The sequence below is a fragment of the Xiphophorus maculatus genome, chromosome 15 (genome assembly GCF_002775205.1).
Source record: "Xiphophorus maculatus strain JP 163 A chromosome 15, X_maculatus-5.0-male, whole genome shotgun sequence".
NCBI lineage: Eukaryota > Metazoa > Chordata > Actinopteri > Cyprinodontiformes > Poeciliidae > Xiphophorus > Xiphophorus maculatus.
In genome coordinates, this window is record NC_036457.1 from 21075029 (window position 1) to 21219207 (window position 144179).

General features: G+C 38.4%; 12 protein-coding genes and 2 long non-coding RNA genes across 15 annotated transcripts; 11 read left to right on the top strand and 3 right to left on the bottom strand.

The window, feature by feature from the left end:
* Positions 1-725: 725 nt before the first annotated feature.
* LOC111611442 (trace amine-associated receptor 1-like) lies at positions 726-1697 on the top strand. The gene has a single exon (XM_023348246.1). It carries the CDS (start codon positions 726-728, stop codon positions 1695-1697), a length of 972 nt encoding a protein of 323 aa, XP_023204014.1.
* Positions 1698-9615: 7918 nt separating this feature from the next.
* On the top strand, positions 9616-10587 carry LOC111611443 (trace amine-associated receptor 1-like). The gene has a single exon (XM_023348247.1). It carries the CDS (start codon positions 9616-9618, stop codon positions 10585-10587), a length of 972 nt encoding a protein of 323 aa, XP_023204015.1.
* A 4576-nt stretch (positions 10588-15163) lies between these two features.
* On the top strand, positions 15164-16138 carry LOC106700213 (trace amine-associated receptor 1-like). Its single transcript, XM_014475069.2, has one exon. It carries the CDS (start codon positions 15164-15166, stop codon positions 16136-16138), a length of 975 nt encoding a protein of 324 aa, XP_014330555.2.
* Positions 16139-18244: 2106 nt separating this feature from the next.
* Positions 18245-19225, top strand: LOC102230951 (trace amine-associated receptor 1-like). Its single transcript, XM_005815372.2, has one exon. The coding sequence runs from the start codon at positions 18245-18247 to the stop codon at positions 19223-19225; it is 981 nt and encodes a 326-aa protein (XP_005815429.1).
* Positions 19226-21676: 2451 nt separating this feature from the next.
* LOC102230692 (trace amine-associated receptor 1-like) lies at positions 21677-22666 on the top strand. Its single transcript, XM_014475068.2, has one exon. It carries the CDS (start codon positions 21677-21679, stop codon positions 22664-22666), a length of 990 nt encoding a protein of 329 aa, XP_014330554.1.
* Positions 22667-23952: 1286 nt separating this feature from the next.
* On the top strand, positions 23953-24954 carry LOC102230429 (trace amine-associated receptor 1-like). Its single transcript, XM_005815370.1, has one exon. The coding sequence runs from the start codon at positions 23953-23955 to the stop codon at positions 24952-24954; it is 1002 nt and encodes a 333-aa protein (XP_005815427.1).
* Positions 24955-31613: 6659 nt separating this feature from the next.
* Positions 31614-32121, top strand: LOC111611331. The gene is made up of 3 exons (XR_002753988.1): positions 31614-31640; positions 31733-31825; positions 31938-32121. It is a non-coding gene; the product is annotated as an uncharacterized LOC111611331 (long non-coding RNA).
* Positions 32122-34832: 2711 nt separating this feature from the next.
* On the top strand, positions 34833-35774 carry LOC111611332 (trace amine-associated receptor 1-like). Its single transcript, XM_023347213.1, has one exon. The coding sequence runs from the start codon at positions 34833-34835 to the stop codon at positions 35772-35774; it is 942 nt and encodes a 313-aa protein (XP_023202981.1).
* Positions 35775-41099: 5325 nt separating this feature from the next.
* On the top strand, positions 41100-42044 carry LOC102230166 (trace amine-associated receptor 1-like). The gene has a single exon (XM_023348248.1). It carries the CDS (start codon positions 41100-41102, stop codon positions 42042-42044), a length of 945 nt encoding a protein of 314 aa, XP_023204016.1.
* A 1051-nt stretch (positions 42045-43095) lies between these two features.
* On the top strand, positions 43096-44115 carry LOC102229903 (trace amine-associated receptor 1-like). The gene has a single exon (XM_023348250.1). The coding sequence runs from the start codon at positions 43096-43098 to the stop codon at positions 44113-44115; it is 1020 nt and encodes a 339-aa protein (XP_023204018.1).
* Positions 44116-48755: 4640 nt separating this feature from the next.
* On the top strand, positions 48756-49700 carry LOC111611461 (trace amine-associated receptor 1-like). The gene has a single exon (XM_023348320.1). The coding sequence runs from the start codon at positions 48756-48758 to the stop codon at positions 49698-49700; it is 945 nt and encodes a 314-aa protein (XP_023204088.1).
* Positions 49701-51466: 1766 nt separating this feature from the next.
* Positions 51467-80444, bottom strand: LOC106700421 (uncharacterized threonine-rich GPI-anchored glycoprotein PJ4664.02-like). Of its 2 annotated transcripts, XM_023348101.1 has the most exons (35): positions 80385-80444; positions 76534-76663; positions 75772-75884; positions 75612-75660; positions 75337-75489; positions 75095-75259; positions 73129-73281; positions 72880-73050; positions 72703-72738; positions 71215-71367; positions 70967-71137; positions 70845-70880; positions 70608-70748; positions 70015-70185; positions 68957-68998; positions 68699-68839; positions 68406-68576; positions 66336-66380; positions 66076-66225; positions 65825-65989; positions 65708-65743; positions 63562-65094; positions 59378-59478; positions 59238-59296; positions 59001-59146; positions 58718-58930; positions 57453-57662; positions 57231-57368; positions 56968-57146; positions 55141-55305; positions 53649-55043; positions 53524-53565; positions 53196-53255; positions 52953-53013; positions 51467-52876 (listed from the first exon to the last, which is right to left on the bottom strand). In XM_023348101.1, exons 3-35 carry the CDS (start codon positions 75880-75882, stop codon positions 52803-52805), a joined length of 6636 nt encoding a protein of 2211 aa, XP_023203869.1. In that variant the 5' UTR covers positions 75883-75884; positions 76534-76663; positions 80385-80444; the 3' UTR covers positions 51467-52802. The 2 variants fall into 2 exon arrangements, with proteins under 2 accessions (XP_023203869.1, XP_023203871.1); XM_023348103.1 differs by lacking the exons at positions 70015-70185; positions 70608-70748; positions 70845-70880; ... (1 more) ...; positions 71215-71367; positions 72703-72738.
* A 3261-nt stretch (positions 80445-83705) lies between these two features.
* LOC111611445 (uncharacterized threonine-rich GPI-anchored glycoprotein PJ4664.02-like) lies at positions 83706-137303 on the bottom strand. Its single transcript, XM_023348251.1, has 51 exons — positions 137276-137303; positions 137060-137191; positions 136767-136937; positions 135707-135751; positions 135450-135581; positions 135157-135327; positions 129122-129166; positions 128864-128995; positions 128571-128741; positions 127512-127553; positions 127254-127394; positions 126961-127131; positions 121690-121734; positions 121432-121563; positions 121139-121309; positions 120080-120121; positions 113236-113367; positions 112943-113113; positions 111884-111925; positions 111626-111766; positions 111333-111503; positions 106057-106101; positions 105799-105930; positions 105506-105676; positions 104448-104489; positions 104190-104330; positions 103897-104067; positions 102856-102900; positions 102598-102729; positions 102305-102475; positions 100880-100924; positions 100623-100754; positions 100330-100500; positions 99271-99312; positions 99013-99153; positions 98720-98890; positions 97669-97713; positions 93610-96702; positions 92210-92310; positions 92070-92128; positions 91833-91978; positions 91550-91762; positions 90107-90316; positions 89885-90022; positions 89622-89800; positions 87791-87955; positions 86290-87693; positions 86143-86184; positions 85703-85762; positions 85462-85528; positions 83706-85379 (listed from the first exon to the last, which is right to left on the bottom strand). Exons 1-51 carry the CDS (start codon positions 137301-137303, stop codon positions 85300-85302), a joined length of 10182 nt encoding a protein of 3393 aa, XP_023204019.1. The 3' UTR covers positions 83706-85299.
* Positions 137304-142051: 4748 nt separating this feature from the next.
* On the bottom strand, positions 142052-142612 carry LOC111611388. Its single transcript, XR_002754033.1, has 3 exons — positions 142589-142612; positions 142334-142474; positions 142052-142160 (listed from the first exon to the last, which is right to left on the bottom strand). It is a non-coding gene; the product is annotated as an uncharacterized LOC111611388 (long non-coding RNA).
* Positions 142613-144179: the final 1567 nt, after the last annotated feature.

Consider the following 144179-nt stretch of genomic DNA (forward strand, 5'->3'; position numbering starts at 1 on the left):
TGGTTCCCTGACCTTAAATTACTGCATGGCTTTCATGCCAATGTCATTTATTATTTTTCTACGTATATTGTTTTAAACTTGTCCTGAAAAGAATTGGATCCAGAATCAGTGGTGGAGAGGTAGAGTGTGCGACCCATGTAACATAGCAGAGCTAAGTTTTTACTTAGCACTTTAGCTCTTTAGCTAACATTTAGCGTGCATTTAATTACAATTATTTCAAACTATGTCTTGTGTCAATGATTTGCATCAAACCAAAAACTATATTTGTTGCATGGGTGACATTCACATGAGGAACTTCTAATTGTGCTCTTAAGCAATGTGCTTGAGAGCATAAACACTATTAATGTGCTTTCAGTTGTAAATACCAAATGATGTTATGTGAATGAAGGGTTTGTCACAAAAAAATGTAAATAGTTACATAAATAGTTACCCTGAGAAACAAAAACAAGTCAATGAAAACTTTTCATTGGTCCGCAGGTTCCTCCCTTCCTGTTGGATGGGAATTGGATTGCGTAATGTTTGAGCATAATAAGTATCAAGACAAGGTGATTCAGCAGCACATTGACCTGACAGCAAGACTTGATGTTGTTTAGGTGATTTAGATGTGCTAACTAGCTCATTTGAGAGATTATACTAAGGTGTTATTTTCTAAAATAAGGTGGTTTTGTAGTCTGTTCTGTTTGACATATGAATGTTATTGATATTTATAGTAATTACAAAGAGCTATGGAAGAAGAAACTGGTTTTTATGTTGGTTATGATTTCCACCCTTGTTATGAAATTAACAACGTCTCTAAGATAATGAGAAGGACTTCTTCTACTATATGTACTTTGCTCTACATTTTCCTTGGCTTACTGTCTGCTATTACAGTGTGTGGAAACCTTCTTGTAATAATCTCCATCATTTACTTTAAGCAGCTCCACACCCCGTCTAACTACCTGATCGTCTCTCTGGCTGTGGCCGATCTACTTGTTGGGATCGCAGTCTTTCCTCTGAGCATGTCTTTCTCTCTCAGCTACTGTCTGTATTACAGAGACTTATTCTGCAAAATACGAGACAGTGTCGATGTCATACTGAGCACGACCTCTATTTTTAATTTGTGCTGTATTTCTGTGGACCAGTACTATGCAGTGTGTCAGCCTCTGACATACAAATCTAAGATAAACACTGGTATTGTTCTGGTTATGATCCTCATGAGCTGGGGCGTTTCCTTACTTCTTGCGATCGGTTTTATTGTTGCGGAAGTAAATCAGGAAAAATGCCAAGAAAATTGCTTCTCTAATGTTGTGCTTGAAAAGGTTTTAGCCCCAGTTTTCTCATTTTATCTCCCAGTGACCATAATGCTGTGTATATACCTGAAGATATTTCTTGTTGCACAAAGACAGGCTCGCAGCATCCAGAATGCAGTAAAGCCTGGTGCAACTGTGAGCAACATGGAAAGAAAGGCAACCAAAACTCTGGCCATTGTTCTAGGAGTTTTTCTGATGTGCTGGCTGCCTTTCTTTCTCTGTTTTTCCTTCCAGTTGTTGGGTGGCGTATCAATGATGGTGTATGAAACCCTTAACTGGCTTGCACTGTCCAACTCAATGCTCAATCCATTCATCTATGCGTTCTTTTACAGCTGGTTCAGGTCGGCATTCAGAATGATCATTTCTGGAAAAATCTTTCAAGGAAATACAAACACTAAGCTATTTTGATACATTTTAATTCAAAGAAGCAAATAACCCTCCAGTCTGGAACATATTGTGAAAAATCTTATCATATTGAATTAAAAAAGTTTAATGCAGTCTTTTTTTTAGATGACTCTTATTGACTTTGTTTATGGCATGCTGATAATGTAACATCATATAATTAGATCAGGATCTTGCGATGCTTTAAGAACAGCAAAATGTATTAAAGTCCTGAATGTAACGTAAGACTTTGTTCTCTTATTATTAATGTTGTGAAGGAAAATATTTCTATCATGAAACCCTATTTGTCATCTGTTAATTTAAACAATAAACATATTTAAACTATTTTACCGCAATTTGTCTTTCTCCTAATAAATGACTCAATTTAAATTTTATTAAGCTTTGTGTGACGCTCATTACCATGCAGGCGTCAGCCAAAGTTTCTCCACAGCGATGTAAAGTGCTTCATGAAAGCTGCTGCCTGAATTGGCACTGCAGTTGTTGAGCTTTTGGCCTTTATTTACATGGGTAGGAGGGTAGTCGAATCCAGAGCTGCATGAGAGGAATGAAAAGGAAAGAGTGAAGTAGTGGTAATGTAAAAGAAACTTCCTGCTACATAACAGGGAAGTTGGCAGAGCAAAAATATCAGCAAATTAAATGTCAATCATTGAGGCTTCCTAGCTGTGATTTTACTGACAAAAGTAATCTTTAATCTCTCTTAAGTGTGCCACTTTAATAAATAAAACTACCATAAAGCATAATAAAAGGGAAAGCTTGATACTAAATCCATTAGGATAAACAGACCTCGATAGTCAATTAATGATCTAAACTTGGCTTTTTATGTAAGAGACACAACAACATAATGTAAATATTTCAGTCTTGGAAAAACAGAGAAGCTTCAAAGTGGCATTTAGGACTTTTAAGGAAAAAGAAAAAACATGTTAAATGATAATTTATAAATAATATGTTTATGCTCAAGCAAACTTCCATATAATGGTGTGCATGTGAACGCATTAATAAATCGGCAAGTGCGCCACATACCTGAGATGTCATCAAGTGTGCACAGCAGGTCCGTTCAGGATAAACTTCCCATGTGTTTCTGGTCCAGTCATCACGTCGTTTATGGTTAAAATCCTGCAGAATTGGACAACAACTGACGTATTTTTGCTGTTAAATAGAATTTTTACTACTAGACCATACTGTTGCCAGCCTGTTGCTTTGCCTGGCTCACGTTTGTTCACTGGAAGTACATCATCACAAATAAATGTAGAAAATTACTTCAACCCCTGGTAAAAACCATAAACTAGGCTAGCATAAAACAGTGAGAGCAGCCCTGAACCAGGTAAAAACTTAGAAGAAAATGTAGTTGCAACGCCCAATGAACAACAAAGAAATAAGTAGCAAATTCCTAACCAATGTTGGAACTAGGAAGGCTATGTATTGATTAGCCGTGTAGCCAAACACAAGGCTAAGTTAGCACAACGGCAGCGGATTTAGGTTTGTTTTTTGTTTTTTTTTAATCTAATTTAACGTTTTGAATGTGCAGTTGTGGCATTTCCCTCAAAACAATATATAATTTTCAATACATAATTATTCTAAATTGTTTAAAGAATTTTTTTAAATCATGCAACAGGATTTGGCCTTTGCGATGAGTATTATCACTTCCATGAAGCAATTGAGAGGAACCCATATTGCCAATATGGATCGGTTTATGGATCGCTTTTAACATCTAACCCATCTAATGCCAAGTATGTTTACCACGACATACAAAACAAAGTATTTTGTCCAACAATGGGCACAGAATAATGACCTCAAGACAGTTAACTACATTTAAAACAATGTATTAATCAATGCTTTACTACAATCTACCTGCAAGGCATGTGGCTAGTGTCAATCCTGACTGAATGAAAATCATTAGAACCTATTTATGTCACATTAACAAAGAACAGCTATATCATCTCCAATGTCAGCTGGACTTCAGGTTGCGCTGTGTCAGCTGTTTGGGATTCCCCTCTCTAGTTTCCCCTCAGAAAGCACGAAGAATCCACGCTTTCTGATTGGCTACCGGTCACAATCAACTGGGAAAACCCCTGATTTAGATCGGATTGGCAACGACGATCTACAGTAACACACCACACACTACAGGATGATCGGTTACGTAAGTGACAATCTTAAAATGGCCAAAGTTCTAAGATTGTCGTAAGGGAAAAAATAGGGGCAAAATATCATGTATTGTGAACTATTGCAACAGGTAGTCAATGTGCCCATCTTCTCTATTTACATCTAATTATTACTGAAGGGCAACATAATATACAGACTTCATAATCTGCACTCTTTTGGTTGAATGCAGTATTTATTTCCACTTTGGCTTTATGTTGTTTAGGTTTTATTCAAGGACATTTTTTTATTAATGGAGAATGAGAATCCATTTTATTTTTGTTTTTGGTTGTTTTCTTTATTTTGTTTATCAGTTCCAGTGTTTAGTGTTCTTTTGAAAATAAAATGTATCTATCTTTGGCAGGAAATCGCATGCATTATTAGTCATTTACATTAAATCAGTGTAAAAAGGTCTTCAAACAATATTATTGTTTATCGCAATAATTTTTGAGACAATTAATCGCTCAGCAAAATTTGTTATCGTGACAGGCCTATGGATGGCATGTAAAAGAATAGTCTTTTTTTCCTCCAGCGGTGTCTGCATGCGCAAAATTTCTTTACGTAAACAATAACGTGCAGGGGTCTATACTTGTAAATATGATTATGATTAAGTCAGTTCCTCACCAGCTATGAACCTCACTGCACGTCACTGCAAGCAGTTGTACATTCACTGCCATGCTCACAGGCTGAATCTTGTGTTAGTCGACTGTGTACATAATGTTGATGCTGCAGCCGATTTTTTTTTTTTTGAAATATTGCAAATGCTTTACAAGGTTTTTTCTGGATCGGTTCTTCATTACCTTTTTCTTAAGAAGCAGGAGAAACTTGTATCGGCAGGAAAACGCCTAGAACTTAAGAGACTCAGTGACACTCGCTGGGTGTATAAGTATGAGTCCCTTCAAAATAACTCTCCCAGCTGTTGTTCACCAAAAAAGTGCTAAACGGAGGACAGAGGAGGACAGAGGCTCTCAGTGCACTTATAGATGAGAAGTTTGTTCTGCATCTTGTAATTTTTGAGATTATTTTTAGAACAACAAAATTTATGTCTGAACAGCTACACAGAACCCCGTCCTGTGACGGGGTTCTATTATGACTTGGACAAACAAAAATGACTGGCCAAGGCTGGAGATCACTATAGTGAGATTTATTAAGCTTTTCTTCAGGTGATCAAAGAGGAGAAGTGCAGAACATATACAAAGGGAATCCCAGTAGGGTTAAAATCAGACTTACGGCAGTACCTTCAATGCAAGAGTCCATCACCTTCAGTGTTACTTGTCAGGAGTCTGGCTACAGACTGACTCCCTGTGGCGCAAAGCAGGACTGTTGTAAACAAATATTAGAGTAATCGAGTAATCTATTGATTATTCTTACATTTAATCGAGTAATCAGATAAAAAGATTTATAAAATAAAATGTTGGTAAATCTGGCATAACACAGCTGTTACTATTGGATATCAATATCAGTCCAATTTTTCATATTTGAGCATCCTTAACAGTTACTTTGTTGTAGTTTAGAAAACTAACCTGTAACAATAATAGCTCACTTTCTAAGTTAACCTGAAGAAAGTTAACTGTCAAGATCTGAAATTATATCCAATTTAATAATAAAGAGGCAGGCTCACAAATACGCTTATAAAAAAATGTTTATACTCCAGCTTTTAGTTTATGTATTCATCTTCAGCCAGTTTAATAGAAGAATTCTCACCTTGCCCCATACCTGTCAAGCTTTGGGTTTGAAAATACAGGAAATGTCGCCTGGATTTGGGGGGGCTTGGGGTGGTGGTGGGGAGCAATACGGGATATTTACGGCACCTTCGTTCGTCACACTCAGAAACTCATCTACTGCCACGATGCGCTCCGCCACCCGTTTGTTGAGACCGGGATGATGTGAAATTTATTTACCTCTGTCTCTGTCACATTTTCCGTACCCTTCTTTTCATCTTTGTGTCAGACCATAAAAAACATCATAACCGCCTATATGCCAGGAGTATTGGTGAGTACTCCAGTTTAAATTTCCGCCACATACTACCGAGCTGTAAACTTACTGAGATCAACTGATTGGGCACCCCGTATATAAATAAAATTAAATTATACCTCTTGAAAGTCCTAGTTCCTATTGAAACACACCCGTTAAATGAGTAATGAACATGTTGGGTCGCTTTTTCTTAAGCTAAACGAATGAGGATTTTGGCTCCTCCTCATGGACCTGAAGCAGTCCGCTCTAACTGTCACGTCTCCTGCCTCCTTGTTTGAGACTGAGATTAACATTGGGGCAAATACGACAGTACAAACATTTAATATTTAAAAAGCACTTATGCAAGACTGGTTATGTTAGCTGTGTTAAACACATACGAGGCATTTCGGAGAACTTAGAAACATTCACTTACCTTCAAAGTCCTTTATAAAACTGGACACATGCAACTTAAATCCCTTGTCCTTTTTGGAAGTTGGAACTGTTGAAGTCGTTTGTATAATCCTATAAACATCGTTATTGTGGGCAAGTCCTGCAGGGACCAAGTGAAAAACGCCATTGCTAATTCACTATTGCCCACAACTATCAACAACACGCGCGCGACCCGGAGCAGTGAGGGGGAGGGAAAGAGGGGCACGGGGGGGGGGTGATGGAACAAACCAGCTAATGAAGAAGAAGCTAAGCAAAGTATCGTACTAAGAAGGTATTTAATATTATTTGCTATGCATCTAAATTAGTGCAGAACCTTTCATATTAGGAAATTATATTACTATATAAATTAAGGTGACCAGATTTCCAAGACTAAATCTGGGGACATTCCTCACTCGGCAATAAAGAAGAAGCAAATTTATCAAACAAAAATGAAGAAACTGGGACAGATAAGTTTACATATTTTTAACATTTAAACATTAAAAATCAAATATAAAAGCAGGAATTTGTCTTTCCACACAGTGGTAATATTACTATTAATAATAATAAAACTAATAGCAGCAATAGAAAATTAAAACTAGAAATATGGGAGAAATTGTGTACATAGTTTGTAAGTGACCATGAATATACATGAATAACATAGTTGGTGTCTGTTAATGAACAAAAAGCCCATAATGGTAACAGAAGTAACTTGAAAGTGACAAAAGTAGTAAACAATTGTTTACTGACAAACTGATGAAAGTCAGACACTGTTTTTAAATTGTGGCTCAATTAAAATGATGGTAGCTAAAACTTATTAGCATTTTTGTGTCTGTGACCAAAGAGCTGATGCACCTTTTGTCTCATCTCTCCCAGAACCTGTGTGGTAAATTCAGCCTCACTTTTTTATGATTTGCTTTCCTCCTTGGTCATTTCACATCAAGTCCACCTTGACCTCAGAGTTCACCTTTACTTTCTGGACTTGGTTGTTCTGGACTTTTAGTAACCATTCATATCATAATTTTCTTGAATTTGTCAATTTTCTTCCGGCAGCCGCAGCCAGGGAGATCGGCTCCAGTCCTGTGGACCTTAAGTTTCAGAATAATCTGTGCAACTGTAGTCACCTTGGTCTGTCATTTTCTTATTCTGTTGAACCTCAATTAAAAACAATGTCTGATTTTTATTGGTTAATTTTCAGTTAATTTTCATTTATTACTTTTGTTTGTGTCAAGTTGTTTTAGTGCCACTGTGGGGTTTTTCAGTCATTAACAGAAGATACCAACAACTTTGTCCACCTGTGAATGTTGTGTGTGAATGGACACATAACTGTCCATAAATACAGGAGGTGTGTGTGTAAAGTTATGTAGCTGATATGTAAGGACACTGTGTGTGTTTGAGATGAGTGAACTCTGGTCAGGAAGTCCACCAACATGAGCTCATCTCTGGATGAGCAAACCCTCCTGGGTCTGAAGAGCCATCAGCCACATGATCATAGAGGTCTGGATAGAATAAGAGCAGAAAAGATTATGTGAAAAACTGAAAACACTACAGGTGATAGCAAAGAGAAACACTTAAAATACAACATATAAGACACAATTAAATAATATGTTTATATTTCATATTTCTCTCCAGCTTTGTCAGTTTTCCTGCTTTCTTCATTCATTCAGTTTATCAGGATATTTTCCTCCTGTCTCATCTTTTATCAGTCTGCCACTATTCTAAAACAGAGACATAATATCATCTCAATCTCCCCCCAAAAACATTAGAATGTACATTTGACATACTGAAATTTTACAATTTAAGAAATAAAATTTGATTTGTTTTCTTTTAGAATTTGGTTATTTTGAGATGAGGAGCTGGATTCTTCCTAGTATAATCTTAGTATAAATATTAACCTTTTTCATCAGCTGATGAAATGTCAAAAATGCCATATTTAGCAAAATAAATAAATAGTTTGGAGCTAAACGAACAGAAGAGATTATCTCTCCATCCTCATCAGTTTCAGTTCATGTTCTTCTTCATTCAGTTTTCCTGTCACTGAGTGACTCCATTTTTTGTGAGAAACTTTAATATGCCCAAACTCATATCTAGTTTTGAAAATACAACCCACTGATCACCAGTTAATTCCAAAACACTAATTCTGTAGTTGTTCATTGTGCTCTCGTCTTGTGTTTGTTAAGAAAAGCTTAGTTTTATTTTACCGCGAACCAAATCTTTATGACGGCAAGGATTAGCCAAGTTCAAACAAAACACTTTGATTCACACATACCGTATCAGGTCAGCTCCCTTCGAAGCTGGTCAAAACTCCAGCTCTCCTCTTCCAGCTTGTTGTCCTTTCTGGCAGCGCGCTCTGCTCTTCTTGATTTTTATTGGCGGTTGGCTATGATGCTCTTCTTCTCTGTAACGTTAACAGTAGCGCGAGCAGCTACCGTAACTGCTGTTGTTGCGCGCAACATGCTCACTCGCGCTTTCTACTCCATGTCACTTGGAGTCTCCGGCTATTGTAATAACAATCTATAGGAAACTTTTTTTTCTTCATTCATAAAACGCTAAAATCGGGGATTTTTCCGGGAACGGCTTCAGCCGGGGACAGGCCATCTAAAACGGGGACTGTCCCCGGAAATCGGGTACACCCTAATATAAATGGTTTAACAAGAACAGCAAATGTTACTTTTTTTATTACATGGTTCCCTGACCTTAAATTACTGCATGGCTTTCATGCCAATGTCATTTGTTATTTTTCTACGTATATTGTTTTAAACTTGTCCTGAAAAGAATTGGATCCAGAATCAGTGGTGGAGAGGTAGAGTGTGCGACCCATGTAACATAGCAGAGCTAAGTTTTTACTTAGCACTTTAGCTCTTTAGCTAATATTTAGCGTGCATTTAATTACAATTATTTCAAATTATGCCTTGTGTCAATGATTTGCATCAAACCAAAAACTATATTTGTTGCATGGGTGACATTCACATGAGGAACTTCTAATTGTGCTCTTAAGCAATGTGCTTGAGAGCATAAACACTATTAATGTGCTTTCAGTTGTAAATACCAAATGATGTTATGTGAATGAAGGGTTTGTCACAAAAAAATGTAAATAGTTACATAAACAGTTACCCTGAGAAACAAAAACAAGTCAATGAAAACTTTTCATTGGTCCGCAGGTTCCTCCCTTCCTGTTGGATGGGAATTGGATTGCGTAATGTTTGAGCATAATAAGTATCAAGACAAGGTGATTCAGCAGCACATTGACCTGACAGCAAGACTTGACGTTGTTTAGGTGATTTAGATGTGCTAACTAGCTCATTTGAGAGATTATACTAAGGTGTTATTTTCTAAAATAAGGTGGTTTTGTAGTCTGTTCTGTTTGACATATGAATGTTATTGATATTTATAATAATTACAAAGAGCAATGGAAGAAGAAACTGGTTTTTATGTTGGTTATGATTTCCACCCTTGTTATGAAATTAACAACGTCTCTAAGATAATGAGAAGGACTTCTTCTACTATATGTACTTTGCTCTACATTTTCCTTGGCTTACTGTCTGCTATTACAGTGTGTGGAAACCTTCTTGTAATAATCTCCATCATTTACTTTAAGCAGCTCCACACCCCGTCTAACTACCTGATCGTCTCTCTGGCTGTGGCCGATCTACTTGTTGGGATCGCAGTCTTTCCTCTGAGCATGTCTTTCTCTCTCAGCTACTGTCTGTATTACAGAGACTTATTCTGCAAAATACGAGACAGTGTCGATGTCATACTGACCGCAACCTCCATTTCAAATTTGTGCTGTATTTCTGTGGACCGGTACTATGCAGTGTGTCAGCCTCTGACATACAAATCTAAGATAAACACTGGTATTGTTCTGGTTATGATCCTCATGAGCTGGGGCGTTTCCTTACTTCTTGCGATCGGTTTTATTGTTGCGGAAGTAAATCAGGAAAAATGCCAAGAAAATTGCTTCTCTGATGTTGTGCTTGAAAAGGTTTTAGCCCCAGTTTTCTCATTCTATCTCCCAGTGACCATAATGCTGTGTATATACCTGAAGATATTTCTTGTTGCACAAAGACAGGCTCGCAGCATCCAGAATGCAGTAAAGCCTGGTGCAACTGTGATCAACATGGAAAGAAAGGCAACCAAAACTCTGGCCATTGTTCTAGGAGTTTTTCTGATGTGCTGGCTGCCTTTCTTTCTCTGTTTTTCCTTCCAGTTGTTGGGTGGCGTATCAATGATGGTGTATGAAACCCTTAACTGGCTTGCACTGTCCAACTCAATGCTCAATCCATTCATCTATGCGTTCTTTTACAGCTGGTTCAGGTCGGCATTCAGAATGATCATTTCTGGAAAAATCTTTCAAGGAAATACAAACACTAAGCTATTTTGATACATTTTAATTCAAAGAAGCAAATAACCCTCCAGTCTGGAACATATTGTGAAAAATCTTATCATATTGAATTTAAAAAGTTTAATGCAGTCTTTTTTTTAGATGACTCTTATTGACTTTGTTTATGGCATGCTGATAATGTAACATCATATAATTAGATCAGGATCTTGCGATGCTTTAAGAACAGCAAAATGTATTAAAGTCCTGAATGTAACGTAAGACTTTGTTCACTTATTATTAATGTTGTGAAGGAAAATATTTCTATCATGAAACCCTATTTGTCATCTGTTAATTTAAACAATAAACATATTTAAACTATTTTACTGCAATTTGTCTTTCTCCTAATAAATGACTCAATTTAAATTTTATTAAGCTTTGTGTGACGCTCATTACCATGCAGGCGTCAGCCAAAGTTTCTCCACAGCGATGTAAAGTGCTTCATGAAAGCTGCTGCCTGAATTGGCACTTCAGTTGTTGAGCTTTTGGCCTTTATTTACATGGGTAGGAGGGTAGTCGAATCCAGAGCTGCATGAGAGGAATGAAAAGGAAAGAGTGAAGTAGTGGTAATGTAAAAGAAACTTCCTGCTACATAACAGGGAAGTTGGCAGAGCAAAAATATCAGCAAATTAAATGTCAATCATTGAGGCTTCCTAGCTGTGACTTTACTGACAAAAGTAATCTTTAATCTCTCTTAAGTGTGCCACTTTAATAAATAAAACTACCATAAAGCATAATAAAAGGGAAAGCTTGATACTAAATCCATTAGGATAAACAGACCTCGATAGTCAATTAATGATCTAAACTTGGCTTTTTATGTAAGAGACACAACAACATAATGTAAATATTTCAGTCTTGGAGAAACAGAGAAGCTTCAAAGTGGCATTTAGGACTTTTAAGAAAAAAGAAAAAACATGTTAAATGATAATTTATAAATAATATGTTTATGCTCAAGCAAACTTCCATATAATGGTGTGCATGTGAACGCATTAATAAATCGGCAAGTGCGCCACATACCTGAGATGTCATCAAGTGTGCACAGCAGGTCCGTTCAGGATAAACTTCCCATGTGTTTCTGGTCCAGTCATCACGTCGTTTATGGTTAAAATCCTGCAGAATTGGACAACAACTGACGTATTTTTGCTGTTAAATAGAATTTTTACTACTAGACCATACTGTTGCCAGCCTGTTGCTTTGCCTGGCTCACGTTTGTTCACTGGAAGTACATCATCACAAATAAATGTAGAAAATTACTTCAACCCCTGGTAAAAACCATAAACTAGGCTAGCATAAAACAGTGAGAGCAGCCCTGAACCAGGTAAAAACTTAGAAGAAAATGTAGTTGCAACGCCCAATGAACAACAAAGAAATAAGTAGCAAATTCCTAACCAATGTTGGAACTAGGAAGGCTATGTATTGATTAGCCGTGTAGCCAAACACAAGGCTAAGTTAGCACAACGGCAGCGGATTTAGGTTTGTTTTTTGTTTTTTTTTAATCTAATTTAACGTTTTGAATGTGCAGTTGTGGCATTTCCCTCAAAACAATGTATAATTTTCAATAAATAATTATTCTAAATTGTTTACGTTTTTTCTTAAATCATGCAACAGGATTTGACCTTTGCGATGAGTATTATCATTTCCATGAAGCAATTGAGAGGAACCCATATTGCCAATATGGATCGGTTTTTGGATCGCTTTTAACATCTAACCCATCTAATGCCAAGTATGTTCACCACAACATACAGAACGAAGTACTTAATGTAATGCCTGAAATGATAAGAAAACAAATGAGCAACAAAGTGAAGAAAGCTGAACACTTTGCTATTTTGGTGGATCAAAGTAAAGACATCAGCAAACATGAACAGACGTCAGTGATCGTTCGTTATTTGCAGCCAGATTGAGAGAAAGTGGTGGTAGAAGTTTTGAATTTTACCCCAGCAGAAGGATTAGATGCAGAATTGCTTTTTGAGAGCATCAAAATGACACTCAGTCGTTGTAATATTGATGTAAATTGCTGCGTGGGACGGTGTTATGACAGTGCTGCTGTCATGTCGGGATGCAACGATGGAGTTCAAGAAAAGTTGAAAAAAGAGGTGCCACAAGCAGTCAGTGACGTGCGGTCAGGGGAGGCAGGTAAGGCAGAGTCTCAACCTGTCATCATGGAAAAATAATAATGGTAAAATCATTTATATCACTATTTTCACCCTGTGGTTTGTACTATAAAGTACCTATTTTTCATTTAGCTTAACCAATTCTGATTAGTTTTTCTTCAAAATTGCTGGATTTTCGCATTTTCCCATTCAAATCCTAGGAAGCGAAGCAGGTGAGGCAGCAGCGAGCTGAACCTCACCTTCGATTGCGCAACCTCTCGCTAACTTCAGTGGCTGCCATTCTATGAGAGCATGTTCTGCCTCCTGTCTGTGCGTCGCCAATAAAATGGCTAAAAACATTTAATGTATGAACTGATTTTCCATAATTTAGCTTATGTGTATAATGTACAGTGTTTTTTTTTTTTGTCACCAACTGTAACGTGTTTCGTGAGCTGAGCAGCGATCAGAAACGGCAGAGAAAAGATTCAAGGTGAGGCAGGCAGTTCTCTTGCCTTTTGGCAGGGGGCGCTCATGATCCCAGACATTGTGACTCCACAACTGCAGAGTAAGAGACAGTAACAGGAGCTAGCCATACAGTAAAGTCAAGTGCAGTGATATATTTATAGTTTTCTTCTCTTACCACAGCAATCACTTATTAATAATCGCAAAATGAACATTAAGCCTAAATCCATGCTACTGCAACAGACTGAATGTTCTGCTCTTTGTGTGGGAAATATCTGAGTGTTTTTTTTTGTTTTTGTGGTGTTGTTGTGAATTGCAGTACAGTCACTGCTATGTTCACAGGCTGAATCTTGTGTTAGTCGACTGTGTACATCATGTTGATGCCGCAGCCGATTTTTTTTTTTTTTTTTGAGATATTGCAAATGCTTTACAAGGTTTTTTCTGGGTCGGCACCTTCGTTCGTCACACTCAGAAACTCATCTACTGCCACGATGCGCTCCGCCACCCGTTTGTTGAGACCGGGATGATGTGAAAATGTCTGTCACATTTTCCATACCCTTGTTTTCATCTTTGTGTCAGACCGTAAAAAACGTCATAACCGCCTATATGCCACGAGTATTGGTGAGTACTCCAGTTTAAATTTCCGCCACAGACCAATGAACATGTTGGGTCGCTTTTTCTTAAGCTCAACGAATGAGGATTTTGGCTCCTCATGGACCTGAAGCAGTCCGCTCTAACTGTCACGTCTCCTGCCTCCTTGTTTGAGACTGAGATTAACATTGGGGCAAATACGACAGTACAAACACTTAATATTTACAAAGCACTTATGTAAGACTGGTTATGTTAGCTGTGTTAAACACATACGAGGCATTTCGGAGAACTTAGAAACATTCACTTACCTTCAAAGTCCTTTATAAAACTGGACACATACAACTTAAATCCCTTGTCCTTTTTGGAAGTTGGAACTGTTGAAGTCGTTTGTATAATCCTATAAACATCGTTATTGTGGGCAAGTCCTGCAGGGACCAAGTGAAAAACGCCATTGCTAATTCACTATTGCCCACAACTATCAACAACACGCGCGCGACCCGGAGCAGTGAGGGGGAGGGAAAGAGGGGCACGCGGGGGGGGGGGGGGGGGTGAAGGAACAAACCAGCTAATGAAGAAGAAGCTAAGCAAAGTATCGTACTAAGAAGGTATTTAATATTATTTGCTATGCATCTAAATTAGTGCAGAACCTTTCATATTAGGAAATTATATTACTATATAAATGTTTTAAAAAGAACAGTAAATGTTACTTTTTTATTACATGGTTCCCTGACCTTAAATTACTGCATGGCTTTCATGCCAATGTCATTTGTTATTTTTCTACGCATATTGTTTTAAACTTGTCCTAAAAAGATTTAGATCCAGAATCAGTGGTGGAGAGGTAGAGTGTGCGACCCATGTAACATAGCAGAGCTAAGTTTTTATTTAGCTCTTTAGCTAACATTTAGCGTGCATTTAATTACAATTATTTCAAATTATGCCTTGTGTCAATGATTTGCATCAAACCAAAAACTATATTTGTTGCATGGGTGACATTCACATGAGGAACTTCTAATTGTGCTCTTAAGCAATGTGCTTGAGAGCATAAACACTATTAATGTGCTTTCAGTTGTAAATACCAAATGATGTTATGTGAATGAAGGGTTTGTCACAAAAAAATGTAAATAGTTACATAAACAGTTACCCTGAGAAACAAAAACAAGTCAATGAAAACTTTTCATTGCTCCGCAGGTTCCTCCCTTCCTGTTGGATGGGAATTGGATTGCGTAATGTTTGAGCATAATAAGTATCAAGACAAGGTGATTCAGCAGCACATTGACCTGACAGCAAGACTTGATGTTGTTTAGGTGATTTAGATGTGCTAACTAGCTCATTTGAGAGATTATACTAAGGTGTTATTTTCTAAAATAAGGTGGTTTTGTAGTCTGTTCTGTTTGACATATGAATGTTATTGATATTTATAGTAATTACAAAGAGCTATGGAAGAAGAAACTGGTTTTTATGTTGGTTATGATTTCCACCCTTGTTATGAAATTAACAACGTCTCTAAGATAATGAGAAGGACTTCTTCTACTATATGTACTTTGCTCTACATTTTCCTTGGCTTACTGTCTGCTATTACAGTGTGTGGAAACCTTCTTGTAATAATCTCCATCATTTACTTTAAGCAGCTCCACACCCCGTCTAACTACCTGATCGTCTCTCTGGCTGTGGCCGATCTACTTGTTGGGATCGCAGTCTTTCCTCTGAGCATGTCTTTCTCTCTCAGCTACTGTCTGTATTACAGAGACTTATTCTGCAAAATACGAGACAGTGTCGATGTCATACTGAGCACGACCTCTATTTTTAATTTGTGCTGTATTTCTGTGGACCGGTACTATGCAGTGTGTCAGCCTCTGACATACAAATCTAAGATAAACACTGGTATTGTTCTGGTTATGATCTTCATGAGCTGGGGCGTTTCCTTACTTGTTGCGATCGGTTTTATTGTTGCAGAGGTAAATCAGGAAAAATGCCAAGAAAATTGCTTCTCTGATGTTGTGCTTGAAAAGGTTTTAGCCCCAGTTTTCTCATTCTATCTCCCAGTGACCATAATGCTGTGTATATACCTCAAGATATTTCTTGTTGCACAAAGACAGGCTCGCAGCATCCAGAATGCAGTAAAGCCTGGTGCAACTGTGAGCAACATGGAAAGAAAGGCAACCAAAACTCTGGCCATTGTTCTAGGAGTTTTTCTGATGTGCTGGCTGCCTTTCTTTCTCTGTTTTTCCTTCCAGTTGTTGGGTGGTGTGTCAGTGATGGTGTATGAAACTCTTAACTGGCTCACGCTGTCCAACTCAATGCTCAATCCATTCATCTATGCGTTCTTTTACAGCTGGTTCAGGTCAGCTTTCAGAATCATAATGTCAGGAAAAATATTTCAGGGAGACTTAACAGACACCAAGCTCCTTTGACATGTTTTGAGTCTGAGAAGAGAAATTCATCTCAGTACTGAAATGTCAGCAAAGCTACACCTAATATATAAAATTAAAAACATGCTGCAGTCTTGGGTTTGATTTAGTTAAGAATAACGTGCCATGGCGAGAATGACAGTTTGTGTAGTTATCTAAGTTTCTCTTGTACACTGGGTCAGTTTTCTCACTGCGTTGTATACATTAAGATTTTCATATTTATATTCTAATTTACAAAGCTCACAAAAATTTTCCAGCTGAAAAAAATAACAATGTGCCTTAACCTTTAAAGAGAAATACATTGACAGAATTAATTTTACAATTTTAATTGTTCAATTGCTATAAAGTACAACTGGCTTCAATAAAAGTAATACAGTGGAATAGATATCAGAATAAAAGAATAGAATGGATTCTAATGGCTTTAAAAATATTGTCTGGTGTCAGATACTCCATAAAGGTGTTTTGCACAAACCTTTTGGATAGTTTTAGTGATAAAACCAACAAAATATCCACGAGTAATATAAGTGAAGAGACGTGGGCTAAGTAAGCACTCAGGACCAATGAGAATCGTATACAATCACCTTTACTCATCACCTGCAGTAATCCTGAAACACAGCGATCAGCGTACTTGTACAGAGTGGGAGGGGACACTCCCACCAGACTTAGCATTGTTTGTTTATTTATTATACATAGCTGTCTACACCAGCCATGACTGGTGTAGACAGTCATAGCTGGACAGGTTACAGAGTCTCTTTGGTGAAATGGTTGGAAGCACAATGGTCAGAATGTAAACACATAGGGAGACTGAGGTCAGGTGTCTTTTTTTATTCACTGGAACTCTGAATCTGAAACCACTGTCTGTCTTTACTGATCTACATTCTAACAACTTCAGCAAATAAAATGACAAAAGAAACTGGGCACATTAATTAGGATGAAACAACTAAAGTGCAAAGAAAAGGATATTTTCATTGTATTTATTTTTATGTTTACTTTTAAAAAAAATTAAAAAAACTTCTTCGTTTTTCTGGTTAGGTATTCCAAGAGTTTTCTACTCTTATGCTGATCCGGTGTGCTCTTTTACAAGGTTTATTTTTTGTGGGGTTTTGGAAACTGACGGTCTGATGGGACAGCCCACTGACCCCCCCGTTTCCTCTGTGTCTGACCGTGACATTTGCCGCGCTCCTCCTGACCGTCATGCTGTGATCGAGGGAGGGTTAATAGTCGCTTCCAATAACCTAGTCATATTTTCACATTTCAGAACGAGGAGATCATACAGTCGTTTGAATCAGGTGTTCTGGAGGAGCAAAAACATCTAAAATATGCAGGGCAGTGGTCCCTGAGAACTGAAATTGAGAAATACTGCTCGAGTTAATCTACTGGATGAAATAAACAGAAGTTTATTTCATCCAGTGAAGGATGAAGGTTCAGGGAAAAGGTTCAGGGTTCCTTTGTGTTAATATAACCATCTTAAATATTCGTTTGTACCACTCTTCATCAGTCTGATAAATGGCTGACTAGCGAGGCCTGTACAGAGTAATGGGAGGCCCAGACGATGATCAAGAATAGCAGGAAGAGGATGTATTGTATATGAATGGAAATGAGATGGCTATGGGGATGTAATGCCAATCTGACGTTTGTGTTTTTATGTATTTTTTTACTTTTTGTATTGATGTTATTTTTATGTACCTATGATTATTGTCTTTTTTGAAGTATTGTTTATTGTTGTACTGCAGCCGTGCCCCTACTTCCTGGACAAATATCTCCTATCGGAGACTAATAAATGATCTTATCTTAGTTTACATGGCAAATGGTAATGTGTTGCTCATGGTTGTTGCTAGGGGATCTCTTGGGTGCATGATACCTCATCGGACCTATGTAGGGAGTTACTGATTCATGAAGACAGAGGTAGATAATAGAGGGTTCAGAATGCATAATCGCAGTGGACAGAGTAGAGCAAGTACTGAGGTCACACTGATAGTTTGTCATGCACAGGGAATGAGTTGAAGAGAGAAGTGATTGCTGACTTCTTGACTTTGGTTTAAATGACTGATCAGAGCTTTATTTTTTTAAATTTATTTCTGTGGATATTACTGAGTAATGTGACTAAAAATGGAACTTGATTTTGGTCATTTTCCCACTAACAACACTGAGTCTAATGTAAACCCTTGCTTTAAAATGGCTTCTTATCTGCCGACAGAAACGCCTACTATTGTGTGTGTATTTTTGAATGTTTTTCTTGGTTCCATATCTGTAATTACTGTTTGTGGAAACCTCCTGGTAATAATCTCCATCGTTTACTTCAGGCAGCTTCACACTCCGACCAATGCTCTCATCCTCTCTTTGGCTGTGGCTGACCTGCTTGTGGGCGCTCTGGTCTTCCCTCTCACAATGGAGTTCTCCATTACCTCGTGTTTGTATCATGAGGAGATGTTTTGCAAAGTGAGAAGCAGCTTCGACATAACGCTCAGCACGTGCTCCATTCTGAACCTCTGTTGCATTTCTGTTGACAGATATTACGCAGTGTGCCAGCCGCTGGCATACAGGACTAAAATCAGCAGTCATGTTATTGTGGTGATGATCTTGGTGAGCTGGGGCGTTCCAGGTGTGGTTGCGGTCAGCCTAGTAGGGTTTAACAGATCAAAATGTGGACAAAACTGTTTTTTTACCGTTGTGCTGGGAAAAATTCTGATTGTTCTGATTACGTTTTACTTACCACTTCTGGTAATGATATGCATCTACCTAAAGATTTTTTTTGTGGCGCAGAAGCAAGCACACAGCATCCAGAGCATGAAAAACTCTGGGGCATCTGTCAGCAAGATGGAGAGGAAGGCCACTAAAACCTTAGCGATTGTAATGGGAGTTTTTCTGCTCTGTTGGCTGCCTTCCTTTTTATGTACAACCGTTTTTACTTTCAGCAACGCCTCCCATCCTGGCCCTCTGGTAGAAATACTCAACTGGCTTGCGCTGTCCAATTCAACGTTCAACCCGTTTATTTATGCTTTGTTTTATAGGTGGTTCAGGTCAGCGTTCAGGATGATTATTTCAGGAAAAATTGTTCTGGGAGATTTCACTGACTTCAAACTTTTTTGATGTTTGAAGTTCTTCTTAGAGTAAATCCATATTGCCTTATTGAAATTGTGCTGATAGCACCTGTACCTTTACGAGTGCTTAAGAATATGTTAACTGCAAACAAAGCCAGATGTTAATGATTTGTCAAAGCGAAATCTTTGTCAGCGAAAATGGAAAAATAATTTATCAATGTAAAACTAATTAAATTAAACTCCTTTATGTTCAAGATGTGTTTTTTGTAGACTGCCACCATATTTCAATAACGTCTTATTTACACACACAAATTAAATGACTATATATGGGGTATATGGAGACTTTCAATCTAATATGTCTAATTTGTTTTATGAAATATTCCATTTGTTCTTAGTCTCAACAAATAGAAACAAGTTGCAAAGCAACAGATATATTAATGTTTTTATAGCATATTGTCTCTGTTAAATAAACTAAACTAGTATAGACACAGGAAGTAGGATTTAACTACAGACATGATTGTTAAACTTGATTATACAGTTTCCAGCATCCTGCACAGAGGTGATCCTAGCAAGTTTGGGGGCCCTCACCTTCCAAAATGCAACTCTGGGCAGTTGTCCATGTCACCCATATCAGAAACCACCACTGATCCTGCATGATATATAGAAAAAAGCCATTTCATTTCCACCTTGACTTTCATTTAGAAATGATCTAGCCGATATCATGTGTAAACACAGACCTCTAATGCCAGGGTTTTTTATTTATTTATTTAAGATCATATAAACACTTAATTGCCCTCATTTTTCTGTCTGTCAATTGTGCATTAATTTTCAAATATTGTCTCCTTAACACATACAAAGCAGGGATATCCTAGGAAGTCAAAAGTATTTGTTCTTTGAACCCAAGCTAATCATTGAGGTGCCCCATTTACATCCATGCCCACCTGTGTACACAATCCAGCCCCTGAGCATTCTGAATACTCCTGTAAACATTTGTGAAAGAAACAGAGTGAGTAAGCTCTCCAGCATATTTTTATGGCATAATGTAATCTGCGCTGCAAGCGTAGTTGCAGAAGTTTTGTTGATGTTAAATTTTCAAGCCACTGATAGTGGCGTAATTACAAAGTGAATGTCACCACCTCCACTGTGAAATGGTGGGTCAAGTAAAATCACAGAACAGAGACAGCAGATCCTGAGGTAAATAGTGCACAGGTCATCAATGGTGGAATGATAGAAAACGCCGTCAACAGACTTGAAGGTAAATGTCTGCCAGTATTTTGGATTTAAAACGCAAAGCAATAAACTGGAGAAAAGCCGAAAGGTTTGTAAGATTTGCTTTGTGGGTGTGAAATATTGTGGAAACACAAACAATCTCTGAAACCAGTTAACAAGACACCGCCCACAAACACAATGTGCCTCTGCCCTCGAACAAATTCAGCTCGAGAAAGCATTTGAATGCAAGTTACTAGCAAACTCTTTGCAAGTCCAGAAAACAATGAAAGCTGTCACTACAAATATCTGCAACGACATACGGCCATAGAACAGAGTTGAAAATGACGGTTTTGGCGAAGATGGTATTCAAAAGTGGTTCAACATGTCTGCTTGTCCACACAAATGCATCTCCTGGTGCCATGTTTAATTTCTAACAGGAAGTGGTGGTTGTTTCGAAGGATTGTGTTCGGCTGATAAAGGTTTTATTTATTTAATTTTTTTTCCCATTTTTTTCTCCGAAGAGTTTTTGCGGCGCTAGTGGCTCGTATTTTTTCGACAGTAGGCAGACAGGAAAGAGGGTGAGGAGAGGGGGGAAGACATGCGGCAAAGGTCGTCGGGACCAGGAGACGAACCCGCGACGTCCGCGTCGAGGACTAAGGCCTCCAAACGTGGGGCGTGCTAACCCCCTGCGCCACCACAGCACGCCCCTAGGTTTTATTTTTGACCTACCCTGCTCTCAATGGGATTGACATGTTTAAGAAAACACTCAGTAGTGGAATTAATCAGGTTTGTGTGGATGAAGACTTTTCTTTAACCGATCATGTCTGGACGAGATTATTTTATAAAAACAAATGTCTCCACTACATCATATTAAAAAGGCAAGGTTAGGTGTGGACAAGGCCTCAGTTTTCATTTGTTCTTAGCTGACAGCTAAGTAACCCGTTGAGATGCTCTGTTGTATTTGTTTCAGTGGTTGTCAACCCTAAACCCAATCTGTAATATATTCACTAATATATTCACAACACCATGCACAAGTTGTAGTGTGTCCCATCTGACTTGGTGACTGAATGTTTGCATTCATTATGATAATTAGATAGACTCCCCTATTTATTTGTCAGGCACCTTGGTAAGAGGGAAGAGGGTGAGTGCATTCTGACATGCTTGGTAAGCTACATGAGCTTTATTCTGATGTTTTGACTGTGATGTGTACGATCCATACTGGTGCTGATGTTGTGGTTTTTAATAGTAAAGCATATTTATACTGATTGTGACATTTCAGATATCATCCACTATGGGACCAGAGGTGAATGCCAGCAGAACTGCCATACATCTCTGTTATGAATCATACGACTCATCTTACGAATTTACAAGCAACCCTTCTTTTATTTGTGTGGCATTGTATGTTTTCCTTGGCTTACTGTCTCTCATAACAGTGTGTGGAAATCTCCTTGTGGTAACGTCAATCATTTACTTCAAGCAGCTCCACACTCCCAACAACTACCTTGTCCTCTCCCTCGCTGTGGCCGACCTGCTTGTCGGCGTTTTAGTTTTCCCCTTCAGCATGGCGTTCACCGTCACTTCATGCTGGTATGACGAAGATTTGTTTTGCAAAGTGCGAGGCAGCTTTGACGTAACACTGAGCACAGCTTCGATTTTGAACCTGTGTTGCATTTCTATTGACAGGTATCACGCTGTGTGTAAGCCGCTGACTTACAAAAGTACAATGACTGATCGTATCATTGCAATGATGATTCTGGGATGCTGGGGTACGGCGGCCTTAATTGGAATTGGCATCATCATTGCAGGATTCAATCAGGGAAAATGTGAAGGGGACTGTGTAATTGATGCTTTGATATCGACCACTTTGGCATGTATTTTTTCTTTCTATGTCCCAGTCATTATAATGCTTGGTATTTATCTAAAGATTTTCCTTGTTGCGCAGAGTCAGTTAAACAGCATCCACAGTACTGGCTGTCGAAGCAAAAAGTCTACTGCAGCTGCTAGCAAGACGGAAAGAAAAGCAACAAAAACTCTTGCTGTTGTGATGGGGGTTTTTATCTTGTGCTGGAGCCCCTACTTTCTGTGCATCATCTTTCAGCCTTTATCATATGATGTAACACCAATTTCTGTTATTGAAACTCTAAACTGGCTAACTTTGTCGAATTCTATGTTGAATCCTTTTATCTATGCTTTCTTTTACAGCTGGTTTCGATCAGCTGTCGGAATGATGATTTCTGGAAAGATTTTTCAAGGAGACTTTGCAAACGTAAAGCTCTTCTAACCTTATGTTTTAATGCACATGTAACTTTCATTGGGAATTGATGTTTATAAAATGAATAAACGTTAATGTTTCTATGACACAGTGTTTATTTACAGCACATTTACACAAGATGCCAACAACAAAAGAGACCAAAATGTATGAATCAGATTTAGAAGATCGGTGATTACATTTTGGAACTGTCTGTGTTTGCACAAGTGCGACTAAAATTCATCATTTCCAGCACAGGTTTCATGATATGAAGAGTTATACGCTCTTGATGAATGATGTAGGGGAATGCCCAAAAATCCTCTACTAGGCCACTTGAAGATGCTAGCGATCAATCTATTGTAGCTCATTTTGATAACTGCGAATTAGCTTTTTCAACAACAGCTGGAGAGACGCAGGTTTGCCAGTCCTGCTCTAGATAAACAATGAATTAGACATCCACAGTATTTAATAGAATCAGCATGAATGTTTCCGGACAAACCTTTACCACATTATGTGTTAAAATAACTTTGAAACTAAACACAGGAATGATTAAACTCTGGGTATTTGATGTAATAAGAAACAAACACTTATACTTTATTTTTATTTATGTTTCCTGTCTAACCAGTCCCATCACTAAACTGGTGCTATAAACTGTTCTTCCTGTTTCCACCAAAAAAGTACCAACTATGGTCCAAGCAAACCAGTTTTATCTTAGTTTTGATTCATCGGCAGCCTAAAGCAAACTCATGCAAGCAAAAGTTATTGTCACTTTTACTCTGCACAATTGAGGCAAAATCAAAAACAACTTGTTGCTTTAAAGTTAATTTTAAAAGTTAGATTACAAATGGAATAACTGTGATCATCATCAGAATTTCAGTCAAATCTACAGTCACCGTTATTGGAGTTCTGAAATGCCAGTCAGGAATAGAGTTGCAGTGAGGAGTGTTCACAAAAACATAAATATATTTCTCGATATGGCATTCATAAATCTAGCTGGTTGTACGAAGATGCAACTATTAAAAAAAATTGTTTTGCTTATATTTGTATTATTTCCCAGTAAGTGTACCTGTTCCCACACTAATATGCATATATTATGCAAACATGATAAAGGAGCTTATATCTAATTGGCTAATCAAATCAGGTGGTGAATATGGTAATGAAAAGTGGATCCTATAATCCAGACGCACAGAGCTGAGCTCTGGACACATCACAAGGTGAGGGTGAGTGAAAACAGTCCACACAGCAAACCTGCAACACGCTAAACTGAATCCTGTCTGCTTTTCTCATCATCATAGGTCGATGCCAGTAAACTCTTCAGCATGGATGCAGACCTTATGGTCAACAGCAGCAATGGTGTTGACCCCACACATCCCTGCTACATCTCGGACAATGACACTTATATGTTTGCAAATAACCCCTCTGTTGTATGTGTGTCTTTATACATTTTCCTTGGATTACTGTCTGTAATCACTGTCTGTGGAAACTTTCTTGTAATATTTTCCATCATTTACTTCAGACAGCTCCACACTCCTACCAACTACCTCATCCTCTCTCTTGCTGTCGCTGACCTGCTTGTCGGGGTCGTGGTGTTCCCCTTCAGCATGGCTTTCACCGTGACTTCCTGCATGCACTATGAGAGTTTGTTCTGCAAAATACGCGACAGCTTCGACGTCACAATGTGCACGTCCTCTATTCTCAACCTGTGCTGCATCTCCATAGACAGATACCATGCGGTGTGCGAGCCCCTGACGTACAGGACGAAAATAAACGCTCGGGTAACCGGGGTGATGATCCTGTTCAGCTGGGGCGTCTCTCTTCTAATAGGAGTTGGCATCATTGTTGCGGGATTCAGCCAAGGCGCATGTGAGGACACATGCTCCATTGACATTATAGTGGCCAACACTACGGGACCCGTTTTCTCCTTTTACCTTCCAGCAGTCATAATGCTCTGCATTTACTTGAAGATTTTCCTGGTTGCTCAGAGACAACTGAACAGCATCCAGAGCACAAACGGCCAGAGCATGAAGTCTGGAGCGACAGCTAGCAGGATGGAGAGGAAGGCCACCAAAACCCTGGCAATTGTGATGGGAGTGTTTCTTTTATGTCTCACTCCCTACTTTATCTGTGTCGTCTTCCAGCCATTATACTACGACCCGCCACCACTTCCTCTGATAGAAACACTGAACTGGCTTACGCTGTCAAATTCAATGCTGAATCCTTTGATTTATGCCTTCTTTTACGGCTGGTTCCGATCAGCTTTCAGGGCGGTCGTCTCAGGAAAGATATTCCACAGCGATTCAGCCAACTCCAGATTATTTTGATTTTTATATACTGCTGTACTTTACATATTGGGGTTTTTATAAATAATGATTAATGATAAAACCATGTAACAGGAATATAGTTTTGAAAAAGTACTTAATTTATTTTTATTTGCATAAAGAAGCAGCATGTCAAGAACTATTTGTACCTTCTCAATAATCAATGCAAAACAATTTAATCGCATTACGTCAATAAAGCACTTCTTTCATTTGCTGACCAATTTTTTTATGCACATCTCCACTATTTAATTTTAGTTATTCATTTTTTTAGGTTTCATACATTTTTCAAACACAAGTTTGGTACATATCCGGTCAAAGTCGCGTACATTAAATGGTCTGATTCAACCTGATTTTTTATCATTTGGACAAATCCGCTAAAATCCGAAAATAAAGACACTTTATTGAACACAGAAATAAATAAATGTTGCAGTTCATATCATCCAGGGTTCTTTAAAGAGTTATTGAAGATACTGATGACTGTGAGCAGGAAGGAACTCCTGTAGCAGTCTGTATAACAGCAAATCTGAAGAAGCCTCTGACTGATAACACTGATGAAGACGATGCTCAGGGTTGTTCATAAATTTTCAGATTTTATGAAGAATCTATGTTAAGCCTCATATCTAGATGAACACAGGTATTTATATTCCCCAACCACCAATACTTTGTCTCCCGTGATGGGACTAGTGTTTGACCAAATCGTGTTTCTTCCAAAATCGACAGTCGTCTTCTTTGTTCTGTTCACATTCCATGGTCCTACACCTTGATACAAAGCTCCACCAGAGTTCATCAGGGTTCATTAGCGTCTTTTCCATCTCTGATGAACCCAAAGACTTGAGTCTAAAATCAGGGAGATAGATCACACTGGCAGAGAATAGACTTAAAATACTGTTAGTTTATAAATCACTTGGCACCAATATGCATTATAGAACTACTGCTGGAGAGCACGAGAGCAGCATCGGCTTCTATGCACCACAAATCTAGAACAAACCTTCAGAAAACTAAAAACAGCTGAAACACTGAGGGCCTTTAAATCAAGGCTTAAATCCCTTGATTTAAAGGCATCATTGTTATGGTTCAAGTTGATCTTGAACCATAATAACACTGATCAACATATTTGATGTGTACTGATAATACTGTTGATGGCATTTTGTCATCTAGTGATGGCAAATCACTACATTTTGATGACATTGTCACCTTCCATATATTGACTGGTGACAACACAGTCATCCATCAATTTGTGACTGTATATAGTTTTTATGATCTAAGGCACTTTGAACTGCCTTGTTCCAGAAATGTGCTATATAAATAAAATTGATTGATTGATATAAATCACTGAACTGCTTAGCCTTCCTGACCAGAACCAGAAGACTCTTCAGGTCTGCATCACGAGATTCAGAACCAAACATGGAGAAGCAGCATTCAGCTTCCATGCTCCTCTAAATTAGAACAAGCTTCCAGAAAACTGCAAAGATGCTGAAACACTGAGTTTCTTTAAATCAAGGCAAAAAAAAAAAATCCACCTATTTAGAGTTGCTTTTGATAATAGCTGGAACATAGATTAATTCTGTTGTGGATTACAAGTTTTCATTATTTGTTCACTAATTTATTATGCTACTGTAATGTTTCCTTTTTTTGTTGCTGAAATGTGCGATACAAATAAGTGTGACTTGTACAACTTAAATCTATGACACGCTTCCTCTCCGCCTCACTGTGTTTTCTGTAGCAAAGAGTCGTGACCTGATCATGAACCGTTAACTCTGAGTTGCAGACTGGATCCTGGTTCTTTTACAGCCTGACACAGATTAGACAGGGATTATCGCTGTAGCCAAAGTGGAACTATTCAATGGAATGCCTCTGAAAGCTTTATTGTGTTCTATATTTTCACATTTGTCAACTAAGTGTGGAAAGATTTTGATTACTTGAGAGCTGTGTAAAAAGATTTTTAATGATGCATTTCATGCTTTGCTTTGGCCTCGGATGGCTAAAATAGCCAATTTTCTAAGCAGAGAATAATCCTGATTAAGGTTGATTGAAATGCTGGACTGATATTGAAGTCAATCTGCATATTGTAAGCACAATTGTTGTGACTTTTCACAGTAGTGAGAAAAATTGGATAACCCTTACTGATTGGATATAGAAAACAAGAAACCTCAACACCAACAAAGTCGTCTGTCTCAATCACAAAAAAGAATACCGTCTGTCTAACCCAAGTATTCCTTGTTTATTTTCTAACTTTATTGGAAACTTTGTAAATAGGACATAATTGCATTGAGGCAGTTGGCTTGGACACCTAATACAGACCTTGGGGAGAAGAAAAGCTCTGTGCAGCACCAGCGCAGCTCAGGGACTGAAGACTCTGCAGTCATTTACACCTTTAATGACAAAAGGTGTTAGGTTGCATTATGTCTTTGCATCAGAAGGCAAACCATTAAGTTTGCCATACTGAGTTAAAGCAACTTTACTGCATCATAGAAACATATTTTTAATAGAAACCAAAAGCTTTAATTTGAGATGTTCAAATTTAACTCTGTCTCAACAGATTTAGTAAAAAAATAATAATAATAATGTCCCTTTATTTTCTTTCCCATGAAAAGAAATGAATCATTTTCTACTCAAATCACTTATCCAATGCCATTTTCTGGGGCAGTTAAAATCTAGAGAACCTGTCTTTTTATTGACACAAGGTTCTCAGCCGGGTCAGTGTTGCTGGATGGAAGAAGACCTTCCATCAGTGAGTGTTAGGCCAGTCTAGGTGGAAGGATTGGTCCTTTAGCAGCCCAAAACCTTTTATGTCCATTTTCTTGGAAATCTTTTTTTGGATAGAGAATCAACTTGGAGGTCGCAAAGCTCATCTTTGTAGTTAAGGTATTCCACGTCTTTGACAGTGGGAATGTCCCATCACCCATTCTCCTGACAGATGCTCATCCATGTCAGCAAAGCGGCTTTTCATCTCCTGAATTTCAAACACGACTTAATCAGATAGTAAATAGCTTTTTTCCTCATTTCATATTGTTTCTGAACTGTTCATGTTATGCTACAGCAGGAGATTTGAGTCGATCTCGGCAGTAGGTGACAAACTGAAGCTACCAGGATGCTGAGACCAGCACTTCCTCTTCTGGCTCGCTCATCAAAATATTCACTAATATCCAAAATGTTTGTAACTTTATTAAAGAATTCTTAAAAATAAAAAATCAACGAAACGTGTTCAAATCAATAACTCAACAAAAATAATAATCTCAGTAATTATTGTTTCAACTAGGTGCTGTGCAATTCTGTGAGTTTCGGCTCCATTACCAAAATAATTAAGGGACTCAAAGACCGACTGACTAGCAGAGCAAGGATTTAAATGACCTAATCAACCACCGCTGTGTTCATGAGAGGCTGATTAATAATCGCAAAGTAAATATCAAGCCTGGAAACTTGACATTGTAACGAACTGAATGTTATGTTTTTAACGTAATCTCTGCTCGGTTTGTGGGGCGCAGGCGGTTGCCACGCCAACGGGTGTACTTAAATGACAGAGAGATAGAAAGTAAAAAGGTAGGAGTGGTTTTGAGTTGATCACCTGTTCAGGTTATTTTACCTTTGTTTACCTTTGCTGTGGCGCATTACAGCCGCCGTAGTTTCTGAACGTTCAATAAACGACAAACTTGGACTGATTCTCTCGTTTGTTTGTGAGTTTACGTCATTCACAACAAACATCAAACACGGTCAATATGTTCCATTAAGTTTGTAACAAACAAATGGCTTCTATCGCGATAATTATGTGAAATTAAATGGTCTATCATTTAGAAAAAAAAATAGTTTGGTGTTCTCTGGCATCTGGCTTTGAGCTCAGAGTCTGAGAGGTTTTTCCTCTATCAAACATGCTATTTATTTTAGACTCTTACTTAGTGTTAATATTGATTATATATACACACACTTTTGTCATAGTACCGCCAAGAATGTAAAACTACTTTCACCCCTGGATATTGTCATGCTGAGGTTGAGATAAGGATTGGTAAGAGAGCCAAATTCCTCCAGGCAGAGAAAAACATGCCACAGAAGGAATTGGACGAAGTCAACCGTACGCTCTTTTTAAATTAAGTATAAAGAAGAGCTGGATGCGTCGAAAGTTGAAATTGAACGCCAACTCGCACGTAATCAATCATAAGCTCTCTGAGGAGCTAAAAGAGAAGGAAGGGGAGATTGCTGAAGCAAAGGCTGCCCTTCTGGTAAAGAAGCCATTTTTGAAAAAGCTTCGGCATGCTCCTGGGTTGAGGAAAACAGAAAAATGGAAGACAAAGGAGGCTGCTGGAAAAAACGTGCAAGGTCGAAAATTAACCCTTACATATTTTCTGTTTGTTTATGCTTCGAGCCAATACCATTCCTGTAATTTATATTATTAATTGAATGAATTATCTCATTTAATTAATCAGATTTATTGAATAAGGAATGAAGGAATGAGGAGATGAAGGGATGAATGAATTTTACTTAATAGTCTTTGGAGAATGCTAGAAAGTTGGGAGTCAAAGACGTGCGGGTATTTTCCTGAGCCAGCATAGAACCCCGCAGATGAAACCTGCAGCGAAAGGAGTACAGAGGTAAATAATGACACTTTTAATGCAAAGTTGCTTTAAAAGTTGCATTAAAAGTCCATTAAAAGCACCAACTTTGCATTAAAGTGTACCAAATAATGCAAAGTTGGCACTTTTAATGGACTTTTAATGCAACTTTGCATATTAAAGTGATAGAAAACCTAATGCAGTTTTTTCTTCAGTGAGATTCTGATACCCGGGGGAGGTTGCTGGTTTCTCATAGTCAGAAGCTGGCTGCAAACCTTGAGGCAGCAGGAATCAATCAGTGATGGTAGATCTGAAATTTGGTTTGACAACCTCAGTATGAGAAATTGCAGACTGATAGGAACCAAAGAGCTCTGCTTAGTTAAAGCCACATCTTCTGAAGTTGGGATATTTTTCCTCCATCAACAGGTTCCAGAGGTGTCACCTCCAACCAGATGTGTTTCATATTTCATATTCCACACTGCAATGTGATTCATAATGCTTTGTATCTATCTTAAGATTTTGTTTGTGGCACAGAAACAGACATGTAGCATCCAAAGACTTAAAGGTGCACTGTTAAAAGTCATACTCTCAATTAGTTATCATAACGTTTTTCTATAAGTTACTTCCAATTAACATAATGAGTTATGTAATTTCAACTTAATTTCCTGAGTTATTGGCATTTCAACTCGAGGATGTGAGTCAGTTCAGTGAAACATAAATTTAAAGGTGTGAACATAACTTGACAATCCGAGTTTTAAAAAGGTAACCGGATCTTATAAAAACTGATCACCACTGGCAATATTAATGCGAGATACAAATAGTGCCGGAAATTCGCTCTTTATCTGATAAGGGACTAAATATGATGTAAGATTTAGTCAGACTATATAAAGTTATCCATCCAAGTTATAATTGCATATTAAATGAAGAAGAGGAACACCACCTGACCAGATTAAGGACGTCGAAAGCAAAGTCGCGGATGAATACCAATTTTTCCAAGACCTCTGTCCCAAAGGCGTTCAAATTCGGCGGGACCTTTTTTTTGAAATGCGAAGCGAGCTGGAGTCATAGTAAGGTAAGCTTCATTTGTCGTTTTTTTTGATAATGCCATCCATTTTTAGAATATGTTAAGAGCTAAAAGTTCGTGTCTCTGTTACATGTTTAAACACAGGACATAAAACAACAGCTTGCTAATTGTCGAGTTAGTCAATGCAGATGAGCCTAGCTAAACTATGCTACTCGGTTGCGCTTATAGAAGTTTTCTTAAGAGAAAATACAAGCAGCTACCACGATTTTTGTATTGTACACGCCCCCAGAAACACATATGTGGCGCTTGGTCAAAGTTTTGCATTGACGTGCTGACTGCAGGTGAGTTAGCGGCTTCGGGAAAGGCTGTGCGTCAGTAATTAGTCGTGTTTCTTGTCAGTAATTAGCCGTGTCCTTTGTTTCATGTGTTGGTGCGCACCTGTGTCCCGTTTCTGGTTGCCGGTGACAAATGCAATTTCACTGTTAAAGAGAGGAAACTACCTCCAGCGGCAATTGCAGATTAAACTGTATTCTGAATTTTACAGTAATTATTTATCAAGCGTTTGTCTTTGCTCAGTGGCTTCCAGATAGTCAGGACCCCACTGTAGGTCCTGAAAAATCTTTTTTAAATTTAATTACATTTTAAAGATGACTACTAATTTACTTTAGTTGTTACTAAAGAGTGTGCTTAGGTCACCTTAAAATAAATTAAACTAGCATGATGAATTCTGTTCTTGTTCATTTGACCCAATATCGAGGTATATCATTTAAAATAAATTGGGGGCAGTCTATGTTACTGTTATTGTGCGGGTCAAATTCTGAAAACTTTGGAACCTCTAGTTTGGACAATGAAGCTGGTGAAGATAACAATTTAGACAAGTTATTTTAACTAAGTGGCAAAACTGGCATTCGTATGTATTAATATTTTTTTTTTAAATACCATAATCTGAAATGTATGGGTTTTTTGTGCAGGTGGTCCATTATTTAAAGTTTGGCAAAAACTGTGGATGAAGTGGAGCTGTCAGTGGCCTGGATCTGAGACTGCTGGAGGTCTACAAAGCAGCAACCAAATCTGGAAAGAAGCAGCCACTCAGAGACATTTTGGACTGCCTTGCAAAAGATGTGAGCAGAACTGAAGATGGCTAGAAAACTAGGCATAATTTGTTATTTTTGTTAAAATATATTCGTCTTACTGCATGTCTCATCTCTTGCAGGACACGAATGAAAGGAGAAGGGTTGCTGCTCTGCTTGGTTTGCCACGCTACATATCTGGGGAAGATCCATCAACTGTCATCAGGATGTGTGATGTAAGACTAAGACATGTTATTACAAAGACTATTTACCTATTTCTCTTTCTTGCTATAATATTTGCATTCTTTGCTTGCACACAAATGTCATTATTTCTTTTCTATTTTTAAGGCTCATGCTGATATTCTGGATGATGCCATGAAGGGGATGCAGGTTGGTCTCCTGATTGCCTGTGAAGGTAGTGAACTGGGGGCCATCCCACACGAGGTCTTCGACGTGGCAGTTGTGGTGGAGGAGACCATTGTGCTTCACAACATTAAAGATGTGACACTTGGCTTTGCTATGCTTATGGGTGTCATCTACTGTATCAATCTCAAGTACCCAATGACATGAAGTATTCGTTTGAGTTTCTTCAGAGAGTGGTGATGAAGATCAGACAAGACCAGGCCTCAGCTCGAGTACATGGTTTGAGAAACAAAATCTTGAGGTACAAACTGTAACATTTGGTATGTTTACAGTTTTGTTTTCTTAAATAAGAGTTCCTGTAAGAATTTGTTCAGTTTGTTCTATGCACTAAATGTTAATACTAATGGCTATGCACTAAACATTTAGCATTGTGCTGAATTTGTGGAAAAACCTCTCAGGGTTTTTGTGAGTTTGTTAAAACACTGATCGTTTTGCACTTTTTGGACTGTTTTTGAGAGAGCTAGCTAGTTGTATTGACTTTGCACTGCCACTGTTCAACGTGGTTAGAATGTTTTTTAAAATAATGGTATGATTTAAATGGAGGACTGAAACTCACCAATAAAATACACTTAAAATGCACCAATTAAATAAATAAGAAAACTTCACCTCATATCTTATAATTTACCTTGATATTTTTCCAGCTTAGTTCCTACAAACAATATTTTTGTAGCACATAATTTAATATATATGTGTTTGCCCTTTACTTATAGATGCATTCATGTCTTAAGTCTCTGTGTGTGTCCCCTTCCCTCAAGTCTTTTTAATTGTTATTTTTACATATCTCTGTCTTGTATTAGGCCTCATTTTGCAAATAAGTTGTGCTGTCTTTCTTGGGTCAGCTCCTTCACTATTGGTCAACAGACAAGAAGGAGCAGAATCCATGTGCAGATCTGTTGACCAATAGTTGAACTTGCCCAAGAAGGACAACCCCCCTTAAGATGGTCCCCACAGCCAGCTGACTTTAGAAAAATGCCACTGCCCACCTTATTTGCATAATAAAGCAGAAATGCATAAGGTAAAGTAAAAACATGAGACATGTAAAAGCAGCTTATGGAAAAAAAAAGTTTTGGGGGGGAAAAGGATAAAAATAAACATTTAAGAATCATAAATGAATCTACAAAGGGTAAAAACAAAATTTTTACAATAAAACATTAGGTAAAGTTCTTAATTGGTGCCTTTTAAATGCATTTATTTGAGATTTATATAAAAAAATATATTTCTGTTTGTCAAAAAATTAATTTCTGTTTTTGTCAGTTTTGGTCCTTCAATAAATGTCAACACTTCTGATTGTCTTGAACAAATGTTTTCTTTTACGCTTGATTTAAGGCTTGTCTCTTTTTTTGATAGAGAATGATAAAAATAAATGTATAATATTTGAAATGGAACCGCATTTTGTGTAATTATTTTTAGGAAACTGGTGAACTTGGCATTGTTAGTGGAGAAGGTGAGCAATATTTGGAAATGTTAGTTTACTTAAATTGCAATTTGAAGTTCAGTAGCTGCCTTAAACTCTTGAGTTAAATTAACTCAAAAAGGGAATTGGTATGAATACAGTTAGTCAGTTTAACTTTAAAATGAGAGTTGAAAGTATATATAATTGCTTGCTACTTTAACAAAATAAAGCAAGTTTTTTTGAATGGTTAATGTAACTTTGCAAGTTATTTAAACTCGGAGTATGAAGTTCATACAACTAGTATTCGTTAGTTAGACAAATGGTATAACTTAATTATTTGAGTTCAAATAGAATATGATTGTAAATTTACTTGACAAGAGTACTCAATTTTTTGAGAATGAATAATGTTCTATAGTTAGTCATTTCAACTTATGGTATCATATTTAATCAATGAATTATCAGCAATTGGTCTAGTTTTCTAGCTTGCCATCCTAAGTTGGAAAAAAACATTATTTCAAGTTGTGTTAACTTGTGTTTTTAAGGCAGCTGCTGAACTCAAGTTTTTAAATTTAACCACCCTAATTATTTTTACAGTGTGGAACGAGCAACAGTTAGATGGAAAGAAAGACAAAATGTTCCCTATATGGGAATTTATGTACCAAATTTCACATGTCTACAATGTGAGGTACGGCCTCCCTCAGTGTAAGGAGCGTTGTACAGTTTTTTCCAGGCTCCTTTTTGATTCCATTAAAAACCTGTTATTTCAGTCAGGGGACAATTTTGAGCAAAGCTTGGTGAGTTTTCATATAAGGCTTGGCCCCCAAGTTTCTATTTTCATGCAGAAATCATGTTATAATAGGCCTTTGCAGCACTTTAATCTCTCAAGTCTAATTAAACTATATGACTTAGACTTATATTTTATATGTTACTTAAGACACCAAATCAGATTTTTTTTTTTTTTCCCTTATGCGACATGTATCTGATTTTTTTTATGACAGTCAATACAACACACAGGAGATCACATACAAGTCACATTTATTTGGACATGTGAACGACCACTCAAAAAAATCTGAACTGATGCAGTGTGAATACATACTTAGTTTGAACTGCAAATTTGTCCCCAAGTGGGTTTAACAAACATGACATGTAAAGGTTATCAGAGTCAAGCTAGCATAACTCTACACTGCCGTCAGCACTAATAGGTTCTACCATACATGGCTCTTGGCTACACCCACTAGCTTGTTAAGCCAATGAACACATGAACATGGAATAATAGATCTAGGATAAAGTGTGCTTTTCAGTCATGGAGAACACAACGTGCAGCTTTGTGTGAAACTTACAGTAAAGCACAGAGCATTTAAATAACTGCCATATCTGCAAGCAAGATTTTGTTCAAAGATTTATTTTTTTTCAACAGAACTGAAAACATGGTGGAAGATCAACGTCTCTGTAATGAGTCAGCAGAGCTGCATGGACAGACTGTGACCTCTTATATACTAAATGCTTTTGTGGTTACTTGGTCGATTCTGATAATATGTGGAAATCTTCTTGTGATCATCTCTGTCGTTTACTTCAAGCAGCTCCACACTCCAACAAACTACCTCATCCTCTCTCTGGCTGTGACTGACCTGCTGGTTGGGGCTTTAGTTTTACCTTTCAGCACAATATTGTCTCTGAGCTCATGCTGGAATTCAAGTTATTTACTCTGCAAAATGCGAGGCCTGTTTGATATCTTACTGTGTGCATCATCTATTTTAAATCTGTGCTGTATATCCATTGACCGATATTATGCAGTGTGTCATCCTCTGACGTATAGAAGTAAAATGAATGTTCGTGCAATTCTGGCCATGATCCTGGTGAGCTGGGCTCTTTCAGCTCTACTAGCTATAAGCATCACTGGACGTGGGTTAACTCAAGGAAATCTCAACCGAAGATGTGCTATATTTATAGCTACAAAGGAAACCAGTCCTGGACCATTTTTTGAATTCTACATTCCAGCTATTATAATTTTAACAATCTACTTGAGGATTTTGATGGTGGCAAAGAAGCAGGCGAGGCGCATCCAGAACACGATGAAGTCTGAAGCAGCTCTCAGTAAGATGGAGAAAAAGGCCAACATAACTCTGACTGTAGTGATGGGAGTCTTCCTCATGTGTTGGACTCCTTTCTTTTTATCTCTAGGTTTATACAGTATGGGGAAATTCACAATACCTGTTGCTGTTATGGAAGCATTTAAATGGTTAGGATGGTCCAATTCCATGTTAAATCCATTAGTTTACGCTTTCTTTTACAGGTGGTTCAGACGGGCCTTTAAAATGATCATCTTTGGTAAATTATTTCAAGGAGATTTTTCCAATGCAACTCTGTGACACATTTTGATTCTATGTGCTGAGGTGAAATTTAACATGTTATCTCTTTATTGTTCACAATGTTTTAGTCTAACATGGTAGAATATTCTAATGTAACAAGATACATCTTGCTGACTTTCATTACTTTCAACTGTGAAATATTACAAATTCTAAAAAATTAGAAGTGATTATATTTTTGATTTTGATTTGTAACAATAAAACTGTCATCTATCATATATTTTGATAGCCCATTTAAATCCCAGTTGAAACTTTCCTCTTTTTCTTTCTTTTGGAAAGTTGGGATCGGTGTAGGTCATTAAAACCTACACTACCTGAATAGTTTCAAATACTTTTGGCACTTAATGCCTCATCACTGAATTATTATTAAATTGAAATGTGCATTACAATGATTGTCAGATTAAAAGTTGCTTATAACGATAAAGTTTAGGCAGGGTTTAAAACACTTCATTGGGCTCACATTTCTATATCTAATTGTTTGAACAGTGTATTTTGCTCATTTAACAAATACATTTATTTTTGTTAGCTTTAAGCAGAAATTCATTGTAGTTAACAGAAATAGAGCCGCCTTGAAAACATCAGCCTGTTTTATTGATTTGTGTTGTGGTTCACCTTGTGAATTGGGCTAATAAAATAAATAGCAAGTCTCTGTGCTAGAAATTAGTGAGGCCTGCCAGATCTATTTTTATGTCATTGTAATACATTCTGATAACCATATCCTTTTTCCTTGTCTTAACTCTGTTCTTAATGTTAATTCGGAAGTTTCAAAGAAACTTTGTACAGTTTTGTGAATTATGGTCTATGCCAACGCCTTAAAAGAAATAATAATAAAAAAAAAACAATAAAAATTGACAGAATATGGCAAGACAAAAAAAAAGAAAGAAAACATCAAGGAAATTGTTAAAACAAATGAAAACCAAAAGTGGAAAATGACATAAGATGCAGTTGTGGTAATCAGGCGATTGGAAACAGCTGTGGAAGTGAACAGGATGAATGGAGGTAAATGATTAACACAAAGAAGCTGGTCTAAAAATCAAAAGCAAGTTTAAACCAAGGAGAAAGGAACAGAGATCAAAACATAGGTTCTCAGTACATTTTTGAGTTGGTTTAAGCAAGGAAGATGCCAGATAATTCATTTAAACATCTGGGACTACAATATCTCAATCACACAAAAGCTGTGTCAAAATTCAGGGCCTGCGTCCTACGAAGGACAACGTTGGACGTAGACTGGAAGTGGGCAGTGATGAAGTCAAACAGGAACTTCTTAAACGGACAGAGGTCCAATTTTAAGGGGTTAAATTACAAAGTCAATTTTCTTTTGAGTCATGTTTTATACATACAGCAATTCTATAACAAATGAAGGTGACATATTTACTTGATTGTGCTATAAAATGATATGTGGCTGGAAAGCACATAATACTGCCCCTTTAAATATTCTTGATGTGTTCTAATCTGGTTTTATTTAAAACTGTTTTCTTTTTATCAACTATTTAAAATGTTCAAATAAATTTGTATGTTCAATTGTTAAACGTTAATACATTTATAACATTTATTAAAACAGAAACACTAACTTTGTGAACAGTCTTCAGAAATATTTGAAAAAAAAGAGAAGAAAACCAAAAATTTTTAACATATTTTTTCCATATGAAAAATAACTTATCCATTCTTTCCCTATTCTCTTGAGCTCTTCGTTTGGAGCCTCAAAGAGCTTCAGCAGCTCATCATCGTCTCTCTGCTTTTTCTGACTCATATGCACAGCCCATTTGTACAAACTAGGGCCAAGTAGCAGCATTGGGCTTCCCACTCATGCCCTCATATTACAATGGATACTTGCAATCCTGAAGGGGAAATCAAAAATTGCAGTTGACAAAAACGACAACAGAGAAAACTTTATTAAATGTATGTTAATTTGCTTGTGGCACTAAAAATGGACATTTTTAAATATTTTTATTATGTTGTCCTGTTTTTATTTTGCTTGCAATGGGGTTACTTTGCCCTGCCGGCCCATCTACTCTAGAATTAACCTGGCCACTTTTTTTCCACTTTTCTTCTGATTGGCTGATTTTGGAGAGTGCAGGACTTTGCAACAGTCATTCCAGCGCAGGAACTCATTGAGCAAACCTCTGAGCGGGTCAGACACAAGAGCCTAGCCGCTAACATTCGCGTAAATGTTTTATTTAGCAATGTAACGATTCCTCGAATGATTCGAAGAAAATGTATCTGCCTCAAAGCTTCTTTAAATTATGTTTTAATATTTTGCGCACTGTCTGGCCGGGTCATTATTTGCTTTGCACAAAGGAGTGTAAAGAAGGGCTGTCCATGTTCACAAGGCAAACAATCATATCTCTAGACTAATGAGCAATACAGCTTACCTTTTCCAAATGGGCTATGTAGCTTTTCTCCATTAACTCCAAATTTTCCTTTTGGACTTTCCTTCCAGAATTCTGGAAAAGTAGAAATGTTTCCCTGCTTAATTCGATGTAGCAGGAACCATGGGGGCAGGTTCATTGTCAAACTCCATAAACACCATGGGTATTTGGATGTTTGGCATATGTCTGCCCCTGTTCAAAGCACAAACTATCGTGCCTCTAGATTAACGAGCGATGTGGCTTACCTTTTCAATATGGGATGTTGTTAAGGAAATATGATTATTTTGAATGCTTAATACAGTTAATCTTAAAAGATATATGGAACACTCTTATTTTGAACAGGTTTGTGTTAAGCATTTAAAACTAAACCAGAGGGGTAAGCATTCAGAGACACAGGAACCAAATGCAGATTAAGGGAGATCACTTAATGGGACCCCCACTGTGAGGCCAGGCCACAGGCGAAGCCATAAAATTAGCATCTTCCTTGGGAGACAGAGACTTTAGATTTCTCAGGTATCTGTGAGGTCTTATCTCAGGATCGTTCTGTACTCAGAATGACCGAGGGAGCCACAGGGGGTCAGGGCCAGCTATCCGCTCTTTTGTTTCGGTAGAAGGCAGATGGTCCTTTGATCTTTGCGTAGATTGAGGGGAGTTTCCAAGTTTCCCTGGGAGTTTCCAATAGGTCAACAAGGGGAACGCCTAGAATGCATAAATTAAATAGAGAAACACCTCTTTACTATAAGATTTCGTGTTAGGAGAGAAAATCCAGAAAGTTGCCACTTTTTTGCTTTTTTGCATTGGCTCTCTCTCCAAAGACGTCTTTGCTGTTTGTTTGTCTTTGTTTCGTGTTTGTTTGTCTCCCCTTGTGTGTCTTTATTTTTATGAGAAAAATGCATATCTCTGTTCCTCTGCAGCTTTGTTGTTGATTGCTTTGTATGAGATTAAACTCTGTGATCTGTGACGTCAACACGCTTTGTTGTTGTTTCGTTTTAGCAGTGCGCCGCCACTCGCCAAGGACTCGGGAGAGAAAAGAGGAAAGAGCCAAAACTTTTTGTCCAAAACTAGTTAAATTACCTCTTGTTTTTTACAATGTGCACCTTGAGTTTTCTCTTCCAGAATTCTGGAAACGTATCTCGAAATAATGTTCCTCAATATTATTGGAGGCAGATGAAACCATCAGACCAGGCACATTTTTGCCGTTTACCTTTCTGATCTGAGAGGCACCCTTAATAGACGGTAAATAACTTGCTAGCTATTGAAAGTTCCAGTTGTTATGGATAAATGGGCATATATATTTTCATACAGGACATTCGAAGAACTACTTACAATTAAAATAAGCAAAAATATCCAGGCAGAGATTTGAAAGGTAGGTCATAAAAGGGTTAAGCCATCTCACTGTAGTAATTAATGATCTTTGTTATTCATATTTCTACAGAAGCAGTTGTGTCTGCTTCCCAAGCAATCATATCTCTAGGTACTGTTCTTAAAATGTTATTTTTTCTCTCCATGTGACTGGGCTGTGAAGGCTGTGTGAGGTTTCTTTGGTGTGGTGGTCGTCTTCCTTAACTGGAACTAGATATTTAGAATTACTTACACTGTATATGCAGCTGCTTTTACAACGGCTGAAAGATGAATTGTTTCATAATTCCACTAAAATATGCATTAATTTATCAAGATATTGAGAAAATGATACATTGTTGGCCAATAAAGGATGTTTCTGTTTCTACTTTGTTACATATGTATTCCATTGTCATTTGTCAGCCTACTTGATGTTATTGTCTTTAAATTTGCTGAAAATAATATATATATTTTTTAACCCCTCCAGGGGTCTTTTGTGGGCTCTAGTGTCCCTTAATTGACAGCAGGCTGACAGGAAACGGGGAAGGAGAGGGGGGAAGACATGCGGCAAATATCGTCGGGTCCGGGAGTCGAACCCGCGACGGCCGCGTCGAGGACTCAAGGCCTCCAAATATGGGTCACGCTAACCGCTACGCCACCACGGCACGCCCTGAAAATAAATGTTGACATTGTAAGCCAATAAATGACCCCCAAACTTCATTCATAAATTGACGTCTGGTCATTTAAGGGTCATATTTTTTTCCCTTTCTTTTCTCAACATCAATGCATAACATTTTGCGACATCATAATAGAACACCGCTAGCTGACCAGGAGGCACATCTATAACGACTTCAATAACATAAAAGGCCTTAGTTTAATTTTATAGTACTGATAAATTAAATTAGTCATGGTTAACAACGGTTAGCAAATAAGAATTAGCCTTAATTATTTAAAAAATTAAATAACGACCAGCTCAGAAGCAGGAACCCAGACATACTGCTCAGAGATTAGCTTTAGGATACTGGCACAGGATCGGAGCTCTGTGTGTCCCCAGTTTTTTGAGGCCCCAAAATCAAACCTTTTGGCCCTTAACTTTGGACCAGAAAGGAGTACAGCCGTCATATCTGGAGTGTAAGCTTGCTGGTGGCACCGCTCTAGTAGAATATTAAGAAAATGCAAAAAGTATTGTTCGAAAGCACTACTTTGCTGCAAGAACAATTCTTTTTTTAGAAACATTCTGTTATTTTGCTGTGTACCCCTTTATCTACTCTAAATAACTGAAATGTTAATGCATCATGGTTATGTATTTCTTTGTAAGATCTAAAGGGCAAAGAAGATCCAAAGTAAACACACAACTCTATTAGCACTAAAATGTAAATTAGTCCTGTCAGAGACAGCAGGGAACATGTCACCGTGGAAACCAAAGACACAAGTTGAGCCAATGAACACATGGAGATGAAACGATAAATCTAAAAACATGCTGCTTGGTCAGGACCAGAGTAAAAAACACTGGTCTTCACACTTACAGCTAAGCTTAGGATGAAACACACACAGGACTAAAATCTGAAAACAAGTGCATTTGTTTTTTCATTATTGATTATATTTCAACAGGACCGATGATATGGTTGAAGATCAGCGTGTCTGTAATGAATCAGCAGAGCTGGATGGACAGACTGTGACCTCTTATGCTTTAAATATTGTTGCCGTTTCTTTGTCAATTCTGATAATATATGGAAATCTTCTTGTGATCATCTCTGTCGTTTACTTCAAGCAGCTCCACACTCCAACAAACTACCTCATCCTCTCTCTGGCTGTGACTGACCTGCTTCTTGGCAGTTTAGTTTTACCTTTCAGCACAATATTGTCTCTGAGCTCATGCTGGAATTCAAGTTATTTGCTGTGTAAAATGAGAGATATGTTTGATATTTTACTATGTACATCATCCATTTTAAACTTGTGCTGTATATCCATTGACAGATATTATGCAGTGTGTCATCCACTAGCATATAGAAGTAAAGTGAATGCTTGTGTTACTGTGACCATGATCCTGGTGAGTTGGACTCTATCAGCTCTACTTGCTATAAGCATCACAGTCCGTGGGATAGATAAAGTGAATCCCACCTGGAGGTGCAGGATATTTATAGCTACAAAGGAATCAAGCCCTGGACCAATTTTTACATTTTACATTCCAACTGTTATAATTTTAACTATCTATTTTAAGATTTTGATGGTGGCGAAGAAGCAGGCAAGACAAATCCAGAACACTCTGAAATCTGAAGCAGCTTTCAGTAAAACGGAGAAAAAGGCCAACATAACTCTGGCTATAGTGATGGGAGTCTTCCTCATGTGTTGGACTCCGTACTTTCTATCCAAAGGTTTTTACAGTATGGGAATAGTCACAATACCAGTTGCAGCCATTGAAGGATTTAAATGGTTAGGATGGTCCAATTCTATGTTAAATCCTCTGGTTTATGCTTTTTTCTACAGGTGGTTCAGACGAGCTTTTACTATGATCATTTCTGGTCAAATATTTCAAGGAGATTTTTCCAATGTGAAATTGTTGTGATATATAAATAACTATGTTGATATGATCCGATGTATGTCAGTAGATTGTTTATCTCTGTCCACATTTTTTGAACAACATTCACATTGTAGCTATAGTAAAAATGACATTAAACAGAAATTATTTATATGCAATCTTGTTGTGTATGTCTTTGTTCTTGTTGTTCCCACTTTATTAAAAAATATATATACTGTATATATAGTATGTTAGAATTGTCACCGTTATGTTGTTCCCTGCATAATCCTTTCAGTTGCACACTTGAAAAACTTAGGAATATCCACAGTAAAGTTTATGGTAATATTAAAACATTACACAAAAGTAAAAACAACAAAAGAAAGGTTTGCTTTCATAACAAAACAAGTAAATGAAAGTAAAGGGATTCTGACAAGATATTGGCTTTTGGTCCTCACATCCCGCAACTTTAGTTTTGGTTGTTCTTGTGTGTAAAGGAGAGGAGACGGAGTTCAGTGTTCAAGAGCTATCATCCCAGAACTTTTAGATTTATCTCTTTTCCAACAAACCCAAGTCAAATTAATAAATTTACCAGGCATCTTCATAAGCATCTGACTGCTCATATCAAATATCAGCGGTTTGCTTTCTTGTGTTGGAGCAGTGATGCTCTAACATTAGCAGGATGGTAGCTCTTGAGGACTGGACTTAACCTTAACATTGTGTAAAATAAGTTTTATTTCTTAAGGCATTAAAAGCAATTAATTCTGTTAGTCTTAAGTTCAATATTTTTATAAAGTCAGAGACCTCAATGACTTTTACTGTCAAAGTAGAAAGACTGAGTCACGCTTCAACAGTCATACACAATGTGGCATTTATTTAGTTATAAGTTCTAATACATTTTAATCAAGTGGACTTTTTATTTTTCCTTCCAAAAACGCAAACAGGCAAAACTAGAAGCCCAGCAGCACTAACGCTGAAATGCAGATCAGGTGCCTTACAGGACACCAGGGAACATCTCACTGTGGATACAAAAGACACAAACCAGTTCAGCCAATGAACTCATGATGCTGAAATGTATCTAACACGAATATGTTGCTCAGTAATGACGGACGCTCTACCTCACACATTTACTAAGGCTAGAGGGAAAATTACAAAGATGATGGCCAATGATTTATATGTTAACAGCAGTAATGATATGGTAGAAGGCCAGAATCTCTGTAATGGACAGACTGTGACCTCTTATGCTTTAAATGTTGTTGCTGTTTCTTTGTCAATTCTGATAATATGTGGAAATCTTCTTGTGATCATCTCTGTCGTTTACTTCAAGCAGCTCCACACTCCAACAAACTACCTCATCCTCTCTCTGGCTGTGACTGACCTGCTGGTTGGGGCTTTAGTTTTACCTTTCAGCACAATATTGTCTCTGAGCTCATGCTGGAATTCAAGTTATTTACTCTGCAAAATGCGAGGCCTGTTTGATATTTTACTTTGTGCATCATCTATTTTAAACTTATCTTGTATATCAATTGACAGATATTTTGCAGTGTGTCATCCACTGACATATAGAAGTAAAATTAATGTCTGTTTTGTTCTGACCATGATTTTGGTAAGTTGGACTTTCTCTGCTCTACTTTCTATTATCATCACAGTTCGTGAAATAGGAAAAAAGATTCCTAGTGGGAGGTGCATGATATTTGTAGCTACAAAGGAATCCATGAGTGGATCTGTTTTTGCCTTTTATATTCCAGCTATTATAATTTTCACAATATATCTAAGAATTTTGATGGTGGCGAAGAAGCAGGCGAGGCGCATCCAGAACACGATGAAGTCTGAAGCAGCTCTCAGTAAGATAGAGAATAAGGCCAACAAAACTCTGACTGTAGTGATGGGAGTCTTCCTCATGTGTTGGACTCCTTACTTTTCAGCTATAGGTTTCTACAGTATGGGAAAATTCACAATACCAGTTGCAATGATTGAAGGATTTAAATGGTTAGGATGGTCCAATTCTATGTTAAATCCTCTGGTTTATGCTTTTTTCTACAGGTGGTTCAGACGAGCTTTTGCAATTATATTTTCTGGTAAAATATTTCAAGGAGATTTTTCCAATACAAAATTGTTGTGATATATAAATAATTGTGTTATGATTAATATTTTGTTTGTGGCTTCTCTGTCTAAATACTTAGTGTACCATGCACGCCATGCCTATGAAGTAAAACCAATGGCACTGTGCACATGCAAATTATTTTATTTTGTGTGTACTTCAAGTTTCAATCTACTTCATCAGTAATGTTGCTTTCACATCTTTAAAATATATACATGTGAATCTTCTTGTAGGACATCAGAAGTTAAAAACATGAATTGGGCTGTTTGCCTGGATGTCCAAATATTGTAAAGAGTTAAATTTGCATAAAGTTCATTGAAATATGAAATAGAGTAAAATTCCTCCGCCTCCCCACAATCCTCAACTTCCCACATTTGTTTCATTCTCTTGCTTAGGAAATTGCCTTTGGGAGGCACTTCCTGTCAGTATAGGTGTCTCACTCTTTTCATCCAACTATGTTTCTGTTATAAACAGTAAGATTATGCTCTATACTCAAATATCCATTAGAAATGACTTCATAGACAAAGATTTCATGTTGAATAGAACCAGTTTATGTGAAAATCACTTTGAACAGTTGCGGGAAAATGAATGTATTGATATTGTTTTCTCTTACAGAACTGAGCAACTATGATTTTGAGTACAAATAATTAGGCATGTTTACTGCTTTCTTTTACAGAAGTAAGCCTGCAATGAACCAAACTATGAAGACTGTATTCCAGGAGAATGTTTCATCAGTCATGGTAATATTTGCTTATTAAATAATGGATGCACTTTAATAAGTTGAGATTTTTACAATCATTTTGAAGGTAATTTAAACTGTGCAATGTATAATTACCAAGGTAATAGAATGACATGTGACAGATCAATAAGGAACTAGTCATGTAGGTGTATGGAAATGAAGGTGAGCAGTCTGCATATGGTGACGACTAAGCGGATGGGATTTGAAAAATGCACAACCATCATCATGCCGACGGCATGAACAAGCTGAAATCACCATCTACCAAAGCAAATAACCAATAAAGTGAGTTGCTGACTGAAGCCTGCCTCCAATTCACTCATTTTCAAGAAGATCTGATCAGACTGGGGTCTGAAAGCGATCCCATCCCCAAAGCCTCCACCCTCTGATTCAGCATTCAGGAAATAAAGGTTAGATTAAATTGATATGTGTTACTATTTGAATGTTCTCAGCTGCTAAATTAAGCCGTTACTGGCTTTTGCAAAACGTTGCCAATTAAAGAAGCATGTAAAGTTTTAGAGAAAACGGGGAATATTTGAATCATCTTTAATCATAAGTTCTACAATGATGGTAAAAGTCTTCTGGTGTATGGTTCATAAAATTATAGTTAGTTTTTAAAGGTTAATTTAAGCCCAAAGTTAGTTAAACAACACCTCCGGAGCTGCATGCGAGTCACCGAATAATATCTGGCTCAGAGTGCAGAGCAAGTTGCAGAGTAGAGGGAAACTCCCCCTTAATGGAGGCAATTTGTGTTTCCTAGGTGACCAAAAGGCAACCAGACTGTGAGACCTAACCCCAGCTGTCCTTCATTTGGACACCAAGCATCAGTTCATGTGCTGAGCCTCATTGTGTACTATGTCTACACCTATGATGACAGTCTGTAACACAACAGCCACCTCATCTTCAAATTTGCTGATGTCATCACGGTAGTGTGACCAATCTCAGAGAGAGATATGGCAGCATACAGAAAGAAGGTCCTGAAGCTGGTAGCCTGGTTTTTAAAGAACAATCTGGGTCTGAACACCAAGAAAACCAAGGAATCACTGTTGACCTCAGGATGCACAGAACCAACTGTTCTCTATCCGTTAACACACTTGGACAAACATCATCATATCACACATCATTCTTTCACTGAAAACACAGCAGAAACATTCAATCAAATCTACTCTTCCTCACCCTTAAGCTGTAATGATGTAGATAAGTTGGTAGATGATTTTCAGTCTAAAGTTTCAGATATCATTGATTCCATCACCACCATTAAAGTGAAGGTTGTGTCTGGTAGGAAGAAATCTCCATGGAGAAATACACAAATAGTTCAATCTGCAAGACAACTCTGCCGTAGGGCAGAACGAAAATGGCGTAAAACTCAACTTCACGTTTATTATGACATCTATTAAGAAAGACTAGGTAACTATCACTCAACACTGAAACATGCAAGAGAGGCTTTCTTTGCAGATGTCATAAACAAAAACATTAACAATGCTCAAGCTTTATTTGCAACAGTTGACAGAATCACAAACCCTCCTGTGACGTTACCACCTGAATTCCAATGTATTGCCGCCTGCAACCAGTTTTCTAGGTTCTTTTCAGAGAAAATTCAAAAAATCAGAGCATTAATCTGTACATCCACTATAAAGTCAGTACCAATGCTGTGCACAAACAAAACAAATACAGGAAAAATGACCCAATTTCAACTACTTAATTATAAAACCCTACTGGAAATTATAAGTCAACTAAGCTCCAGTTCCTGCTGTCTGGATGTTTTACCCTCACATTTCTTTAAGAAAGTCCTGCCTGTTGTTGCTGCTGATCTGATCCAGATAGTAAACTAATCTCTCTCATCAGGCGTTTTCCCCCAGGCTCTGAAAACAGCAGTAATCAAACCACTTATAAAAAAGAACAATCTGGACAAATCACTACTGTAGAATTACAGGCCGACCTCCAACCTCCCATTCATCAGCAAAGTTATTGAAAAAGCTGTGTGTAAACAATTAACTAGCTTCCTAACTATAACCAACCTCTTTGACTCCTTCCAGTCTGGTTTTCGTGCTCACCACAGCACAGAGACAGCCCTCGTAAAAGTGTTCAATGACATCCATATAAATACGGACTGTGGCAGAACCACAGTGCTGGTTCTGTTGGATCTCAGTGCAGCTTTTGACACTGTTGACCATGACATATTACTGAATCGACTGGAGAGTTGGGTCGGACTCTCCGGTCCAGTGCTTAACTGGTTTGAATCCTACATAAAGAACAGGGATTTCTTTGTTTCAATTGGAAACTTTTCATCAAAGAGGTCAAAGGTCACATATGGGGTACCCCAAGGTTCAATCCTAAGGCCAAGTTTATTCAATATTTATACGCTCCCACTAGCTCAGGTTATAACAGGAAATAATATTAGCTACCATAACTATGCAGATGACACACAGCTCTACATTACGATGTCACCAGGTGACCTTTGACCCCATCCAATCACTGAACAGATGCTAAGAACAGATAAATGTGTGGATGTGCCAAAACTTTCTCCAGCTGAACAGAAACAAAACTGAAGTTATTATTTTTGGACCTAAAGAGGAACGATCTAGAGTTATAGATCTAGAGTCAATGCACAGCTTCAGTTATTACAGCTAAAAACCAGCGATCAGCCCGAAACCTGGGAGTAGCGATGGACTCTGACCTGAACCTCCAGAGCCACATAAAGACAGTTACAAAGTCGGCCTTCTATCACCTGAAGAACATTTCCAGGATTAAAGGACTAATGTCTCAGCCAGATCTAGAGAAACTCATTAAATGCGTTCATCTTCAGTCGTATTGATTATTGCAGCAACGTCTTCACAGGTCTGTCCAACAAATTAATCGGTTTAACAGTTCTCACTAAAACCAGGAAGATAGAGCACATAACACCAGTTTTAAAGTCCCTCCACTGGCTCCCTGTAGCTCAAAGAATAGACTTTAAAATACTGTTGTTAGTTTATAAATCACTGAACGGCTTAGCACCACAATACATTAAAGATATGCTGTATCGACCTTCCAGAACCTCTCAGGTTCCGGTTCTGGTTTTGCTCTGCATCCCCAGAACCAGAACCAAACGAGGAGAAGCAACTTTCAGCATCTATGCACCACAAATCTGGAACAAACTTTTAGAAAACTGTAAAACAGCTGAAACACTGACTTCCTTTAAATCTAGACTAAATACCCACTTGTTTAGGATTGTATTTGAAACGTAACTAGTTACAAATTTCATGATGGAACCTGACTTAATGTCATGTATTGATTGTTGATTCTATGTTGCTTTGTGATTCTGTGTTTGTTATGATGTAAAGCACTTTGAAATGCCTTGCTGCTATACAAATAAAATTTGATTTTGATTTGATTTGTCTTTGCCTGCAGTATTTTTAAACACTTTTCAGTGAGACTTACTCTTTCCTCCAAAGTAACAGATGCCATGAAATCCAAAATTAAAGAAAAAATACATCTGGCTTATTGTGTGTCACGTCATTTAAAAAGTATACAATAAACATTCAGTTTGACAGTAAATAACTTCTTTATCTTTGCTTTATGGTAACACAGATTATTCATATAAGTGTAATTAAGAGACTAAGCATATCAGAACAGCATTAGCACTAATATTAACTGAATTGTTCCTCATTGTGACACCAGGGAGAACGTCACTTGGATACTAAAGAACTCCTGGCAACACCCACAATATTAAGCCAATGAACACATGAACATGGAACAATAAATCGAACACATGGATGCACTTTAGTCACATGGATACCAAGGACACAACTTTCCACTCTGACTTACACTGAATCACAGAGAGCACTGAATTATCCGTTATCTCTGCAAATCTATGAAAGCAAGCAAATTTGATTTGTTCATCACTGTTTTCTATATTGATTTGTTTAATAACAGAACTGAAAACATGGTTGAAGGTCAGCGTGTCTGTAATGAATCAGCAGAGCTGGATGGACAGACTGTGACCTCTTATGCCTTTAATGTTTTCGTCGTTTCTTTGTCAATTCTGATAATATGTGGAAATCTTCTTGTGATCATCTCTGTCGTTTACTTCAAGCAGCTCCACACTCCAACAAACTACCTCATCCTCTCTCTGGCTGTGACTGACCTGCTGGTTGGGGCTTTAGTTTTACCTTTCAGCACAATATTGTCTCTGAGCTCATGCTGGAATTCAAGTTATTTACTCTGCAAAATGCGAGGCCTGTTTGATATCTTACTGTGTGCATCATCTATTTTAAATCTGTGCTGTATATCCATTGACCGATATTATGCAGTGTGTCATCCTTTAACATATAAAAGTAAAATGAATGTTCGTGCAATTCTGGCCATGATCCTGGTGAGCTGGGCTCTTTCAGCTCTACTAGCTATAAGCATCACTGGACGTGGGATAAATCAAGGAAATCTCAGAAGGAGGTGTAATTTATTTACAGCTACAAAACAATTCAGTCCCGAAACCATTTTTGAATTTTACATTCCAGCTATTATAATTTTAACTATCTATCTTAAGATTTTTATGGTGGCGAAGAAGCAGGCGAGACAAATCCAGAACACTGTGAAGTCTGAAGCAGCTCTTAGTAAAACGGAGAATAAGGCCAACATAACTCTGGCTATAGTGATGGGAGTCTTCCTCATGTGTTGGACTCCTTTCTTTCTATCCATAGGTTTTTACAGTATGGGAATAGTCACAATACCAGTTGCAGCCATTGAAGGATTTAAATGGTTAGGATGGTCCAATTCTATGTTAAATCCTCTGGTTTATGCTTTTTTCTACAGGTGGTTCAGACGAGCTTTTACTATGATCATTTCTGGTCAAATATTTCAGGGAGATTTTTCCAATACAAAATTATTGTGATATATAAATAATATATTAATGGGTTTTTATTATTTTTTATGTCTGTTATTTCTGTCTCAACATTCAGGTCACTATGCATGTACAGTATGTATTTGATGTTTAATTGTGTATTATTGTGTTTTATCTGTGCAACACTTGTCTGTGAAAGTTGTTATATCAATAACATTTACATATATATAGCACTTCTAGAGATGTTATTTAAATTATTTTTTGTATTATGTTGTTCAGAAGTAGCAGTTTAGCTTTGACTATGAATGATTATAATAATTTATTAGGGCAGTTATTATTAAGACTATTACTTTAGGTCCAAAATGACTAAACCACTTGATTCACAAGAAAATATTAGTCTAATAGTTTAAGCTCAGTCATCATTTAGAAACGCCTGCGTGGTAAGATTAAGGATTTAAGTAATAGATGCATAAATAAGTCTGGCGTTGGAATCATTTGATTAGCAATACACTACACAATTTCTATTCTATTTAGAAGAGTTTATAAAATAAAATTCAACCTTACAGCAAAATTTATAGAAACTATAGTTTGTTCTTTTTTTTAACAAACTTGCAATGTTTTTTTTTTTAAAAAAAGAACTATAGTTTCTATAAAACTGTAGAAATATGAAACTAAAGCTACTAATGGTAAAACAGTAAATTTATAAGAAAAAACCGAACCAATAAAATCCTCCAATGATGTCACAGTTCAGTGTGAATATAGAATATTGAGCAACCAGATTCATTTCAAGAGGAATTTGGAGTGTGTTGGTTAGTTTCAACTAATTCAGATTTATTTACGGCAAAATATCCTGTTGATTCTTCACACAGCAATACCAGGAATATGGCTCCATAGCAGGTCCTTGGTGACCTCACCGTTTGCATTGGTGATAATCATCATAAGGGGTCATCATAATCATCACTGGGACACTCATCTCCCTCCACCACGATAAGGAGGCACCGAGAACACACACACCTATATACAGTATATATATTTCATAATTGTACAAACATTTTACACAATTCAAAATGTGTCCACAAAATTCCAGTGATCATAATATTATAATATTCTATTATATAATTATATTACTAATTAATAATTAAAATTATATCATAGCATCATAAGCATCACTGGATGTGAGATAGGTAATGAGAATCCTGGCTGGAGGTGCAGGATATTGCCACTTTCAAAAGAATTCAAAAGTGGACCTATTTTTGGGTTTTTGTTGTAATTTTCAGCTCTTATAATTTTAACAGTTTATCTAAAGATTTTGATGGTGGCAAAGAAGCAGGGAAGACAAATCCAGAACACGAGCGTAGGGCGAATGACTGAGTAGTCGGTTAAGGCCAAGAGGCTGCTATCAATTCTTGTTATTTTTTCATACAAACGACACATGGAGCTGTCTGATGAAAGGGAAACATGGCTGACACAAGACAGGAAAGGCTTTCAGCATGCTTAATTTTTATAGCAATCATTAGAGCATACAGTCATCTGGACCTTTGCTAATCTACATTTATGACAATTCTGAAATTATGTAATCATTTTAAATTTGCAAGGCATATTTTAAGTTAAACTGTTGTCTTAGTTTTAATAGTAAAATATTCCTTTCTTACAATATATACAACTAAAAGCAGATGTACTATATGTATGCACTGTATGAATAGACAATTTTTCATGTCCCCGTGACATTTAATATGACTGAGCTTTTCTGTTCATGCCAGAATTACTACAATAATTTCTGTTGCTAAATAAATAGAATACATAAAAGAGAGAGACAGGACATTTTAAAAAATTTTTATTACTTTCTTCAAAGTCACAAGTTCACATATATACTGAACAAAAATATAAACGCCTCATGTCCAATATTGTTTCCATGTGGAGTTACGGGTAAATGAGCATTATCTGACATTTTAATTGTACAAAAGTAATATTTTTCTTGATTTATGAATAATTTTTAATCCAACTTGCTGTCAGTGAGCATTACTCTGTGAGTTGTTCTTTTACTCAATGCATGGGTGGGGCATGTCCAGTGGGTGATCAGACAAAATGAGCAACAACTGGACAATTCTTGGACTGGGGACAATAAAAGGCCACCCCAAAATGTCAAATTTTGTCACAAGTCATAATGCATGCAGGGATGTCCAGCAGAGTAGTAGCTGCCTGGCTCAATGTCCATTATTAGACCACTGGCCGTTTAAGAGTTTGTTTCCAACAGACTGGCACCACTTCAAGTCGACCTCATCCTTGTCGGCCACGTGTGACCACTCCAGCACAAGATCGCCACATCCGGCTCATCAACCTGCAGAACTGGCCAAGACCAGCGGCACACGCAGCTCATCAGACTATTGCTCTGCACAACAGACACATCACACCTCAGACTGTCTGTAACCGCCTATGAGAAACCAACTGGGTCAAAATCAAATTCCTCAAACTGACCCCGATCATGTTCAAAGGACTGTCAATCTGCCAGAAATGGCCAAACCACGATGTTGTCAATGCTGATACGAAGATCAATAATTACTGAAAATATACTTTGAATTTCTCTATATTGCGTAATCCAAATGTTCATAAAACTCTTCTGGGGCGTTTATATTTTTGTTCAGTGTATTTCCACAGTATTAGGTAGATTTTTTTTTTGAGTCAAGTGTTTTGGGTTTCCTTCCGCAATCTTCTAGTAAGAGTTTGCTAGAACTTTGGCCCATTACTCTTGATAGAAGATTTGTAGATCTCTTTGCTTACAAGACTCCATTTATCTCTGCACATAAATATTTTAAAGTACTGATATTCCTGTGATGTCACAGAATAGTAAATATATTTCCCAATTAACTCTTTTATAATCATCTTATTTTGGGGGTAATTTTCCCCTTATGATGCTCTTTGAATTGCACATGCAAACCATAACACTGTGATTTTACACTTATAATTAAAATTAACAGCAGCGTTATATATTTAAAGACATACAAGTTCATTAAAATGCTACTTCACAGTTTCCTTCACAAATTATTGCCATTGAACCTCACATTCAAGATATCACACCTGTATATGTGATTGAATAAAAATAACAAAGATAAGATACATTTCAGCTTTACAAGTGAACAGATTATTTGTACAGAATCAGGTGTTGGAAAATGCCTCTGATCCACTACTGCTGGTGTTTGAGTTTCCAACTGGTGAAGCATGGTAACCATCTGGAACATAAACAATAAATTGTAAGGAAAGTGGTTTTAAGGTAGCAAAAAAGATGGAGAAAGTAAAACAACTTACTCCTTCCTCTGCGAAGTCGACCAAAAACGCTACTCAGAGCTGAAGTTCCACCACTGGTGCTCTAAAATAACAAATGTGTAAAAAAAAAAAAAAAAAAAAAGGAGCAATTACAGAAAAAAGTTAATATTTAAATGTAATTTGATGATGCAACACTTCAGTAAAACACATTATCTGTTGATCTGATGTCAGGTTAAATTGATTGTTTGCAACATTTTTGCAGTGCTTCAGCAAATTACAACTTACTCTTGTTCGATTAGAGGTCGCGCTTAGAGCTGGTATTTTTCTTAATATCAGGGAACGGATCTGCAGACAGACAAACATGTTAGTGATAAATCCAGTACAAACTGTTTTACAAATTGATAAAACAAAATATGCATTTGTGTAATATTTCCTACCTTTTTAAAATAGCTAACTATTATACAGACTACAGTACTGTTAGATTCTTGGCAAGTTATCCAAAAGGTTAAGACATATCTTTGTTAGACTAATGTAAAACCAAAGAACAATGTTTTATTATTAGTAGTATTATTATAATAATTTTGTATTAGCTGGTCTTTTAAAGAAAACATACCTTGGAATCAAACAAAGTCCCAAACACCAAAATAAAGAAACCCTGTAGAGAGTAAAACATTTGTTAAAAAAAGATTAAAATGCCAGTTTTAAATTTGTAACCAACTCAAACACAAATGAAAATACCTGTAAGGAGTTGAAGAAAGCAAAAGCAACATGGATCCCTCCATTTGTTGGGTCCACCATGGTTCCAATTCCCAAACACCAGGTCAGTCCGAATAGTGGACTCAGTATAGCCACACATCTTAGAATCACTACCAAGGCGTGTTTCTCGTCTGCCTGGTTTGTGTTTCTTCTTCTGAGCATCTTGTACAAAACCACCAGAATGACCAAAATATTGAACACAACTATGGCCAAGGCAGGGATCACTAAGGCCAGGAGGGCCTTGGTCTTTGTCCAGTTTAGCCAACAAGCTAGATCTTCCCTTACATATCCACCCCCAGGTGCAGTGGCAGCAACTGTAGTAACAGCTATGATCAGAGGGCAAACGTATCCCACAGTCAAGCCAATGGCGAACATGGTCCATTTGGACATTTGGGAGAAGACCAAGACTGACCGGTACAAGAGCAGCAGGCTTGAGTCAAGCATCCAAAAGAACATGGCGAGATAGAAAAAGTGCATGAAAAAGGTCGCTGCACTGCACGGTCCAACTGGAACTTTGTAGTCCTCGCCTGGGTTTTCTGCAGGGTTCTTTGAAATAGCGGCTCCAATGATGAAACAGATGTCAGCAATCAGCAAGGACAGGGCTGTGTTAACAATGGCAACATGGCGCATAAAGGCAGTGCTGTTTTTGGTAAGGGGTCGCCATACAATTCCTTCAATGATGAGACAAATAATTAAGCTGATCATTGATATTCCAACACCGATATATGTCATTATATCCAGTAATAATCGTAGTTCTTCAGGGATGGCAGTTGACATAAGAATTGAGAACGATGTGAGATGGTTGCAGGTGCAGGTTACAGTATCGTTTATATCAGAAACAAACCTGCAGCCCTGGTCATCCCAGGCACCAAGATTATCTAAGAGGCTAAAATTCCAGAAGACGCACTGAGGATTCAGTTCCAGAGTGGTATTGAACTTTTGATAGCTCAGAGTGACGTTCCGAATGGTTTCATTTAATTTTACAAGCAGGACAGCAGCATTGATGGCATTGTCAGGTTTAGTTTCATTGCTGGTGGTGTCGGACGCAGTAAGGTTAAACGAAGAATTCCGTGACGGCATAATGTTGTGGAGGGTGGAGAATACAATCGTGGTAATAAAGACGTCACTGAGGCCTGTATTTTGAAGGTTTATGGAGACATTGGAGGTCAAGGCATCACTGAAAGAGTTGCTAAATTTGGACCTGCCCATCTGGATACGTCGAGAACTTAAAGTAAAATTTCCATCCAGTTTGTTAGAGATTGTCTCCATTGAGCCAAGAAGTGCTGAGCTAGAATTTTGGGTTTCATTTGAGTTCAGAAAGTTCCAGGAGTCTTTTGCATCATCACTAATGAGGACATCGACAGTATCTAGCACATTCTGTGGATGAGAAATAAAATATTGGGAGTGTAAAATGTACAAAAACTTATTTGTACCTATTTATGAAGAGGTTAAAAATATAGATCGCTCCACATACCTTCATAACGTCTTTAGTAACCACTTTTGAAACCTCTGCGATTATATTTAATATGTTAACAATAGCTGATATTGTTGCTGAAGATTGTGAAATTTTCTTCTCCTCTTCTGAGACAACCTTACTTAGATTTGTTGAAAATACCTGAATCTCTTCTTCCTTCAGATCCTAAGACAATGAAATGTGCAAAAAGAAGATATCAAAAATTGGTCAAGCAATTCGATTTCAAGTTTATACTTGACTTTATTCTCTGGTGGTCTCTTGGTGACCACAAGAGAAACCGAATGAGAACAAAGTTCTTATTTGTAATTTTTTATCAAGATCCATTCATGGTTGTTGTAACGTAAGTCAGAATAGAGGAGTTCAGTGGCATGTGGGATAGTTGGTGGTAGTGCAATCCTAACGACTTGATGCCAAGAGTAGAGTTCTGAATTTATATAAAGTTTTTTTTAGATGCCGTATGTTATTACATTTGCTCAATGACTACAAAGAGGTCTATAGTGAAGAAGCATTTTCTTCCACAGCAATGAAAGTAATTTGTGGAACTTTGTGTGAAGCATTCGTGAAACGAAGCCATTTTCCATAGCCACAAAAGAGGCATTAAGCATTTGTGAAATAAAGCCGTTTATCAAGCAAATGTGCAATATCAATCTTATGGCACTAACTTAACATTTTGAAACACAGCTAACTGTCTATAGACTGATTTCTTTTTAATTTTAGGCATTAAGAAACTGATCCGAATTGTGCCAGGTCTTGAAGAAACAGTGACTAGAAAGACGGATGTGCTGTGAAAACACTAGCTGTTGGGGCAAGTCCAAAAGGATCTAGGTTGGGCCGTAGTCTGTGATATTTTTCCATCAGTTATAAGTTATAAATGGTTTCTCCTTCCTAGCCGCTGTAACTCCACAAACTGTTTTCATTGTCTAATGTTTTTGTTTCATTAATCTTACATGATACAAACCTTATAGAATTGTTATTGGATTGGAATAATGATTCTTATGCTCAAGATTACTTTGATTTGGCAGGTTTTGGAGGGGCTGCTTGAAAAAAAATGTTTAGTGGAACACCTTGACACAAATGATTTGTATCAAGTTATTAACTCTACTGAACATCCTATTTTTTTTGGAACAGAGGATCCCAGGTACTTGATTGGGTTAAGGGTCTAAACCTCTGGTGAATGGCTGAAATCCATGAATATTTGTGCATCCCTCAACAGAATTTGATGAATATGATTTTAATAGTTCATACACCAAATATACAGAGTAGAAGGCCTCTTGACCCAACCTCAAAGGCAAAAATCCAAGGTTTTTACTTATTTCTGCTATTGGGTGTACAGCCAATCAATGCCAAGGAAAATGAGGGGTGCCGCTGGATTGGCTGCTTTGCAAAAATAGCCTGTCAAGTAGCATTGTGTCTAGATATTCCAGCTTTCCAAGCTGCCACACCTTTTAAATATTTTAGATTTGCTGTATGAAAAATCCGCAAACATGCTGGGGCTCCACTTTGCTTTCTCTGATGTCTTTGATTTTTGTTTCTAACTACACCTTCAACAGTTCTCTTAAAACCCTGTGATGGAATGTGACAACTAGAGTTGCTAAGATGGAACAAATGGCACACAATTAAGATGTTAAGAAGACACCGAGAGGAATATATTGGTCCTTTTCAACACTTCAAATGAGGGTTACTAAGTTGTTAATCATATATGGTGCTGATTTCAGTAGGAAGCAACAAAAACAATTTATAGGCAAATCTATAAATTGTTGCAGGTCTGCATCATAACATCAACCATACTGTAATTCATGAAAAATACTATAGTATAAAGCTACCTACCACTGAATTAATAAGTAATTCATTGATCTTGGTTACAATGCAGGAGTCCTCCACAAGTTTCCATTCTCCTGATGCCTGACACACTGCACTCTTGTGCCCCTCCAAGCCAACAGGGCACATTGCGGTTGCTTTGTCACCGGTTCGTCCAGACCCATACACATCATTGTAACATACCCTAGCTTAAAGGTGCAAAAATATATACAATCAATGAAAACAAAACTAAAAGAGAACAAAATATTTCATGTTTCAAATGCTACACTTACGATCTGTAAAAATCGTCAGGGTTGCTGTTGCGCTATAAGTCTCGTCTTCAGCAACTTTACATGTGAATAGTTTTGTTTGTGCACTGCAGCTTTGCATTGGATATTCATACTTGATGCAGCCTGGATCTGCACCGGCAACTGTGGACATTTAAAATGTTTATGAAGAACTCTGAGCTACACTGATCAGCTGAGCAATATACAGCACATTTGTTTCATACTTACCTGAAGTTAAAAGCGTTGAACCATCATACCACCTGACAGTATAAGGGGACTGCACACAGCAGACGACTGGTTCTTTTTTTCCTTCTTTGCATTTCGCCAACATTGTTTGCTGGACTCGCACATTAGGAGCTGATCTGATCTCATTTGTTCCCACATTTCTGTCTTGGATGAAAGTAATATTGTCTCCTTGCACTGAGCATTCATAATTTCCTGTAGTTAAAAATTCATCAGAGTGTTTATTGATTTAATCAAGTCCAAGCAGAAGAATTGCATGAATACTTGATCATGTTGATGCTAATAACTAACTCGTTTTGATTATACGGTGTAACTATAACTCAAAGGAGAGTGGTTTGCTTGCAACTGGAAGGTTGTGGGTTCGATTACCTGCCACACGATGTGCTTTTGGGCACATCTGTGTTTGGTTGTGAACATATTAGTAAGAGGCTGGGTGAATGTGGCTTGACTGTAAAAGTAACATTTCCTTACTAAAATGTGCATATTGTAGTCTTTAGACAAGGGTCCTTTGTTCTTAAAATCTAATCTAAATGAGTCGAGTTCTGACCTGCCATCTGTTTTCTGTTGTTTGCATAAATATTGTTACTTTTTTGATCTGATAATTAAATCGGTTTTACAAAAACCAATAGATCGGTTACAGAGGGTTTGAAGTGCTTGTGCTGGACTTCTAACCAAGTTGTCTTACCCTAGTTTCACCTGTTTTTGGATTGTTCCAATTCTTTATTGGACAATGTGGTGATTATTGCTTCCTGGCCCAGTATTTGGTTTAGATTCTGTTCATACTACTAGTTTACTTGGATGTCAGAATAGGATTTGGTGCTTGCCTCCCCAATTCTCTTCTCTCTTCAGAAAACTCGACAACCTTCTGGACTGACTGACTTAGAAATGAGTCTCTCTCCTCTACACAGCTTAATTAAGAAGTTTTACAACACAAGACAAGCACAGGTAATCTTCTCATGTTTTGAAATTATTCACTTTCATCTGTTACAAAATAGCTGGAAACCTTCCTTGTTCTGTGTGATATTTGGATCCAGTCATTTTTTGGAATTTTTCTGGATGGGAAAAACAACTGTCACAGCTGGATTGGGCATTAAAACATGACTTTTGTGTAATGTTATTGTGATGGAAAGTGACTTAAAGAATTGTCCCTAAACTCTCAAGACGCATACTTTAACAAAGGCTGTACTGTAATATTTAAATTTCACAATTTAGTAGTATTTTTTAACTTGATAAATTTGTTTTTAACTTACCAGCATCACCAAGAATAACGTTTTCCACTGCCAGCTTGTACTGACTTTCAGAAATAAACGGTTTGTGCCGATGTGACCCGATTACAACATTGTTAAATTTCCATACAGGATTCTTAGTGTTTCCCATTTTGGCCTCGGTAGGGTCACATGTCAGTGTCATGGTTTTACCAGTATAAATGAACTCAGTTACATCTGACCCAAGATGAGTTGAACCTTTAAGAGAAAATTAGGTCAGTTACTTTTTTCCTCTTTTTGAATATATTTCTAGGTATTTTAGACTTACTGTAGTACTTTGCAGTCACTGAGCCAATAACAGGAGCAATTGATATCAATGCTGCCGGGAGTTTTGAATTGACTGAATTCAGCGCAGTCACATCAAATGATTCAGATTTGACCTTGACAGTAAAATCTGTTACAACACTTCCTTTCCTTCAGGGAAAAGAAAACCAATAACATTGTATTGAAACACACATTAAGACTACTGACTTAACATTTACTTTTAATGAAGAAACATATATACCTGAATTTTGTCACAGAAACATTAAGGAAGCCATTCAGTTTGCGATACTGCTGCTCAAGCTGCACAAGAAAAAAAATCTGATTAATTATATCAACATTAATGGACACCTAAAACCTGTTACTGAAATATAAAATACTCACCAATACAGTGATATTTCTTGAAAGGATTTTGTATTCAGGACTGTCTGGATTGTTGTACTGCTCTATAAAATCCATATTCAGTTCAACTGACATGTTTATTGCTGTTTGTTTGAAATAAGATGGATAATTTTACTTTCAGGGTTTCTCAAAACAAATATTACACATAAAACACAGATCCTATAAAAATGAATGGGTATAAATAAATATAAATATCCACCCTGCTCAAGCATCAAACACCTTCCTTAAATGAAAAAATATACATATACAGATTTGTAGATTGACACAAACAGATTTGAGTTTGCATCTTCCTTACTGTGAGGTAATTAGTTTCTAGTGAGTCTTTCATTATGAAAGAATTAATATGTTTAAAAATTTTCTGTACTATCATACTGTAAGCTGTAATAGCTGGTCTGTGGGTAACAAGTTCATCACTTCAAAACCAATGATGGCATTTGACAGTGTATGTTAGATATTATTTCTGAAAACTACATAGCAAGATATCCATCCAGGTCTGATTCTTGTCCATTTTTATCCTGCAATGAACAACTCTACTGCTGTCCATGTTTCCTCTTCTAATCACCTTTCAGTCTCAACAACTGTAAACAGAGGGCTACTTGCAAAGATATTCTGCAAGCACAGAGGTGATTGAAGTGGAAAGAAAGAAGTTCTTTCTGGCCAGAACATTGTAGACTTTTGAATGGAGACCCCCTGTGAATTAAATATATAGTAAGTCCCTCTTACTGTGTGATTTATCAGTGTAGTAACTTACTTCAGATTTCTCACCAATCACACAATAATTGTCAGACACTACCACAGAAAAAAAACTGTTCCACAAAGACTGAAACAAGAACAAGCTAAGAACATACATTAAGACTATTGACTTAACATGTACTTTTATTGAAGAAAATATATACCAGAGCTGCAAGAACTGAATGAGGGGATTTTTTTCCCCTAGATTTTCTGGGAGAGAAAACATTTACCTGTTCTTACAGTGTATGAACAGGTAAATGTTCATACACTGTAAGGTAAAACCTAAAGATTTTATGATTTTGACATTGCACTGTGTGACAAAATGTGACGGAGGAGCCGTCACGAGCTGGGACTTAGAGTCCGTGCCAGCATGCCCACACAACCGCGCACACACGCCGACAAACACATCCATAATCACTAACTTACTTTTGTTGCAGCTTGGACTGGGGCGGTTCATCGTGGGTGCACACTAGGGGTTGAACCAATTAGTCGACTAGTCGACTAGTCGACTCTAGGACGTCTCGCGAGTTTTTACATTTCATGTCGACTAGTCGCAGTCATGTGATTGCCGGTGGTGACAGCCTGTGCTGATCTGACAGCACAGTATACGTCACAAGACAGAAGAAAAATAAGTTAATACATTAGTTTAAATGATATGTAGATGGATGCATATTTGTGGTTTTACAGTGTTTTTAAAAGGAGATGGAGTTGCAGCTGCAGTCCACTACAAAACACGAGCCGTCTAAAACTCGCCCCCTTCCCGCTAAGGATGTCACTTAGCCGGCTCGCGAGTGTCTTTGTCACAACGATCTAACTAATACATTATGATGTTATGTTGCTGATTAAATAAAGATCTGCGGTAATGACAGCTGCTGATTAAATAAAAGCCTGTAGTTGGTAATGACAGTGTATACTTGTCTGACATATATATAGCCGTGAGTTCGTGCTAAGAATGACACTTCGTGCTTAGAAGTGTCATCGGATCAGCTGTCAGAGTGTATGACACTCTGACAGCTGATCTGACAGAACACTGGCTACAAAATGGCGTCTTCAAAACAGATCGAGGACAAAACCTGCATCTTGTCAAACAGGTAGAAATTACTGGGTCCTTGTATGACAATGTGCTCTTAGCGAACTCTTAGCGAAGAGAATATTGACAGCGAGTGAACTTTATTTACCCCCCGCCCCCGTGCCACCTCTTTTTATTGTTTTTACATGCCATCTAAAAGATGTGCGTTTCCTTTTGAATGTTGGTTTCCCAGCAACTTATTATTTATCATAAACTATCCCGATGTTTTGTTGTTTCACTTGTTGCTGTTCTGTGTAAATGCCGTATTTTTCCGTGAAAACGGGTAATAAAGCCTCTACGTTACTCCAAAGTTTGCGTCTTGCGTTGCCATGACGTCACAACGACTAGTCAACTCGACATCGACTCGACTTTTATCATGTTGACGCTGACTAGAAAATATCTTAAATCGTTCAATCTGCTGAGTCAGCAGAGCTTCCAGCATCCGGCGGAGGAGAAGCAGGTGGTTTCGTTGAATTCAGTTGTAACCAAACGGGATCTGTTCATAACAAGTTTGGCTTGTGATGTTCCAAAAGCTCCATGTAGTCAGTGTGATAATTTGACTCCTATAGTAACTATCCAGAGATCATCAGCATCAGCCGGTGTTTAGAAAAAAAAAAGTCAGACCCGACTTTGTGCAACAAACTTTTCCCTGCTGCTCACGAAGAATCTCCATAATAGATTTAGTAAAAGCAGGAGAAGGGGAGAGTGTGTGTGTGTGTGTGGTCATTATTTGCCGTGAAAATAGCTAATAAAGCCTCCAAGTAGTTGTGAAGGGTTTTTGCGCTTACGTCACTATGACGTCACCGCGACTAGTCGACATCGACTCGACTATTATCATGATGTAGTCGACCTTAAAAAATATGTAGTCGTTCAACCCCTAGTGCACACGCGGTGTTCCTGCTTCAGTTAAACATTCATTCTAACCTATTTTTAGCATTAAACGTTTTCCCGGTTTTGTTTTCAAGTAGGGTGTTTCCGGATTGTGGCGTGCCGGGAGGGAGTCACATGAGGAGGTGATGTCATCAGAGCGCACTGGGTGTTGTCTATTAAATTGAGTATTGTATTTTGTTTACAAGTTTATTTATTTATTTTTTCTATTATTATTATTTTGTATACTTTACAAACTTCAAACTGATTTGAAGTTTGATTCAAATCAGAGTCAAACTTCTGATTTGAGTTAGAAATAATTAGTATTTTTGCTAGTTTGGATTGTCTGTGGGCGAAGCCTGTGGCTTTAAAAGCAGGGCTCTGCTCCACAGGAGGCAGTCTGTGGTTAGACTCTTGAAGAAGTCACGCTGGAGGTGATGGACTATTGCAAGTGAAGGTACTAATGATTATTTAACCTGCTCTGGATGTCCTTTGTGTGTGATCTGCACCTACCATCTTTGTGAGAGCTAAATAAATCCTCTTAAACGATCTCCGACTTGGAACAGTCATTTTTTTTTTGGACTAAATCATAATAGAACCCCGTCACACAAAACAAGTATGGTTTAATTTCACAAATAACAATGTTCCTGCTTCCACACCACAAGTGTCCAGACATTTAGTAAAATGGGCCAAAATCATCAACTCAAAAGTACTCAGGCATAAAACTTTTTAAAAAAAACTAAAAATCAAAAAGTTTTGATATTTTTTTTCTATTTAATAAACTAAGTATAAAATATTTTAATTAAATAATGAAGAAGGTCAGATTTTTTGTAGTAAAGGACTGTGTAAATCATTGTTGAACAAAAACTTCAAAAGGGAACATATTACTGACCTATTCTGTCAGTAACATGTTTCCGTTACTGACAGAAAAGCAATCCTTTTACTAATTTATTTTAGGGTCGATTGAAGAAACCTGCAAAAAATATGGTATATCTTTAGCAATAAATATGTGATTTAGGTCACTATTATTTTATTTGGCTTTAGAGCCTAAGTCAATGGAGAGTTGTGGTCCAATCAACCTTGAAATGAAAGGAAAATCAGAAAACTTGGTTATTAGAAGATAGAAACTTTGTGCTGTTTCTAACATTTTTGTGAGGAGACCTCAGTACAGCATTTGACACTGTTGAACATGATATTACTGAAATTCCAGGTACAACTCTCCAGTCCAGTATACAACTGGTTCAAATCTAAGTAACTGACCTTTGTATCAGTTAGGGTTAAAACAAACCACCTCCTAACACAAATTCATAAAACCCATTTTAAGCAGAGTAGAAGAATATATACATACAGTATATATATATGTGTGTGGGGGGGGATGTCGGGGTGTGTGTGTGTGTGTGTGTGAGTTTCTGTGTGTAAAATGAATAATTTGTTAGAAACCGTAAGATATTTGGTGCCAATGTGTTTTAAGTAAACTCGCCTATTAAAAGTCACTTACCTGATACAACTGTCACTGTAGTACTCGTAATCGTTGTTCCAGATGTTGTAGTATTCATGACTGTTGTTCTGGGTGTTGTAGTATCTACCACTGTAGTTCCAGTTGTTGTAGTTTCTACCACTGTAGTTCTGGATGTTGTAGTATCTACCACTGTAGTTCCGGTTGTTGTAGTTTCTACCACTGTAGTTCCGGATGTTGTAGTATCTACCACTGTTGTTCCGGGTGTTGTAGTATTCATGACTGTTGTACCAGATGTTGTAGTATTCATGACTGTTGTTTCAGGTGTTGTAGTATTCATGACTGTTGTTCCAGGTGTTGTAGTATCTACCACTGTAGTTCCAGGTGTTGTAGTATTCATGACTGTTGTACCAGATGTTGTAGTATTCATGACTGTTGTTCCAGGTGTTGTAGTATTCATGATTGTTGTTTCAGGTGTTGTAGTATCTACCACTGTTGTTCCAGGCGTTGTAGTATCTACCACTGTTGTTCCAGGCGTTGTAGTATTCATGACTGTTGTTCCAGGTGTTGTAGTATCTACCACTGTAGTTCCAGGTGTTGTAGTATTCATGACTGTTGTTCCAGGTGTTGTAGTATCTACCACTGTAGTTCCAGGTGTTGTAGTATTCATGACTGTTGTTCCAGGTGTTGTAGTATTCATGACTGTTGTTCCAGGTGTTGTAGTATCTACCACTGTAGTTCCAGGTGCTGTAGTATTCATGACTGTTGTTGCAGGTGTTGTTATATTCATGACTGTAGTTCCAGGTGTTGTAGTATTCATGACTGTAGTTCCAGGTGTTGTAGTATCTACCACTGTAGTTCCAGGTGCTGTAGTATTCATGACTGTTGTTGCAGGTGTTGTTATATTCATGACTGTAGTTCCAGGTGTTGTAGTATTCATGACTGTTGTTCCAGGTGTTGTAGTATTCACGACTGTTGTTCCAAGTGTTGTTATATTCATGACTGTTGTTCCAGGTGTTGTAGTATTCATGACTGTTGTTCCAGGTGTTGTAGTATTCATGACTGTTGTTCCAAGTGTTGTTATATTCATGACTGTTGTTCCAGGTGTTGTAGTATTCATGACTGTTGTTCCAGGTGTTGTAGTATTCATGACTGTTGTTCCAGGTGTTGTAGTATTCATGACTGTTGTTCCAAGTGTTGTTATATTCATGACTGTTGTTCCAGGTGTTGTAGTATTCATGACTGTTGTTCCAGGTGTTGTAGTATTCATGACTGTAGTAACAGGTGTTGTAGTATTCATGACTGTTGTTCCAGGTGTTGTAGTATTCATGACTGTTGTTGCAGGTGTTGTAGTATTCATGACTGTTGTTCCAAGTGTTGTTATATTCATGACTGTTGTTCCAGGCGTTGTAGTATTCATGACTGTTGTTCCAAGTGTTGTTATATTCATGACTGTTGTTCCAGGCGTTGTAGTATTCATGACTGTTGTTCCAGGTGTTGTAGTATTCATGACTGTTGTGGCAGGTGTTGTAGTATTCATGACTGTTGTTCCAGGTGTGGTAGTATTCATCATCTCTGCATTTGGCACAAATAATAATGGATTAAAAACTTAACAGCTAATAACAAACCGAAGGATTTCAGTTCAGAATCCCACTGGCAATAAATCCACCTTTGCAAACAATTTCAAACTTTTAAAGATATTTTGGAGTCATTTTTATTGCTACAAAACAGATATATTAGATTTATTGGTCAACCTGATGGATTTGCTAAATAAGCATGAAGCAATTTTTAGATAACTCCTCAATAACTTAGAATCCTAAGACTGCACAACTATCATTGTTTATAATAATAGTAATTATTATCATTATTATTATTATTATTATTGCTATTATTACTAATAATTATTATATGATTGTAATTATTATTATTATAGCATTATTATTAAGCAAATAATTATTATTCCTAGAATGAATAAAAATGTTAGCAAACTGTATAAACTGCATACTTAAATATCTGTCAAAAATATTTTCTTGTTGGAACATTTACACAACAAAGAATACATCAGTGCTATGTTAAATTAAATTAGTTAAAATAGACAATATTCAATTAAGTTTTCAATTAGCTCTAATACAGGTTGGAAAACCTGTATGTTGCAGTATAGCAGAAGGAAGAGTATAGTATTTCTCACCTGTTGTTGGTGATTGTGTCGGGCAGGAATCAAGATCTGTTGAAAGAGACCAAATAATTTAATAATTAATGATCAAATAATTAAATAACCAAGTAAAATAAAACTTGCCACTCCCACCTGACAGTGGCTGGCAATAAGTATTATTTGGAAGAAGTGCATTGATGCATCCACAGGTACTGCCTTGAACGTTGCTGCATTGGCCATAAGTGGAGCACATGTCACAAGGCCAGCCATACTGAGCCTCACATCTGCACTGGTAGCTGGTATTATAGGGGGAGCACACTGAAAACGAGACAGGCTGTTTATTTTAAGTTATTAATAAAACATTCAATATAATGTGTCTATATTGTTAAAGTTACAGTTATTACCTGTAGAGATGTTAATAACAGAGATCAGTAGACGGCTACTGAGGCCGATAGGGGAGGTGATGTTTCTCAGCTCTTCTACAGCTCTAACGTCTGTGGTTTTCAGCTCAAAGGAAAGCAGGTATTGACGGATCTCTGGTGAGGTTGTGTCAGCTGAAAATAATGATAACGTACAGAATTTACACTGCAATAAATGCAGGGCATATTTATCAAACTCACATGGTCCTGTGGGTTAACCTCACACAATACAATTTAAGACTTACTTGTTGGTATCACCGTCGTTGATGTTCGAGGGCATGCTGTAAAGTCTGAAAAAATAAAAAGAGACTTTAACTTTAGATATTATCTAAAGTTAAAGTTATCCTGAGTATGTTATGAGTTATTTTTTGTACAGTGGCAAAGTAACATCTAGATTTACATCTATGCACTATTGTGCTCACATTCCACAACTGCAGCATGCAGTCGAATTGGATTTTAAAATATTTCAGATATATTTCAATGTATATAGATTGCAAAAATAGCAAAAAGGAGGTAAAATATATATTTCCGTCTGTTTCTTTTTTTTCTAATCAGGTAGACTTTAATCTGTTTGAGTACAAATAGTCCTCTCTAGGATGATCTCATATCCAAGCCTAAAGCAAATAGCTGTCATACATTTTTCACAACAGCAGATGGCAGTGTTTTTACTGTTATTGTGTGGTAGTAAACCAGCTGAAAACAAAACCATGAATGTTTAGAAACTGCTTCAAAGATACTCAACTTTGTCAAAAACATTTATCATCAACATACTGTATAATCATTTATAAGTTTGAAACCAAACCAATATGTTTTTAAAGAAGGAAATGAGAATGGATCAATATCTAACTATTTGCTTTTGAGAAAGAACAAGCTTGAAGTTAGAAGTGTTCAAATCAGATTTGTCTTTCAGTGACATTCAATTAATTTCCATTTTTGTTATGATGTATCAGTTTGAAGTTTTTCAGATCCCAATGTTGAAAGACTTGGCCGTTTTTGTTACAAACTGTATTGACAATGGGAGACAGCGTCACAGATAAAGAAAACATCGACTCTGCAGTGTCTTACAACATTACAGGGGACATACACTCCAGGCTCCCAAAAAGTTTCGAGTTTGAAAGGCCTCTTCAAAGTTGCATTGTCAGCTGGGACAAGATTTGTGTCTGAGATGTCAAGAAATCCTGCTGCTCACCACTCCTGGGGAAGCTTACAGTAGGGCGTCATAAATAATGCTCTGATGGATTGTCACAGCTTGGATGAAAGAGGAACAGTGTTGTTTCTTCCTGGCCAGAAATCTACCTCACCCTCAAATTGCTTACATGTTAGTCAATGGGTTCATGAGGACATCGGTGTCCTCATAGCAGTTAAGTTATGAGTTGTTATGTTGGGGATGCTCCTATGTGGTATTGGGGCTTAATTTTCAGGGCTATCACGTCCTGCAAAATAAAATTGTGTCTGGATTCTTGGCACATAGCCAACCATATTTCCAGTCCAGTGTTATACTGTTATACTATCTAGTGGAGGACTTTAAATTTTCTAACTTGTTTTGAGTTGTACTTTGGATGGAGAAAAGATGGTTAATGAAAGTGATGCTCAGATTTATCATGTACAAGAAAGAACTCAACGGAAAAGCAAAAAAGAGGTTTGTTGCGTTAATGTAGTGTAAAAGGCTTAAAGAGAAGCGATTTCAACAGAAGTGACTAACAAACTGGTTAGTCAGGAACAAGGCCATGGCAAGGCAAGATGAAGGTATTTCACACACCTCATTACCGACAAACAGTGCTGTCACTATTGTTAATACTTCAGTGTGTTGTAAAAGTTTTCCAGTCATTCTGAAAAAGGAATTTATACATTCTTGAACAGATGCCAGGGCAATTGAAGAGAAGTTCACGTGACTTCACTTCAAGCACTTATGATAAGAGTGTGATTGCAGATCAGCACAGTAACAATGTTCCAAACTTAAGAAGAGCGAAATGACAGAGAGGTAAAGTAAAGCAAGCTAATCTCAAAACTGATTTTAAAAAGTAATTGAAAATTTACAAGGAAAAAAAAAAAAATTCAAAGAAATTGTTAGGGACTGATATACAGAAAATGTTAATCGGATTTAGTAAATATCATAAACCCTAAAAGCTGATTGAATAAATGATGATGAGGTCTTGATTTAAAAGCTCATATTGATGGACATAATTACACAGGTAATGGCATAATCTCACTGTGTTGGGAATCTAGATATAAACTTGCCATGTATAGAAAAAAATGTCTATACATATACACACACATTGAAGATTAAAACCAAAAAGCATTAGAGAAGGACTCACTGTATTGATCCTCAGCCTGGCAGTACTGTCCACCAGCAGGAATGCCACTGATGCATCCACATGTGTCATCAGTGATGTTGTCACATGGTCCATATGTTACACACTGGTCACATGGAAAACGATACTGATCCTCACATCTGCACTGGTAATCACCACTGATTGGAGAGCAGACTGCAGACAAAACAAAGGAAATATTTCATCAGTTTCACAAGATGCAGCAATTTGTTTTATTGAAATTGGTTCAAATGTCTCTGTTAAAACCTCAGAATTCACTGAAAACTGTTTAGCTCTACCTGTAGTAATGTTAACATCAGTGATTCGTAATTTCCTGTTCATGCTGATGGTGTTGTTGATGTTCCTCAGCTTTTCTACAACTGTAACATCTGTGGAGTTCAGCTCAATGGAAAGCAGGTACTGATGGAAGACTGGTGGACCTGTAGAGGCACAAATGAAAGAAGAAATGAAGAACAAAAAGGATGATTACCAATGTAACCCTTTCAACTATGTACTGTTGAGTGACTGATCAACATGAACCATGCTTTCAGTCTTACTTGTTGGTTGTGGAGTTGTTGTGATTGGACATGCAGTAAAGTCTGTAAAGATGAAGACAGAAAAGGAGTAAGTGCTTGACACAAATCCATTCTCTGACATTCCTGAGGAAAATGGTTTTGCTCTCACTCTCAGTTAGCTTCAGTAGAACAAGGCCTCCCATCAATAACCTGAGTTTCACCGTTCCAAGTTATAAATATTTATTGAAAAGCATTCATTGTCAGAATTCCATCTAAAAAGTCTCACTTAGCTGATCTAACTCTATTTCAAAATCCAATATGGCTGCCATACGTAATAACTGCAAAAATTGCAGCTATATGTTTTGGCACATGTTATTATTTGTATGCCATTAAATAAGTCAAAGACATACACATAACTGTGCTAAATTAATGTACAATCAGAAATAAACAATGCTATTAGCTTAAATTGCTTCTTCTGGTTAGTTGGTCACTATAGTTAGTACAACCTGCTAGTTTTCCATCTGGCTTTAAGGCTAGCTGTTTAATTAGTTGAAGCCTATCCTTTAATCCTACAAGTATTTATATTATCCAATAATATTGCAACACTTTAATAGCAGGTGGTGTTGTTAATAGATGTATAAACTTATCTAACCGTAAATATCAGAGATACTGATGCAAAAATTTAGTTTGATTTGGCATTAAGTTCCCGTTACCTAAAGAACTAAAAGTGCTCATTTACTATGAAATAATGAAATGATGATAAAGAATGGTATTTAGGAAGAATTTAAATGCATTAAAGAAGCTAAAGTTTCAATAAGTTTGATGATACTAGACAGCAAACCAGTCTATGAGAGTTTAAACCATCAGACACAGACCAAGCTTCAAGGAAAAATGCTGACAACAGTCAGGATCCAAGAACTTTATTTCTTCAAATATTTAAAGATTAGATTTTCCTCATTGGTGTTAAATGCGTAAAAATTATCTCTTCGTACTTTGTTTCATGCAAGTCTGACCAGTTGATTCTTGATTCATGGACATTACATGATACAGAAAGATTTACCCTAAAATGTCAACCCAACAAACTCTCCAGATAAACTCACTGTATTGATCCTCAGCCTGGCAGTACTGTCCACCAGCAGGAATGCCACTGATGCATCCACATGTGTCACCAGTGATGTTGTCACATGATCCATATGTTACACACTGGTCACATGGAAAACGATATTGATCCTCACATCTGCACTGGTAATCACCACTGATTGGAGAGCAGACTGCAGACAAAACACGTTTGTTATGTAAAGACAAATGTTTAAAACTTTGAGTTAAAAAAATTCTCTATTTAAGTATTTTCTCCTTTTTGAAACAATATTAAAAATACATTTTCAAGTATGAAACAATGCAACAATGTCTAAAAATTAGTAAAACTTGTTTTCTGTTTTTTTTTTAACGAAATGATCAAACATGACGAAAACCTTGTCCATGTTGATGAAAGGACATCTCAGGGAAAACCAAACTATGAAAACAAATGTGTGACTTATAGTCAAAAAATTGCAATATCTGTTACAATGGCACCATTATTTAAAGAATTGTAATTTTACTTATTGCTATGAAAAAATGATTTGGTATTTGCTTGTATAATAAATGCATACATGCACAACAGATAATAAATCCAGTAAGAATTAGAGATTATTACCTGTAGAGATGTTAACATCAGAGATGTGTATGTTGCTGTTGATGCTGACTGGATAGCTGATGTTTCTTAGCTCTGCTACAACTTCATCATCTGCAGCCTTCAGCTCGATAGATATCACATATTCATAGACAGGCGGAGGAGCTGCAGAGAAAAATAAATAAATAAACACCAAACAAGAAACGTTCCTGATTTACGTTTCCTGTTACATGTTTGTAACATGTTAAATAAATATCTTACATGGAGCAAGTGTAGTAGCAGGACATGATGTAAAGTCTGTAAAATATATATATATACAAGATGATATACAGAATGTTATAAGAAGTGATGAAAAGTAATGTGAACATATTTAATCTACTGACTGTATTGATCCTCAGCCTGGCAGTACTGTCCACCAGCAGGAATGCCACTGATGCATCCACATGTGTCACCAGTGATGTTGTCACATGATCCATATGTTACACACTGGTCACATGGAAAACGATATTGATCCTCACATCTGCACTGGTAATCACCACTGATTGGAGAGCAGACTGCAGGAAACAAACATTTAATGAATCAAGATTCCAATGGGGACTTTCCAGCATTTCCCATGATGCTCCTCTGTTACCTGTGGAGAGGTCAAGCTGTGTGACATTCACTGTTGGACTCAGGGTTAGAAAATTGCTGCCATTGCTCAGGAGGCGTCTAAGGAAGTCCACTGTTGCGATGTCGGTTAGATTCAGCTCCAGATCGATCACATATTCAGTTTGGACCAGCAGCTCTGGAAGGCAGTGGAAACAGGATTTATGTTTGGTTCTTTTTATGTTTGTTAACAGACCTCAAAAGAACAAACTTGTTGCATTACACATTTGGTCTGATTTAGCAAAAAGTATCTAGAATCTAAAAAAAGTAACACAATTACAAAAGTCATTCAGTTCTAATGAAAGGACGCAAACAAACTTTCCCAAAAATCTCTGCAGGCCATTAGCTGGGAAGCATCACATGACCTCATGACAAACCTGTTTATCCTCAAGTTTATGAACTCTCTGACACATCGGCATTCATGCATTTTTGTAATGCTTTAAGTGAACAAAACAAAATCAAGTGCCAATTCTCCCCTTAGTGTCATAAGGGACAGAAACGTGATATTTATACGTAGATCTATTATAGAGAAGTACTTTTATTGGTCAGAAATTATAAAGAACGAAGCCATTTCTACATCAAATTCACATGAGTCATGTTCAATGTGTCATGGATCCTCTAACTTGAAGCCAAATGGCATTAACCTGGACATGAAAAATAACATTGAATAAATAAACGGCTCCCTGAAAGTCCCTTTCAGATCCTAGTTCACCAAGTTTGTTGCTGTTACGGTCAGTAAAATATTTATTCTGTTTTTGGACTGGTTTCAACAAACCCGTGGCACTTTGGCAACAATATCTTGTCTTTCATCTGAAAAATAAAATATGTATATATTTTTTTACCTAAATATATATCATGATCTGTGATTTTATTTCACTTCAGGTCTTGCCATGTCGTGCAATTATTATTGCAGTCTTCCCATATCAGTCTATTCCTTTGTATTTATTTTATTAGTTTATCCCTGTATTTTGTTTGCTCTATTGAATTTCCTTAGATTACTGTAGCGGGAAAGTCCAACTGATCTAATATAACACCTGTTACAACACTGGAAACATTCCCAGAATGCCCACGCACTGAACAATGCAAACAGCGTCCCGGGACACTGAGAAGCAGAAATGAAAAGTGCTGGTGCTGGTACATGCCGACCAGCTTAAACAATGAGGAAATATATCCAAGATTTTCTGATTAAAACCTTCCCCACACCCAGTATTATGTTTTTCATTTCTGGTTTCTACTGGCAGTCACTCTGATACTGGCATTCATCAATTCTCAGCAACATTGCTGAAACCAGTTTGTTTTGGAAATGCGATTTATGCAAAGACAAAGACATTTTAGACAGACCTAAAATTTGAGATGAAATTTTTAAATGTATTCCTCAGTAAATTTAAATGAACACTTATTGACAATCCCACACCTTTCCTGTCTATGATGTGTTTTTGTTTTAGCTTGTGGCCATGCTGCATTTCGATCTTACCTGGAGTGCGTGTTGTAGCAGGACATGATGTAAAGTCTGTAAAGAAAATAATTCATATTCACATTATAAATGAAGCTCATGAAGCAGTAAAATTAAAACAAGTGAGTTTTTCTTTTTAGCAGGTCAACACAGTAAAAACAAATAATGGGATTTGAAGATTTTATTTAATAAACTCACTGTATTGATCCTCAGCCTGGCAGTACTGTCCACCAGCAGGAATGCCACTGATGCATCCACATGTGTCACCAGTGATGTTGTCACATGATCCATATGTTACACACTGGTCACATGGAAAACGATATTGATCCTCACATCTGCACTGGTAATCACCACTGATTGGAGAGCAGACTGCAGGACACAAACATTTAATGAATCAAGATTCCAATGGGGGACTTTCCAGCATTTCCCATGATGCTCCTCTGTTACCTGTGGAGAGGTCAAGCTGTGTGACATTCACTGTTGGACTCAGGGTTAGAAAATTGCTGCCATTGCTCAGGAGGCGTCTAAGGAAGTCCACTGTTGCGATGTCGGTTAGATTCAGCTCCAGATCGATCACATATTCAGTTTGGACCAGCAGCTCTGGAAGGCAGTGGAGACAGGATTTATGTTTGGTTCTTTTTATGTTTGTTAACAGACCTCAAAAGAACAAACTTGTTGCATTACACATTTGGTCTGATTTAGCAAAAAGTATCTAGAATCTAAAAAAAGTAACACAATTACAAAAGTCATTCAGTTCTAATGAAAGGACGCAAACAAACTTTCCCAAAAATCTCTGCAGGCCATTAGCTGGGAAGCATCACATGACCTCATGACAAACCTGTTTATCCTCAAGTTTATGAACTCTCTGACACATCGGCATTCATGCATTTTTGTAATGCTTTAAGTGAACAAAACAAAATCAAGTGCCAATTCTCCCCTTAGTGTCATAAGGGACAGAAACGTGATATTTATACGTAGATCTATTATAGAGAAGTACTTTTATTGGTCAGAAATTATAAAGAACGAAGCCATTTCTACATCAAATTCACATGAGTCATGTTCAATGTGTCATGGATCCTCTAACTTGAAGCCAAATGGCATTAACCTGGACATGAAAAATAACATTGAATAAATAAACGGCTCCCTGAAAGTCCCTTTCAGATCCTAGTTCACCAAATTTGTTGCTGTTACGTATCTGGAAGTCTTTTACGTTACTAAATACATTAAAGTATAACTTATCTGTAGATTTCAAGTGGCTGTGCGGTGTAGAGGGACATGTCATGACCAAGACCTGACTTTGTTTGCATTGCTACAGTTAAATGTTATGTTATGCTACAGCCACGGACTTCAACTTGTTTCATTTATAGAACAACACAATATGGCATAAGATAAGATAAATCTTTATTGTCATTGTCACAAGGACAACGAAATTCAAAGGGTGTCATCAGTCGGTGCACATGCCCAAAAACAAAAAATAACTGTCTCACAACTCACACACAACGCAATTTTGTGAAGGGCAGCAAAATTATTCTTGATTATTGAGTCCTTCACCAAATCAATCTAGTAGGTACAGAAGTCTATTGGTCTGAAGTCTGATGGTGATTGTAGGTTCCTAAATAATGAAGCCATAAGCTTGACGCCCTCCGTCTTTTTCCTTCGGTCCACTTGATGACGAAACGACAAAAAACCAGACTGGATCCTCGATAAAGTTAAACGGTTTACTTCAGAAATAAAAACGGTACAAATGTTACTTTTCCACAAAATGATAAAGAGTAAACAAGAGAGTCTAAAGAGAGAGGTCAAAAAACTGTGTGGCTCCACTCAACTCCCTCTAGCCACACCCTAAAACCCTTAACTGCAATTAGATATGGAAATATACAAGAAGAGAACATAAAGCTCTCAGCTTCCATACATAAGTTCAGTCTGTCTGGATAAACAACATCACAAAAAACAAATAGTATCACCAGTTTCTCAATCATTTTTGGTGCAGGCTATTGTAAAAATGGATATTTAAGTCTGAGCATTTCGACCAATCAATGTGTCTTTGGGTTCCAGCCTCTTGCCTTGATCATGTCCCAGGCCTGAACTCCTTGCACTTCTGTGCACTCCCAGTAAGCTAGGTTAAGCTCCTAGTTTGATTCTCATATTTGATTCTTTTCAAATCTTTGTCATTTATTTCCCTTTTTATTGAAATGTTTCTTTGCAACTGGTGCAGACCGTTTGAAGAGCACAGCATACGTCTGACAGATGAGTAATTTTGACTTTTAAGAGACAGTTAATGGCGAATAATGACAACTAACTGCTCACAGGGCTATTAACTGTGCACTTATGGCAAGACAAATTATAAAATGCATTATAATACACAACACATATGCCACTGCATTTCTTTTGTCCATAACTGAGCTGTGATTACCGGAGATCAGCTGACAGGAAGAGCCGTCAGCTGGGATCGCCGAGATGCATTTGCAGACGCCGCTGGATATGGAATCACAAGCTCCATATGTGATGCAGGAGCTGTACGGCCAAGCAAACTGCTCTTCACACTCACACTGGAAACCAGTTTCAGTGGAGACACAAACTGGATGAGGAGAGATGAAAAGAAGTTGACTAGGTAATGTTGATAAGGCTGCTGTTTGTGTCCCAGTCGTCACTCACCTGTTGTAACAGTAATATCTTGGATCTCTGTGGCGTTATCAAGCTGGAGAGGATAACTGGTGGCGTTCAGGGTCGACAGCAGCTGCTCATAGGTTCCCACGCTCGATGCATTTAATAAAATGTTTGCTGAGTAAATCTCAGAGTCTGAAAGCACTGCAAAGATTAACATCAGAAAAAATTCGTGTCAATGGTGGATCTTTTTAAAAAAAACATCTAAGACCTAATATTGAATATGAGTAACCAATTCATGTTCAGTCTTTTCTCATCATACTAACCACTTCTTTCCTGCCGTATGTGAGGAAGAATGTGTTCTCCTTCCTCTACCTAAGTCATATGAAAAGTATAAATGACTCTTATTTATCTAAAAATAGAAAGGTCTGTCGTTCAAATTCCATGTTTTCAGTTTAGTGAAATAAATAGATAAAGTGGCCTTACCAGATAATCCCGGGCGGAGAAGTAAAACTGAAAGTTACGGTTCCTTGTTTCCAAAATAAACACAGTCACCACAAGGGCAAAGACGACCAAGATTTTCAGACATAAGGCCATTCCTTTCCAGGAAATGAGAGAAGGGCAACGGAGGAAAACAGGACATCCATTTAGGTTTTGTGAATACATTTTCCAAAAGCTTGTATTGTCATTGATTAAGATAAGAGTAATTAGTCTGATACAATAAATAGACTCCTAAGGGTACACATACTTTTGGAAGTGGACAGCTCTGATCTACGATGGTCACTGTATAAGATGTTTTAGAGCTTTTCCTCCTTGAATATAATCTGATTTAAATTAGTCATTTATTAACAGGTTTCTACAACATCTGGAGGCAGATCAGGGATTCAGCTGTGTGGTGACAGGAAGGTTTGAAAAATGCAGTATATTAGCTCTTGAAAAGTAATTCAACCAGCTACCCACCACTGAAAAGATGCTTACTTCTAATTATATTTGAGTTATTATGTTTGGAAATTTTAGGATAAATTCTGACCCGTATTCAGGATTAATTAGGCAAAATCAAAAACCAAACATTAACAACAAGTGACCACTTCACTGCAACACTGTTTAAAATTTCCTTTTAGATTTTGTTTCTTCTACATCTATGAAATAAATCAGGTTTGAATAGTAAGTCCCATGAGAACAGACACAATCCTAATGGTTGTTGGTACATTTTCAGACTACTTCACAGTGTTTTCTTATTATACACACCTTCAGTGACTTGTACTCTTCAAAATGACTTCAGTTGAAGTAGACCCAGATGTCACGCAGTATTGGTTGTGTTTCCAGCAAATTCAGTGTTGCTGAACAGCATGCTGGGTCAGAGAATATTATGTTTCTGCTGTCAGAATGAAAATTTGAGGAAATGGGTAAAAGAAATACATTTATGTTATGTTTATTGAGTAGCTCTAAACAATTAATGTGTAATCAGGGTTATGCGTTCATAAAATGGCTGTTTTTCACCGTTCTCAGGTTTCCTGTCTGCTCTGAAAAAAGGTAGTTTTGCTAGCAGCAACTGTCTCAGGTGTGACAGGTGTTAAAGAAGTTATACTATCAGAGTCAGAGCAAGCATAAAAGGTGGAAGAATTTTTTTTTTCTAACATATCTGCTATTCAAAAAAAGTTGCTACTTTACAAAGAAATTCCAAACAAAGTTTCTCCAGTTATCTTTTAACTTTCAGTCTTTTGTCCTTTAGGAAAGCTCAGGGTTAAGCTAAAGGTCTACATTTTTAACAAAATACTCAAAGGAACCAGGGTCCACAGTGATGAACGCTAATCATTATTATAAAGTGCTAAAGCTTTTCAGCTGTTCAGTTTTCTTTTGTGAAATATATACTGGTGTGTTGCTGGGATCAATGGTGTAGACTTCATAGTGTTCTTGTGTGATGACCGGCTGAGTTACTTTTCTAGGATATCACTCACTCTTTTCCTGACCATCTGGGAATGATTGCCCCCAGTTGGTCAGAAAAGATTAAACCAAACCAAAGTAACCCTAATGGACGCATTAAGTTTCATGTGTTGCGTATCATTTATAAATGAGAATATTGTTCCATTTCATGAAACTAAGTCTGAAATTGAAGCTAAGATTTTATTCATATTTTATGAAGTTGCAGGTAAACATTCCTACCTGATGATGACTGTCTATATTCTTATCTACACCCACATTATTTTACAAAAACAAACTTAATGCTTTTTGGTGAATATTCACTGAGACTTTCCACCTCAATTTTTTAACATTCAATCATTTACATTTGGTTTGGGTTGACCCAGGCTGCTTAAGTTAAAAATATACAACAATAACTCCACATTTGTTATTGGTCAGGATTTGCTCCAGTATAACAGAGAATCTGGTCAGACCCAGTGGGGAAATATGGACAGACTCAGAAGATTTTTAAAAAACACTTCATATTCAATTCTCAGATGACAAAATAGCTGAATATAATTTTAATTTTACTAAAACTCCCTGTCCTGAAATTCATTCCACTGAAAGAATCTCGGTGAGAGTCTTGCATGATTAACCGTCAACCTGTTCCAACCGGTTTAACCTCAGCATGAATTTTTACATGGGCAGAAATCTTCAATGTACTTTGGTCTAATATTCTTCAGCCTGTCATACGTTGACAGATCGTAATTTACATACCTGATTGTCGTTGTGTTTAAATGTCACAGGATGCCTTAGCATGAATGTACCAGACTGTCAAGCTTTTCATTCTTTTCCCAGTAGCAACAATGCATTGTCACGAAGCGGACCCAACATCACACTACTGACACCGTCACATCAGATTCCCATACCAACTACTGTTTTACTGTTTAGTATATCATACAGGTTCTGAGTAAATAAGAAAACCTAAAATGCAGTTTTCAGATGAGGAACTCCTGTATGAAGGCCCAGAGTTATAAACTGCTGGACAAACTCCTTCAGGATTTCAGACGGAGAGCAGAATCCAACGCTTTAGCAATCACAGCAAGTCAATCAGATCCAGATTCAAATCTCCATTCATGTCTCAATGGGCAATTCATTTTACAGCAAGTCACAATGAAAACACGGACATCAATTAATATTTAATTAGAAGGCGTAGAACTAAATTTCACTGCTTCAATCAATGGAGGTGAGACAGCACAAAACTTGTAAATCAAAAACAAAGAGCTGGTAAGACTAAAGAGTGAACAATAAGCAAACCAATAAATACATACCAAAGGCATAATGAATGAGATTAACTAAAATGTATGAAAGAAAAACCTTAAAATTTGATTTACTGAAATAAATTTACGTTTTGATTATATTTTTATTGAAATGATTTTTCTTGATTACAGAAAGAAAAATGATCATTAAAATTCTAAGCAAGAAGTAAAAGATATTTCTGAGAAAATTTATTGAGGCCCACTGAGAGGCTTCTGGTTTTAGACAGGCTAAAACAGTCATGTTATGATCATCACAGCAGTGAAGGATTACCAAAACATGACAGACGCTTGTTCCAGTCACAACATCTTACCAAGTCTAACATTTATTTTCAATTCACATCCCAAAGTAATCTCATGGGGGATTTTGAGCTTGACAGAAATGAAAGTGTGAATCATAAAAATATTTGTTTCTGTTTTGTTTTTTTTATAAAGACAAGCCACGTTTACTTATTATGCCAGCAAAGTGCTGGGAAAAAAAGAGCTGAACACAAAAGTATAAAAATGGAAAAGTCTTCCCACTTATCTAGCAAGTAACCAGAGGGTTGATAGTGGGATCAGTTTTGCTACTGATAACAATGACTTCAAAATAAGTTTTCCAAAAAAACATCAGGACAAATGAGCTTGTAACAAATTACTTGCCATCTTTCTCATGTTTTTTTTTTTTGTTCTGGAACTACAACAGGACAGTTTGGAACCGTTTTAGGGGTTTTAGCTGCTCTGAATTCAAGTTTATAACGTTACGTTGCATTAAGGGTTTTGTAGTTTGGTATAAAGTTGATATTGCCTAAATTATCGAGCCAAAACTATAGAACATGAAATGAACAAAAAACAAGTTACATATAATACATAAAGCAATAAATGACTGTGAAACATTAAGAGCTAATCAACTCGGCGCCTTGTGTGGCAGGTTTGTAATGTTGGAACGTCTAAAATCCACAGTTAAATTGAAGACTTTTGTTCCAAAGCCGTATAGAAACTTTGTTCATGACCGAACAAACACTTCACTCATTTACAAGTGAAGTGTTTGTTCTTAGGGTACAAGAACAAACAAAGCAATAAGGGGTCCTAGTAAGAACATTACACCAAATGCTAAAACAGAGACAAACACAACATTTAATTGGTTTAGTTTCATTCACATTTAAGGATTCTGGGCACATTTTAGGAATAAACTCTATTATTCCAGGACTCTTTTTAATAAAATCTATTTACTTTGATTTAGTATAGGTGAAAATTTAACTTTTTATTTTAAAGCTTTTTGGCTCTTGTGGCCTTTATCTGTTAGTGATCTGACAAGAAAGCAGGTTGAGAGAAAAGGTAGACTTGGCAAAAGTCACAGCGCCGAGACTCGAACTGACACCTCCGAATATGAGTCACCATGCCACTGCCAAAGAGATTAATTTTATTTATTTTGATCAGTAAATTAATGCAGCAACATATTTGTTAACAGCGGCAGCTACTAACAGCGTAAAATGTCCAACCAAAGAATATCCTTCCAAAGAGATGCAGTCATGCCCATTTCTCTCTCCCTTCACAAAGTTTCATGTAATATATCAAAATTAATTACTTTCCAACACGCCCTAACCTTATTTTCTCTGTTTTCCTGTTACATTTTCATACGCATCAGTGTAAAATATCACCTAAGCACTCATAAACTGAGTTAACTGTAAAAAGGTTAGTAAGAGAAACTGCCATGAAGCTCTTTAGTGTAATCCTGTTTGCAGAAGCAAATTTCCTAAGACAATGAAATGGATTTTCTTTGTTCCAGTGTCAGTCATACATAAAGGAAAGAATACAGAAAACAATATTTTTTCACATAAACCACATTATGTATAAAGACCTGTCAGACTAAATCAAACAGCAGAAAATAATCAGTCTACTTACCATAATTCTTCTCTCGGTCTTGCAGTCTGTCGGCGTACTGTGTGCTGAGGCAACACTGTGAATGACAGCAGAGAGTAGACTAGAGCAATAAAAACATTAAATAACAGGTAACAAAGAGCTTCCTGACATGCAGCCAGGAAGAGTCAGTGCACTGGTAGTGACTCAACAGGTTCCATCGCTCCACATGCTTTGCTAATGTCAATTATGAGGGGAAGTGCGTTAGCATGGTGATCTGTGATTTAAAGGTCTACATTTTCTGCTGAATGCTATTCCATTTATAGATTAACATCCTTCTGAAAGGATTTTGTCCATTTGAGTCCAGTTAGTTTAAAAAGGCACATACATTTTTTTCTCTCTTTCTGAAATTAAATCTCATCAAACTTCTCTTGTTTTAGGTTAGTTAGATCGCCCAAAATTATTTTTAGTTGCGAAATGTCAGAAAGTGTAGCGAGAACAAGAGATTTGTTTCTCTAAAAAAAATTCTCTCTCTTTTTTGAGATTTTATTTGTAAAGTTCCTCAAATTCAAAAGCACTTTGTCACTATCAGGGATAACTGTCTTTTAAAAATGTATGGCTTGGATCAACCCTTTTGGATTTCCTTCCACAAAATTCTGACACATTTGAGTAAATTGGAGTCACACCTGTGGATGTACAGTATGTTAAGGCCACACCTTAAACACACTGCGTTCTTGTTTGATACAATGCGAAAGTCAAAAGAAATCAGCCAAGATGTCAGGAAGACAAATCTTTTTCATCCATGAGAACAATTTACCTCTGCTTGAAGGCATCGCATTCATCTGTTCAAACAATTATCTGCAATAATAGATATGATGGGAACATACAACCATCATGCCGCTCAAGAAGGAGACGACTTCTGTGTCCCAGAGATGAATATGTTCTAGCCTAAAACATGCAGATTGAACCCAGAATAAAAGCCGCAGACCTGGTGTAGATTCTGCTGTAGTTGATAAGACAGTAATATCTGCAGTCAAACTGTCCTGTACCAACACTCAGCGACACAGAAGTTCTTACTTCAACAGAAAAATAAAAAGCCAAAAGGCAGTTTGACCTCAGTCCTGTGGAGAAGCTGTGTGAAGATGTGAAATCTGAGGCGGCCTACAAACCTGACTAAGCTACACCAGTTCTCTCAAGAGGAATGGACCAGAACTCTGGTAACTATGACTTGGGTCAAACCTTTTAGGTTTCCCTTATAACAAGCTTCTCACAATGCAGCCTAAAAGACAGCTATCCCTGATTTAAAACTGACCAAATGTATGTAAACTTTTGAATTTGAGGAAAGTTTAAAAAACATCTCTAAAAATCGTCCTCACCAAGTTTTCTGGTATTCAGCAAACAGAAATGATTTTGGTAAATCGAACAGACCTAAAAAGAAGTTTGGTCTGATTTAACTTCAGACCGTGAGAAAAATAAAAATGCGTGCAAATCTTTTTATTCAGTGTATGTAAATATCTGGTTTCAATGTCATCTTGTTATCTAATTTCTCCAAAGCATGCTGCCATGCTTGCTTCGCTCCAATTATGCTTCTGCTGCTATAGAGCTTAGAGATCTGCCAAGATTTTTTTCTTTACACTTCTTTTAAAAGATGCCAAAGAATTCATTTCCTCGCCTATCTGCATGCTTCATTGCAGGGTTCCAGTATTTCCAGTTAACATGTTCAAGCCCTGCCCCCGACTTACTGGAAGGTTCGTTATGGCCTAACAGGAAGTTCCTTGAATTAGCTTCTTATATTCGTGACATTTTATCAAATGTGGCGAGTCCTTATCTACCACAGCATCACCATCTAAACTGTGGCCGTCTTGAGCTTCATGTTTTTATCTCATATAGGACAAGAATGTCAAATTGGAATTGTACCTGTAGAACAGTCAGAATTATTCTCTGTTCCCAATCGCTGTCTTTCAACCTGCTCTGGGTGGCAGCACATTCATCTGACACTCCGCCTAAAAGGAAAAAGTAGAGAGATCTGATGAACAGAAGTTTACAAACTGAACACAATTTTAATTTGAAATATTTGGTCTGCAATTGGCCTCACTTAGAGATCTTAGAGAAAAAAGAGCTTCTCGGTCTTCTCCCAGTGCCACCAACAGGCAACCAATCAGAGCCAGGACACGCTGGTCACCCTCTGTCTCATATTATACTGTCAGAAAATGCAGCTATAAGTGCTATTCAATGTGCAAGTGAAAATAGATATGCTGGGGTGCTGTGGTGACGCAGGGGCAAAGCATGACCCACATTGAGGCCTTGGTCCTTGTAGCGGTGGTCGTAGGTTCGATTCCCGGCCTGGCGACGTTTGCCGCATGTCTTCCCCCTCTCTGATTGCCCTGTTTCCTGTCGGACTACTTTCAAATAAAGGCCACTAGAGCCAACAAAACCTTTAAAAAAAAAATAAAAAAAAAAAAAAGAAAATAGATATGCTTTGGTTCAAAGGTTACAGTGTTTTTTCTTTTTGACCTACCGTTTAAAGTTGCGTGTCTTCCTAAAAGCGACCCCTTTCACTTTAACTTTGAACACAAGCATCAAAAAAACATTTCAGAGGAACAGCTGTCTGACCAAAACACACTGTGACTGGTTTGGGTTTACAAGCATTTACAAGCCGTGATGCTGACTCAGCAAATCAGACGGGCACAACAACAAGTCGAGGTCTTGATGGTGACGGCTTTGGTTGATTCTCTGCATGCCGAGTAGGACAATGCATAACATTGGACAGTTCTGACCTAATTTATGCATAACCTCTCTTGGATTTAGAAATAAAATTATTTTCATTTGACAAAGGAAAGGCTCTGAAACTATGCAGAATGAGTATTAGTTTGGAAAATATTTTTTTCAGTTTTTAATTTCCATTTTATTTTTTTTCATTTACCCTTTATTCACCTATTTGAACAGGTTCACCTATTCCTAAATAGGTATTTTATCTATTTAGGGCGGTGAAATACTCTTCCTAATAATCAATAAAAAATTAACAACATTAAAGCAATTAAACCCTTCTGACTGCTGAGGTTTGCTTTAGTTGCAAAAATAATAAACAAATAAAAATAAAAAGCCAGAGGGAGGAGTCTGCGGTACTGCATCAAAACATTCCATCAAACCTGACAGGGTAAAAAGTCTTAGTGTCTTAAAAAATCTCCAGTGTTACATGTTAAAAGCAAGTTCTCTAGTCAAATAAAACCATCCAAAAGAAGACAATCATATATTGCTGGAAGACAGATTTCTGTTGACTGCTGAAAAGTTTGCAGCAGAAAATGGCCTCAAAATTAATGAACAAACATCGGCCAAAGACTGAGTCACTTTGCAGCTTTATTGTTTTGAAAATGACAACAACTTTTTCCAAAACTGGAAAGAAACAATCATGGAAATATGTGTGAGTGGAAACAACCTGAGTGTGAATGTCTGTCAAACTTGGTCACTTTTATTCAAAAGCTTAAAATAAGTAAATTACTTTGTGTTGATGAAATGAAAGCACCAACATTCGTTTGGTCATGTAAGGGTGGACTATTTACACAACAGCAAAACAAAAAAAACTACTGCAGCAAAACAATTGAGCAATTTTTGCCAACACAGGTAATTAAAACATAAGATTAACAGGGGAAAGACACAGTTTTGAATTTGGCATAAAAATGATTAGCAAATAACTTTTAAACCTCAGTTAGGACAGTTGTCCCTCACTCTTGAGATATATTTTAAATTACAACAAAATGACTTTCACACTGTCATGATTTAATAGTTATTTTAGTACTTATTAAAATGACGAGCCTAATTTATAGTATGTTTTTGACAGTTGTGCCTTAATAAATGGGTTGTTAGTTCTAACAGAAATATCAGCTTTAAAGAAGCATTTCTGTGTGACATGACAGAAAACACTGAAATAAACACATTATAATGACCTTTGTGTTGTATCACAAAGTGTTTAATTTATAATTCCACAAAAAACACAGAATAATATTAAGCAGACGCAACTACAGCAAATTTTCATTAGGACATGTTAACATATTATGAGAAAAATACCTCTGCAAGTTAGTTATACCTTTAAACATGACAGAAAAAGGCGCTATATAGTTTTCATAAAATAATAAAAAAAGAGGTTGAGGAAAATACCCTGATCCAACTGAAAACAAGAAAAGTAACTTTATTTACTGCAACCACTGAGCCAAGCGTTTGATACAACTGCCCACCAGATTCCACTGTGTGGGATAAAAGGGAACAAGTTTTGTTGTTCATTAAGTCTTCAGTTCATTAACTCTCATTGTTTTATTTTCAACCTTCTGGGATCTGCAGCTGTTCTGATAAAATGTTCTTAGTTATCACCCAAGTCATCTTCAACTCATCTAATGTCCACATCTTTGAATGGGGAATCAAACCAATATCCATATTTTACGTGAATTTCTGTAGAGATTAACATTTCACTCAGCTTTTGAATTAGCCTTCAACATTTTTAAAAGATACTTCTTTTTAACTCCATTTTCTAAAGCGGCACCATTATATCTTTGCTTTAATTTTAAATGTAATTCCTAATATGACTGTTTTTACGTTGTCATATTTTACATAACTTTTCTTTCAATCATCTATGAAATGATCTTGTGTAACATTAGTGGAAGAGTTCAGGGTTGTGGAAATTATTATTTTATTCTTTTCAGCTCTCTACATTGCACTGTAAAAACTCCCATACATTCTGACTGTGAAGGTGTAGGCTTCACAATATCAAGACAGAAACAGCAGTAAAGTGCACAAGAGATGTGCCACTGTGTTAAAATACTATTTCAGCTTCCTTCATAAGTTTGTGGATGGAACTTTGTGCAATGGTTATGATGCTGGACTATTTATAGCATCATAACCATTTTTTTTTATCTTTAAAAAGCAGCATTTACAAATAAATTAACAACAAAAAAGAGGAATTTAGTGCTTAAATCTGCAGACTGCTGTATGACTGTGAGGAGTCAGTGTTGCTGCTTGTGTTTGGAACTTGTGAAACATGGTACACCCCTGGAAGACAAACAACAACATGTCAATCATGATAGTGAACTCAAATTCAAAAATGATCGTAGTGAACATGAAAACAACTTACCCCTTCTCCGAAAAATTCGGTTTATGATGTTTTCTGCTCTACTGGAGGAAGTTCCTGCACTAGTGCTCTACAGTAGGAAATAGGTGTGACATTAATAGTTTGTTTTGTGTATATTTAATGAAATCACATGTCTATTGTAGGCTCTTTGACATATCAGTAATCCAAAATGTAAAGCTGATCAAATTATAGATTTTTTTTTTTTTACAGTTTGGTGAGCTTTAGTTTTCAAATTAGAACTTACCCTTGTGCGATTAGAAGTAGAGCTTAATGCAGGCACTTGTCGCAAAACAAGAGAGCGGATCTGAAAATAAATATATTTGTTAAAGAAAAAACTAATAGGTTTGGGGGGAAGGGTGTGTGAACTGTCCAGCATACAACATAACTAATTTTGATATTTTTGTTAAGCTAAGCTAATATCCTTTTCTGTGGTGACTTAGATTTTGTAGAAATTTGAGCAACATGTATTTACTAGTCCCTTAGTTTGGATGTGAGACCAAACCAGACATCAGCCTTATTCATCAGTTGAATGCAAATTTTTCTTTATCACATAGTCTTTGTTACAGCTATTAGTGTGAAAACCTGTCTGCCCCTTCATTTTGAGAAAGTACTAGGACATGCAGATCAATAGTTCAAAATAAGCAAAGAAAATAATTACTACAAAATTTTAAGTATTCAACCTACCTTGGCATCGAATAACGTCCCAAACACTAAAATGAAGAAACCCTGAGGAAGACCAAAAATTACTTCATCAACAGAGTACAAGAAAAATGAAAAAAATAAATACTGAAATGCCAGCAACAGATTGCGTTAATTTTCTGGATCAAGTACCTGCAATGAGTTGAAGAAAGCAAAAGCAACATGGATCCCTCCATTTGTTGGGTCCACCATGGTTCCAATTCCCAAACACCAGGTGAGTCCGAATAGCGGAGTCAGTACAGCCACACATCTTAGAATGACTAGCAGGGCATTTTTCTCATCTGCCTGGGCTTGGTTTCCAGTGCTTCGTCTTCTGAGCATCTTGTACAAAACCACCAGAATGACCAAAATATTGAACACAACTATGGCCAAGGCAGGGATCACTAAGGCCAGGAGGGCTTTGGTCTTTGTCCAGTTTAGCCAACAAGCTAGATCTTCCCTTACATATCCACCCCCAGGTGCAGTGGCAGCAACTGTAGTAACAGCTATGATCAGAGGGCAAACGTATCCCACAGTCAAGCCAATGGCGAACATGGTCCATTTGGACATTTGGGAGAAGACCAAGACTGACCGGTACAAGAGCAGCAGGCTTGAAACAAGCATCCAAAAGAACATGGCGAGATAGAAAAAGTGCATGAAAAAGGTGGCTGCACTGCACGGTCCAACTGGAACTTTGTAGTCCTCGCCTGGGTTTTCTGCAGGGTTCTTTGAAATAGCGGCTCCAATGATGAAACAGATGTCAGCAATCAGCAAGGACAGGGCTGTGTTAACAATGGCAACATGGCGCATAAAGGCAGTGCTGTTTTTGGTAAGGGGTCGCCATACAATTCCTTCAATGATGAGACAAATAATTAAGCTGATCATTGATATTCCAACACCGATATATGTCATTATATCCAGTAATAATCGTAGTTCTTCAGGGATGGCAGTTGACATAAGAATTGAGAACGATGTGAGATGGTTGCAGGTGCAGGTTACAGTATCGTTTATATCAGAAACAAACCTGCAGCCCTGGTCATCCCAGGCACCAAGATTATCTAAGAGGCTAAAATTCCAGAAGACGCACTGAGGATTCAGTTCCAGAGTGGTATTGAACTTTTGATAGCTCAGAGTGACGTTCTGAATGTTTTCATTTAATTTTACAAGCAGGACAGCAGCATTGATGGCATTGTCAGGTTTAGTTTCATTGCTGGTGGTGTCGGACGCAGTAAGGTTAAACGAAGAATTCCGTGACGGCATAATGTTGTGGAGGGTGGAGAATACAATCGTGGTAATAAAGACGTCACTGAGGCCTGTATTTTGAAGGTTTATGGAGACATTGGAGGTCAAGGCATCACTGAAAGAGTTGCTAAATTTGGACCTGCCCATCTGGATACGTCGAGAACTTAAAGTAAAATTTCCATCCAGTTTGTTAGAGATTGTCTCCATTGAGCCAAGAAGTGCTGAGCTAGAATTTTGGGTTTCATTTGAGTTCAGAAAGTTCCAGGAGTCTTTTGCATCATCACTAATGAGGACATCGACAGTAGCTAGCACATTCTGTGGATGAGAAATAAAATATTGGGAATGTAAAATGTACAAAAACTTATTTGTACCTATTTATGAAGAGGTTAAAAATATAGATCGCTCCACATACCTTCATAACGTCTTTAGTAACCACTTTTGAAACCTCTGCGATTATATTTAATATGTTAACAATAGCTGATATTGTTGCCGAAGATTTTGAAATTCCCCCCTCCTCTTCTGTGACAACCTTACTTAGATTTGTTGAAAATACCTGAATCTCTTCTTCCTTCAGATCCTAAGACAATGAAATGTGCAAAAGGAAGATATCAAAAATTGGACAAAGTCAACAAACAAAGGAAAGAAGTAGGAGTAGAGGAGTAAAGTTCTGAATTTTAAGGTTTTTTTAGGTGTAGGTTGTTTTTGGATTTGATTGATAACTGCAAAGAGGTCGACAACAGAGAAGTAGTAATTTCTTCCATAGCCACAAAAGAGGCATTAAGCATTTGTGAAATAAAGCCGTTTATCAAGCAAATGTGCAATATCTATCTTATGGCACTAACAACATTTTGAAACACACCGAATTGTGCCAGGTCTTGAAAAAACAGTGACTAGAAAGACGGATGTGCTGTGAAAACACTAGCTGTTGGGGCAAGTCCAAAAGGATCTAGGTTGGGCAGTAGTCTGTGATATTTTTCCATCAGTTATAAATGGTTTCTCCTTCCTAGCTGCTGTAACTCCACAAACTGTTTTCATTGTCTAATGTTTTTGTTTCATTAATCTTCCATGATACAAACCTTATAGAATTGTTATTCTACCGGAATAATGGTGCGTTAACACTAAACGCATTCACATGTCCGATGCTACAAGTTTGACATGTGTGCACTTTAAATGCAGACAATGGCGCGTTCACACCAAACACATTTCACACGTCTTCCTTACATTCAAATTCCATAAGTAAGCACGTTAGATGCGTCAAAATCGCTCTGGTTTTCTGTTGCCGGCCTATTTGTCGGACGGCCTGACACGTTAAACACTTCAAGCGCTTCAAACGTGCCTCCATGGGCTTTTGATGTACCTCCACATAGACTATGAATGTAAATCAGATGTGCAAAACACATTTGGTGTGAACACAACATAATAGTTCTTATGCTCAAGATGAATGAAATTTGGCAGGTTCTAGAGGATCTCTAGGTGGCTGCTTGAAAAAAAGAAATCTATTTTCTGTGGAGCACCTTGATAGAAATGATCTCGATCAAGTTAATTAACTCTACTGAACATCCTAATTTTTCTGGTACAGAGGATCCCAGGTATTTGCGTGGGTTTAGGATCTTAACTACATAGAATTTGAATGTAACGTAGACATGTGAAACGTGTTTGGTGTGAACGCTCCATCGTCTGCATTTAAAGTGCACACACATCGAACTTGAAGCATCTGACGTGTGTAATGCGTTCGGTGTTAAGGCACCATTTTTCCAATAAAACAATTCTAGAAGGTTTGTATCATGGAACATTAATGCAAACATAGCCTGTCAAGCAGCATTGTGTCTAGATATTCCAGCTTTCCAAGCTGCCATACCTTTTAAATATTTTAGATTTGCTGTATGACAAATCCGCAAATACGCAGGGGCTCCACTTTGCTTTCTCTGATCTCTTTGATTTTTGTTTCTAACTACACCTTCAACAGTTCTCTTAAAACCCTGTGATGGAATGTGACAACTAGAGTTGCTAAGATGGAACAAATGGCACACAATTAAGATGTTAAGAAGACACCGAGAGGAATATATTGGTCCTTTTCAACACTTCAAATGAGGGTTACTAAGTTGTTAATCATATATGGTGCTGATTTCAGTAGGAAGCAACAAAAACAATTTATAGGCAAATCTATAAATTGTTGCAGGTCTGCATCATAACATCAACCATACTGTAATTCATGAAAAATACTATAGTATAAAGCTACCTACCACTGAATTAATAAGTAATTCATTGATCTTGGTTACAATGCAGGAGTCCTCCACAAGTTTCCATTCTCCTGATGCCTGACACACTGCACTCTTGTGCCCCTCCAAGCCAACAGGGCACATTGCGGTTGCTTTGTCACCGGTTCGTCCAGACCCATACACATCATTGTCACATACAATAGCTTAAAGGTGCAAAAATATATACAATCAATGAAAACAAAACTAAAAGAGAACAAAATATTTCATGTTTCAAATGCTACACTTACGATCTGTAAAAATCGTCAGGGTTGTTGTTGCGCTATAAGTCTCGTCTTCAGCAACTTTACATGTGAATAGTTTTGTTTGTGCACTGCAGCTTTGCATTGGATATTCATACTTGATGCAGCCTGGATCTGCACCAGCAACTGTGGACATTTAAAATGTTTATGAAGAACTCTGAGCTACACTGATCAGCTGAGCAATATACAGCACATTTGTTTCATACTTACCTGAAGTTAAAAGCGTTGAACCATCATACCACCTGACAGTATAAGGGGACTGCACACAGCAGACGACTGGTTCTTTTTGTCCTTCTTTGCATTTCGCCAACATTGTTTGCTGGACTCGCACATTAGGAGCTGATCTGATCTCATTTGTTCCCACATTTCTGTCTTGGATGAAAGTAATATTGTCTCCTTGCACTGAGCATTCATAATTCCCTGTAGTTAAAAATTCATCAGAGTGTTTATTGATTTAATCAAGTCCAAGCAGAAGAATTGCATGAATACTTGATCATGTTGATGCTAATAACTAACTCGTTTTGATTATACGGTGTAACTATAACTCAAAGGAGAGTGGTTTGCTTGCAACTGGAAGGTTGTGGGTTCGATTACCTGCCACACGATGTGCTTTTGGGCACATCTGTGTTTGGTTGTGAACATATTAGTAAGAGGCTGGGTGAATGTGGCTTGACTGTAAAAGTAACATTTCCTTACTAAAATGTGCATATTGTAGTCTTTAGACAAGGGTCCTTTGTTCTTAAAATCTAATCTAAATGAGTCGAGTTCTGACCTGCCATCTGTTTTCTGTTGTTTGCATAAATATTGTTACTTTTTTTATCTAATAATTCCTTGGAGCACCAAATTGTTATTCATTTCTTAACATCTGGTCTCCTGTAATTCACTTTTCATCGGTTTTACAAAAACCTATAGATCGGTTACAGAGTGTTTGAAGTGCTTGTGCTGGACTTCTAACCAAGTTGTCTTACCCTAGTTTCACCTGTTTTTGGATTGTTCCAATTCTTTATTGGACAATGTGGTGATTATTGCTTCCTGGCCCAGTATTTGGTTTAGATTCTGTTCATACTACTAGTTTACTTGGATGTCAGAATAGGATTTGGTGCTTGCCTCCCCAATTCTCTTCTCTCTTCAGAAAACTCGACAACCTTCTGGACTGACTGACTCAGAAATGAGTCTCTCTCCTCTACACAGCTTAATTAAGAAGTTTTACAACACAAGACAAGCACAGGTAATCTTCTCATGTTTTGAAATTATTCACTTTCATCTGTTACAAAATAGCTGGAAACCTTCCTTGTTCTGTGTGATATTTGGATCCAGTCATTTTTTTGGAATTTTTCTGGATGGGAAAAACAACTGTCAGCTGGATTGGGCATTAAAACATGACCTTTGGTTGCATTTTGACCTTTGTGGACTGAGTGGAAAATAGTGCTCCATTTAGATTCTGAATAACAAATAAAGAGCTTTAAATGGACAACTGCTCTAAATATTCTACTGACCAAACTGGAACATGGGTTGGTTTTCTGTCATTGCGATGAAAACTGACGTAAAGAATTGAGCTCTCAAGACGCATACTTGAATAAAGGATACACTGTAATATTTAAATTTCACATTTTAGTAATTATTTTTAACTTTGTAAATTTGTTTTTAACTTACCAGCATCACCAAGAATAACGTTTTCCACTGCCAGCCTGTACTGACTTCCAGAAATAAACGGTTTGTGCCGATGTGACCCGATTACAACATTGTTAAATTTCCATACAGGATTCTTAGTGTTTCCCATTTTGGCCTCGGTAGGGTCACATGTCAGTGTCATGGTTTTACCAGTATAAATGAACTTATTTACATCTGACCCAAGTTGAGTTGAACCTTTAAGAGAAAATCAGGTCAGTTACTTTTTGCCTCTTTTTGAATATATTTCTAGGCATTTTAGACTTACTGTAGTACTTTGCAGTCACTGAGCCAATAACAGGAGCAATTGATATCAATGCTGCCGGGAGATTTGAATTGACTGAATTCAGCGCAGTTGCATCAAGTGATCCAGATTTGACCTTGACAGTAAAATCTGTTACAACACTTCCTTTCCTTCAGGGAAAAGGAAAACAATAACATTGTATTGAAACACACATTAAGACTACTGACTTAACATTTACTTTTAATGAAGAAACATATATACCTGAATTTTGTCACGGAAACACTAAAGAAGCCATCCAGTTTGCGATACTGCTGCTCAAGCTGCACAAGAAAAAAAATCTGATTAATTATATCAACATTAAAGGACACGTAAAACCTGTTACTGAAATATAAAATACTTACCAATACAGTGATACTTCCTGAAAGGGTTATGGATTCAGGACTGTGTAGATCGTTGTACTGCTCTATAAAATCCATCTTCAATTCAACCGACATGTCTATTGCTGTTTGTTTGAAATAAGATGGATAATTTTACTTTCAGGGTTTCTCAAAACAAATATTACACGTGAAACACAGATTCTATAAATAGACAGTATTCACTCTCCAAGCATCAAACACCCTCATTAGGTAAAAAAATATACATATACAAGTTCGTAGATTTGACAGTGTACAAAACAAATTGAGATAGCATCTTGCCTACTGAGCTCCTTATGAAACCAGACAGAGCCTGGTGGCCGTCATACAGAAAATCTATGATCATCATGAAAAACTCACTAGAAACTATCAGACTGTAAGCAGTAATAGCTGGTCTGTGGACAAGTTCAGTTTCCTCAAAACCAATGATGACGTCTGACAAAGCAAGTTAGAATTTCTCTGTTCTTGCAGCGTATGCATACACCTAAAAATTTTATGATTTTGACATTGCATTGTGTGACAAAACAAGTATGGCTTAATTTCACAAATAACAATGTGTGTGTCAAGCTTTAAACAAGCAAACACATTCCTGCTTCTACTCCACAAGTGTAAAACGTTTAGTAAAATGGGCCAAAATCAGCTCAAGATGGCTCACAGGCCAAAAATTTAACTTTAAAAAAAAAAAAAAAATCACAAAAAGTTTTGAGAATTTGTTTCTACTTAATAAACCAAGTCTGAAATATTTTAATTAAATAATGAAGATGGTCTGATTTTTGTAGTAAAGGACTGTGTAAATTATTGTTGAACAAAAGCTTCAAAAGGGTTCCACATGTTTCCAATATTGAAAGAACAGCAATATCTTTACTAATTTATTATTACTGAAAAAGACATGGTCAATCCTTAGTAGTAAAAATATGATATGTCACTCTTTATTTAAAAGTTTAAGAATATAATTAAAAGCAGATTTGAGTGCACCAAAGTCTGCTTCAGAGCTTAAGTCAATGGACAGTTGTGGTCCAATCAACCGTGAAATGAAAGAAAAAGCAGAAAACGTAGTTATTAAAAGATCGAAACTTTGTGCTATTTCTAACGTTTTTGTGAGAAGATTAAATTTTTTGATAAATGGGGAAAAAAGTCTCCATCTGGATACAACTATCTGCGTGTTTGAAAACATTTGTAACATTACATCATCACAAGAATCATTCCAAGGGCTGCAAATTGCCTCCAGATTGAACTTTCAACACCTGTCGTACAAAATATATTCAAAAGAATATACAGTAGTAAATTTAAATTGTAAAAATCTCAATTCACACTAATGGCACAGCATGAATAATCTAAATGATAGCCTTCATGATATGTTTAAAAGTAATTTTTAAATTTATCATTACCTGCAGCAGCAGTGGTAGTAGTTGTGGAGGTAGTAGTTGTGGAGGCAGCGGTGGTAGTTGTGGGGGTAGCAGTGGTAGTTGTGGGGGCAGCGGTGGTAGTTGTTGGGGTAGCGGTGGTAGTTGTGGGGGCAGCGGTGGTAGTTATGGGGGCAGCGGTGGTAGTTATGGGGGGAGCGGTGGTAGTTGTGGGGGCAGCGATGGTTTTAGTTGTTGGGGTAGCGGTGGTAGTTGTGGGGGCAGCAGTGGTAGTTGTGGGGGCAGCGGTGGTAGTGGTGGGGGCAGCGGTGGTATTAGTTGTGGGGGCAGCGGTGGTAGTTGTGGGGGCAGCGGTGGTAGTTGCGGGGGCAGCGGTGGTATTAGTTGTGGGGGCAGCGGTGGTATTAGTTGTGGGGGCAGCGGTGGTAGTGGTGGGGGCAGCGGTGGTATTAGTTGTGGGGGCAGCGGTGGTAGTTGTGGGGGCAGCGGTAGTATTAGTTGTGGGGGCAGCAGTGGTATTAGTTGTGGGGGCAGCGGTGGTATTAGTTGTGAGGGCAGCGGTGGTATTAGTTGTGGGGGGAGCAATTGTAGTTGTGGGGGCAGCAGTGGTAGTTGTGGGGACAGCAGTGGTATTAGTTGTGGGGGCAGCGGGGGTAGTTGTGGGGGCAGCGGTGGTAGTTGTGGGGACAGCAGTGGTATTAGTTGTGGGGACTGCAGTGGTAGTTGTGGAGGCAGCGGGGGTAGTTGTGGGGGCAGCGGTGGTATTAGTTGTGGGGACTGCAGTGGTATTAGTTGTGGGGGCAGCGGGGGTAGTTGTGGGGGCAGCGGTGGTAGTTGTGGGGGCAGCAGTGGTATTAGTTGTGGGGGCAGCGGTGGTAGTTGTGGGGGCAGCAGTGGTATTAGTCGTTGGGGCAGCGGTGGTATTAGTTGTGGGGACTGCAGTGGTATTAGTTGTGGGGGCAGTGGGGGTAGTTAAGGGGGCAGCGGTGGTAGTCGTGGGGGCAGCAGTGGTATTAGTCGAGGGTGCAGCGGTGGTAGTCGAGGGGGCAGCGGTGGTAGTCATGGGGGCAGCGGTGGTAGTTGTGGAGGCAGCGGTGGTAGTCGTGGGGGCAGCGGTGGTAGTTGTGGGGGTAGTCATGGGGGCAGCGGTGGTAGTCGTGGGAACAGCGGTGGTAGTCGTTGGGGCAGCGGTGGTAGTCGTGGGGACAGCGGTGGTAGTCGTGGAGGCAGCGGTGGTAGTCGTTGGGGCAGCGGTGGTAGTCGTGGGAGCAGCGGTGGTAGTCGTTGGGGCAGCGGTGGTAGTCGTTGGGGCAGCGGTGGTAGTCGTGGAGGCAGCGGTGGTAGTCGTGGGGGCAGCGGTGGTAGTTGTGGGGGTAGTCATGGGGGCAGCAATGGTAGTCGTGGGAACAGCGGTGGTAGTCGTTGGGGCAGCGGTGGTAGTCGTGGGGACAGCGGTGGTAGTCGTGGAGGCAGCGGTGGTAGTCGTTGGGGCAGCGGTGTTAGTCGTGGGAGCAGCGGTGGTAGTCGTGGAGGCAGCGGTGGTAGTCGTGGAGGCAGCGGTGGTAGTACTGGGGGCAGCGGTGGTAGTCATGGGGGCAGCGGTGGTAGTACTGGGGGCAGCGGTGGTAGTCGTGGGGGCAGCGGTGGTAGTCGTGGGGGCAGCGGTGGTAGTACTGGGGGCAGCGGTGGTAGTAGTGGGGGCAGCGGTGGTAGTCGTCATTGGGGCAGCGGTAGTAGTCGTGGGGGCAGTGGTGGTAGTCGTGGGGGCAGCGGTGGTAGTCGTGGGGGCAGTGGTAGTAGTCGTGGGGGCAGCGGTAGTAGTCGTGGGGGCAGCGGTGGTAGTCGTGGTGGCAGCAGTGGTAGTAGTCATTGGGGCAGCGGTAGTAGTAGTCATTGGGGCAGCGGTAGTAGTCGTGGGGGCAGCGGTGGTAGTCGTGGGGGCAGCGGTGGTAGTCGTGGGGACAGCGGTGGTAGTCGTGGAGGCAGCGGTGGTAGTCGTTGGGGCAGCGGTGGTAGTCGTGGGAGCAGCGGTGGTAGTCGTGGGAGCAGCGGTGGTAGTCGTTGGGGCAGCGGTGGTAGTCGTGGAGGCAGCGGTGGTAGTCGTGGGGGCAGCGGTGGTAGTTGTGGGGGTAGTCATGGGGGCAGCAATGGTAGTCGTGGGAACAGCGGTGGTAGTCGTTGGGGCAGCGGTGGTAGTCGTGGGGACAGCGGTGGTAGTCGTGGAGGCAGCGGTGGTAGTCGTTGGGGCAGCGGTGTTAGTCGTGGGAGCAGCGGTGGTAGTCGTGGAGGCAGCGGTGGTAGTCGTGGAGGCAGCGGTGGTAGTACTGGGGGCAGCGGTGGTAGTCATGGGGGCAGCGGTGGTAGTACTGGGGGCAGCGGTGGTAGTCGTGGGGGCAGCGGTGGTAGTCGTGGGGGCAGCGGTGGTAGTACTGGGGGCAGCGGTGGTAGTAGTGGGGGCAGCGGTGGTAGTCGTCATTGGGGCAGCGGTAGTAGTCGTGGGGGCAGTGGTGGTAGTCGTGGGGGCAGCGGTGGTAGTCGTGGGGGCAGTGGTAGTAGTCGTGGGGGCAGCGGTAGTAGTCGTGGGGGCAGCGGTGGTAGTCGTGGTGGCAGCAGTGGTAGTAGTCATTGGGGCAGCGGTAGTAGTAGTCATTGGGGCAGCGGTAGTAGTCGTGGGGGCAGCGGTGGTAGTCGTGGGGGCAGCGGTGGTAGTCGTGGGGGCAGCGGTGGTAGTAGTCATTGGGGCAGCGGTGGTAGTAGTCATTGGGGCAGCGGTAGTAGTCGTGGGGGCAGCGGTGGTAGTCGTGGGGGCAGCGGTGGTAGTAGTCATTGGGGCAGCGGTAGTAGTCATTGGGGCAGCGGTAGTAGTCATGGGAGCAGCGGTGGTAGTCGTTGGGCCAGCGGTGGTAGTCGTGGGGGCAGCGGTGGTAGTTGTGGGGGCAGCGGTGGTAGTTGTGGGGGGAGCGGTGGTGGTTGTGGGGGCAGCGATGGTAGTTGTGGGGGCAGCGATGGCAGTTGTGGGGGCAGCGGTGGTAGTTGTGGGGGCAGCGGTGGTAGTTGTGGGGGCAGCGGTGGTAGTTGTGGGGGCAGGGTTTGTGGTCTGGATGGTCACAGTTGCACCTGAAAAATTAACAGGTTAGACAAGTTTGATGCATCATTTGTTGAACTGAAGTCCACTGATTGCATAAAACAGACAAATACAAGGAAATGCTAAAAGTAGATGAGCAGTCATTCATCAATACCTTTATGTTACATTGAAAACAAATTCTAAATTCCAAAGATTTTTTCTCCTCTTAAATTCTCTGGTGTATTTTCTGAGAATTCACAACTGTCGCCATGATCTTTGTTTAATGACTACATTTAAATCAGAAAAGTCTTATTGGGTTGTTCTTGTGACCATTTGTCTCTGAAATGTCAGAGCTGCAACATGATGGCAGGATAATGACATAGAATGAGATTTTTTTTTTTAAAAGTAGAATAATGTGCCTCAGATTTTTAAATTCTGTGTTATCCTTTGAATCACATAAAATGATCTCTATTCTGTTGAAAATATTTAGGTCCATACTCCCATCATATGGAGAAATAGTTTACTTTTTTAGCTGCTTTATCTTAACTAACAAAATCTCCTACATCTGCAGCCTACATTTCACTGGGAAATGCAGAGCAAGTGACTTGGATAATTCCTTATGTACTTGTCACATGTGTTGTTCCGTTTGTGGCACTGGATGTTGAACCTAATGGAGAAAAAGTATTTGAACTAACCACACAGCTAATTTAATAATGTCAAGAGTTTACCAAGATAGCTTGACTGGATGTATGAATGACATGAAGGTGACTCAAGATATCTTGTTCTAGCTAGGGACAATACAGCAGTCATTATAAAACAGTGTTTCTAATTTAAAAGAAACAACTGCTCTAATCTTAATTCTTCTCTTTTAACAAAGGTCTTCTTAAAACTGACTGGTGGATCTGTAGAGGCACAAATGAAAGAAGAAATGAAGAACAAAAAGGATGATTATCAATGTAACCCTTTCAACTATGTACTGTTGAGTGACTGATCAACATGAACCATGCTTTCAGTCTTACTTGTTGGTGGTGGAGTTGTTGTGGTGATTGGACATGCAGTAAAGTCTGTACAGATGAAGACAGAAAAGGAGTAAGTGCTTGACACAAATCCATTCTCTGACATTCCTGAGGAAAATGGTTTTGCTCTCACTCTCAGTTAGCTCCACTAGAACAAGGCCTCCCATCAATAACCTGAGTTTCACCGTTCCAAGTTTTTAAATATTTATTGAAAAGCATTCAATGTCAGAATTGACACTTAAAAACCAATGGGTAGCAAACCAATTTTCAATATCCAATATGACTGCCACACATAACCACCTGCTATTGGCATCAGATATTGTTTGTATGCCTTTAAGTCAGTCAAAACATTAACATATCTGAACAATGTTAAAAAATCAGAACTGAGAGAAAAAAATTGCAATTAGCTTCAGTTGCTACATCTTGTTAGCCTTGTTTGACACAGTTAGCAAACCCTGCTGGTTTTCTATCTGGCTTTTAAGCTAAGTGATACATTAGTTGAAGCCTATGCTTTTATCCTACAGGTATTTGTTTTATCCAATTTCATTGTAATACTTTAAGAGCAGGTGGCGCTATTTTTAAATGTATATGCTTATCTAATGGTGAAATATAAGAGGTACTGATGCAGAAATGTATTTTGATTGGACATTAAAGTGGAGTAAATCAAAGTATAAGAAGAATTATTCAGAGAAACAATGAAATGATGATAAAGGATGGTAGTGAGAAAAATTTCAATGATATAAGTGACTTTTAATTTTTAAAAAAATCATTTGCTTCAGGTAAGAAAAGGCACCATTTGTTCCTCTGTCCATTAATAAGTAAGAGACAATACTGGACAGGAAGCCAGTCTATGACAGAGAAAACAACCATAAACACACAAGATTGAAATAGAACAACAGTCATTCCTCTCCACATTTGTGAAATGTATTAAAAATGATCTCAGAATGTTTTTTTGTACAATCCTGACCAGTTGTTTCTTGATTCATGGACATTACATAATACAGAAAGATTTACCCTAAAATGTCAACCCAACAAACTCTCCAGATAAACTCACTGTATTGATCCTCAGCCTGGCAGTACTGTCCACCAGCAGGAATGCCACTGATGCATCCACATGTGTCACCAGTGATGTTGTCACATGATCCATATGTTACACACTGGTCACATGGAAAACGATATTGATCCTCACATCTGCACTGGTAATCACCACTGATTGGAGAGCAGACTGCAGACAAACCAAAGGAAATATTTCATCAGTTTCACAAGATGCAGTAATTTGTTTTATTGAAATTGGTTCAAATGTCTCTGTTAAAACCTCAGAATCCACTGAAAACTGTTTAGCCCTACCTGTAGTAATGTTAACATCAGAGATTCGTAAGTTCCTGTTCATGCTGATGGTGTTGTTGATGTTCCTCAGCTTTTCTACAACTGTAACATCTGTGGAGTTCAGCTCAATGGAAAGCAGGTACTGATGGAAGACTGGTGGACCTGTAGAGGCACAAATGAAAGAAGAAATGAAGAACAAAAAGGATGATTACCAATGTAACCCTTTCAACTATGTACTGTTGAGTGACTGATCAACATGAACCATGCTTTCAGTCTTACTTGTTGGTTGTGGAGTTGTTGTGATTGGACATGCAGTAAAGTCTGTAAAGATGAAGACAGAAAAGGAGTAAGTGCTTGACACAAATCCATTCTCTGACATTCCTGAGGAAAATGGTTTTGCTCTCACTCTCAGTTAGCTCCAGTAGAACAAGGCCTCCCATCAATAACCTGAGTTTCAACGTTCCAAGTTATAAATATTTATTGAAAAGCATTCATTGTCAGAATTCGATCTAAAAAGTCACAGTTAGCCGATTTAACTCATTTTCTAAGTCCAATATGGCTGCCATACATAATGACTGCAATAATTGCAGTTATGTGTTTTTGGCACATGTTATTATTTGTATGCCATTAAATAAGTCAAATATATTCACATAACTGTGCAAGTTTAGTGTACAATCAGGAATAAACAATGCTATTATCTTAAATTGCTTCTTCTGGTTAGTTGGTCACTATAGTTAGTACAACCTGCTAGTTGTCCATCTGGATTTAAGGCTAGCTGTTTAATTAGTTGAAGCCTATCCTTTAATCCTACAAGTATTTGTATTATCCAATAATATTGCAACACTTTAATAGCAGGTGGTGTTGTTAATAGATGTATAAACTTATCTAACCGTCAATATCAGAGATACTGATGCAGAAATTTAGTTTGATTTGGCATTAAGTTCCTGTTACCTAAAGAACTAAAATTACTCATTTGCTATGAAAAAATGAAATGATGATAAAGAATGGTATTTAGGAAGAATTTAAATGCATTAAAGAAGCTAAAGGTTCAATAAGTTTGATGGTACTAGACAGTAAACCAGTCTATGAGAGTTTAAACCATCACACACAGACCAAGCTTCAAGGAAAAATGCTGACAATAGTCAGGATCCAAGAACTTTATTTCTTCAAATATTTAAAGATTAGATTTTCCTCATTGGTGTTAAATGTATGAAAATTATCTCTTTGTACTTTGTTTCATGCAAGTCTGACCAGTTGTTTCTTGAATCATGGACATTACATGATACAGAAAGATTTACCCTAAAATGTCAACCCAACAAACTCTCCAGATAAACTCACTGTATTGATCCTCAGCCTGGCAGTACTGTCCACCAGCAGGAATGCCACTGATGCATCCACATGTGTCACCAGTGATGTTGTCACATGATCCATATGTTACACACTGGTCACATGGAAAACGATATTGATCCTCACATCTGCACTGGTAATCACCACTGATTGGAGAGCAGACTGCAGAAAAAACAAAGGAATTATTTCATCAGTTTCACAAGATGCAGCAATTTGTTTTATTGAAATTGGTTCAAATGTCTCTGTTAAAACCTCAGAATCCACTGAAAACTGTTTAGCTCTACCTGTAGTAATGTTAACATCAGAGATTCGTAAGTTCCTGTTCATGCTGATGGTGTTGTTGATGTTCCTCAGCTTTTCTACAACTGTAACATCTGTGGAGTTCAGCTCAATGGAAAGCAGGTACTGATGGAAGACTGGAGGATTTGTAGAGGCACAAATGAAAGATGAAATGAAGAACAAAAAGATGATTACCAATGTCACCATTTCAACTATGTACTGTTGAGTGACTGATCAACATGAACCAGGCTTTCAGTCTTACTTGTTGGTTGTGGAGTTGTTGTGGTGATTGTACATGCAGTAAAGTCTGTAAAGATGAAGACAGAAAAGGAGTAAGTGCTTGACACAAATCCATTCTCTGACATTCCTGAGGAAAATGGTTTTGCTCTCACTCTCAGTTAGCTTCAGTAGAACAAGGCCTCCCATCAATAACCTGAGTTTCAACTTTCCAAGTTGTAAATATCTATTGAAGTGAAACTTAAAAACCAACAGGTAGCAAGCCAATTTTCAACATTCAATATGGCTGCCACACATTACCACCTGCTTTTGCCACCAGATATTGTTTGTATGCCTTTAAATCAGTCAACAACATAAACATACTGTAGCTGAACAATGTTAAAAAATCAAAACTGAGAGAATAAACAATGCAATTAGCTCAAATTGCTACAACTTGTTAGCCTTGTTTGACACAGTTAGCAAACACTGCTGGTTTTTCCATCTGGCTTTTAAGCTAAGTGATAAATTAGTTGAAGCCTATGCTTTTATCCTACAGGTATTTGTATTGTCCAATTTTATTGCAATACTTTAATAGCAGGTGGTGCTATTTTTAAATGTACAGTACATACCAAAAGTTTGGACACACCTTTTAATTCAATGAGTTTCCTTTATCTTCATGACTATTGACATTGTAGATTCACACTGAAGGCATCAAAACTACGAATAACACATGTGGAAATATGCACTAAACAAAAAAGTGTAAACCAACTGAAAATAGCCCTTATATTCTAGTTTCTTCAAAGTAGCAACCTTTAGCTGTGATTACTGCTTTGCACACACTCTGCATTTTCTTGATGAGCTTCAAGAGGTCGTCACCTGAAATGGTTTTCACTTCATAGGTCAACCTGCCCTGTCAGGTTAATAAGTGGGATTTCTTGCCTTATAAATAGTCATGAAAATAAAGAAAACCCATTGAATTAGAAGGTGTGTCCAAACTTTTGGTCTGTACTGTATGTGCTTATCTAACAGTGAAATATAAGAGGCACTGATGCAGAAACATATTTTCATTGGACATTAAAGTCGAGTAAATCAAAGTTTAAGAAGAATTATTCAGAGAAACAATGAAATGATGACAAAGGATGGTATTGAGAAAGATTTCAATTAAATAAGTGATTTTTAATAATAAATTATTTGCTACAGGTAAGAAAAGGCACCATTTGTTCCTCTGTCCGTTAATAAGTAAGAGACAATACTGGACAGGAAGCCAGTCTATGACAGAGAAAACAACCATAAACACACAAGATTGAAATAGAACAACAGTCATTCCTCTCCACATTTGTGAAATGTATTAAAAATGATCTCAGAATGTTTTTTTGTACAATTCTGACCAGTTGTTTCTTGATTCATGGACAATGAATCAGAACGATTTACCCTAAAATGTCAACCCAACAAACTCTCCAGATAAACTCACTGTATTGATCCTCAGCCTGGCAGTACTGTCCACCAGCAGGAATGCCACTGATGCATCCACATGTGTCATCAGTGATTTTGTCACATGGTCCATATGTTACACACTGGTCACATGGAAAACGATACTGATCCTCACATCTGCACTGGTAATCACCACTGATTGGAGAGCAGACTGCAGACAAACCAAAGGAAATATTTCATCAGTTTCACAAGATGCAGCAATTTGTTTTATTGAAATTGGTTCAAATGTCTCTGTTAAAACCTCAGAATCCACTGAAAACTGTTTAGCCCTACCTGTAGTAATGTTAACATCAGAGATTCGTAGGTTCCTGTTCATGCTGATGGTGTTGTTGATTTTCCTCAGCTTTTCTACAACAGTAACATCTGTGGAGTTCAGCTCAATGGAAAGCAGGTACTGATGGAAGACTGGAGGATTTGTAGAGGCACAAATGAAAGATGAAATGAAGAACAAAAAGGATGATTACCAATGTAACCCTTTCAACTATGTACTGTTGAGTGACTGATCAACATGAACCATGCTTTCAGTCTTACTTGTTGGTTGTGGAGTTGTTGTGGTGATTGGACATGCAGTAAAGTCTGTAAAGATGAAGACAGAAAAGGAGTAAGTGCTTGACACAAATCCATTCTCTGACATTCCTGAGGAAAATGGTTTTGCTCTCACTCTCAGTTAGCTCCAGTAGAACAAGGCCTCCCATCAATAACCTGAGTTTCAACGTTCCAAGTTATAAATATTTATTGAAAAGCGCCCAAATTAAGAACTGAAACTTAAAAACCAATGGGTAGCAAACCATTTATCAAAATCCAAAATGGCTGCCACACATAACCACCTGCTTTTGGCATCAGTTATTGTTTGTATGCCTTTAAATCATTCAAAAACATTAACATATCTGAACAATGTTAAAAAATCAAAACTGAGAGAAAAAAATTGCAATTAGCTTCAATTGCTACATCTTGTTAGCCTTGTTTGACACAGTTAGCAAACCCTGCTGGTTTTCTATCTGGCTTTTAAGCTAAGTGATACATTAGTTGAAGCCTATGCTTTTATCCTACAGGTATTTGTTTTATCCAATTTCATTGTAATACTTTAAAAGCAGGTGGCGCTATTTTTAAATGTATATGCTTATCTAATGGTGAAATATAAGAGGTACTGATGCAGAAACATATTTTCATTGGACATTAAAGTCGTGTGAATCAAAGTTTAAGAAGAATTATTCAGAGAAACAATGAAATGATGATAAAGGATGGTATTGAGAAAGATTTCAATTTATAAGTGACTTTTAATAAAAAATCATTTGCTACAGGTAAGAAAAGGCACCATTTGTTTCTCTGTTCGTTAATAAGTAAGAGACAATACTGGACAGGAAGCCAGTCTATGACAGAGAAAACAACCATAAACACACAAGGTTGAAATAGAACAACAGTCATTCCTCTCCACATTTGTGAAATGTATTAAAAATGATCTCAGAATGTTTTTTTGTACAATTCTGACCAGTTGATTCTTGATTCATGGACAATGAATCAGAACGATTTACCCTAAAATGTCAACCCAACAAACTCTTCAGATAAACTCACTGTATTGATCCTCAGCCTGGCAGTACTGTCCACCAGCAGGAATGCCACTGATGCATCCACATGTGTCACCAGTGATGTTGTCACATGATCCATATGTTACACACTGGTCACATGGAAAACGATATTGATCCTCACATCTGCACTGGTAATCACCACTGATTGGAGAGCAGACTGCAGACAAAACAAAGGAAATATTTCATCAGTTTCACAAGATGCAGCAATTTGTTTTATTGAAATTGGTTCAAATGTCTCTGTTAAAACCTCAGAATCCACTGAAAACTGTTTAGCTCTACCTGTAGTAATGTTAACATCAGAGATTCGTAAGTTCCTGTTCATGCTGATGGTGTTGTTGATGTTCCTCAGCTTTTCTACAACTGTAACATCTGTGGAGTTCAGCTCAATGGAAAGCAGGTACTGATGGAAGACTGGTGGACCTGTAGAGGCACAAATGAAAGAAGAAATGAAGAACAAAAAGGATGATTACCAATGTAACCCTTTCAACTATGTACTGTTGAGTGACTGATCAACATGAACCAGGCTTTCAGTCTTACTTGTTGGTTGTGGAGTTGTTGTGATTGGACATGCAGTAAAGTCTGTAAAGATGAAGACAGAAAAGGAGTAAGTGCTTGACACAAATCCATTCTCTGACATTCCTGAGGAAAATGGTTTTGCTCTCACTCTCAGTTAGCTTCAGTAGAACAAGGCCTCCCATCAATAACCTGAGTTTCAACGTTCCAAGTTATAAATATTTATTGAAAAGCATCCAATGTCAGAATTACATCTAAAAAGTCACAGGTAGCTGATTTAACTCTATTTCTAAATCCAATATGGCTGCCATACATAATAACTGCAAAAATTGCAGCTATGTGTTTTGGCACATGTTATTATTTGTATGCCATTAAATAAGTCAAATATATTCACATAACTGTGCAAGTTTAATGTACAATCAGAAAAAAACAATGCTATTATCTTAAATTGCTTCTTCTGGTTAGTTGGTCACTATAGTTAGTACAACCTGCTAGTTTTCCATCTGGCTTTAAGGCTAGCTGTTTAATTAGTTGAAGCCTATCCTTTAATCCTACAAGTATTTGTATTATCCAATAATATTGCAACACTTTAATAGCAGGTGGTGTTGTTAATAGATGTATAAACTTATCTAACCGTAAATATCAGAGATACTGATGCAGAAATTTAGTTTGATTTGGCATTAAGTTCCTGTTACCTAAAGAACTAAAATTACTCATTTGCTATGAAATAATGAAATGATGATAAAGAATGGTATTTAGGAAGAATTTAAATGCATTAAAGAAGCTAAAGTTTCAATAAGTTTGATGGTACTAGACAGTAAACCAGTCTATGAGAGTTTAAACCATCAGACACAGACCAAGCTTCAAGGAAAAATGCTGACAACAGTCAGGATCCAAGAACTTTATTTCTTCAAATATTTAAAGATTAGATTTTCCTCATTGGTGTTAAATGTGTAAAAATTATCTGTTTGTGCTTTGTTTCATGCAAGTCTGACCAGTTGATTCTTGATTCATGGACATTACATGATACAGAAAGATTTACCCTAAAATGTCAACCCAACAAACTCTCCAGATAAACTCACTGTATTGATCCTCAGCCTGGCAGTACTGTCCACCAGCAGGAATGCCACTGATGCATCCACATGTGTCATCAGTGATGTTGTCACATGGTCCATATGTTACACACTGGTCACATGGAAAACGATATTGATCCTCACATCTGCACTGGTAATCACCACTGATTGGAGAGCAGACTGCAGACAAAACAAAGGAAATATTTCATCAGTTTCACAAGATGCAGCAATTTGTTTTATTGAAATTGGTTCAAATGTCTCTGTTAAAACCTCAGAATCCACTGAAAACTGTTTAGCCCTACCTGTAGTAATGTTAACATCAGAGATTCGTAAGTTCCTGTTCATGCTGATGGTGTTGTTGATGTTCCTCAGCTTTTCTACAACTGTAACATCTGTGGAGTTCAGCTCAATGGAAAGCAGGTACTGATGGAAGACTGGAGGATTTGTAGAGGCACAAATGAAAGAAGACATGAAGAACAAAAAGGATGATTACCAATGTAAACCTATCAACTATGTACTGTTGAGTGACTGGTTAACATGAACCATGCTTTCAGTCTTACTTGTTGGTTGTGGAGTTGTTGTGGTGATTGGACATGCAGTAAAGTCTGTAAAGATGAAGACAGAAAAGGAGTAAGTGCTTGACACAAATCCATTCTCTGACATTCCTGAGGAAAATGGTTTTGCTCTCACTCTCAGTTAGCTCCAGTAGAACAAGGCCTCCCATCAATAACCTGAGTTTCAACGTTCCAAGTTATAAATATTTATTGAAAAGCGCCCAAATTAAGAACTGATACTTAAAAACCAATGGGTAGCAAAGCATTTATCAAAATCCAAAATGGCTGCCACACATAACCACCTGCTTTTGGCATCAGTTATTGTTTGTATGCCTGTAAATCATTCAAAAACATTAACATATCTGAACAATGTTAAAAAATCAAAACTGAGAGAAAAAAATTGCAATTAGCTTCAATTGCTACATCTTGTTAGCCTTGTTTGACACAGTTAGCAAACCCTGCTGGTTTTCTATCTGGCTTTTAAGCTAAGTGATACATTAGTTGAAGCCTATGCTTTTATCCTACAGGTATTTGTTTTATCCAATTTCATTGTAATACTTTAAAAGCAGGTGGCGCTATTTTTAAATGTATATGCTTATCTAATGGTGAAATATAAGAGGTACTGATGCAGAAATGCATTTTGACTGGACATTAAAGTCGTGTGAATCAAAGTTTAAGAAGAACTAGAAAATTTCTAAAGAAATTTAAACAAGGCCTGCCAAAGTGTGCCTGTCGGTTGGCACACTTCGTGGGCGTTCTGATGCTACAAATTAGCATCAATGCTAAAGTAAGCTACAATGTACTCAATAGCATGTGGAGATTGACAAACATGTTGAGTAACATGGACTTATGCCATTCAGTATGTTGAAATTAGTGTACAAGTTAAAATGAGCCAAACTGCTAACATTAGCCAAAATGTTGTCAGTAGCATGTGGAGCATCACTCCATTCAGTGTACTCAGCATGGTTAATAAATAAGAAAAATAGCTAAAAGCTTCTTTTAGGGAAAAGGCTAATGCTAATGGGGGCAGTGAAATGCAAAGGTTTGTGCTAAGGTTAATTTACTGTCTTGCGCAGCAGGGCAGTGCAATAACCTGAGAGAAAAAAGATAGTAAATGCTAATATTAGTTAGCACTACCCTGAGAGGAATATTTAGGCTTTTATTTTGAAATTCCGTTACAAAACTTAACGCGGTGTCACTGTCGCTCCCCTTGATTAAGCTCATAATTACAATCCTCTGTACTGAATAGCTCTCTGATAGCAGACGGTGTCCATAAACAAGTTTACTAAATATTGTACAATAATTGAAAACAGAGATGTAACTTCTATCATGAATATAGATTAGCCAAAAACCCTCCAAATTACAATGAAATACTTCTACTTCTGGTGGGCGACGGAAGTAACACCCTTAATCGTTTCCCTAGTAAGCCTCCCAGGAATAAGGTTGATAGAATGTTCAGTTCCAATGGTATCAATGACATCAGCGGTTATGACGACACTCTATGATACCACAAAGGAGTCTCTCTCTTGAATGTAGCTCGCAGACAGAGTTTTCTCAGACCTGTTCCTCAGTTCTATCGCGACAGATCACTCTTCAGAGCAAGTTCGAAATTAATCGAAGCAAGCGGGATATCGATTCCAGATATTACACGCCTTTCAGAGAAGCAAGAATTTACCAGAACATCGACATGAAGCAACAACAGATTGCTTGTGAACATGAAGCTTTTCCACCTGAGCTTTCATGGGTCGACATTATGGACCTGAACATCCAAGTCGACTACGACGCTGTCATTTTCCCTTTCGAGGAAGACATAGACAACCCCATTGAGCCGGAAGACGGATCAACAGAGATCCAGGGGGAATCAAGTCCTTCCGGCGACTTAGAGAATCCAACATCATTGGAAGTCGAGCAGGAAACAACTCCCTCTGCTGGCTTCGAGATTACCCCCTCGGTGGAAGTCGTGGAAGAGTCAAGCCAACACGTCATCGATCTCACAAAGCAGGTAGACGATCTTAAAAAAGAACTGCAGGGTAAGATTTTTGATCTCCATGAGGAAAGAGAACGAAGGATTGCATATCAGGCTGAAGTCAAATCACAGCAGGAGGAGATTCAAAAACTGCAAAAAATGGTAGTAAAAGAACATCACCTGCGAGTCAAACGCGAACATGAAAGAAACGTGCCAGAGATCCACGTATCAAAGGTTTCTTGCTCTACCAAAGTTACAGCCGACAAGAGCGTTCTTCAACAGTTGGACTACTTCAAGAGGGAGGCTGAAAAATACGCCTCCCGCAATAAAGGTCTGATAGAAGTAATGGTTGAAGAATATAGAGTGAGACTTAAATATGAGGAGCAGCTCAAAAGTCACACAGAGCAAGCTTCCAAATTCAAAGAACAGGAGGAAACAGTGAAATCTCTGCAGGGTCAGGTTGCAGACCTGAAGGTGAAGTTAAAACTTGCTCTGGAAAACAACCATCCTAGAGTCTCCACCCAACCAGAGGCTCCCCTGCAAATAGAAGGCTCCCTACGAACAGAGGAGTTCAAGGAAAGACAGACCTCCCATCAACCAGGGAGGTACGAGGAAAGACAGACCTCCAATCTATCAGGGAGGTCTAATGAAATACAGACCTCCCATCAACCAGGGAGGTATGAGGAAAGACAGACCTCCAATCTATCAGGGAGGTCTAAGGAAATACAGACCTCCCATCAACCAGGGAGGTACGAGGAAAGACAGACCTCCAATCAATCAGGGAGGTCTAACGAAATACAGACCTCCAATCAACCAGGGGTCTCCATGCATAGCGTGGCTCGGCCTTTGCACCGACCCACGCCCAGGTTGCAATCAGAGGAGTCCACGCAAAGCCAAACCTCCACACAAACATGGAGGTCAGAGGAAAGAGAGACGTCCATGCGACCAACCTCCACTGGTTGCATGAAGGGGCTTCATGTTGGCGTTGGCGTGAAGGCCAATCTATGCCCGGCGCGGCCTTTACGCCGACCCACACCCAGGTGGCACTAACCTAGTGGCACTAACCTAGGTCACTATCCAAACCTAGGTTTTGCTAACACTCGGCATTAATTGCTTGATTAATTGATCTCTCTAAATTGTCCTAAGGTGTGAATGTGTGTGCGCAAGGATAAGTGTGTTAGATGATGGATGGATGAATATTTGTTAAAAGTGTCTGACAGTAGAATATGAAACAGAGAATCTGCGAAAATGCATCTAGCTCTGCTACTGTCCAGAAACATCCAATCAGAACCAAAAGGCAAACCTTTGGTTCTGATTGGTTTCTAATGCGTTGAATGTGTCTCAGCACATTCAACGCATTAGACTACTAGTACACTGCAGCTACACAATTGGCAGAAAAACACCCTAATATTATATCATCATTGTTTATACTGATTTAGAAAACAAAATGCTGTACAGGTTTGTCAAAACTATTTCGACCCATATTAGAACTTTGCATTGATTTCCTTCATTTTAGTAGCTGCGATTTTGCCTAATCCACACATTTTCCCTAACCCCAAACAATATTAGTCTATTCCTAACCCTAACCCTAACTAAAACTTAATTAGCATCTTACCTCTAAATGTTACCCCTGACCCAAAACAATGAGTCCATCATATTAGGACCAAAGCCTGGTCCTAATATGATGGAACTAATGCAGTGTTTCTCAATTCTGGTCCTCAGGCCCCCTGCCCTTCATGTTTTAGGTGTTCCCCTTCTGCCACACACCTGGATTGAATCTGTGGGTGATTAACATGCTACTGCAGTACTTGATGACTGCAGAAGAGGTCATGCTGTTCTGGAACAGCTGTTCTGAAACAGAGACACACCTAAAACATGCAGAGCAGGGGGTTTAAGGACTGGAATTGAGAAGCACTAACCTAATATGACACTGGACATATAATGGTGCGTTCACACCAAATACGTTTTGAGCGTCAGGCGCAGCTGGTTTGCATTCAAAGTCTATGTGGAGGCGCGTCGAGGGCCGTTGCATCGCGCTTCAAGCCTCTAGCGCGGCGCAATTTGAACCATTTGACAAATCTAGCGCATCCGACACTCCACATAGACTTTGAATATAAACCAGACTCGCCTGACGCTCAAAACATGTTTGATGTTAATGCATCAGTAAAATTTTCAGTACCACTGGTAACAATGACATCAGCAGTGATGACATCACTCTTTGATGCATCAAATGAATCTCTCTTGAGTGTAGCACACAGGCTGTTTTTCAGACCTGTTCCTGTTTCAGAGTTATAAGTTATAAGTTATGAATCTTTTCCAGGAGTATTGTTAAAATTATTTGAAAGCACAGAATCAGCCCAGTACAGGTTCACATTCTCAGGTTAGAGAGACTCACCTGGTATAAAGTTAATTTTTTGGTACTGGAATCACATTTATTAATTTAATCAAAGCATGTCATCATGTCCAGAGCATAGTAGCATTTTGTTGCTTTTGCCACCACTTGATGATATGCATACAAGATATAACATAAACAGCACCATTCAGAGATGCAATGAGTTTATAGCAGCTGTTCCACCATGTCTGTAGTTCTGACGTTCTGCCATCACTGTGGTTCTAAAGAGCAGCTCAGAGATGCAGACTAAATTCTGTCTATTTTGAGTCTAACTGACTGTTTTGTGTCAGTTAGACTTTTGTTTTGAGTTAAATTTAGCTCGTTTTTTGTTAATTATGTCGCCACAGTTACTCGAAATGCCAACAAAAGTAATAGCTCCCCTCACAGGATTGAGCCGCACGTTTTGATATACGTATATATTGTGAGGGGGCCACGCAGCGGTACGAGCCGCATTAACGGTAGTAGGAAGCGGCAGTTATTTTGAGGTGTAGAACAATAGGGGCCTGCCATGCAATGCATAGGGATTACATCCCTATGCAATGCTATGGGCAGGCCCCAATTATTCAGAGAAACAATGAAATGATGACAAAGGATGGTATTGAGAAAGATTTCAATTATATAAGTGACTTTTAATAAAAAATCATTTGCTACAGGTAAGAAAAGGCACCATTTGTTCCTCTGTCCGTTAATAAGTAAGAGACAATACTGGACAGGAAGCCAGTCTATGACAGAGAAAACAACCATAAACACACAAGGTTGAAAGAGAACAACAGTCATTCCTCTCCACATTTGTGAAATGTATTAAAAATGATCTCAGAATGTTTTTTTGTACAATTCTGACCAGTTGTTTCTTGATTCATGGACAATGAATCAGAAAGATTTACCCTAAAATGTCAACCCAACAAACTCTCCAGATAAACTCACTGTATTGATCCTCAGCCTGGCAGTACTGTCCACCAGCAGGAATGCCACTGATGCATCCACATGTGTCACCAGTGATGTTGTCACATGATCCATATGTTACACACTGGTCACATGGAAAACGATATTGATCCTCACATCTGCACTGGTAATCACCACTGATTGGAGAGCAGACTGCAGACAAAACAAAGGAAATATTTCATCAGTTTCACAAGATGCAGCAATTTGTTTTATTGAAATTGGTTCAAATGTCTCTGTTAAAACCTCAGAATCCACTGAAAACTGTTTAGCTCTACCTGTAGTAATGTTAACATCAGAGATTCGTAATTTCCTGTTCATGCTGATGGTGTTGTTGATGTTCCTCAGCTTTTCTACAACTGTAACATCTGTGGAGTTCAGCTCAATGGAAAGCAGGTACTGATGGAAGACTGGTGGTCCTGTAGAGGCACAAATGAAAGAAGACATGAAGAACAAAAAGGATGATTACCAATGTAAACCTTTCAACTATGTACTGTTGAGTGACTGAGCAACATGAACCAGGCTTTCAGTCTTACTTGTTGGTTGTGGAGTTGTTGTGATTGGACATGCAGTAAAGTCTGTAAAGATGAAGACAGAAAAGGAGTAAGTGCTTGACACAAATCCATTCTCTGACATTCCTGAGGAAAATGGTTTTGCTCTCACTCTCAGTTAGCTCCAGTAGAACCAGGCCTCCCATCAATAACCTGAGTTTCAACGTTCCAAGTTATAAATATTTATTGAAAAGCGCCCAATGTCAGAATAACATCTAAAAAGTCACAGGTAGCCGATTTAACTCATTTTCTAAATCCAATATGGCTGCCATACATAATGACTGCAAAAATTGCAGTTATGTGTTTTTGGCACATGTTATTATTTGTATGCCATTAAATAAGTCAAAGACATACACATAACTGTGTAAAATTAATGTACAATCAGAAAAAAACAATGCTATTATCTTAAATTGCTTCTTCTGGTTAGTTGGTCACTATAGTTAGTACAACCTGCTAGTTTTCCATCTGGCTTTAAGGCTAGCTGTTTAATTAGTTGAAGCCTATCCTTTAATCCTACAAGTATTTGTATTATCCAATAATATTGCAACACTTTAATAGCAGGTGTTGTTGTTAATAGATGTATAAACTTATCTAACCGTCAATATCAGAGATACTGATGCAGAAATTTAGTTTGATTTGGCATTAAGTTCCTGTTACCTAAAGAACTAAAAGTGCTCATTTGCTATGAAAAAATGAAACGATGATAAAGAATGGTATTTAGGAAGAATTTAAATGCATTAAAGAAGCTAAAGTTTCAATAAGTTTGATGGTACTAGACAGTAAACCAGTCTATGAGTGTTTAAACCATCAGACACAGACCAAGCTTCAAGGAAAAATGCTGACAACAGTCAGGATCCAAGAACTTTATTTCTTCAAATATTTAAAGATTAGATTTTCCTCATTGGTGTTAAATGTATAAAAATTATCTCTTTGTACTTTGTTTCATGCAAGTCTGACCAGTTGATTCTTGATTCATGGACATTACATGATACAGAAAGATTTACCCTAAAATGTCAACCCAACAAACTCTCCAGATAAACTCACTGTATTGATCCTCAGCCTGGCAGTACTGTCCACCAGCAGGAATGCCACTGATGCATCCACATGTGTCACCAGTGATGTTGTCACATGGTCTATATGTTACACACTGGTCACATGGAAAACGATATTGATCCTCACATCTGCACTGGTAATCACCACTGATTGGAGAGCAGACTGCAGACAAAACAAAGGAAATATTTCATCAGTTTCACAAGATGCAGCAATTTGTTTTATTGAAATTGGTTCAAATGTCTCTGTTAAAACCTCAGAATCCACTGAAAACTGTTTAGCCCTACCTGTAGTAATGTTAACAGCAGAGATTCGTAAGTTCCTGTTCATGCTGATGGTGTTGTTGATGTTCCTCAGCTTTTCTACAACTGTAACATCTGTGGAGTTCAGCTCAATGGAAAGCAGGTACTGATGGAAGACTGGAGGATTTGTAGAGGCACAAATGAAAGAAGACATGAAGAACAAAAAGGATGATTACCAATGTCACCATTTCAACTATGTACTGTTGAGTGACTGGTTAACATGAACCATGCTTTCAGTCTTACTTGTTGGTTGTGGAGTTGTTGTGGTGATTGGACATGCAGTAAAGTCTGTAAAGATGAAGACAGAAAAGGAGTAAGTGCTTGACACAAATCCATTCTCTGACATTCCTGAGGAAAATGGTTTTGCTCTCACTCTCAGTTAGCTCCAGTAGAACAAGGCCTCCCATCAATAACCTGAGTTTCAACGTTCCAAGTTATAAATATTTATTGAAAAGCGCCCAAATTAAGAACTGATACTTAAAAACCAATGGGTAGCAAACCATTTATCAAAATCCAAAATGGCTGCCACACATAACCACCTGCTTTTGGCATCAGTTATTGTTTGTATGCCTGTAAATCATTCAAAAACATTAACATATCTGAACAATGTTAAAAAATCAAAACTGAGAGAAAAAAATTGCAATTAGCTTCAATTGCTACATCTTGTTAGCCTTGTTTGACACAGTTAGCAAACCCTGCTGGTTTTCTATCTGGCTTTTAAGCTAAGTGATACATTAGTTGAAGCCTATGCTTTTATCCTACAGGCAGTGACGTGCGGTCAGGGGAGGCAGGTGAGGCAGTGCCTCACCAGCCATCATGGAAAGAAAGAAAATATATAATCATAAAGTAATTTAAATTGTTATATTCATCCGGTGGTTTGTACTAAAAAATATTTAATTTTCATGTAGCTTCACCAATTTCGATTTTTATTTGTTCAAAATCGCTGAATTTTCTTATTTTCCCATTCAAATGCTTGGAAGCGATGCCGGTGAGGCAGCAGCGAGCTCTGCCTCACCTTGGATTGCGCAACCCCTGGCTCTGCGCTGGCTGCTAAGCGGAGAGAGCATGTTGCTGTACGGCGTCAATAAAATGGTTTAAACAAATTTAATATGTGAACTTATTTCCAATAATTTAGCTTATGTATATAATGTACAGTGCTTTTTGTCACCAACTGTGTTTGTGTAACGTGTTTCGTGTAATGAGCGATTATAAACGGCAGAGAACAGGTTCGAGGTGAGGCAGGCAGTTCTCTTGCCTCATGGCAGGGGGCGCTCAAGATCCCAGACGTTCGTCTTGTTCACTCCTCAACTGCCGAGTAAGTGACAGCGAGCCAGGCTAAACGATTCGGGAAGCAAGTCAAGTGCAGCGATAGATTTTGTGAGCTACAGTTTGTATGTGTAAGGATGCAGAAGTGAAACATAACCTGTAAACTGCTGTCAATCTATGCATCTATTTGCAAATCTGATTCTGATGACGTCAGTGCCTCACCAGCTATGAACCTCACCGCACGTCACTGCCTACAGGTATTTGTTTTATCCAATTTCATTGTAATACTTTAAAAGCAGGTGGCGCTATTTTTAAATGTATATGCTTATCTAATGGTGAAATATAAGAGGTACTGATGCAGAAATGCATTTTGACTGGACATTAAAGTCGTGTGAATCAAAGTTTAAGAAGAACTAGAAAATTTCTAAAGAAATTTAAACAAGGCCTGCCAAAGTGTGCCTGTCGGTTGGCACACTTCGTGGGCGTTCTGATGCTACAAATTAGCATCAATGCTAAAGTAAGCTACAATGTACTCAATAGCATGTGGAGATTGACAAACATGTTGAGTAACATGGACTTATGCCATTCAGTATGTTGAAATTAGTGTACAAGTTAAAATGAGCCAAACTGCTAACATTAGCCAAAATGTTGTCAGTAGCATGTGGAGCATCACTCCATTCAGTGTACTCAGCATGGTTAATAAATAAGAAAAATAGCTAAAAGCTTCTTTTAGGGAAAAGGCTAATGCTAATGGGGGCAGTGAAATGCAAAGGTTTGTGCTAAGGTTAATTTACTGTCTTGCGCAGCAGGGCAGCGCAATAACCTGAGAGAAAAAAGATAGTAAATGCTAATATTAGTTAGCACTACCCTGAGAGGAATATTTAGGCTTTTATTTTGAAATTCCGTTACAAAACTTAACGCGGTGTCACTGTCGCTCCCCTTGATTAAGCTCATAATTACAATCCTCTGTACTGAATAGCTCTCTGATAGCAGACGGTGTCCATAAACAAGTTTACTAAATATTGTACAATAATTGAAAACAGAGATGTAACTTCTATCATGAATATAGATTAGCCAAAAACCCTCCAAATTACAATGAAATACTTCTACTTCTGGTGGGCGACGGAAGTAACACCCTTAATCGTTTCCCTAGTAAGCCTCCCAGGAATAAGGTTGATAGAATGTTCAGTTCCAATGGTATCAATGACATCAGCGGTTATGACGACACTCTATGATACCACAAAGGAGTCTCTCTCTTGAATGTAGCTCGCAGACAGAGTTTTCTCAGACCTGTTCCTCAGTTCTATCGCGACAGATCACTCTTCAGAGCAAGTTCGAAATTAATCGAAGCAAGCGGGATATCGATTCCAGATATTACACGCCTTTCAGAGAAGCAAGAATTTACCAGAACATCGACATGAAGCAACAACAGATTGCTTGTGAACATGAAGCTTTTCCACCTGAGCTTTCATGGGTCGACATTATGGACCTGAACATCCAAGTCGACTACGACGCTGTCATTTTCCCTTTCGAGGAAGACATAGACAACCCCATTGAGCCGGAAGACGGATCAACAGAGATCCAGGGGGAATCAAGTCCTTCCGGCGACTTAGAGAATCCAACATCATTGGAAGTCGAGCAGGAAACAACTCCCTCTGCTGGCTTCGAGATTACCCCCTCGGTGGAAGTCGTGGAAGAGTCAAGCCAACACGTCATCGATCTCACAAAGCAGGTAGACGATCTTAAAAAAGAACTGCAGGGTAAGATTTTTGATCTCCATGAGGAAAGAGAACGAAGGATTGCATATCAGGCTGAAGTCAAATCACAGCAGGAGGAGATTCAAAAACTGCAAAAAATGGTAGTAAAAGAACATCACCTGCGAGTCAAACGCGAACATGAAAGAAACGTGCCAGAGATCCACGTATCAAAGGTTTCTTGCTCTACCAAAGTTACAGCCGACAAGAGCGTTCTTCAACAGTTGGACTACTTCAAGAGGGAGGCTGAAAAATACGCCTCCCGCAATAAAGGTCTGATAGAAGTAATGGTTGAAGAATATAGAGTGAGACTTAAATATGAGGAGCAGCTCAAAAGTCACACAGAGCAAGCTTCCAAATTCAAAGAACAGGAGGAAACAGTGAAATCTCTGCAGGGTCAGGTTGCAGACCTGAAGGTGAAGTTAAAACTTGCTCTGGAAAACAACCATCCTAGAGTCTCCACCCAACCAGAGGCTCCCCTGCAAATAGAAGGCTCCCTACGAACAGAGGAGTTCAAGGAAAGACAGACCTCCCATCAACCAGGGAGGTACGAGGAAAGACAGACCTCCAATCTATCAGGGAGGTCTAATGAAATACAGACCTCCGATCAACCAGGGAGGTACGAGGAAAGACAGACCTCCAATCTATCAGGGAGGTCTAAGGAAATACAGACCTCCCATCAACCAGGGAGGTACGAGGAAAGACAGACCTCCAATCAATCAGGGAGGTCTAACGAAATACAGACCTCCAATCAACCAGGGGTCTCCATGCATAGCGTGGCTCGGCCTTTGCACCGACCCACGCCCAGGTTGCAATCAGAGGAGTCCACGCAAAGCCAAACCTCCACACAAACATGGAGGTCAGAGGAAAGAGAGACGTCCATGCGACCAACCTCCACTGGTTGCATGAAGGGGCTTCATGTTGGCGTTGGCGTGAAGGCCAATCTATGCCCGGCGCGGCCTTTACGCCGACCCACACCCAGGTGGCACTAACCTAGTGGCACTAACCTAGGTCACTATCCAAACCTAGGTTTTGCTAACACTCGGCATTAATTGCTTGATTAATTGATCTCTCTAAATTGTCCTAAGGTGTGAATGTGTGTGCGCAAGGATAAGTGTGTTAGATGATGGATGGATGAATATTTGTTAAAAGTGTCTGACAGTAGAATATGAAACAGAGAATCTGCGAAAATGCATCTAGCTCTGCTACTGTCCAGAAACATCCAATCAGAACCAAAAGGCAAACCTTTGGTTCTGATTGGTTTCTAATGCGTTGAATGTGTCTCAGCACATTCAACGCATTAGACTACTAGTACACTGCAGCTACACAATTGGCAGAAAAACACCCTAATATTATATCATCATTGTTTATACTGATTTAGAAAACAAAATGCTGTACAGGTTTGTCAAAACTATTTCGACCCATATTAGAACTTTGCATTGATTTCCTTCATTTTAGTAGCTGCGATTTTGCCTAATCCACACATTTTCCCTAACCCCAAACAATATTAGTCTATTCCTAACCCTAACCCTAACTAAAACTTAATTAGCATCTTACCTCTAAATGTTACCCCTGACCCAAAACAATGAGTCCATCATATTAGGACCAAAGCCTGGTCCTAATATGATGGAACTAATGCAGTGTTTCTCAATTCTGGTCCTCAGGCCCCCTGCCCTTCATGTTTTAGGTGTTCCCCTTCTGCCACACACCTGGATTGAATCTGTGGGTGATTAACATGCTACTGCAGTACTTGATGACTGCAGAAGAGGTCATGCTGTTCTGGAACAGCTGTTCTGAAACAGAGACACACCTAAAACATGCAGAGCAGGGGGTTTAAGGACTGGAATTGAGAAGCACTAACCTAATATGACACTGGACATATAATGGTGCGTTCACACCAAATACGTTTTGAGCGTCAGGCGCAGCTGGTTTGCATTCAAAGTCTATGTGGAGGCGCGTCGAGGGCCGTTGCATCGCGCTTCAAGCCTCTAGCGCGGCGCAATTTGAACCATTTGACAAATCTAGCGCATCCGACACTCCACATAGACTTTGAATATAAACCAGACTCGCCTGACGCTCAAAACATGTTTGATGTTAATGCATCAGTAAAATTTTCAGTACCACTGGTAACAATGACATCAGCAGTGATGACATCACTCTTTGATGCATCAAATGAATCTCTCTTGAGTGTAGCACACAGGCTGTTTTTCAGACCTGTTCCTGTTTCAGAGTTATAAGTTATAAGTTATGAATCTTTTCCAGGAGTATTGTTAAAATTATTTGAAAGCACAGAATCAGCCCAGTACAGGTTCACATTCTCAGGTTAGAGAGACTCACCTGGTATAAAGTTAATTTTTTGGTACTGGAATCACATTTATTAATTTAATCAAAGCATGTCATCATGTCCAGAGCATAGTAGCATTTTGTTGCTTTTGCCACCACTTGATGATATGCATACAAGATATAACATAAACAGCACCATTCAGAGATGCAATGAGTTTATAGCAGCTGTTCCACCATGTCTGTAGTTCTGACGTTCTGCCATCACTGTGGTTCTAAAGAGCAGCTCAGAGATGCAGACTAAATTCTGTCTATTTTGAGTCTAACTGACTGTTTTGTGTCAGTTAGACTTTTGTTTTGAGTTAAATTTAGCTCGTTTTTTGTTAATTATGTCGCCACAGTTACTCGAAATGCCAACAAAAGTAATAGCTCCCCTCACAGGATTGAGCCGCACGTTTTGATATACGTATATATTGTGAGGGGGCCACGCAGCGGTACGAGCCGCATTAACGGTAGTAGGAAGCGGCAGTTATTTTGAGGTGTAGAACAATAGGGGCCTGCCATGCAATGCATAGGGATTACATCCCTATGCAATGCTATGGGCAGGCCCCAATTATTCAGAGAAACAATGAAATGATGACAAAGGATGGTATTGAGAAAGATTTCAATTATATAAGTGACTTTTAATAAAAAATCATTTGCTACAGGTAAGAAAAGGCACCATTTGTTCCTCTGTCCGTTAATAAGTAAGAGACAATACTGGACAGGAAGCCAGTCTATGACAGAGAAAACAACCATAAACACACAAGGTTGAAAGAGAACAACAGTCATTCCTCTCCATATTTGTGAAATGTATTAAAAATGATCTCAGAATGTTTTTTTGTACAATTCTGACCAGTTGTTTCTTGATTCATGGACAATGAATCAGAAAGATTTACCCTAAAATGTCAACCCAACAAACTCTCCAGATAAACTCACTGTATTGATCCTCAGCCTGGCAGTACTGTCCACCAGCAGGAATGCCACTGATGCATCCACATGTGTCACCAGTGATGTTGTCACATGATCCATATGTTACACACTGGTCACATGGAAAACGATATTGATCCTCACATCTGCACTGGTAATCACCACTGATTGGAGAGCAGACTGCAGACAAAACAAAGGAAATATTTCATCAGTTTCACAAGATGCAGCAATTTGTTTTATTGAAATTGGTTCAAATGTCTCTGTTAAAACCTCAGAATTCACTGAAAACTGTTTAGCTCTACCTGTAGTAATGTTAACATCAGAGATTCGTAATTTCCTGTTCATGCTGATGGTGTTGTTGATGTTCCTCAGCTTTTCTACAACTGTAACATCTGTGGAGTTCAGCTCAATGGAAAGCAGGTACTGATGGAAGACTGGTGGATTTGTAGAGGCACAAATGAAAGAAGACATGAAGAACAAAAAGGATGATTACCAATGTAAACCTTTCAACTATGTACTGTTGAGTGACTGAGCAACATGAACCATGCTTTCAGTCTTACTTGTTGGTTGTGGAGTTGTTGTGATTGGACATGCAGTAAAGTCTGTAAAGATGAAGACAGAAAAGGAGTAAGTGCTTGACACAAATCCATTCTCTGACATTCCTGAGGAAAATGGTTTTGCTCTCACTCTCAGTTAGCTCCAGTAGAACCAGGCCTCCCATCAATAACCTGAGTTTCAACGTTCCAAGTTATAAATATTTATTGAAAAGCGCCCAATGTCAGAATAACATCTAAAAAGTCACAGGTCGCCGATTTAACTCATTTTCTAAATCCAATATGGCTGCCATACATAATGACTGCAAAAATTGCAGTTATGTGTTTTTGGCACATGTTATTATTTGTATGCCATTAAATAAGTCAAAGACATACACATAACTGTGTAAAATTAATGTACAATCAGAAAAAAACAATGCTATTATCTTAAATTGCTTCTTCTGGTTAGTTGGTCACTATAGTTAGTACAACCTGCTAGTTTTCCATCTGGCTTTAAGGCTAGCTGTTTAATTAGTTGAAGCCTATCCTTTAATCCTACAAGTATTTGTATTATCCAATAATATTGCAACACTTTAATAGCAGGTGTTGTTGTTAATAGATGTATAAACTTATCTAACCGTCAATATCAGAGATACTGATGCAGAAATTTAGTTTGATTTGGCATTAAGTTCCTGTTACCTAAAGAACTAAAATTACTCATTTGCTATGAAAAAATGAAACGATGATAAAGAATGGTATTTAGGAAGAATTTAAATGCATTAAAGAAGCTAAAGTTTCAATAAGTTTGATGGTACTAGACAGTAAACCAGTCTATGAGAGTTTAAACCATCAGACACAGACCAAGCTTCAAGGAAAAATGCTGACAACAGTCAGGATCCAAGAACTTTATTTCTTCAAATATTTAAAGATTAGATTTTCCTCATTGGTGTTAAATGTATAAAAATTATCTCTTTGTACTTTGTTTCATGCAAGTCTGACCAGTTGATTCTTGATTCATGGACATTACATGATACAGAAAGATTTACCCTAAAATGTCAACCCAACAAACTCTCCAGATAAACTCACTGTATTGATCCTCAGCCTGGCAGTACTGTCCACCAGCAGGAATGCCACTGATGCATCCACATGTGTCACCAGTGATGTTGTCACATGGTCTATATGTTACACACTGGTCACATGGAAAACGATATTGATCCTCACATCTGCACTGGTAATCACCACTGATTGGAGAGCAGACTGCAGACAAAACAAAGGAAATATTTCATCAGTTTCACAAGATGCAGCAATTTGTTTTATTGAAATTGGTTCAAATGTCTCTGTTAAAACCTCAGAATCCACTGAAAACTGTTTAGCCCTACCTGTAGTAATGTTAACAGCAGAGATTCGTAAGTTCCTGTTCATGCTGATGGTGTTGTTGATGTTCCTCAGCTTTTCTACAACTGTAACATCTGTGGAGTTCAGCTCAATGGAAAGCAGGTACTGATGGAAGACTGGAGGATTTGTAGAGGCACAAATGAAAGAAGACATGAAGAACAAAAAGGATGATTACCAATGTCACCATTTCAACTATGTACTGTTGAGTGACTGGTTAACATGAACCATGCTTTCAGTCTTACTTGTTGGTTGTGGAGTTGTTGTGGTGATTGGACATGCAGTAAAGTCTGTAAAGATGAAGACAGAAAAGGAGTAAGTGCTTGACACAAATCCATTCTCTGACATTCCTGAGGAAAATGGTTTTGCTCTCACTCTCAGTTAGCTCCAGTAGAACAAGGCCTCCCATCAATAACCTGAGTTTCAACGTTCCAAGTTATAAATATTTATTGAAAAGCGCCCAAATTAAGAACTGATACTTAAAAACCAATGGGTAGCAAAGCATTTATCAAAATCCAAAATGGCTGCCACACATAACCACCTGCTTTTGGCATCAGTTATTGTTTGTATGCCTGTAAATCATTCAAAAACATTAACATATCTGAACAATGTTAAAAAATCAAAACTGAGAGAAAAAAATTGCAATTAGCTTCAATTGCTACATCTTGTTAGCCTTGTTTGACACAGTTAGCAAACCCTGCTGGTTTTCTATCTGGCTTTTAAGCTAAGTGATACATTAGTTGAAGCCTATGCTTTTATCCTACAGGTATTTGTTTTATCCAATTTCATTGTAATACTTTAAAAGCAGGTGGCGCTATTTTTAAATGTATATGCTTATCTAATGGTGAAATATAAGAGGTACTGATGCAGAAATGCATTTTGACTGGACATTAAAGTCGTGTGAATCAAAGTTTAAGAAGAACTAGAAAATTTCTAAAGAAATTTAAACAAGGCCTGCCAAAGTGTGCCTGTCGGTTGGCACACTTCGTGGGCGTTCTGATGCTACAAATTAGCATCAATGCTAAAGTAAGCTACAATGTACTCAATAGCATGTGGAGATTGACAAACATGTTGAGTAACATGGACTTATGCCATTCAGTATGTTGAAATTAGTGTACAAGTTAAAATGAGCCAAACTGCTAACATTAGCCAAAATGTTGTCAGTAGCATGTGGAGCATCACTCCATTCAGTGTACTCAGCATGGTTAATAAATAAGAAAAATAGCTAAAAGCTTCTTTTAGGGAAAAGGCTAATGCTAATGGGGGCAGTGAAATGCAAAGGTTTGTGCTAAGGTTAATTTACTGTCTTGCGCAGCAGGGCAGTGCAATAACCTGAGAGAAAAAAGATAGTAAATGCTAATATTAGTTAGCACTACCCTGAGAGGAATATTTAGGCTTTTATTTTGAAATTCCGTTACAAAACTTAACGCGGTGTCACTGTCGCTCCCCTTGATTAAGCTCATAATTACAATCCTCTGTACTGAATAGCTCTCTGATAGCAGACGGTGTCCATAAACAAGTTTACTAAATATTGTACAATAATTGAAAACAGAGATGTAACTTCTATCATGAATATAGATTAGCCAAAAACCCTCCAAATTACAATGAAATACTTCTACTTCTGGTGGGCGACGGAAGTAACACCCTTAATCGTTTCCCTAGTAAGCCTCCCAGGAATAAGGTTGATAGAATGTTCAGTTCCAATGGTATCAATGACATCAGCGGTTATGACGACACTCTATGATACCACAAAGGAGTCTCTCTCTTGAATGTAGCTCGCAGACAGAGTTTTCTCAGACCTGTTCCTCAGTTCTATCGCGACAGATCACTCTTCAGAGCAAGTTCGAAATTAATCGAAGCAAGCGGGATATCGATTCCAGATATTACACGCCTTTCAGAGAAGCAAGAATTTACCAGAACATCGACATGAAGCAACAACAGATTGCTTGTGAACATGAAGCTTTTCCACCTGAGCTTTCATGGGTCGACATTATGGACCTGAACATCCAAGTCGACTACGACGCTGTCATTTTCCCTTTCGAGGAAGACATAGACAACCCCATTGAGCCGGAAGACGGATCAACAGAGATCCAGGGGGAATCAAGTCCTTCCGGCGACTTAGAGAATCCAACATCATTGGAAGTCGAGCAGGAAACAACTCCCTCTGCTGGCTTCGAGATTACCCCCTCGGTGGAAGTCGTGGAAGAGTCAAGCCAACACGTCATCGATCTCACAAAGCAGGTAGACGATCTTAAAAAAGAACTGCAGGGTAAGATTTTTGATCTCCATGAGGAAAGAGAACGAAGGATTGCATATCAGGCTGAAGTCAAATCACAGCAGGAGGAGATTCAAAAACTGCAAAAAATGGTAGTAAAAGAACATCACCTGCGAGTCAAACGCGAACATGAAAGAAACGTGCCAGAGATCCACGTATCAAAGGTTTCTTGCTCTACCAAAGTTACAGCCGACAAGAGCGTTCTTCAACAGTTGGACTACTTCAAGAGGGAGGCTGAAAAATACGCCTCCCGCAATAAAGGTCTGATAGAAGTAATGGTTGAAGAATATAGAGTGAGACTTAAATATGAGGAGCAGCTCAAAAGTCACACAGAGCAAGCTTCCAAATTCAAAGAACAGGAGGAAACAGTGAAATCTCTGCAGGGTCAGGTTGCAGACCTGAAGGTGAAGTTAAAACTTGCTCTGGAAAACAACCATCCTAGAGTCTCCACCCAACCAGAGGCTCCCCTGCAAATAGAAGGCTCCCTACGAACAGAGGAGTTCAAGGAAAGACAGACCTCCCATCAACCAGGGAGGTACGAGGAAAGACAGACCTCCAATCTATCAGGGAGGTCTAATGAAATACAGACCTCCCATCAACCAGGGAGGTATGAGGAAAGACAGACCTCCAATCTATCAGGGAGGTCTAAGGAAATACAGACCTCCCATCAACCAGGGAGGTACGAGGAAAGACAGACCTCCAATCAATCAGGGAGGTCTAACGAAATACAGACCTCCAATCAACCAGGGGTCTCCATGCATAGCGTGGCTCGGCCTTTGCACCGACCCACGCCCAGGTTGCAATCAGAGGAGTCCACGCAAAGCCAAACCTCCACACAAACATGGAGGTCAGAGGAAAGAGAGACGTCCATGCGACCAACCTCCACTGGTTGCATGAAGGGGCTTCATGTTGGCGTTGGCGTGAAGGCCAATCTATGCCCGGCGCGGCCTTTACGCCGACCCACACCCAGGTGGCACTAACCTAGTGGCACTAACCTAGGTCACTATCCAAACCTAGGTTTTGCTAACACTCGGCATTAATTGCTTGATTAATTGATCTCTCTAAATTGTCCTAAGGTGTGAATGTGTGTGCGCAAGGATAAGTGTGTTAGATGATGGATGGATGAATATTTGTTAAAAGTGTCTGACAGTAGAATATGAAACAGAGAATCTGCGAAAATGCATCTAGCTCTGCTACTGTCCAGAAACATCCAATCAGAACCAAAAGGCAAACCTTTGGTTCTGATTGGTTTCTAATGCTTTGAATGTGTCTCAGCACATTCAACGCATTAGACTACTAGTACACTGCAGCTACACAATTGGCAGAAAAACACCCTAATATTATATCATCATTGTTTATACTGATTTAGAAAACAAAATGCTGTACAGGTTTGTCAAAACTATTTCGACCCATATTAGAACTTTGCATTGATTTCCTTCATTTTAGTAGCTGCGATTTTGCCTAATCCACACATTTTCCCTAACCCCAAACAATATTAGTCTATTCCTAACCCTAACCCTAACTAAAACTTAATTAGCATCTTACCTCTAAATGTTACCCCTGACCCAAAACAATGAGTCCATCATATTAGGACCAAAGCCTGGTCCTAATATGATGGAACTAATGCAGTGTTTCTCAATTCTGGTCCTCAGGCCCCCTGCCCTTCATGTTTTAGGTGTTCCCCTTCTGCCACACACCTGGATTGAATCTGTGGGTGATTAACATGCTACTGCAGTACTTGATGACTGCAGAAGAGGTCATGCTGTTCTGGAACAGCTGTTCTGAAACAGAGACACACCTAAAACATGCAGAGCAGGGGGTTTAAGGACTGGAATTGAGAAGCACTAACCTAATATGACACTGGACATATAATGGTGCGTTCACACCAAATACGTTTTGAGCGTCAGGCGCAGCTGGTTTGCATTCAAAGTCTATGTGGAGGCGCGTCGAGGGCCGTTGCATCGCGCTTCAAGCCTCTAGCGCGGCGCAATTTGAACCATTTGACAAATCTAGCGCATCCGACACTCCACATAGACTTTGAATATAAACCAGACTCGCCTGACGCTCAAAACATGTTTGATGTTAATGCATCAGTAAAATTTTCAGTACCACTGGTAACAATGACATCAGCAGTGATGACATCACTCTTTGATGCATCAAATGAATCTCTCTCTTGAGTGTAGCACACAGGCTGTTTTTCAGACCTGTTCCTGTTTCAGAGTTATAAGTTATGAATCTTTTCCAGGAGTATTGTTAAAATTATTTGAAAGCACAGAATCAGCCCAGTACAGGTTCACATTCTCAGGTTAGAGAGACTCACCTGGTATAAAGTTAATTTTTTGGTACTGGAATCACATTTATTAATTTAATCAAAGCATGTCATCATGTCCAGAGCATAGTAGCATTTTGTTGCTTTTGCCACCACTTGATGATATGCATACAAGATATAACATAAACAGCACCATTCAGAGATGCAATGAGTTTATAGCAGCTGTTCCACCATGTCTGTAGTTCTGACGTTCTGCCATCACTGTGGTTCTAAAGAGCAGCTCAGAGATGCAGACTAAATTCTGTCTATTTTGAGTCTAACTGACTGTTTTGTGTCAGTTAGACTTTTGTTTTGAGTTAAATTTAGCTCGTTTTTTGTTAATTATGTCGCCACAGTTACTCGAAATGCCAACAAAAGTAATAGCTCCCCTCACAGGATTGAGCCGCACGTTTTGATATACGTATATATTGTGAGGGGGCCACGCAGCGGTACGAGCCGCATTAACGGTAGTAGGAAGCGGCAGTTATTTTGAGGTGTAGAACAATAGGGGCCTGCCATGCAATGCATAGGGATTACATCCCTATGCAATGCTATGGGCAGGCCCCTATTATTCAGAGAAACAATGAAATGATGACAAAGGATGGTATTGAGAAAGATTTCAATTATATAAGTGACTTTTAATAAAAAATCATTTGCTACAGGTAAGAAAAGGCACCATTTGTTCCTCTGTCCGTTAATAAGTAAGAGACAATACTGGACAGGAAGCCAGTCTATGACAGAGAAAACAACCATAAACACACAAGGTTGAAAGAGAACAACAGTCATTCCTCTCCACATTTGTGAAATGTATTAAAAATGATCTCAGAATGTTTTTTTGTACAATTCTGACCAGTTGTTTCTTGATTCATGGACAATGAATCAGAAAGATTTACCCTAAAATGTCAACCCAACAAACTCTCCAGATAAACTCACTGTATTGATCCTCAGCCTGGCAGTACTGTCCACCAGCAGGAATGCCACTGATGCATCCACATGTGTCACCAGTGATGTTGTCACATGATCCATATGTTACACACTGGTCACATGGAAAACGATATTGATCCTCACATCTGCACTGGTAATCACCACTGATTGGAGAGCAGACTGCAGACAAAACAAAGGAAATATTTCATCAGTTTCACAAGATGCAGCAATTTGTTTTATTGAAATTGGTTCAAATGTCTCTGTTAAAACCTCAGAATTCACTGAAAACTGTTTAGCTCTACCTGTAGTAATGTTAACATCAGAGATTCGTAATTTCCTGTTCATGCTGATGGTGTTGTTGATGTTCCTCAGCTTTTCTACAACTGTAACATCTGTGGAGTTCAGCTCAATGGAAAGCAGGTACTGATGGAAGACTGGTGGTCCTGTAGAGGCACAAATGAAAGAAGACATGAAGAACAAAAAGGATGATTACCAATGTAAACCTTTCAACTATGTACTGTTGAGTGACTGAGCAACATGAACCAGGCTTTCAGTCTTACTTGTTGGTTGTGGAGTTGTTGTGATTGGACATGCAGTAAAGTCTGTAAAGATGAAGACAGAAAAGGAGTAAGTGCTTGACACAAATCCATTCTCTGACATTCCTGAGGAAAATGGTTTTGCTCTCACTCTCAGTTAGCTCCAGTAGAACCAGGCCTCCCATCAATAACCTGAGTTTCAACGTTCCAAGTTATAAATATTTATTGAAAAGCGCCCAATGTCAGAATAACATCTAAAAAGTCACAGGTAGCCGATTTAACTCATTTTCTAAATCCAATATGGCTGCCATACATAATGACTGCAAAAATTGCAGTTATGTGTTTTTGGCACATGTTATTATTTGTATGCCATTAAATAAGTCAAAGACATACACATAACTGTGTAAAATTAATGTACAATCAGAAAAAAACAATGCTATTATCTTAAATTGCTTCTTCTGGTTAGTTGGTCACTATAGTTAGTACAACCTGCTAGTTTTCCATCTGGCTTTAAGGCTAGCTGTTTAATTAGTTGAAGCCTATCCTTTAATCCTACAAGTATTTGTATTATCCAATAATATTGCAACACTTTAATAGCAGGTGGTGTTGTTAATAGATGTATAAACTTATCTAACCGTCAATATCAGAGATACTGATGCAGAAATTTAGTTTGATTTGGCATTAAGTTCCTGTTACCTAAAGAACTAAAATTACTCATTTGCTATGAAAAAATGAAACGATGATAAAGAATGGTATTTAGGAAGAATTTAAATGCATTAAAGAAGCTAAAGTTTCAATAAGTTTGATGGTACTAGACAGTAAACCAGTCTATGAGAGTTTAAACCATCAGACACAGACCAAGCTTCAAGGAAAAATGCTGACAACAGTCAGGATCCAAGAACTTTATTTCTTCAAATATTTAAAGATTAGATTTTCCTCATTGGTGTTAAATGTATAAAAATTATCTCTTTGTACTTTGTTTCATGCAAGTCTGACCAGTTGATTCTTGATTCATGGACATTACATGATACAGAAAGATTTACCCTAAAATGTCAACCCAACAAACTCTCCAGATAAACTCACTGTATTGATCCTCAGCCTGGCAGTACTGTCCACCAGCAGGAATGCCACTGATGCATCCACATGTGTCACCAGTGATGTTGTCACATGGTCTATATGTTACACACTGGTCACATGGAAAACGATATTGATCCTCACATCTGCACTGGTAATCACCACTGATTGGAGAGCAGACTGCAGACAAAACAAAGGAAATATTTCATCAGTTTCACAAGATGCAGCAATTTGTTTTATTGAAATTGGTTCAAATGTCTCTGTTAAAACCTCAGAATCCACTGAAAACTGTTTAGCCCTACCTGTAGTAATGTTAACAGCAGAGATTCGTAAGTTCCTGTTCATGCTGATGGTGTTGTTGATGTTCCTCAGCTTTTCTACAACTGTAACATCTGTGGAGTTCAGCTCAATGGAAAGCAGGTACTGATGGAAGACTGGAGGATTTGTAGAGGCACAAATGAAAGAAGACATGAAGAACAAAAAGGATGATTACCAATGTCACCATTTCAACTATGTACTGTTGAGTGACTGGTTAACATGAACCATGCTTTCAGTCTTACTTGTTGGTTGTGGAGTTGTTGTGGTGATTGGACATGCAGTAAAGTCTGTAAAGATGAAGACAGAAAAGGAGTAAGTGCTTGACACAAATCCATTCTCTGACATTCCTGAGGAAAATGGTTTTGCTCTCACTCTCAGTTAGCTCCAGTAGAACAAGGCCTCCCATCAATAACCTGAGTTTCAACGTTCCAAGTTATAAATATTTATTGAAAAGCGCCCAAATTAAGAACTGATACTTAAAAACCAATGGGTAGCAAACCATTTATCAAAATCCAAAATGGCTGCCACACATAACCACCTGCTTTTGGCATCAGTTATTGTTTGTATGCCTGTAAATCATTCAAAAACATTAACATATCTGAACAATGTTAAAAAATCAAAACTGAGAGAAAAAAATTGCAATTAGCTTCAATTGCTACATCTTGTTAGCCTTGTTTGACACAGTTAGCAAACCCTGCTGGTTTTCTATCTGGCTTTTAAGCTAAGTGATACATTAGTTGAAGCCTATGCTTTTATCCTACAGGCAGTGACGTGCGGTCAGGGGAGGCAGGTGAGGCAGTGCCTCACCAGCCATCATGGAAAGAAAGAAAATATATAATCATAAAGTAATTTAAATTGTTATATTCATCCGGTGGTTTGTACTAAAAAATATTTAATTTTCATGTAGCTTCACCAATTTCGATTTTTATTTGTTCAAAATCGCTGAATTTTCTTATTTTCCCATTCAAATGCTTGGAAGCGATGCCGGTGAGGCAGCAGCGAGCTCTGCCTCACCTTGGATTGCGCAACCCCTGGCTCTGCGCTGGCTGCTAAGCGGAGAGAGCATGTTGCTGTACGGCGTCAATAAAATGGTTTAAACAAATTTAATATGTGAACTTATTTCCAATAATTTAGCTTATGTATATAATGTACAGTGCTTTTTGTCACCAACTGTGTTTGTGTAACGTGTTTCGTGTAATGAGCGATTATAAACGGCAGAGAACAGGTTCGAGGTGAGGCAGGCAGTTCTCTTGCCTCATGGCAGAGGGCGCTCAAGATCCCAGACGTTCGTCTTGTTCACTCCTCAACTGCCGAGTAAGTGACAGCGAGCCAGGCTAAACGATTCGGGAAGCAAGTCAAGTGCAGCGATAGATTTTGTGAGCTACAGTTTGTATGTGTAAGGATGCAGAAGTGAAACATAACCTGTAAACTGCTGTCAATCTATGCATCTATTTGCAAATCTGATTCTGATGACGTCAGTGCCTCACCAGCTATGAACCTCACCGCACGTCACTGCCTACAGGTATTTGTTTTATCCAATTTCATTGTAATACTTTAAAAGCAGGTGGCGCTATTTTTAAATGTATATGCTTATCTAATGGTGAAATATAAGAGGTACTGATGCAGAAATGGATTTTGACTGGACATTAAAGTCGTGTGAATCAAAGTTTAAGAAGAACTAGAAAATTTCTAAAGAAATTTAAACAAGGCCTGCCAAAGTGTGCCTGTCGGTTGGCACACTTCGTGGGCGTTCTGATGCTACAAATTAGCATCAATGCTAAAGTAAGCTACAATGTACTCAATAGCATGTGGAGATTGACAAACATGTTGAGTAACATGGACTTATACCATTCAGTATGTTGAAATTAGTGTACAAGTTAAAATGAGCCAAACTGCTAACATTAGCCAAAATGTTGTCAGTAGCATGTGGAGCATCACTCCATTCAGTGTACTCAGCATGGTTAATAAATAAGAAAAATAGCTAAAAGCTTCTTTTAGGGAAAAGGCTAATGCTAATGGGGGCAGTGAAATGCAAAGGTTTGTGCTAAGGTTAATTTACTGTCTTGCGCAGCAGGGCAGTGCAATAACCTGAGAGAAAAAAGATAGTAAATGCTAATATTAGTTAGCACTACCCTGAGAGGAATATTTAGGCTTTTATTTTGAAATTCCGTTACAAAACTTAACGCGGTGTCACTGTCGCTCCCCTTGATTAAGCTCATAATTACAATCCTCTGTACTGAATAGCTCTCTGATAGCAGACGGTGTCCATAAACAAGTTTACTAAATATTGTACAATAATTGAAAACAGAGATGTAACTTCTATCATGAATATAGATTAGCCAAAAACCCTCCAAATTACAATGAAATACTTCTACTTCTGGTGGGCGACGGAAGTAACACCCTTAATCGTTTCCCTAGTAAGCCTCCCAGGAATAAGGTTGATAGAATGTTCAGTTCCAATGGTATCAATGACATCAGCGGTTATGACGACACTCTATGATACCACAAAGGAGTCTCTCTCTTGAATGTAGCTCGCAGACAGAGTTTTCTCAGACCTGTTCCTCAGTTCTATCGCGACAGATCACTCTTCAGAGCAAGTTCGAAATTAATCGAAGCAAGCGGGATATCGATTCCAGATATTACACGCCTTTCAGAGAAGCAAGAATTTACCAGAACATCGACATGAAGCAACAACAGATTGCTTGTGAACATGAAGCTTTTCCACCTGAGCTTTCATGGGTCGACATTATGGACCTGAACATCCAAGTCGACTACGACGCTGTCATTTTCCCTTTCGAGGAAGACATAGACAACCCCATTGAGCCGGAAGACGGATCAACAGAGATCCAGGGGGAATCAAGTCCTTCCGGCGACTTAGAGAATCCAACATCATTGGAAGTCGAGCAGGAAACAACTCCCTCTGCTGGCTTCGAGATTACCCCCTCGGTGGAAGTCGTGGAAGAGTCAAGCCAACACGTCATCGATCTCACAAAGCAGGTAGACGATCTTAAAAAAGAACTGCAGGGTAAGATTTTTGATCTCCATGAGGAAAGAGAACGAAGGATTGCATATCAGGCTGAAGTCAAATCACAGCAGGAGGAGATTCAAAAACTGCAAAAAATGGTAGTAAAAGAACATCACCTGCGAGTCAAACGCGAACATGAAAGAAACGTGCCAGAGATCCACGTATCAAAGGTTTCTTGCTCTACCAAAGTTACAGCCGACAAGAGCGTTCTTCAACAGTTGGACTACTTCAAGAGGGAGGCTGAAAAATACGCCTCCCGCAATAAAGGTCTGATAGAAGTAATGGTTGAAGAATATAGAGTGAGACTTAAATATGAGGAGCAGCTCAAAAGTCACACAGAGCAAGCTTCCAAATTCAAAGAACAGGAGGAAACAGTGAAATCTCTGCAGGGTCAGGTTGCAGACCTGAAGGTGAAGTTAAAACTTGCTCTGGAAAACAACCATCCTAGAGTCTCCACCCAACCAGAGGCTCCCCTGCAAATAGAAGGCTCCCTACGAACAGAGGAGTTCAAGGAAAGACAGACCTCCCATCAACCAGGGAGGTACGAGGAAAGACAGACCTCCAATCTATCAGGGAGGTCTAATGAAATACAGACCTCCCATCAACCAGGGAGGTATGAGGAAAGACAGACCTCCAATCTATCAGGGAGGTCTAAGGAAATACAGACCTCCCATCAACCAGGGAGGTACGAGGAAAGACAGACCTCCAATCTATCTGGGAGGTCTAACGAAATACAGACCTCCAATCAACCAGGGGTCTCCATGCATAGCGTGGCTCGGCCTTTGCACCGACCCACGCCCAGGTTGCAATCAGAGGAGTCCACGCAAAGCCAAACCTCCACACAAACATGGAGGTCAGAGGAAAGAGAGACGTCCATGCGACCAACCTCCACTGGTTGCATGAAGGGGCTTCATGTTGGCGTTGGCGTGAAGGCCAATCTATGCCCGGCGCGGCCTTTACGCCGACCCACACCCAGGTGGCACTAACCTAGTGGCACTAACCTAGGTCACTATCCAAACCTAGGTTTTGCTAACACTCGGCATTAATTGCTTGATTAATTGATCTCTCTAAATTGTCCTAAGGTGTGAATGTGTGTGCGCAAGGATAAGTGTGTTAGATGATGGATGGATGAATATTTGTTAAAAGTGTCTGACAGTAGAATATGAAACAGAGAATCTGCGAAAATGCATCTAGCTCTGCTACTGTCCAGAAACATCCAATCAGAACCAAAAGGCAAACCTTTGGTTCTGATTGGTTTCTAATGCTTTGAATGTGTCTCAGCACATTCAACGCATTAGACTACTAGTACACTGCAGCTACACAATTGGCAGAAAAACACCCTAATATTATATCATCATTGTTTATACTGATTTAGAAAACAAAATGCTGTACAGGTTTGTCAAAACTATTTCGACCCATATTAGAACTTTGCATTGATTTCCTTCATTTTAGTAGCTGCGATTTTGCCTAATCCACACATTTTCCCTAACCCCAAACAATATTAGTCTATTCCTAACCCTAACCCTAACTAAAACTTAATTAGCATCTTACCTCTAAATGTTACCCCTGACCCAAAACAATGAGTCCATCATATTAGGACCAAAGCCTGGTCCTAATATGATGGAACTAATGCAGTGTTTCTCAATTCTGGTCCTCAGGCCCCCTGCCCTTCATGTTTTAGGTGTTCCCCTTCTGCCACACACCTGGATTGAATCTGTGGGTGATTAACATGCTACTGCAGTACTTGATGACTGCAGAAGAGGTCATGCTGTTCTGGAACAGCTGTTCTGAAACAGAGACACACCTAAAACATGCAGAGCAGGGGGTTTAAGGACTGGAATTGAGAAGCACTAACCTAATATGACACTGGACATATAATGGTGCGTTCACACCAAATACGTTTTGAGCGTCAGGCGCAGCTGGTTTGCATTCAAAGTCTATGTGGAGGCGCGTCGAGGGCCGTTGCATCGCGCTTCAAGCCTCTAGCGCGGCGCAATTTGAACCATTTGACAAATCTAGCGCATCCGACACTCCACATAGACTTTGAATATAAACCAGACTCGCCTGACGCTCAAAACATGTTTGATGTTAATGCATCAGTAAAATTTTCAGTACCACTGGTAACAATGACATCAGCAGTGATGACATCACTCTTTGATGCATCAAATGAATCTCTCTTGAGTGTAGCACACAGGCTGTTTTTCAGACCTGTTCCTGTTTCAGAGTTATAAGTTATAAGTTATGAATCTTTTCCAGGAGTATTGTTAAAATTATTTGAAAGCACAGAATCAGCCCAGTACAGGTTCACATTCTCAGGTTAGAGAGACTCACCTGGTATAAAGTTAATTTTTTGGTACTGGAATCACATTTATTAATTTAATCAAAGCATGTCATCATGTCCAGAGCATAGTAGCATTTTGTTGCTTTTGCCACCACTTGATGATATGCATACAAGATATAACATAAACAGCACCATTCAGAGATGCAATGAGTTTATAGCAGCTGTTCCACCATGTCTGTAGTTCTGACGTTCTGCCATCACTGTGGTTCTAAAGAGCAGCTCAGAGATGCAGACTAAATTCTGTCTATTTTGAGTCTAACTGACTGTTTTGTGTCAGTTAGACTTTTGTTTTGAGTTAAATTTAGCTCGTTTTTTGTTAATTATGTCGCCACAGTTACTCGAAATGCCAACAAAAGTAATAGCTCCCCTCACAGGATTGAGCCGCACGTTTTGATATACGTATATATTGTGAGGGGGCCACGCAGCGGTACGAGCCGCATTAACGGTAGTAGGAAGCGGCAGTTATTTTGAGGTGTAGAACAATAGGGGCCTGCCATGCAATGCATAGGGATTACATCCCTATGCAATGCTATGGGCAGGCCCCAATTATTCAGAGAAACAATGAAATGATGACAAAGGATGGTATTGAGAAAGATTTCAATTATATAAGTGACTTTTAATAAAAAATCATTTGCTACAGGTAAGAAAAGGCACCATTTGTTCCTCTGTCCGTTAATAAGTAAGAGACAATACTGGACAGGAAGCCAGTCTATGACAGAGAAAACAACCATAAACACACAAGGTTGAAAGAGAACAACAGTCATTCCTCTCCACATTTGTGAAATGTATTAAAAATGATCTCAGAATGTTTTTTTGTACAATTCTGACCAGTTGTTTCTTGATTCATGGACAATGAATCAGAAAGATTTACCCTAAAATGTCAACCCAACAAACTCTCCAGATAAACTCACTGTATTGATCCTCAGCCTGGCAGTACTGTCCACCAGCAGGAATGCCACTGATGCATCCACATGTGTCACCAGTGATGTTGTCACATGATCCATATGTTACACACTGGTCACATGGAAAACGATATTGATCCTCACATCTGCACTGGTAATCACCACTGATTGGAGAGCAGACTGCAGACAAAACAAAGGAAATATTTCATCAGTTTCACAAGATGCAGCAATTTGTTTTATTGAAATTGGTTCAAATGTCTCTGTTAAAGCCTCAGAATCCACTGAAAACTGTTTAGCTCTACCTGTAGTAATGTTAACATCAGAGATTCGTAATTTCCTGTTCATGCTGATGGTGTTGTTGATGTTCCTCAGCTTTTCTACAACTGTAACATCTGTGGAGTTCAGCTCAATGGAAAGCAGGTACTGATGGAAGACTGGAGGATTTGTAGAGGCACAATGAAAGAAGAAATGAAGAACAAAGAGGATGATTACCAATGTAACCCTTTCAACTATGTACTGTTGAGTGACTGATCAACATGAACCATGCTTTCAGTCTTACTTGTTGGTTGTGGAGTTGTTGTGGTGATTGGACATGCAGTAAAGTCTGTAAAGATGAAGACAGAAAAGGAGTAAGTGCTTGACACAAATCCATTCTCTGACATTCCTGAGGAAAATGGTTTTGCTCTCACTCTCAGTTAGCTCCAGTAGAACCAGGCCTCCCATCAATAACCTGAGTTTCAACGTTCCAAGTTATAAATATTTATTGAAAAGCGCCCAATGTCAGAATTCCATCTAAAAAGTCACAGGTAGCCGATTTAACTCATTTTTAAAATCCAATATGGCTGCCATACATAATGACTGCAATAATTGCAGTTATGTGTTTTTGGCAAATGTTATTATTTGTATGCCATTAAAGAAGTCAAATATATTCACATAACTGTGCAAGTTTAATGTACAATCAGAAATAAACAATGCTATTATCTTAAATTGCTTCTTCTGGTTAGTTGGTCACTATTGTTAGTACAACCTGCTAGTTTTCCATCTGGACTTAAGGCTAGCTGTTTAATTAGTTGAAGCCTGTCCTTTAATCCTACAAGTATTTGTATTATCCAATAATATTGCAACACTTTAATAGCAGGTGGTGTTGTTAATAGATGTATAAACTTATCTAACCATCAATATCAGATACTGATGCAGAAATTTAGTTTGATTTGGCATTAAGTTCCTGTTACCTAAAGAACTAAAATTACTCATTTGCTATGAAATAATGAAATGATGATAAAGAATGGTATTTAGGAAGAATTCAAATGCATTAAAGAAGCTAAAGTTTCAATAAGTCTGATGGTACTAGACAGTAAACCAGTCTATGAGAGTTTAAACCATCAGACACAGACCAAGCTTCAAGGAAAAATGCTGACAACAGTCAGGATCCAAGAACTTTATTTCTTCAAATATTTAAAGATTAGATTTTCCTCATTGGTGTTAAATGTGTAAAAATTATCTCTTTGTACTTTGTTTCATGCAAGTCTGACCAGTTGATTCTTGATTCATGGACATTACATGATACAGAAAGATTTACCCTAAAATGTCAACCCAACAAACTCTCCAGATAAACTCACTGTATTGATCCTCAGCCTGGCAGTACTGTCCACCAGCAGGAATGCCACTGATGCATCCACATGTGTCACCAGTGATGTTGTCACATGGTCTATATGTTACACACTGGTCACATGGAAAACGATATCGATCCTCACATCTGCACTGGTAATCACCACTGATTGGAGAGCAGACTGCAGACAAAACAAAGGAAATATTTCATCAGTTTCACAAGATGCAGCAATTTGTTTTATTGAAATTGGTTCAAATGTCTCTGTTAAAGCCTCAGAATCCACTGAAAACTGTTTAGCTCTACCTGTAGTAATGTTAACATCAGAGATTCGTAAGTTCCTGTTCATGCTGATGGTGTTGCTGATGTTCCTCAGCTTTTCTACAACTGTAACATCTGTGGAGTTCAGCTCAATGGAAAGCAGGTACTGATGGAAGACTGGAGGATTTGTAGAGGCACAAATGAAAGAAGAAATGAAGAACAAAAAGGATGATTACCAATGTAACCCTTTCAACTATGTACTGTTGAGTGACTGATCAACATGAACCATGCTTTCAGTCTTACTTGTTGGTTGTGGAGTTGTTGTGGTGATTGGACATGCAGTAAAGTCTGTAAAGACGAAGACAGAAAATGAGTAAGTGCTTGACACAAATCCATTAAATAAGTCAAAGACATACACATAACTGTGCAAATTTAATGTACAATCAGAAAAAAGCACTGCCATTGGCTTAAATTGCTTCTTCAATCAATTAATCAAAATTTATTTGTATAGCACATTTCAGCAGCAAGGCATTTCAAAGTGCTTTACATCATTACAAACACAGAAACACAATGCAACATAGAATCAACAATCAAAACATGACATTAAGTCAGGTTCCATCATTAAATTTGTAATTTATTACGTTTCAAATACAATCCTAAACAAGTGGGTTTTTAGTCGAGATTTAAAGGAAGTCAGTGTTTCAGCTGTTTTACAGTTTTCTAGAAGTTTGTTCCAGATTTGTGGTGCATAGAAGCTGAAAGCTGCTTCTCCTTGTTTGGTTCTGGTTCTGGGGATGCAGAGCCGAACCAGAACCTGAAGACCTGAGAGGTCTGGAAGGTTAATACAATAACAGCATATCTTTAATGTATTGTGGTGCTAAGTCGTTCAGTGATTAACTAACAGAATATTAAAGTCTATTCTTTGAGCTACAGGGAGCCAGTGGAGGGACTTTAAAACTGGTGTTATGTGCTCTACCTTCCTGGTTTTAGTGAGAACTGTTAAACCGATTAATTTGTTGGACAGACCTGTGAAGACGCTGATGCAATAATCAATACGACTGAAGATGAATGCATGAATGAGTTTCTCTAGAACTGGCTGAGACATTAGTCCTTTAATCCTGGAAATGTTCTTCAAGTGATAAAAGGCCAACTTTCTTCTGGTTAGTTGGTCACTATAGTTAGTACAACCTGCGAGTTTTCCATCTGGATTTAAGGCTAGCTGTTTAATTAGTTGAAGCCTATCCTTTTATCCTACAAGTATTTGTATTATCCAATAATATTGCAACACTTTAATAGCAGGTGGTGTTGTTAATAGATGTATAAACGTATCTAACCGTAAATATCAGAGATACTGATGCAGAAATTTAGTTTGATTTGGCATTAAGTTCCTGTTACCTAAAGAACTAAAATTACTCATTTGCTATGAAATAATGAAATGATGATAAAGAATGGTATTTAGGAAGAATTTAAATGCATTAAAGAAGCTAAAGTTTCAATAAGTTTGATGGTACTAGACAGTAAACCAGTCTATGAGTGTTTAAACCATCAGACACAGACCAAGCTTCAAGGAAAAATGCTGACAACAGTCAGGATCCAAGAACTTTATTTCTTCAAATATTTAAAGATTAGATTTTCCTCATTGGTGTTAAATGTGTACAAATTATCTGTGTGTGCTTTGTTTCATGCAAGTCTGACCAGTTGATTCTTGATTCATGGACATTACATGATACAGAAAGATTTACCCTAAAATGTCAACCCAACAAACTCTCCAGATAAACTCACTGTATTGATCCTCAGCCTGGCAGTACTGTCCACCAGCAGGAATGCCACTGATGCATCCACATGTGTCACCAGTGATGTTGTCACATGGTCTATATGTTACACACTGGTCACATGGAAAACGATATCGATCCTCACATCTGCACTGGTAATCACCACTGATTGGAGAGCAGACTGCAGACAAAAATATTAAAATTCTCTGAATATTTTTCCTATGATCCTGTAAAACTGATTTTCAGATCTTGCATAAGATCTGAAGCTTATGCTTTATAGATGAGCTTCAGATCTTTATGAAACAGCATAAAGCTGTTGCAAGAAAATCCAAGATCAGTTGAGCTTGATGGGGGAATGGTATATTTGTGTTTATTGGTCTTACCAGTACTAATGTTAACATCAGAGATCTGTACGTTCCTGTTGATGCTGACGGGATAGTTGATGCTCCTCAGCTCTTCTACAGCTGTAGCATCTGTGGAGTTCAGCTCCACATAAAGCATGTACCAATAGATGACTGGAGGAGCTGGACAGGTATAAAAGAAAAATTTAGAACAGCAGATAGAGTTGGTGAAGTGTGTTCCTTTGAGATTTCTACTATTGCATATTGTTTACTCATTAACAAGGTTTTCAGTCTTACTTGTTGGAGTTAAAGTTGTTGTGGTTGGACATGCTGTGAAGTCTGGAAAGATGAAGACAAAGAAGAGGAACTGATTTATAAGTGTATTTATATACACTCATATGCTAAAGACAAGCAGCTTTGCTCTAATATGACAGTCTTTCTCAAACTGTGTTCTCAGGACCACTGGTGGCCTGTGGGAGCCCCCTAATGGTCCGCTAGGTACTGCATATAAACGACAGTTTGTTTGCCTTGATGTTAGCTTAAAATCCAACGCTACAGCTAGCTTACCAAAGGACTGCGTTAAAAGTAATAATTTATTATTAGTTTGTTAGTGCACATAACACATGGTAGTGAAGAACGTCTTTTTTATTTCCATGTGTTATTATTAGAAAGTATAATTGCAAAGCTTAGACAATTTCAGAATCTATAAATAATTCAAAATGCCCAAGCAAACGTGTTCATGGCTTTGTCGTACCCAGTCACATTTACCAAACAGCACCACTCTTCATTAGGACAAACAAAGAAAACAATAATACGCAAGTTAAGAAGCTAATATTTTGATTTCAGGTTGCATCATATATTAAGATGTGTTATCATGGGGCAGTTTCAGATTAGGTGGTCCGTGACTGTTTGTTAAATGGGTTAAATGGTCCTCAGCCTGAAAACGTTTGAGAAACACTGCTCTAGGTCAACCTCAAGTTTAATTGTCTCTCTCTGTACTGACTGAGTCACTGCTGATTGGTAGACGGTAAAGTAGTAATGCTTCTCAACAGCAGGTGGTGCTGTTTCACAATTTTTACTTTGCCTCAGAACTTAACATGACGCACAGAAAACTATAGGGTAGAAGCAAAACGCCTCATCATCATACACTCTTTTCTCACTGAGGTTGGGAGGGGTGCTGGTGTTTATCACAAGTGCTCAAAGGGTGTAAGGTGGGGCCAACCTGTACAGGTCGCCAGTCCATCGCAGCTCCTAATAATATTGCAAAACAAAGTAATTTAAAGTAATATCCAATTCACTGATCCTAAATACCTCTGCAAAGGTCTTAAAATCAGTTACTGTCCCCTTTTGCTCTGCTGGGAGAGAGGCCTATCTGACAGTCCTATGAGGTCATGTCTGGTTAGCAGTAGTTGTCTTACTTTTGCTAATTTAGCAACTTCCACAGTAGTAATCAAAAGGTTTGTTAAAAATCAGTGAATCTAGCATGTACATTGAAAGAACTCACTGTATTGATCCTCAGCCTGGCAGTACTGTCCATTAGCAGGAATGCCATTGATGCATCCACATGTGTCACCAGTGATGTTGTCACATGATCCATATGTTACACACTGGTCACATGGCCAACGATACTGATCCTCACATCTGCACTGGTAATCACCACTGATTGGAGAGCAGACTGCAGACAAAAATATTAAAATTCTCTGAATATTTTTCCTATGATCCTGTAAAACTGATTTTCAGATCTTGCATAAGATCTGAAGCTTATGCTTTATAGATGAGCTTCAGATCTTTATGAAACAGCATAAAGCTGTTGCAAGAAAATCCAAGATCAGTTGAGCTTGATGGGGGAATGGTATATTTGTGTTTATTGGTCTTACCAGTACTAATGTTAACATCAGAGATCTGTACGTTCCTGTTGATGCTGACGGGATAGTTGATGCTCCTCAGCTCTTCTACAGCTGTAGCATCTGTGGAGTTCAGCTCCACATAAAGCATGTACCAATAGATGACTGGAGGAGCTGGACAGGTAAAAAAGGAAAATGTAGAACAGCAGATAGAGTTGGTGAAGTGTGTTCCTTTGAGATTTCTACTATTGCATATTGTTTACTCATTAACAAGGTTTTCAGTCTTACTTGTTGGAGTTAAAGTTGTTGTGGTTGGACATGCTGTGAAGTCTGGAAAGATGAAGACAAAGAAGAGGAACTGATTTATAAGTGTATTTATATACACTCATATGCTAAAAAATAAATAGCTTTGCTTTGATGTGACATGCTAGGTCACCATCAGATGGAGTCATTCTCTCTCCGTGTCGACTAACAGAAACACTGGCAGTGTCATAGCTTTTGGTAGACATCAATGTAGCACTGTTTATGAACAGCAGGTGGTGCTGTTTGAAAATTTTACATTGTCTCACAATTTCACATGACGCACAGAAAACTATAGGGTAGGAGCAAAACGCCAACAACCCCAAATAATATCCATCTAATCCATCCATCATCATCATACACTCTTTTCTCACTGAGGTTGGGAGGGGTGCTGGTGTTTATCACAAGTGCTCAAAGGGTGTAAGGTGGGGCCAACCTGTACAGGTCGCCAGTCCATCGCAGCTCCTAATAATATTGCAAAACTAAGTAATTTAAAGTAATATCCAATTCACTGACCCTAAATACCTCTGCAAAGGTCTTAAAATCAGTTACTGTCCCCTTTTGCTCTGCTGGGAGAGAGGCCTATCTGACAGTCCTATGAGGTCATGTCTGGTTAGCAGTAGTTGTCTTACTTTTGCTAATTTAGCAACTTCCACAGTAGTAATCAAAAGGTTTGTTAAAAATCAGTGAATTTAGCATGTACATTGAAGGAACTCACTGTATTGATCCTCAGCCTGGCAGTACTGTCCATTAGCAGGAATGCCACTGATGCATCCACATGTGTCACCAGTGATGTTGTCACATGATCCATATGTTACACACTGGTCACATGGCCAACGATACTGATCCTCACATCTGCACTGGTAATCACCAGTGATTGGAGAGCAGACTGCAGACAAAAAAAATTTTAAAATCTCTGACAGGATCTTGGTAAAAGTATTCAAACTGATTTTTAGAGCTTTATGCTCTGCTTTTCCAAGATCAGAGGTGGATCAACTTCAGTTGATCCAAGATCAATTGAGGTTGATGGGGGAATGGTATATTTGTGTTTATTGGTCTTACCAGTACTAATGTTAACATCAGAGATCTGTACGTTCCTGTTGATGCTGACGGGATAGTTGATGCTCCTCAGCTCTTCTACAGCTGTAGCATCTGTGGAGTTCAGCTCCACATAAAGCATGTACCAATAGATGACTGGAGGAGCTGGACAGGTATAAAAGAAAAATTTAGAACAGCAGATAGAGTTGGTGAAGTGTGTTCCTTTGAGATTTCTACTATTGCATATTGTTTACTCATTAACAAGGTTTTCAGTCTTACTTGTTGGAGTTAAAGTTGTTGTGGTTGGACATGCTGTGAAGTCTGGAAAGATGAAGACAAAGAAGAGGAACTGATTTATAAGTGTATTTATATACACTCATATGCTAAAGACAAGCAGCTTTGCTCTAATATGACAGTCTTTCTCAAACTGTGTTCTCAGGACCACTGGTGGCCTGTGGGCGCCCCCTAATGGTCCGCTAGGTACTGCATATAAACGACAGTTTGTTTGCCTTGATGTTAGCTTAAAATCCAACGCTACAGCTAGCTTACCAAAGGACTGCGTTAAAAGTAATAATTTATTATTAGTTTGTTAGTGCACATAACACATGGTAGTGAAGAACGTCTTTTTTATTTCCATGTGTTATTATTAGAAAGCATTATTGCAAAGCTTAGACAGTTTCAGAATCTATAAATAATTCAAAATGCCCAAGCAAACGTGTTCATGGCTTTGTCGTACCCAGTCACATTTACCAAACAGCACCACTCTTCATTAGGACAAACAAAGAAAACAATAATACGCAAGTTAAGAAGCTAATATTTTGATTTCAGGTTGCATCATACATTAAGATGTGTTATCATGGGGCAGTTTCAGATTAGGTGGTCCGTGACTGTTTGTTAAATGGGTTAAATGGTCCTCAGCCTGAAAACGTTTGAGAAACACTGCTCTAGGTCAACCTCAAGTTTAATTGTCTCTCTCTGTACTGACTGAGTCACTGCTGATTGGTAGACGGTAAAGTAGTAATGCTTCTCAACAGCAGGTGGTGCTGTTTCACAATTTTTACTTTGCCTCAGAACTTAACATGACGCACAGAAAACTATAGGGTAGAAGCAAAACGCCTCATCATCATACACTCTTTTCTCACTGAGGTTGGGAGGGGTGCTGGTGTTTATCACAAGTGCTCAAAGGGTGTAAGGTGGGGCCACCCTGGACAGGTCGCCAGTCCATCGCAGCTCCTAATAATATTGCAAAACAAAGTAATTTAAAGTAATATCCAATTCACTGATCCTAAATACCTCTGCAAAGGTCTTAAAATCAGTTACTGTCCCCTTTTGCTCTGCTGGGAGAGAGGCCTATCTGACAGTCCTATGAGGTCATGTCAGGTTAGCAGTAGTTGTCTTACTTTTGCTAATTTAGCAACTTCCACAGTAGTAATCAAAAGGTTTGTTAAAAATCAGTGAATCTAGCATGTACATTGAAAGAACTCACTGTATTGATCCTCAGCCTGGCAGTACTGTCCATTAGCAGGAATGCCATTGATGCATCCACATGTGTCACCAGTGATGTTGTCACATGATCCATATGTTACACACTGGTCACATGGCCAACGATACTGATCCTCACATCTGCACTGGTAATCACCACTGATTGGAGAGCAGACTGCAGACAAAAATATTAAAATTCTCTGAATATTTTTCCTATGATCCTGTAAAACTGATTTTCAGATCTTGCATAAGATCTGAAGCTTATGCTTTATAGATGAGCTTCAGATCTTTATGAAACAGCATAAAGCTGTTGCAAGAAAATCCAAGATCAATTGAGATTGATGGGGGAATGGTATATTTGTGTTTATTGGTCTTACCAGTACTAATG

Coding starts and splice junctions, on each gene's coding strand:
- LOC111611442 (XM_023348246.1), top strand. CDS start 726: ATGGAAGAAGAAACTGGTTTTTATGTTGGTTATGATTTCCACCCTTGT.
- LOC111611443 (XM_023348247.1), top strand. CDS start 9,616: ATGGAAGAAGAAACTGGTTTTTATGTTGGTTATGATTTCCACCCTTGT.
- LOC106700213 (XM_014475069.2), top strand. CDS start 15,164: ATGGAAGAAGAAACTGGTTTTTATGTTGGTTATGATTTCCACCCTTGT.
- LOC102230951 (XM_005815372.2), top strand. CDS start 18,245: ATGGAACTTGATTTTGGTCATTTTCCCACTAACAACACTGAGTCTAAT.
- LOC102230692 (XM_014475068.2), top strand. CDS start 21,677: ATGGGACCAGAGGTGAATGCCAGCAGAACTGCCATACATCTCTGTTAT.
- LOC102230429 (XM_005815370.1), top strand. CDS start 23,953: ATGGATGCAGACCTTATGGTCAACAGCAGCAATGGTGTTGACCCCACA.
- LOC111611332 (XM_023347213.1), top strand. CDS start 34,833: ATGGTGGAAGATCAACGTCTCTGTAATGAGTCAGCAGAGCTGCATGGA.
- LOC102230166 (XM_023348248.1), top strand. CDS start 41,100: ATGGTTGAAGATCAGCGTGTCTGTAATGAATCAGCAGAGCTGGATGGA.
- LOC102229903 (XM_023348250.1), top strand. CDS start 43,096: ATGACGGACGCTCTACCTCACACATTTACTAAGGCTAGAGGGAAAATT.
- LOC111611461 (XM_023348320.1), top strand. CDS start 48,756: ATGGTTGAAGGTCAGCGTGTCTGTAATGAATCAGCAGAGCTGGATGGA.
- LOC106700421 (XM_023348101.1), bottom strand. CDS start 75,882: ATGGCCTTATGTCTGAAAATCTTGGTCGTCTTTGCCCTTGTGGTGACT. Junction 68,999..70,014: donor CCAGGCTGAGGATCAATACA/GTGAGTTTATCT, acceptor TCATCTTTACAG/ACTTTACTGCATGTCCAATC. Junction 53,256..53,523: donor GGACTTTGTTTGATTCCAAG/GTATGTTTTCTT, acceptor GTCTGTCTGCAG/ATCCGTTCCCTGATATTAAG.
- LOC111611445 (XM_023348251.1), bottom strand. CDS start 137,303: ATGGTTCATGTTGATCAGTCACTCAACA. Junction 111,504..111,625: donor TGATGTTAACATTACTACAG/GTAGAGCTAAAC, acceptor TTTTGTCTGCAG/TCTGCTCTCCAATCAGTGGT. Junction 105,931..106,056: donor AACAACTCCACAACCAACAA/GTAAGACTGAAA, acceptor CAAATCCTCCAG/TCTTCCATCAGTACCTGCTT.